General features: G+C 42.2%; 3 protein-coding genes across 14 annotated transcripts; 2 read left to right on the top strand and 1 right to left on the bottom strand.

Annotated features, from left to right (window-relative positions):
* The first annotated feature begins 16,111 nt into the window (after positions 1-16,111).
* Positions 16,112-42,195, top strand: PP2D1 (protein phosphatase 2C like domain containing 1). Of its 7 annotated transcripts, none has more exons than XM_030550930.1 (5): positions 16,123-16,183; positions 21,100-21,170; positions 27,326-27,499; positions 35,418-36,436; positions 41,113-42,195. In XM_030550930.1, exons 4-5 carry the CDS (start codon positions 35,419-35,421, stop codon positions 42,087-42,089), a joined length of 1,995 nt encoding a protein of 664 aa, XP_030406790.1. In that variant the 5' UTR covers positions 16,123-16,183; positions 21,100-21,170; positions 27,326-27,499; position 35,418; the 3' UTR covers positions 42,090-42,195. The 7 variants fall into 7 exon arrangements, with proteins under 7 accessions (XP_030406792.1, XP_030406789.1, XP_030406790.1 ...); XM_030550927.1 differs by having other exon boundaries at positions 16,136-16,190; XM_030550933.1 differs by lacking the exon at positions 27,326-27,499 and having other exon boundaries at positions 16,129-16,183.
* Positions 42,196-42,299: 104 nt separating this feature from the next.
* On the bottom strand, positions 42,300-65,377 carry RAB5A (RAB5A, member RAS oncogene family). 4 transcript variants are annotated; one of them, XM_030550936.1, is made up of 7 exons: positions 65,085-65,172; positions 62,139-62,246; positions 55,041-55,293; positions 51,956-52,107; positions 50,143-50,265; positions 47,627-47,720; positions 42,300-43,779 (listed from the first exon to the last, which is right to left on the bottom strand). In XM_030550936.1, exons 3-7 carry the CDS (start codon positions 55,201-55,203, stop codon positions 43,664-43,666), a joined length of 648 nt encoding a protein of 215 aa, XP_030406796.1. In that variant the 5' UTR covers positions 55,204-55,293; positions 62,139-62,246; positions 65,085-65,172; the 3' UTR covers positions 42,300-43,663. The 4 variants fall into 4 exon arrangements, with proteins under 4 accessions (XP_030406796.1, XP_030406797.1, XP_030406795.1 ...); XM_030550937.1 differs by having other exon boundaries at positions 62,196-62,246; XM_030550935.1 differs by lacking the exon at positions 62,139-62,246 and having other exon boundaries at positions 65,085-65,171.
* Positions 65,378-71,292: 5,915 nt separating this feature from the next.
* Positions 71,293-122,127, top strand: EFHB (EF-hand domain family member B). Of its 3 annotated transcripts, none has more exons than XM_030550925.1 (13): positions 71,293-71,401; positions 72,093-72,155; positions 73,802-73,945; positions 75,846-76,026; positions 77,102-77,212; positions 78,312-78,441; positions 80,021-80,104; positions 86,636-86,703; positions 89,150-89,304; positions 108,474-108,681; positions 109,442-109,660; positions 110,268-110,449; positions 121,775-122,127. In XM_030550925.1, the coding sequence occupies exons 1-13, from the start codon at positions 71,348-71,350 to the stop codon at positions 121,934-121,936; spliced, it is 1,761 nt and encodes a 586-aa protein (XP_030406785.1). In that variant the 5' UTR covers positions 71,293-71,347; the 3' UTR covers positions 121,937-122,127. The 3 variants fall into 3 exon arrangements, with proteins under 3 accessions (XP_030406785.1, XP_030406784.1, XP_030406786.1); XM_030550924.1 differs by lacking the exon at positions 71,293-71,401 and adding an exon at positions 71,427-71,532; XM_030550926.1 differs by lacking the exons at positions 71,293-71,401; positions 72,093-72,155 and adding an exon at positions 71,427-71,532.
* Positions 122,128-124,203: the final 2,076 nt, after the last annotated feature.

Genomic DNA, 124,203 nt, shown 5'->3' with positions numbered 1-124,203 from the left:
CTCAGCCCAAGTCCTAAAGACAGGTAACAATTTATGCCCTCCAGAGAAAGGAGGCAATATTTATTAGTCAGCCTTTCTCACTCTTCCAGTTTTTTTCAACCTGGGGTCTGCAGACTATGTCTAAGATTTCCAAAGGGTTTTCACTGCCATCTGAAATGTTTTAGGTGGGCTGCAAAAGCAAAATGGTTAAAAGCCACTGCTCTACCAAAAACACTAAGTTCTACTCTATGTCTACTTTATGGCTTTCCAATAATAGTCAATACATACTACTAAACCTCTCACACAAATAGAATTAATCGATACATATATGCAGGGCCAGATCCAGCTTTTTTGCCATCCCAAGCAGCGAAGCGGGAAAAAAAAAGATAAAGATGATCAGCGGCACTTTGGCGGCAGCGCAATCTCGCTGCTTCAGCCTTCGGCAGCAATTTGGCAGCGAGTTCTTTGTTCCCGGAAGGATCCGCCTCTGAATTGCCCCTGAAGATCTGGACATGCCACCCCTTTCCATTGGCCGCCCCACCTGCTTCCTTCGCTGTTGCCTGGAGCCGGCCCTGTATATATGCTATTCCAAAACCAGACAAAACCTATATTAAAATAAAGTTAAGATTGAGTGCATATCTGTAAATTAACAGTAAACAACATCAGAGGCATAATATTGTGATTATCCCCAAAACAAGCATCACAAACCCAGGAAATGGAGGGTTAAGTTTAAATTTAAAAGAAATGCAAATATTTTAAGGGGTGGAACTACCTAAGCACCCTGACCTTAACTCTACTAGCTTAACTCTAACTAATGACACCAGGCAATAGCCACATAATTGTGACTGGCGCATAAGTGGTTGTACTCCTAAGCTAAATTAAAGTAATATTTAGCCAGGCTTGCAAGGCCTTGCGCTCAGCTCAGTAACATTTCTGTCTGTAACATGATACCTTTTGAACACCACATCGGATCAATTCCAAAATTTCAGGGAATGTTCTAGGCATCAGTAGGTACAACTTTACTGATTTGGGGGAAAACAAGGGGACAGGGCCGTAGCAACAAAGAACGTGGCCCCCTCCGAACATATGTCCAGGGCCCCTTACAATGCAGAAACCGGAATGTGGTATTTATTTTATACAATATACAGGGTTCATATTATGTATACATAGGCCTACAGTGTACATGTATTCCGTATTTACGCAAAGCGCTTCTTTCGAGCCTTGTTCTCCGCAAATTAGTTACTCAATGCATCATAGTCCAGAGATCTGGCAATCTTGTTTTCGATTGAGATAACTGCAAGCGCAGAAAGCCTGTCATCTGTCATGGTTGAGCACAGGATATTCTTGATCAGTTTCATTCTGCTGAAGCTCCTTTCAGCACCAGCGACAGTAACTGGTGTGGTCAGAAGAATTCTGATGCAAATGCAAAGATTCGGATATATCTCCTGAAGGCTGTTCTTGTATATGTACGTTAAAAAATTGTTTGCCGTGACAAGTCCTCTCTCTTTCTCGATGACATAAATAAAACAATTCAATTCCATTATGAGTTTGTTGGCATCAATGTCTTCCATTTTTCTTTCAAAATTTTTGCTGTGATTCTCCAGTTCATTTTCTCTGTGACACTGCTTCAGGCTGTTAGCGTTGTACAGAAATCCAAACAACTTATACCACTCCACGAGTTGGTCAAATCACGACGAAACAGAAGATATGGCCTGATCAGTGAGAACAAGAAAGAACTGCGATTTGAATTTTTCTTCAGCAGAAAGACGACTCGAATCATCAGCACATTCGTAATCAAACATTCTCTTCTTGCGTCGCACCCTGGTTTCTGGAAACACCTGCTCAATACCATATGCTCTGCTATTTCATGTGCATTTGTGACCACAGAGTTATATCCTGTATTTTGATAGTCTTCCAAAAACTTCATTGTAGCACCGACTTCTGCCTGCAGTACGTCAATTGACACATCTGGTGACTGAATTAATTTGCTGGTTTTATTGACGTGACATAGTATATCGTACCACGTGTACACAGTCAGAACAAAAGGCCACGTAGTAACATGGTCTAAAAGCACACCGGCTTCTGTTGCTGTATTGCCATCTTTCTTTTCGAGCGCATATTCTCACAAAGATGACAAAGCATTGCACAATTCTTCAAGGTGATAACACAATGGCTTCACAGCATCAATTCTCGACTCCCAACGAGTGTCCGATAACCCTTTAACAGATATTGGCATATGTTCTTGAAGTATATCCCAACGTGAAGGTGAAGAAGAAAAGATAACGTATATTCTGTTAATCAGACCGAAAAAGTCAACGGCATATTTCGATGACTTTGCCGCGTCTGAGATCACAAGATTCCAAGTGTGAGCGCCACATGGTACATACAAGGCACGGTCATTTATTTCTAGCATGCGGGCTTGAACTCCTTTATTCTTTCCTCTCATATTTGCGCCGTTATCATAAGCTTGGCCTCTCATGTCAGCAATGTCTATTCCTAAGTTGTTTGCCTTTTCAAGAAATGCTTCCAATAAGCCCTCACCAGTTGTATCATGAACATTAAGAAAACCAACAAACACTTCACGAATATTGACACCATCTTCACCGTTGCATTCAACAAAGCGTAACACCACAGACATCTGTTCTTCATGTGACACGTCGGGAGTACAGTCCAAAATAACTGAATAATATTTTGCTTTTTTAAGCTGCGCTATGTTGGCCTCTTGAATGTTACTGGCAACAAGTTGAATCAGCTCATTTTGGATCTGTGGACTGAGGCACTGAACATGTGTCTCTGCCTTCTTAATCTTCTGTAAAAGTTCACTGAAGACAGTATTATACTTTGCAAGCAATTGAAACAGTCCCAAAAAGTTGCCATTCGAAGGATCGCTGAGCTTTTCATTACTTCCTCGAAATGCCAAGTTTCTTTCGGACAAGAAAATAACGACATCAATCATGCGTTTGACAACATTTCTCCAGAAATCTCTTTCTTTCAGAAAAGCCTGCAATTCGAGTTGGTCAATAGATGTACGGTTTACTATGCCTGACCGAAGGTCAAACCATTTCACCATACAGTCTTGATGACCTTTGCCTGTTTAATGCTGCTGAAGTCTTTTTGACACTGCTTTCCAAGCAGATGTTCCACGACGTAGTGATATGTCGCCAGTGCCAAATAATTTACAACAAAAACAAAAAATGGCATCTTTCTGAACTGAGTACATTAACCATGAATGTCTTATTTTCTCACCATTTGCCATGGTTCGATAGAAATGAGTACTTGTGAACCTCCATCTTTCCTCGTTAAATGCAAATTCGTAACTTTCATTCTGTTGCGGTGGGCCACGTGCAACAATGTCACACACTTGCCTGTCCAATATTATAGACGGCCAATCTCCTGGATCATCAGTCAGTGGTTCAGATTCAGATACTTCTTTCCAGGCAGCAGCTGGAATATCTGTCACAGTTTGTTTGGTAGAACAACTGGCTTCACCTTCGACCTCACTTGAAGCACTTCTGGATACTTCTGGATACGATTCGTCGCTGCTAGCGCTGTCCGTTTCATGTGCCTGTACCTGTACGTTGGATTGCAGCGCAAAATACGTTGACAACTTTGGAATTTTCTCAAGTTCCTTCTCGGCATCTTTTGCTGCCTTTCATTTACTAGCTCCGCTCTTATACATTCTCTTAGCCATCACAAAGCACGCTTCTGCATTGGAACCGATAAAAAAACTAAACAACTGACCGCCATTATGAACGCAAATACACATTCTTTGAATGGGTCCAACTAAAATTCGAAACTGACCGACAGACAACTGAGGTAGCCAATAGCATTATGATGTATCATAATGACTTCACGGTTTTGTCAGTAAAACCGACATGGATTGTGCAATAGCGTCAATAAATGTCACTTACCTAGTTATATCTTACATTTTTTTTGCCACTTTTAGGGGCCCCCTTCCTTGCGGGGCCCCCTCTGGTCGGAGGGTACGGAGGGTGCTCGCTACCCCTCTGCAAGGGGAACATGGAGGACACATGGAGATTCTGTCATCTGCGTAGCAGAGTCACAGCCTCAGGCACCTCTGTGAGTGTCTGTAGATCAAAGAGCTGGTTAACGACAGTCATTAATACCTTCCACCATAACCATACTGCTAACTCATCCCTGCCCAGTCCTCTCAATAGGGTCTAATGTTATGAGTAAGGCTAGGAGTATGTCACAGAGGTTGCGGGAATCTTGGAATCCCTGACTTTCAGAGACCGCCCTGACATAGGAGCCGCGCAGCAGCCCAGCCATCACCGGCAGTGGGGGACCCTCTGGCAGCAGCCCAGTGGCCCCCCCTAGCCTTCTGCCAGCAGCAGGAGAATCCCTTGGAGCTCTCCAGGCCCCGCTGGAGGTAAGGGAATTCCCCCGAGTGCCCCAGCCACCAGCAGGGTATCTCCTGAACTCCACAGCCTGCATGGGTGGTGAGGGATGCCCTGGAGCACCCCAGCCCCCGCCGGCAGACCCCACAGCTCAAAGCCCACCGGTCAAGGGTCCCTCCAAGTTCCTAGCCACTGGGCAGGGGCCGCAGCTTCCTGCAGCTGCATGTAGTGGTGCAGGGTGCTGGACCCTTCTCCCTCCCCATTTTGTCAAGGATATTATTAGTAAAAGTCGGGGACAGATCATGGCTTCTGTTGCCGGCAGATAACTGCCTGAGGCCAAGCAACAGCGGGGGGGGGTTCCGTCGCCTGGTGTGCCGCGCCAATAAACACACCAGGGTGGAGAAGCAAACCAAGTTTATTTGAGATCTCAAAGCGGGGCAGGGAGATTGACTCAGATCAAGCACACCTAAAACAAGCAGTCTGTTCCTTTATATCCATGAGAACTTTTCTCACTGACTAGCAATCCCCCATTTCCCCTCCCTCCTCCTCCTTCCTCCCCCTGTAGCAATTACGTAAGCGCAGGTGCATTAAGTAATCTTGGCCGCGGCAGCTCGTTAGTAAGTTTTCCTTCTGCAAGTTATCTTGTCCTTCTGCTAAAGGTGCACAGGCCTCATTATTTCTGCTTTAGACCAGTTAGAACTGTTGCAACTGATAACGGCTGTTACACCTGGCCTTTTAGGTCGATTAAAGTTCAAACATGGAGGGACTCTTGTCTGCTGAGGCCTAAAACCAGGAAGGCTCCATACTCTTGTGGCCTTCCACCCTCCCAAGTTACGTAGGGTTATGCTTAGTGACACCAACTTACTCAACAAACTTTTGGCTGAGTGTTCTCACATTTAAAGGATAACATGTGATTAAGCTCTAGGGAGCTGGAGTGCTTTACAGCAAGCAAGCAAGAGAAGAGTAACAATACACAACACCACACCAGTGAGCAGGAGGTGAACAATGCCTTCCCCTATTTCTCCCAGGTTGAGTAACCAGCCCCAGAGGGAATTAGAAATAGTGGGTTTCCTTTCCTGGGCCTTCCACTGTTCAAAGGCCTGTTTGGCTGACAGGATGTTCTTGTTAATATCCTGTGCGCTTTCTGGGACATAAGTACAGCATTCATCCCCTATAAGGGTGCACACCCAGCCCTGGGAAGCCACACTTCCACCCAGGAAGTGTCCAAGTATGTCTCCATGATCACAGATCAGATGGTATTCCTGATGCGTCTGTAAGGGCAGTGGGCCAAGTCTGGTACTTAAGATCACTCCAAATGGCCATCAGCTGGTAATTCAGGAAATCCCGAATTCCTAAACATACTAGATCCCACTGCAATGCCTTCCCAGCCTCAGTGATATTCAATACCATCTTTCCTTGGTGTAGTACTATAATATACCTGTTATTTAACTATTCTCAGGTACTTTCAAAAGGCATTGACATTAATAGCATAGGAGGGGGGTTACATTATTAGTCACTCTCTAGGACACAGGGCGCAGCCTGTAGAATAAACCCCAAGCTCCAATCAATACCACATTTTCAAGCATGGGTCCCATAAATGTCCTCCCGCCAGTGTATAATTCTTTGTTTCTTCACCAGGGTCAGTTCTTAATGTCCTTTCTAGTCAGGAATTCCTGGACTTTGCCAGTTTCTGAGTGTTCCTTCTTCTTTCCCGAAACAGTCGTGGTTCAGCATCCTTGTACGTTTTCCCTACTGTCCAGAAGGCACAGTGGAGCTAGAAGGTAAAATAGGCTAATCATCAGTAGGAGAATTCTCCCGATGTGGAGGGGTCTTTTTGCAGTGAGAATCTTGGGTCCAAGCAGTCAGTCTTTGGCACTTTACAGTGGTGTTGGTAGGTAGCAGGACTTAATAAGGGCCTTTCCAGGGTGTAGCCAGAGCAGTCTTTCATTGGTGGACCTTTACATCAATCCTGTCTCCTGGTTCCAAGGAGTGGCAGGGCTGCTAGGGTCTTTGGGTAGCCCTTCTTTACCTGTGAGAAAAGAAACTTAACACATTTTATTAGTGTCTGGCAATGTTTTGCAAATCTCATAGCTGCGTGGGCAAATTCAAGCCCTCCTTTTCCTGGTTGTTAGCCAAGTCTTAACTGTGAGCAGTGTTCTTGAATGGAGTCAGTGTCTTATCTATAGCCTGAGCTTGCTATTTTATTTTATTTTTTTTCAGTTAATTCATTCTGTTCTTTGTCCTTCTTCCCTTCTTGGCTTCTTTTAACCTGCAAAGGAAACTTCCACTTTTTACTTATACACCTTCTTCCCAACAATGAAGACATAAACATTGTCATTATACAGTACATTAGTCTTATTATTTAATATATGCCACACACACCCTTTTACTAAAATAACATTATTACAGAGATTTGGAGCAACAAGCCAGGACAAGCACACCCACTTTGAGGAGTTCACTCAATACAACCTCTAGTCCAATAGCCTTCCACCATCCCCAGCCCTCTGGCTAGAAATCTGAGGTAGCCAGAAAGATCCCATGTACAATATGGGGAGTGGGTTAACTTTTCATGTCTTTGCTTTCAAAGACTGTTGGTATGCAAATTTTAACAACAATTTTTGCAATTAACAGTTTGGCCAATTAAATTTCTTTTTCTTGAGGAAATGCATTAGACTTTAGTATATCACATTCTCCTGATTTATCCAAACACTTTGTATTCCAAGTTGAACAAAACAAATATCTGCATTTTAATTTAACCTTTTTGTTTGATCTTAAACCAGACCACTTCATAAAAATATTAAACACAAATTCTGGCCACAAGACAAACACCACAAGACAGAACATAGAACACAAAACATGATTTCTATTGTACCAGTAAATGCATGGTATGTTGAATGCTGTTCAGCTGACATCAGTTTTCTCTGATTATCTGAAAGACAAAAAAGAGAGGTCTACCCACCCCTTCTGGGCAGACAATCATCGCTTGAAATATACAAATACTCTTGTTGGCTTCAGGCAAAACAGAGGAATTACCCCATAGTTTCTTGTATTTGTTTCATAGGCAGCCCAGGTTTTCAATTACATAACACTGTATACATTCTTCAGCTAATTCAACTAAATTGTTCATAGCCACACCAAATGATTGCAATCCAATAACTTCTTTGCCTGAATTTATTTACGAACATTTCACAGACACCAAAAACTTTTTTTTCTTTAGCATTTTTACAAAGTTCAACTGCTGTTTCGTTCAGCAACTACAGAGTTAACTTCTCACTCTCCCTTAAATCACTTGCTTGTCTCCCAACAGCCACTTTTATCAACTTGAATCACCATTCCAAGTAAGTCCTGGGTATTTGAAATCTCCAGGCTTACACTTACTGACTCCTTCCTTCCACTACACCCTTAAAGTTTTCCAACCTGCTTTCCAATCTCTCTCTCTCTCTCTCTCTCTGTTGCCTGCCTGCCTGGGCCCGATCCTGCTTTTCTTGCTGAACCGTCCCTTCCATGGGCACCAACTTGTTCCACTACCAGTTTAGCTAGGAGGGGGGGCTTCTCATCTAGCCCCCACCCCTCCTGGTCTCTTCCCTAAAACATTCTTACTCACAAGACTACCCGAGTCCTCCTTCATGAGGCTTGCCACCTGGACAAAAACACATGGCCCATTGGGCAAAGGCCATTTACTTAACATATAATTTAAAGGACTATTCTTAGAGGGTTTACCCAGAGATTCATTCATCTGTTTGACACTTAAACAGAAAAGAGAATTACACAGAGAGCAGATGGAATTAAAGTCTAAGCCAGACTTTCCCACTTCTATACACTGACCGCTACAGGGGACGGGACAGAAGGATCTCAATTCAACCTCAGAACTTTCTCGCACACATGGCTTCCACTCCGAGGAATTACGAACAAGAGGTTCAGTTCTGCCCACACTCCTAACGCCCAAATGAACAGAGCAAAAAAACAACAGTAACTGGTTAAACAGAACAGAACCAGAACCAGATAGCGTTTTCTTATCCTATTAGGACTCACTTTTACTCATGCAGTTCTCAACATATAACACCAACAGTACCAAGCAAAGCAAACACAAAACAACAAGGGTAAAACAAATAGATGGTGTAAATTCTGCAGGGCTCCCCCCTTCTTAATTGCTCACCAAACTGTGACAAATTTCTGTTACCAATCTATCCCTCGTGTCAGGTGATCAGGCTGACACTACAGGATCATTGGGGGAAGATAAAGAAAACACACCATATAACTGTATTTTAAAGCTTCATTAATAAAATAATAAAACAACAACGGAGAGTGTTGGGAACACTCCCTCATCACTCAGGAAAACATTAATGCCCCAAGCCCCTTTCATACCCACACATGTACGTCCAGACTAGCCACTTCTGTGTATAATGTTCAGAGGAGGGCGGGAGAGGTGGACTGGAGATTATCCTGTATACAGCTTGTCCAGAATTTCTAACATGCTTCCGCTCTTTGGAGGGCTGTTCTCTTGCACCCTGGAATCTTCTGCAGCGTCTCTTTCAGAGATTCCAGTCCAGGTCAGCTGCCTGCGGCTTCTTCAGTGTCACCAAGCCACACTGGCTCCGGGGTCACAAAGGCACACTGTTGGATCTTACTGGACAGTTAAGCTTTGCAAATGTAATCTTAGTTCTGTAACTTGTATTGCCTTTGGTTCGCCTCTGTCTATATTTTTTCCTTCACAGCCAGCTGGGACCGAAAGCAGTTTTTCTTTGTACTTAGCATAGTCTGCTTTGATTCTTGACCTTGAACGCAGAGCAATCCCCCCCTTCCATCCCTGGGCCAAGATGATTTTTAAATTAACCCGTTCCTTTCCTCAATAGACAAATTTGCTCACCCTGTGTCAGGGCTTTTTGGTGATTAAACGCTCCTCTTAGATGTGTGATCTTATCTAGATTGAAGTACCTTCTAGTGGGCATTGTTTAGATGGATTTTCACGCGTGTAAATATTCCAATTCACTAAATACCTGCAGGTTGTTGAACCATAATGTACGTACATGTAATATGCTGGGGTACCCTAGGGGGTGAGATGGAATGTTTAGACTGCCCCACCCCCACCCATTTTCCACTTACACACACAGGGAGGGTGCCCTGTCCGCGCTAGCGGCTCATAAACTAAGGATTTTTCCCTACAGGGTACTCACACAGGAGAGGCTAACGAGGATGGCCACGACCCTCCTACACCTCCCTTCAGCAAAGAGCGTCGGCTAGTCTCTGGGAGACGGCGCCGCTTACTCTGATTGCATCCAGTGAGATGATCAGACTGTCAGTAGCCCACACGGAAAGGAAAGGGGAAGGGAAGATGGGTACACACACTCCCAGACCCAGGCAGCTTCCTCACCTGACGATGCCAGGCCAAGTCAGCCCACCATGAGTCGGACCTCCTAAAGATCCACTAGTTACCGGGCTTGCGTTAGAGTAGTCCTGGTCACGAGCTTTTGCTTCACAGGGTACTCTGGGCGTCTTCCGGTAACAGTCATTCACACTGGCCCCCAGTACCATTCTGCATCTGGTCTTGCTTTTTAGCTACAACAGGGAGAGAGTGCACTAGGACATAGGGTCTCCCTTTTCTAGAGAGGTCCCTCCTTTGTCCCTGCACTATCCCTAACCTGCTTTTGGATTCTGGCACTCTGCCAGACAGAGGGAGGAACTGGAGCTACAGTGGGGTATTTTTACAAGAGCTCTCCATACAAACAGCTTCAGAAGCTACCCATTTGCTGACAAAACAGGAGTAATTGGAGGATCGTGTTATAATTAAGTGATCCTTCCGGTGGCCACCTTTCTGGTCCTCTAGTTGATATTGAGGCCAGTCTACTATACAGAACTTTTTAGTTTGCTTTTAGTTAGTGGATCTGATCCAAGCACTTCCCAATTTGCTAGAATGCATTCTAAGGGTGTACACCGTGCCCTGCCTGTACTCTGTCCCTGCCCCATATCCTAGGGTGACACTGGGCGTCCCCAGGTCATAACAGGCAAAAATCCAGACCACTGGACTGTTCCTACCTTATCCAAGGGACCGGTTCCTCACCGTCGCCCTCAACTGCTTCTCCACTACTCGAGCGCGTTGCACCATTGTGCCCTCTGGGGTCAGTCAAACTGCGTCTCCGCCGAGGCCCCTGGTGAAGTCACCGGTGCGCGCTGGGCGTCGGTCGTCACCGCAATCCGTCGACCACCAGAAGGGATCCAGGCAAGGCTAATTTTAGCCTCAATGCCCCACGTTGGGTGCCAAGAACTGTTGCCGGCAGATAACTGCCTGAGGCCAAGCAACAGTGGGGGGGGGGGTCCGTCGCCTGGTGTGCTGCGCCAATAAAAACACCAGGGTGGAGAAGCAAACCAAGTTTATTTGAGATCTCAAAGCGGGGCAGGGAGATTGACTCAGATCAAGCACACCTAAAACAAGCAGTCTGTTCCTTTATATCCATGAGAACTTTTCTCACTGACTAGCAATCCCCCATTTCCCCTCCCTCCTCCTCCTTCCTCCCCCTGTAGCAATTACATAAGCGCAGGTGCATTAAGTAATCTTGGCCGCGGCAGCTCGTTAGTAAGTTTTCCTTCTGCAAGTTATCTTGTCCTTCTGCTAAAGGTGCACAGGCCTCATTATTTCTGCTTTAGACCAGTTAGAACTGTTGCAACTGATAACGGCTGTTACACCTGGCCTTTTAGGTCGGTTAAAGTTCAAACATGGAGGGACTCTTGTCTGCTGAGGCCTAAAACCAGGAAGGCTCCATACTCTTGTGGCCTTCCACCCTTCCGAGTTACGTAGGGTTATGCTTAGTGACACCAACACTTCTGTGGATTTTTATTCATTGCTCGTGACCTGTCCATGACTTTTACAAAAAATATCCATGACAAAATCATAGCCTTATTTATGAGCTAAGGTTAAATCATATGTATTGAGCTAGGGGTTGAAACTGATGTGTAAATGCAGAGGCAGTGCTAGCCCATATCCCCCCCCCACACACACACACTACATACAGTAGAACCTCAGAGGTATGGACACCTGGGGAATGGAGGTTGTCTGTAACTCTGAAATGCTGGTAACTCTACACAAAGCACCATTCGGGCTCCAACTCCAGCAGCTGATGCTCCAGGCCAGGCTTCAGCAGCAGCTGAGCTCCGTCCTCAGCACTGGCAGCTTCCTTGCAGGCAGCTTGTTTCCCTGGATTGGACTGAGTTTGCAAACTTGTCCCCCTCCCGGCAGGGTGTGTGTGTATGAAAACAGGGTGTCCCCCTTCGAAATGGAGGCAGAGGGGAACAGCGCGTCCCCCTCATGGTTGGGGGGGGGCGAGGTGAAAAGGAAGCAGACCCCAGCTGCCTTGGGCTGACAGCCCCAGCATCTTCACCACCTAGCTGTAAGTGGCTGCCCTGCACGTGGGGGTGGGAGTGAGGTGGGGACAGATATGCCTACCTTTAAAATGCAGTATAGTACAGTATTTGCTTCTTTTTGGTGATGGTGCGGGGTGTCTCCGTTGCTGCCTGATTGATTACTTCCGGTTTCATATGGTGTCTGGTTAACCAGTCAGTCCATAACTCTGGTGTTTGTATCTTTGAGGTTCTGTTGTAATAAAAAAGCTAATAGGGGGTCTCCTTGAGCTGCTCTGGGCACTAAGCAATTGCTTAGTCTGATTATGCCTATTGCTGGCTCCCTGTGAATGTGCTGTTCTCTTAAAATAGTGTTATGGGACCATACCTAAAGCAAGTCCTACTAGAGTTAGTTTGTCCAGAAACTAGCACCAGGGGCGTGGAAGGGTCCACTGGATATTGTTCTGAGCAGGTGAGTGTGTGTAAAAACACAATCTGGAGTACAAACGAGAAATAGGGAGAGACTGAAGCAGAGCAAGCCAAGCAGGATCCTGTAAACAGGATGTGACACTGGCAGAAGCCAAGAGCAGAGAGCTTTTGGGTCTGGTTCAGTCTGGAGAGGCTTGTTGCTGTAATCAAAGAACCTGTCTCCTGTTTTTGATTCCTTCTACATTCAGAGAAGCAGGATTTTGTACATGCCTTGTAAAGAAACAAGCCTGCATCAAAGAAAATACCACACTCCATCCTTGATTTCTACTCCCAACTAGAACCTCTGCAGAGCCTCAAACTTTGACTAGCAGCTTATGTCAAAAAGAGGTATCACTAACATGTTGGGCTCATGAATGACTCATCTTTCAGACACGAAGAAGACACATAACAATGGGATGGCGAGGATGGGGGCATGCACAAAGCCCCAGGCATGGGGATAAATGGGGGGGTCCTGGTATGGGGGATGGACTAATGGAGGGCAGAGAGACACTGGCATGGGGAAGCGGGCCACACAGAGTCCCGGCATGGCAGCAAGAATGGATAACCCTGGTACAGGAGGAGGGGGAATGTGGGTACACAAAATCCCTAGCAGAGGGAGATTGGGGAACTCTGGTATATGGAAGAAGGGGGAAAGGGGAATATGGAGAGAAGGGAGAATGGGGGTGAGCCCCAGGGGTTGGGGCAGAGAATCTGGGACCCTGGTATGAGGGAAGCAGCAGGGGCACAAAGCCCAAGGCATGAGGGAGGGGATGAGGAGGGTTGCAAGGAGTCCCTACAATAGAGTGGGATGGAAGGGTGATACACAGGGAGCTTGTAGCAGGAACAGAGGGATGAAGTGTGTAATGAAGTCAGCCTACACAATTTACTAAGGTTATTGTCATAAACAGATAGCTAAGGGTTAATGTCTCTTTCACCTGAAACACCTGACCAGAGAACCAATCAGGAAACCGGATTTTTTCAACTTTGGGTGGAGGGAAGTGTGTGTCTGAGTCTTTTGTCTGTCTGCCTGTTTCCTCTGAGCTTTGGAGAAGTAGTTCTATTTTCTAGTCTTCTGTTTCTAAGTGTAAGGACAAAGAGATCAGATAGTAAGTTCTATGGTTTCTTTTCTTTGGTATTTGCATGAATATAAGTGCTGGAGTGCTTTGATTTGTATTCTTTTTGAATAAGGCTGTTTATTCAATATTCTTTTAAGCAATTGACCCTGTGTTGTATCATCTTAATACAGAGAGCACATTTGTATGTATTTTTCTTTCTTTTTATATAAAGCTTTCTTTTAAGACCTGTTGGAGTTTTTCTTTACTTCAGGGAAATTGAGTCTGTACTCACCAGGGAATTGGTGGGAGGAAGAAATCAGGGGAGTTCTGTGTGTTGGATTGCTAGCCTGATTTTGCATTCCCTCTGGGGGGAATAGGAAAGTACTTTTGTTCCAGGATTGGGAACGGAGAGGGGGAATCACTCTGCGTAGTTTCACAGAGCTTGTGTCTGTGTATCTCTCCAGGAGCATCTGGAGGGGGGAAGGGAAAAAGGATTATTTCCCTTTGTTGTGAGACTCAAGGGATTTGGGTCTTGGGGTCCCCAGGGAAGGTTTTTCAGTGGGACCAGAGTGCCCCAAAACACTCTAATTTTTTGGGTGGTGGCAGCAGTACCAGGTCCAAGCTGGTAACTAAGCTTGGAGGTTTTCATGCTAACCCCCATATTTTGGACGCTAAGGTCCAGAATCTGGGACTAAGGTTATAACAGTTATGTCTACACTGCGAACCTTACAGAGGCACCGCTGTACCGCCGCAGCTGCACTGCTGTAAGGTCTTCCTATAGCTGCTCTATGGTGGTGGGAGAGAAGTCTCCTGCTGGCATAATTAAACTACCCCACAAAAAGCGGCAGTAGCTATGTTAGCGGGAGAGCATGTCCCCCAGACATAGCACTGTCCACGCCAGCTCTTTTGTCTATGAAACTTATGTCGGTCAGGGGTGTGCTTTTTCCCTACAAAAGTCCTAGTGTAGACAAAGCCTAAGCGTGCAGTTCCAAAAAACAACTTCTAGGGGACTTCTAGTTAAAAGTATATTAGGTTGGTTTTTCCCCTCCCTCATGGTGTCACTACAGGGCAGAGTTAAGGTTGTTTGGCTGCCTTAACTGTGTATTTTCAAATCTTAACATGTCTGGATTTCTTTTTTGACTTGTTTGAAAAATAAAATGTCAAAAGTAGCCAACACATGAAATATCAATCAGCTTTAACTATATGGGAAGTTTGAAGAGTCTGTTTATTAAGATCATTCCAGATCCCAAACCAACCAAACAAACAAAAAAGCAAACACAAAAACAACAACAAAAACAAGCGGCTTGACACTAGGTGCTAAATTTCTTAATGGACCTATTTTTATTAAATTTAACCTAATTAAATGATTTACTTGTGAATTCTCAGAATATTCATTCTGTGCCCAAATAGGATTTGGGGCAGGATATGCTGTACTCTTCATAGAAAGTAAAGTGGTTGAAACCCAGCTTGAATTGCAAAACTCAGACACAGCTATGAGGAACCACGAATGACAGTTGCATAATAACAAAATCACAATTTAAAAGATTGGAGTTAAGGTTGTGCACATTTAAGTGTGATTTTTAATTCCTTGATGTGTGCACTGAAGGCAATAGTTGTTGGTTCAGGGCCGAACAGATTATTACACAGGGTAAAGTAAAATTGACTATGCACAAAATGTACAAAATAAACAAAGGGGAAAAATTCCAACTTCTTTCAATTCTTGTAATTATAAGTGATACTTGTAACTATAAGCGATACAACATTTTCTGACAAATATGTGATGTTCAAGTTAACGGTGTCCTATTAAGATGGCAGGTGACAGCCTTCTTTTCTTTTTTTTTTTTTTTAAGACAGACCGCCCTGGTGGCCTAGTCATTCAGTACTACATAACACAGAATACCAATAGATAAAGTGGACATCAGTTGAAGTTGTTTGTGAAAATTGAACGTCATATTAGCTTACAAATTTAGTCCTTTTAAAAATTCGGTTGTTATAATTTTAGTGTTTTATTTCTTTAATGGATTAAACATAATAACAATTCTTATCTACTGTATGTTATAAACACCATGTTAGATCATTAAAAGGTCATTTTTAAGCACATTTACTTTTGCCTTTTTTTGTTTTCCTCTCAGCTACATTAGTCAATTTCACTTTAAGGTTCTCTACTGCACGGTATAGGTTGCAAACACTATAGTGAAATGTTTATTTATTTTTAAATAATATTTTTCCGTTGGACTCTTAACATTCCTGAGCACATTTCTCTTGGACTTAGGCTTTGTTGAAGTGCCTTTTTTCCCCCTCAAATAGAAGCTTCTCTTCAAGATCAGTCATCTTTAGTTTACGCTCAGTCTGCAAATCGAGGTTGAAAAGTGCATTGTCTGGCCTCATCCTGCAAACATATATATACACTTAATTTTACACACGTGAGTAGTCTCACTGACTTCAACGGGACTACTCGTGCATAAAGTTAAGCCCATGTTCAAGCACTTGCAGGATCACAGCCTATGTGAATAACTGCTTCAGTCTATCCTCCAAGGTCCTAAAAAGCCTTAAGTGATTTTATTTCAATTTAAAATAAAAGCAAAGATGAAAAATGTTATGAGACACTGCTTTTTATGAAGTGATTGTTATTTTGTCTAGCATGGTTTATATTCTGTATATGACATTATTCATGTAAGTTTTGTGAAAGGAAAATTTGTTATGTTTCAATGTCATAAGTAAATAAAATATGATAGGATATTGGGTATTATGGTTTGAAAGAACACTTTTATTGTTCTTCCATCTTCTATCCCCAAGAGTGTGGTTATCTTGCAGCACCCATATCTTTTTACTTTATTGCTTAATAGACAACGCAAACAATAAATGTAGCAGCCTGTGGTTAGGGAGACAGTTACTATAGTAACAGTTGCAAACACCAGTGTCACTACAAATGCAGAAGTACTACTTAGTGTTACAGAGAGGAATGGCTGCAAAAGAAAACACTTTTTAGAGGTAATAGGTAAGCTTTATAATTTTTCATTCAATAACAAAAACAGGAAATGTGGTATTACATTCCTTATCCTCATTCAAATCCTCTGCTAAAATATTCAGTAAATAAATCAGCCTGACACAAATTGGTATTAAACTGCATTGGTGACAGCCAAAATATGCCCACCTGTCTCCATCCCCTACACTAGCATCTGTAAAATACAAGGGGCTTCACTTCTTGGAAACACTGGGCTAGATCGTCAGTTGGTGTTACTTGTCATAGCTCTGATGAAGTCAGTATTCCTATGATATTATGAAGTTCCCTGTTTAGTGTGTCTCACTCATACTCTGGTATCAAGTGTGCTTAATTTATAAGTATAAAAATCACTTTTCTAACTGAAGTCCATAAACTCAATTTGGGGACTGTAAGTCACACTAGTTAATTTTTGAGTCATATTTTCCAAGCCTAAATCATAGAAATGTAGGACCGGAAGAGACCTCAATATGTCACCTGGTCCAGACCCCTGCATTGAGACAAGACTAAAAAGGGACCATTGTGATAATCTGACCTCTTGTGTAACACAGGCCATAGAACTTCCCCAAAATAATTCATGGAGCAGATCTTTTAGAGACACATCCAATCATGATTTTAAAATGGTCAAGTGATGGAGAATGTGCCAGGACCCTTGGTAAATTGTTCCAATGGTTAATTACTATCACCATTAACATTTTGTGCCTTATTTCCAGTCTGAATTTGTCTAGCTTCAACTTCCAGCCATTGGATCATGTTACACCTTTCTCTGTTAGAGTGAAGAGCACATTATTAAATATTTGTTTCCTATGTAGGTATTTATTGACTGTAATCAAGTCACCTCTAAATAGATTGAGCTCCTGGGTCTATCACTATAAGGCATGTTTTCTAATCCTGTAATCATTCTTGTGGCTCTTTTCTCTTTTCCAACATCCTTCTTGAACTGTGGACAGCAGAGCTGGACACACTATTCCAGCAGCGATTGCACCAGTGCCAAATACAGAGGCAAAACAATATCTCTATCTCTACTTGAGATTCCCCTGGTCATGCATCCGATGATTGCAATAGACCTTTTTGGTCACAATGTCACACTGGGAGCTCATGTTCAGCTGATTATCCACTACAGCACCCAAATCTTTTTCAGAATCACCATTTCCTAGGATAGAGTCCCCCATCGTATAAATATGGCCTGCGTTCCTTTTTCCGAGATGTATACATTTACAATTAGCCCTTTTAAAATGCACATTGTTTGCTTGTGCCTAGCTTACCAAAAGATCTGGATCTCTCTGTAGCAGTGACCTGTCCTTATTATATGCCACTCTCCCAAATTGCGTGTCATTTGCAAACCTCATCAGTGATGATTGTATGTTTTCTTCCAGGCTATTAATCAAAAACAATAGCATCGGGCCAAGAACCAATCCCTGTGGAACCCCACAGGGGCTTCTTTTCTTCTTATTCATCATCAATAATAAAGACGCTGCAAGATAAATTATACCCCAAGTAACATCTGTGAAACCCCACTGCCTTCAAATTCTGCCCTCAGTGACACTTCACTTGGTTTACATAGGTGTGACTAATTGGCACTAACCAGAAATTAGTGAACAATTCTATTGATGAAATGCAGAAAGGAGTAGAATCCAGCTCATTCGCTTCTAGCTATAATTCTTATCCTACAAACACAAGCATATGTGTAACTTTACTCATGTGGCTAGCCCCCTTGACCCTCGTGAGGCCACGTATATGCGTTAAGATAAACACGTGTGTAAGCATTTGACGTACCAGGGCTTATGTTAGTCCCGCAGAGCTAGCAGAAGTAAAAAGCAATATAAACTTATTTTTGTCACTCATGTAAGAAGATAAAACTCTGAATAGACTCAGGGATCAGATCTGAAGAACGGGAATGTTATGTTACATAGTCACTTGTCAGAAGATAACCCCATTTTTTAACTGCTTGCCTTGCCTAGGAGCCCAAGTTGATAATAAGAGCTGGAGATATTTTTATTTACTGACCTTCCTGCTACATTTGCCTTTTCCCAAATATACTAAATTTTTGAAGTAAAAACTGATAAATGGAAGAGCGAGAGAAAGGATCATTACAATATTCCTGGGCAATTTTAGTAACACAAACTACTGGGAAATTATGTAGTTTGTATTCAGTGCTTACAAAGAACACTGTCTTACTGACTTCAGTAAGAGTTTTGACTTATCAAAAACTAAGTGCTTTAGCAGTTGGCCCTAGAAGCACAGGATATTATGCTACTCTCACCTACAAACTGCTGAGTGCCTTATAAAATCAGCGACGGTGTACAGGTATTAAGTTCAGACGCTCATTTTAGGAGCTATTTAGCTACACACAATGAGAATTTAAGGACCTGGTCAATGTCTTACTATGTATTGTATAGGCCTATATTGTATTATTTTACAGGATTCAAAGATGTAGGTGGCCACATGCATTGTTTTGCCCTTCCCCTTTCTCCCCTACTACCCCTCCCATTGTATCCTGCCCACTCTACTGCCCTTTCCAACACCCTTGTGTCTCCTATTCCTGCCACTATTGTTCTATGAAAAGCCCATTATTAGGTTGTAGCATTGTCATAGCTCCCATCTTCTTCACCTGCTGCCGTTCTGAACAGCTCATGGTTGGCTATCTCTTAAGTGTCCTGCATCATGCAGGACATCCCACTTCTCAGCACTTTTCCTGGCCCCATCTCAACAGGCTACTTGTTGGCACTGATGTTTTTCTTTCTTAATATCACCCAGCATATACTACCACAAGGGCAGGTCCGTGGGTGCTAGTGATGGTGGGAGAGTTAGTATAGTGGGAGAGCTAGTGATGGTGGGAGTGTTAGCATTTTACCAGGGTCGGATAACAGGGAGTTAAAAATGCAGTAGCTAGACTATTCTGGTGCTGCTTCTGTTGTTGCCAGCACTGGAACTGCACTGTTGGTATTACAGTGCTGTGAGAGAAAGCAAAATGCTAAGGTAGACACCACCGCTTACGTCCATCAGGTGCATGCAGCTACATTAGGAAAACTTGTATGCCTTTTTCTGCAACTGTCCAGGAAAAGGATTAAAGGCTTTCCTGTAGTGGTCACCTCATACCAGTGGTGCAGAAGCCCTTCTGATTTGCTTCAATATCTATAGATCAAATTAACACCACTGCAACCTGCACTGGTGCAAAGAAACCAGTGCAAGCTGCAACCGTTCAGTGCGTACTTACGAAGCATTCTGAGTGCACCATGTCCATGGCATAGCTGTTACTGGAAGGATTACAGGTTTGTAGGTTGTTGCATCTAACCTACAATGGCTAGCACAGCTCCCGGAATCAGGTGCATAATATCTATAATACATAAGTGTATATTTGCAGCGGTTTTGGTTGGTTCCATTGCCCATTTTGAATAGTTCTACTCTTCACAAAGAACTGCATGTCCATCCTAAGGGATTGAGATGACACCCTTTTACACCCTCACGCTTGCAAATGTGATGATGGAAACTTAGTAGCAACCACTGAATTTGCTGCCATAAAGACAGTGGCATGAAGTCTCAGGCAATATTATGCTGAGCACCATCAGCACTGAGTGTCTATACTCAAGGAGGGAAGTAAGGAGCTTAATTATGTTCATTCATTTATTCTAAAATTATTCTAATTATGTTTGAATTTTCTTCTTTTGCTTTGTAGCTAGACTAACAGCTTCTGTCTCTTGTGTTTTTTTCAAGTTCTTCTGGGCCCTCCCAGTCTATGTGGCCACCAAAATTCCCCTGACTCCCTTCCCATATGTCCTGCAGTGGGAGCCCAGTGAGGCTGTATCATTGCTCTGGGATATTTCATGGGTGGGTGCTGACCAGAGGGTGCTAGAGCATTATGGTGAGATATGTTGATTCACTTGGGGAAGACACAGTGGAGTGTTCCTGTCCAGCCCCTAACTAATGTCCCTTTTGCTATAGTCCCTTTTTTAGATGCTTTGAGGTTGTGCATAGCCTCTGAGTCCGCCTCCCAATGACGTAAGTGCCCTGGTAGAAGGTTTATGATGTGGTTGCTATGCTGACTAACAGGGGAGTTTTGTCTTTCAGGTAGAGTTTTTATATAGATTTTAGAAGTATTCAGTACAGCTTATATATGTTTTATTTTACGGTAAACTTGTGGGTCTTCAATGCAGCTTTTGGAGTTGGGGTTTTGGGGTAAGGAGCTGGGTAGCACTGAGACCAGATAAATATTGCCTTGAGTGCTCTTGGGCCTGCATGCAGCTGATAAGGGGATATCTTGACAAGTGACAGAGCCATGCTCTGGGCAGTCAGAGCTGTCACTGAGGGGTAGGGCCAGAGCATTGTGGAATTGCACTAAGGGACCAATTGTACCACTGCAGCCACTATGCCAGCCCTCGTGGTCTACACTGGCACTAGGGTGGAGCAGGGAAACACAGAGCTTATCAGTGCTCAGAGGAAGAGCTGTACTTCGGATGCTGCGAATACTAGTTCCCATTGGAAGCATTTGTGTGGCTGCCAGGTGTGTGAAATGCCTGCTAGAAGGCTGTAATGGTAGTGGGAACATCAACATTCTCTAGTGCAAGCAATTCCTTTTTGAGCCACCTCCAGCCTGTCCATGTATTACATGCCGAGAAAACAGAGCACAAGTCAGAAGAAGAGGAGAAGACCTGATAGCATGAGCGGCATTTCCACACCATTGGCAAGGAGGGACAGATAGGGATGAGCAAGCTTGGGGAAGAAATGGGGGACAGAGAAGGAAGGGATGATTGAGAAAGAAGGGAGGAGAGAGGGAGACAGGAGGAAGGGAAGGAGATGAAAAACAATGGGGGGTATGGATGATCCTTGTTCAGGGAGAATTTCCCACACTGGGGCCTTGGGAGGATGAAAAATGTGTTGTTGGCTGATATTGTGATGACATTTTCAGGGAGACTATGACCTCAGGGACACATCATCTTTTCCTTCTCCTCCTCCTCCTATATGTGCTAGACTGCAAAGGTAAGTCAGCCAACCACCTTTCCTGCATCCATCTTATTAATATTTGTAGTAGTGATTACCTTGTAGTGTCCACACTACAGAAGAGGTTTCAGAGAAAGCTCAAGGAAGAAGGTCCTGTGCCCCCAAAGAGTTTACAGTTGAGGTGATGGCCATGATAGGTAAATGAGGAAGGAGCACATCCTGGAGAAGGGAGAGGAATGACGTGGGTAAGGAAAGATGTCTTTCATTTGGATACTGCATTCTTAATGGTTACACAATGGTAACATTTTTACATTTTACTTTTCATTACACATCAGATTTTTGATACTCAGTTTAATTAGTGGCAGGTACACAGATTAAAAACCATGTGATTCAAATGTCACCTCACTAGACTGCATTATAGCCAAACTGTAGCAGTAGCAGATACAGACTAACTATATGCTTTACCCATATTGACCAGCTCAGAGTTCAATAGCAGTAAACCAATGCCCAAAACTAAAATATTTACTGGGACTGTGGTGCATTTTGCAATATTAGCCTGTGGCCCACAATCCTTTGGCCTGATAGCCTGCAACACTTACATGTGTAAGTAGCTTTGCTCATATGAGTAGTCCGACAGAAGCCAAGTAGCCTACATTTTATAGTAATAACATTTTAACCAAGATTTAATGCATGAGCTGTCAGATGCAAACTGCTTAGCAAATATTATATTTTTGGTGCCCTTTTACTGCTCTTCAATAAGATGACCTGATATTTTTTTCTTACCATTTTAAGGTGTGATTTTTCTCAGCTTTATTTTTATGTTTAAACACATCAGCAGTACCAAGTCTTGGCTTCTCTTTTCTTACTGGAGTTGCACAATGATATCGCAATAGGCTGGAACCTTAAGTCTTCTCATTCCTTTCCCACTCAATTTAGGGCTTAGAAAGCAGTGACTCAATTTCAGTATATTATGATGTCACTATATCCCTGCAGTTCTCCTGTCTAGCAGAAATAGGGAAGTCAAGACCTTATATCTCTGATGTGGAAAAAACAAGCAGGGGAAAAAATGAGTCAAACTTCATACATCATAAAGACATTATAACACCTACCAGTGCCATGTGGACACTTATTCTGGTATAAGAGTGTCCACACGAGGATTTATACCAGTGTAACTATCCTCGTGTAATGAGTACAATTTTCCTGTGTAGACAAACCCTAAGAGTGTCCACCAGTGGGAAAGCACTGATTTAAATAAATTAATTTAAAAACTGATTTTAGTTAAACCAGACAACTTTTGTGCAGAACCAAGACTGTAAAAACTCTACCCTCTCTTTAGTCTGGAGATGCCCCGACTTACATCAGGCCTTTTTGATGCCACCACTTTTTTGATCCTTCAGTTCAAAATTTAAAATATCCAGAATGCAACAAAACCATGCAGGGAGCACCATAATCACAGAATCTGCAACCTTTTTTCATGTGTGTGTAATGCTGAGCCTCACATGGGTGTCGACAGCAGGGATCAAACCTTGGAATTCTGGAGCTAAATGCATGAGCTGCTTGTGCATGCGCTAAAAGACACTTCTCTATTAGCCGAGGCCAGTGATTCTCAGTCAATTAACCATTGTGAGCCACATATGCTGCTATGAGCACCGCATCCACGCAATATATAGACTCATAGACTCTAGGACTGGAAGGGACCTCGAGAGGTCATCGAGTCCAGTCCCCTGCCCTCATGGCAGGACCAAATACTGTCTAGACCATCCCTAATAGACATTTATCTAACCTACTCTTAAATATCTCCAGAGATGGAGATTCCACAACTTCCCTAGGCAATCCATTCCAGTGTTTAACTACCCTGACAGTTAGGAACTTTTTCCTAATGTCCAACCTAAATCTCCCTTGCTGCAGTTTAAGCCCATTGCTTCTTGTTCTATCATTGGAGGCTAAGGTGAACAAGTTTTCTCCCTCCTCCTGATGACACCCTTTTAGATACCTGAAAACTGCTATCATGTCCCCTCTCAGTCTTCTCTGTTCCAAACTAAACAAACACAATTCCTTCAGCCTTCCTTCATAGGTCATGTTCTCAAGACCTTTAATCATTCTTGTTGCTCTTCTCTGGACCCTCTCCAATTTCTCCACATCTTTCTTGAAATGGCGGTGCCCAGAACTAGACACAATACTCCAGTTGAGGCCTAACCAGCGCAGACTAAAGCGGAAGAATGACTTCTCGTGTCTTGTTTACAACACACCTGTTAATGTATCCCAGAATCATGTTTGCTTTTTTTGCAACAGTATCACACTGTTGACTCATATTCAGCTTGTGGTCTACTATGACCCCTAGATCTCTTTCTGCCATATTCCTTCCTAGACAGTCTCTTCCCATTCTGTATGTGTGAAACTGATTGTTCCTTCCTAGGTGGAGCACTTTGCATTTATCTTTATTGAACTTCATCCTGTTTACCTCAGACCATTTCTCCAATTTGTCCAGATCATTTTGAATTTTGACCCTGTCCTCCAAAGCAGTTGCAATCCCCCCCAGTTTGGTATCGCCCGCAAACTTAATAAGCGTACTTTCTACGCCAACATCTAAATCGTTGATGAAGATATTGAACAGAACTGGTCCCAAAACAGACCCTTGCGGAACCCCACTTGTTATACCTTTCCAGCAGGATTGGGAGCCATTAACAACTACTCTCTGAGTACGGTTATCCAGCCAGTTATGCACCCACCTTATAGTAGCCCCATCTAAATTGTACTTTCCTAGTTTATCTATAAGAATATCATGCGAGACTGTATCAAATGCCTTACTAAAGTCTAGGAATATCACATCCACCGCTTCTCCCTTATCCACAAGGCTCGTTATCCTATCAAAGAACGCTATCAGATTAGTTTGACACGATTTGTTCTTTACAAATCCATGCTGGCTATTCCCTATCACCTTACCACCTTCCAAGTGTTTACAGATGATTTCTTTGATTACCTGCTCCATTATCTTCCCTGGCACAGAAGTTAAACTAACTGGTCTGTAGTTTCCTGGATTGTTTTTATTTCCCTTTTTATAGATAGGCACTATATTTGCCCCCTTCCAGTCTTCTGGAATCTCCCCCGTCTCCCATGATTTCCCAAAGATAATAGCTAGAGGCTCAGATACCTCTTCTATTAACTCCTTGAGTATTCTAGGATGCATTTCATCAGGCCCTGGTGACTTGCAGGCATCTAATTTTTCTAAGTGATTTTTTACTTGCTCTTTTTTAATTTTATCTTCTAAACCTACCCTCTTCCCGTAAGCATTCACTATACTAGACATTCCTTCAGACTTCTCAGTGAAGACCGAAACAAAGAAGTCATTAAGCATCTCTGCCATTTCCAAGTCTCCCGTTACTGTTTCCCCCTCCTCATTGAGCAGTGGGCCTACCCTGTCCTTAGTCTTCCTCTTGCCTCTAATGTATTGATAAAAAGTCTTCTTGTTTCCCTTTATTCCCATAGCTAGTTTGAGTTCATTCTGTGCCTTTGCTTTTCTAATCTTGCCTCTGCATTCCTGTGTTATTTGCCTATATTCATCCTTTGTGATCTGACCTAGTTTCCATTTTTTATATGATGCCTTTTTATTTTGTAGGTCACGCAAGATCTCAAGGGTAAGCCAAGGTGGTCTTTTGCCACATTTTCTATCTTTCCTAACCTTCGGAATAACTTGCTTTTGGGCCCTTAATAGTGTCCCTTTGAAAAACTGCCAACTTTCCTCAGTTGTTTTTCCCCTCAGTCTTAATTCCCATGGGACCTTACCTATCAGCTCTCTGAGCTTACCAAAATCCGCCTTCCTGAAATCCATTGTCTCTATTCTGCTGTACTCCCTTCTACCCTTCCTTAGAATTGCAAATTCTATGATTTCATGATCACTTTCACCCAAGCTTCCTTCTACTTTCAAATTCTCAACAAGTTCCTCCCTATTTGTTAAAATCAAGTCTAGAACAGCTTCCCCCCTAGTAGCTTTTTCAACTTTCTGAAATAAAAAGTTGTCTGCTATGCAGTCCAGGAACTTATTGGATAGTCTGTGCCCTGCGGTGTTATTTTCCCAACATATATCTGGATAGTTGAAGTCCCCCATCACCACCAAATCTTGGGCTTTGGATGATTTTGTTAGTTGTTTGAAAAAAGCCTCATCCACCTCTTCCACCTGATTAGGTGGCCTGTAGTAGACTCCCAGCACGACATCACCCGTGTTTTTTACCCCTTTTAGCCTAACCCAGAGACTCTCCGCACTTCCGTCTCCTATGTCCATCTCCACCTCAGTCCAAGTGTGTACATTTTTAATATATAAGGCAACACCTCCTCCCTTTTTCCCCTGTCTATCCTTCCTGAGCAAACTATACCCATCCACACCAACATTCCAGTCGTGTGTATTATCCCACCAAGTTTCAGTAATGCCAATAATGTCATAGTTGTATTTATTTATTAGCACTTCCAGTTCCTCCTGCTTATTACCCATACTTCTTGCATTTGTATATAGGCATCTAAGATACTGGTTTGATCTTGCCTCCCAGCTTTGCCCTGACCCTCCTTCCTCTCTGCCATTATAGCCCGTGCTCCCTCCTGTTTCCAACCCATCTCCCAGGTCTTGTTCCCCACTTACCTGTGGGCTTTGCTCACCTGTCCCCGTCGAACCTAGTTTAAAGCCCTCCTGCCTAGGTTAGCCAATCTGTGCGCAAATAAGGCCTTTCCCCTCTTCGAAAGGTGAACGCCATCTGTTCCTAGCAGTCCTTTCTCGAATAGCATCCCGTGGTCGAGGAAGCCAAAGCTCTCCTGGCGACACCATCTTCGCAGCCAGGCATTCACCTCCACGATGCATCCGTCTCTGCCCGGACCCCTACCTTCAACAGGAAGAATCGAAGAGAATACCACCTGCGCTCCAAACTCCTTAACCCGTACTCCGAGAGGCCTGTAGTCACTCTTGATCTGCTCAGTGTCACACCTCGCAGTATCATTTGTGCCCACATGGATGAGTAGCACGGGGTAGTAGTCAGAAGGCCGGATAATCCTCGACAATGCCTCCGTAACATCTCGGATACGGGCCCCTGGCAGGCAGCATACCTCCCAGGATGAACGGTCAGGGCGACAGATGGGTGTCTCCGTCCCCCTCAGCAGAGTCTCCAACCACCACTACCCTACATTTCTTATGAGTGGTGGCAGCAGACCTCCCAGCCTTAGGGGTACGAGGTTTCACCTCCTTAACTGTTGGGGGTGATTCCTTCTCTCCTGTATCAAGAAGAGCATAACGGTTATCTTTTACCACAGCAGGAGGGTTCGCAGCAGCGGTGGAGCACTGACTGCTGCTAGAAGTAACCAGCTGCCTGTGTCCACCCTGAGCCTCCTCCTCCACTGGTGTGTCAGACACACCCTGAGGCATCTCCTCCTCCACTGGTGTGTCGGTAGTCCTGTCAACTGGGACAGCTACGTCAGCTGTCTCCACATGGATACTGTCCAGGAATTGCTCATGGATATGGATGTTCCTCAGCCTAGCCACCTCCTCCTGTAGCTCTCCCACCTGCTGCCTGAGAGATTCCACCAGTAGGCACCTTTCACATTGGATGCCACCCCCAACCTGGATATCAGTAAGTGGAATTTGCAAATTACAGTCTTTGCAAGCCCACACCAGAATCTGGGTAAAAGCATCCATGGACCAAACTGTGTGCTGATTGGGCCGTGGGTGGAGAACCACCAGCCAAGGCTGTAGCAAGCTTATAAATCTCTAAGGGGCCTAGCCACCACCAGAGGGGGACAGAGTACCACTTCCAGCAAACAGGGGTTACATGTGCAATTATTTTGCATTGTTAAGGCAGTACAGCATTTTAAGAGACTCTTGCTATAAGTATTTCAGCAAGACCCCACCTCCCTCATACAAATAGCCCCTGCAGCCTGAGAGCAATAGCTACCTGTCTGGGCAGGGAAAATACACACTATGGTGTTACAATGGTTTTAATAAGGGTTTGCTAGTATTGCAGCAGATTCTACTGACCACAGAATGGAGGAGTCCACGTATAACTTTTAAAATGATTTTTCCTGGCATCTTAAACATATCACAGGCTTTTTACAAGAGCAAAAATATTTTTTTAACTCTCCTTTGACTAAAAAAAAAATCAATGGAAGGAATTTTGTTTGACCACCCACGGCCATCAGAAAATATCCCTGTCTTTCAGAAACCAAGTAGGATAACTACCAGCTCGGCAACCGGGAACTACAGGCAGCAGTGCTGATCGCCAAGCAGACACCTTAGGCCTGCAGCTGCTTGGCTCTACCACATTTAAAGGGCCAGCCCCAAGAAAGGCACTTTGGAGAAGAATTCCTACAGCTGGGCAGACCTGCATTAGGGAGTAAGAAATTGTTGACAAAGACATTGCCTTGCTGGTGGGTCTCTCCCCACTGTATTGCAAGAGTATATTGGGAAATTTTGTCTGTGACTAGAAGTTATAGTGAAAACTGTTTTGCAGTCTTACCTATAACAAACACTAATTTCTCTCTCATATTTATACATATGTACTCATACATACAAACACAGTGTGTATGTGTATTTGCTAGATAGAATGCTGTATACTGTAGTTAGCTGTGCCACACACAACATTTCTAGGTTCTTATACTATACCTATCATTGTCGTATCTGAGGGCCTATGTACACACACTAGTTTCTCTAGATAAATAGACTGAGGCAATGCTATACAAGGAGTTGTGATTTTTATACATATCACATTACAGTAATATAAGCACAGGAGAGAGTTTAAGTGCTTCAGAATACCATCTGCATGATTTCTTAGCCACTACATATTATAAGCAGAGCTGGTAGTGCCACCTATCGATAAGGTTGTCTGCCACTTCCCATTAAAACCTTCTTTTCATTTACAGCTTTAATTGTTTGAGTGGATTTTTTCCATGCTTCAGACTGATTTAATTTTATTTTTATTTATTTTTAATTTTTGTTTGTTTCCAAGAATAAGACTAGGCAAACCACATTGTTTTGCCCATGTTAAACAAATTCTTATAACTGAGGTGCTCCTGTGCCCCATGCTCTAAAGCAGGGATTAGGAATTTGGCGGAGGGTTTCATCTTGGTGTCAATTGTATGCCTTATGCCATCCCTAGGCAAATCCTCCCAAATATGTCAAGTTATAAGGACCTGGAAAAATCTCAGTTCACACATGCTCCATAGAGACTTTGTTAGTGGTTGATAGCTAAATACCCTGACAATTCCATCTGCACTGAGCATGCTACATGCTGGAGCTGCAGTGGTTGAACAAGACTTTGTCTGCACTTGCTGCTCCAGGAGTGTCAGGCTTAATGGCTGAGAACAGGGAAACTCTCTCTCCTGTGATTTCAGCGTTTCTCCTGCTGATTCACAGGCAGCGTGGAGGAGTAGGATTGAAATGAAAAGAGGACAAGAGCTGAACCTGGGGCTGAGATGGGATGGAAAGAGTAGACTAAAATAAGGAATTGGTGGCAGAGGCAGGAGGAGGGATGATACTGGGACTGGCTGGGCAAGGACGTTGACTGGGAGCTTGGAGTGGGAGTAGACTGAGATCACATGAGGAGCCAGGGATTTGGGGAAATTGGGACTGGCTGGGCAAGGAGACATGGAGCCAGTGTGGGGGAAGACTGGGATTGGACAAACAGCCAGGTGGGGATTAGAACAAGTTGCTTAAATGGGAAACTGGGAGACAAGGTTGGGGAAAGATTGGTACTTGGATGGGGAATCTGGGGGATTGGAGAGTGGGACAAGGAGCATGGGGAGTAGAGACTTGGACGAGGAATTTAGAGACAGGGAGAGAAAGGACCAGCAAAAGGGGTTAGGTTTGGGAGGCACAGAAGGGCAGAAGGGTCTATGCCTACTAGAGAATACTGCCCTGCAGAAACTGAAATGGAACCCAAGATCTCAGCGTCCCACCATTCCTCTGTTGTCAGCAAATATCTGTGAAATCCACTGGAAAAGCATGCATCTCATCCCCTTCTAGTGCTGCTTCACACAGAGGGTGACAACCTCCTATTAGTATCAGTTGTTCCCTTAGCTCAAGTGACAGAGGTCTGTGCTGTGGATGTAAAGGTTGCAACCCTGCTTATGAGCCATGAAGGGGTCAATATGAAGCCACAGCATGGCAGTGTTGTTTTTTCAGTTTGCTTTTTTTTAAAAGCTAGGAAATTACACACAAAAAAAACTATATTAAAGAACATAAGGTTGCAAAGTCAAACACTCAAAAGTTAGGAAAAGGCCAGAATTAAGGTCGCCTATGCAATGTTAATTCAGTCCCGTTGTGCATATGTGTTATGGTAGTCTTAATTACATAAACACATACTATTTTTCCACTTGAGACCTTAGGGCTGAGTTTTTACAGCTAAAATTATTGTCAATGGGAGATGCATTTTGAAAATATAAAAGACAGTTATCTTTTCCATAACCAGTGTTCTTTGAGATGTGTTGCTCATGTCTATTCCACAATAGGTGTGCGTGCTCACCACGTGCACCGGTGTCCAAAGTTTTTCCCCTAGCAGTACTCGTAGGGGAGCGCCCCTAGCGACCCTTGGAGTGGCGCCTCTATGGCGCGGTATAAGGGGTGCTGCGCACTCTCCCTCCCCCCCGCATCCTCAGTTCCTTCTTGCCAGACAACTCCGACAGAGGGGAAGGAGGGCAGGATGTGGAATAGACATGAGCAACACATCTCGAAGAACACCAGTTATGGAAAGGTAACTATCTTTTCTTCTTTGAGTGATTGCTCATATGTATTCCACAATAGGTGATTCCAAGCGATATCTGTTGGAGGTGGGTAGGAGTTCACAAATTCTCGGGACAGAGCACAGCCCTGCCGAACCTGGCGTCGTCCCTGGTCTGGGAGACGATTGCATAGTGCGAGGTGAAAGTATGAACTGAAGACCACATGGCAGCCCTGCAAGTGTCCTGGATGGGAACATGGGCCCAAAAGGTAGCTGACGAGGCCTGCACTCGAGTTGAGTGTGCCCTCACAATTGACAGTGGAGGGATTCCCACCGAGTCATAACAGGTATGGATGCACGAGGTGATCCAGTTGGAGAGCCACTGAGTGGAGATTGACCAACCCCTCATGCATTCGGCCAAGGCGATGAACAGCTGCGAAGACTTCCTGAATGGCTTAGTCTGCTCCAGGTAAAAAGCCAGAGCCTGTCTCACATCCAGCGTGTGGAGGCGGCACTCCTCACTGGATGCATGGGACTTGGGGCAGAGGACCAGACGGAAAATGTCCTGACCCATGTGATAGGTGGAGACCACCTTCAGGAGGAATGAAGGATGTGGGCGGAGCTGGACCTTATCCTTATGGAACACTGTGTATGGGGGCTCAGAGGTCAGGGCCCTGAGTTCTGAGACCTGCCTAGCTGACATGAGCGCTACCAGGAAAGCTACCTTCCATGAGAGATATGACCAGGAGCACATAGCTAGCGGCTCAAACGATACCCGTCAGCTGGGCCAGCACCAAGTTCAAGTCTCACTGTGGGACCAGCGGCCTAATGTATGGGAAGAGATGATCCAATCCCTTAAGGAACCTGCCAGTCATGGCATGGGAGAATACCATGTGCCCCTGCACCGGCGGGTGGAAGGCCGATATGGCCGCAAAGTGTACCTTGACAGATGAGGGCACCAAGCCCTGGGCTCTAAGGTGAAGGAGGTAGTCCAAAATGAGCTGGATCGGTGCTGCCACGGGGGAGATGCCCCGCTCAACTGCCCATCGGGAAAACCGAGACCACTTTGGCAAGTAGGCTCAGTGTGTGGAGGGTCACCTGCTTTCCAAGAGGACAGAGTGAACCCCTTCCAAGTAGGTCCTTTCCTCCCAGCCTAACCATTGAGCAGCCACGCCATGGGTGGAGTGCTGCTAAGCTGGGGTGGAGGAGGCAGCCCTGGTCCTGAGAGATCAGGTCCAAGCGAGATGGTAACGGCCATGGTGGGGCAACCACCAGGCTCGTGAGGGTCTCATATCAATACTGCCTGGGCCATGCCGGGGCAATCAGGAGGACCCAGGCCCTGTCCGTCTTTATCTTTTCCAGGACCTGGCCGATCAGCAGGAATGGGGGGAAGGCACAGAGCAACTAGCCTGACCAGGATAGGAGGAAGGCATCAGAGATAGTGCCCCATCCCATCCCAGCTCACCTGGATCAGAACTGGGGACAGCGACGGTTCTGTTGAGTCACAAACAGGTCCACCTGGGGAGTTCCCCACTGTTGGAAAAGTGTGTGCCCCACCTATGGGTGAAGAGACCACTCGTGCTGAGAGAAGAAGTCCTTGCTCAAGTGATCCACCCAGGAATTCTGGGCACCCAGTAGGTAGTAGGCCTGAAGGCAAATGTCATGAGCTATACAGAAGTCTCACAGCTTGAGGGCTTCCAGGCAGAGGGAAGAGGATAGGGCCCCGCATTGCCTGTTCATGTAAAACACTGAGATTGTGTTTTCCATGAAAACCCTGACCACATGGCCCTCCAGGTATGAACAGAAGGCCACACACACCAGCCAGACCACCCTGAGCTCCTTGATGTTTATGTGGAGGGCCAGGTCCTGTGCCAACCACAGCCCTTGGGTCTGAACGTCTCCCAGATAGGCTCCCCACCCCAGGTCTGATGCGTCGGACACCAGTTCCATCAACAGTGGCCTGCCTCTGAACAGGACCCTGCAGAGCATGTTCCCTGGGGAAGACCACCATCGAAGGGAGGTGATCACCAGTTCGGGCACAGTGAGGACCTTGTCCATCCTGTCTCTGGCCTGGAAGAACATGAGGCCAGCCAGAGCTGGGGGGGCCTCATTCTGAGTCTGGCATGATAAACCACAAAAATGCACACCGATATGTGACCCAAGAGCTGGAGACACACTCTGGCTGTTGTCACTGGAAACCTCATGACTGTGTCGATGAGCCCTTTTAGGGTCTCAAACCCATCTGGTGGGAGGGAGGCTCTGGCCGACATGGCGTCCAGGACTGCCCCAATAAACTCTGTGCATTGAACTGGGACTAATATGGACTTGGTGTTGTTTACCAACAGGCCCAGAGTGGTGCACATGGACAGAAGGAGCGCTCCGTGATCCTGTACCTGTGACCGGGGGCTGCCCTTGACCAGCCAGTTGTCCAGATAGGGGAAAATCTGGACCCCACAGTGCCTGAAGTAGGCCACCACATACATACACTTTACAAATACCCCGGGGGCAGTGGAGGCAGACCAAATGGGAGGACTATAAATTGGTAGTGAAACGGAGGAAGTGCCTGTGCCCCTCAAATATATGGATGTGGAAGTACACGTCCTGCAGATCGAGGGCGGTGTAGCAGTCCCCGGGATCCAGGCAGGGAATGATGGAGGCTAGGGAGACCATGCGGAACTTCACCATGTACTGGTTCAGGCCTCGCAGGTCCAGGATAGGCTGAGCCCCCTACTTTGGCCTTCGGGATAAGGAAATAGCAGGAGTAGTACCCCTTGCGTTTGAACTCTACTGGCACCACTTCCACCGCTTCTAAGCCCAGGAGCTGCGTCACCTCCTGCTTGAGCAGAGCCTCGTGAGAGGTGTCCCCCAGAAAGGACAGGGACGGAGGGTGATTGGGTGGGGTAGACGTAAACTGGAGGGTGTAGCCCCGGGAGATGACGCTGAGGACCCATCAGTCTGAGGTCAGCCTTGACCACTCCGGGAGGAAAGCACACAACTCGTTGGAGAAGGGAAGCTTTACTGAGGGTGGATCCCTGATGTGAACTGATAGGTCGCCCCAGGGCATACAGTCAAAACTACTGTTTCCCTGCCTGTTTGTCCTTGGAGGACCCAGGCTGGGGGGCAGACCAATACTGCCTCTGTAGGCATTTTTTATAGTCCCATGACTTTTTATAAGGGGGCTCATATTTAGAGTGGGTGGCCTGGGCAGGAGCCTGCTGCAGCTTAAAAACTTAGGTCTAGCCAGAGCTGGAACATAGAGGCCAAGAACCATAAGCATAGTATGGGGGTCTTTCGGGCCATGCAGTTTTACATCCGTCTGTTCCACAAACATATCTTTGCTATCAAACGGGAGGTCCTGAAAGGAGGTCTGCGCCTCATTGGACAGCCCAGACAGTAGGAGCCATGACACCCTTCTCATGGACACCGTGGAGGCCATGGACTGTGCAGCCATGTCCGCCGCATCTGATGCTGCCTGCAGGGTTTCCCTGGCAGCCACTGTCCCCTATTCCACTAATGCTTCAAACTCCTTCCTATCACGCTCCTGAAGGGAGTCCTCAAACTTGGGCAGAGAGTCCCACAGATTGAACTCATACGGGCCCAGGAGAGAGCCTGATTGTTCACCACCCATAACTGGAAGCTTGAGGAGGAATACATTTTTCTGCCAAATGAATTCAGCTTCCTTGAATCTTTATTTTTCGGCGTAGGGGCTGGTTGGCCCTGCCGCTCCCTGTGGTTGACTGACTCGACCACTAAGGAGTTAGGAGCAGGGTGGGTGTAAAAATATTCATGCCCCTTGGCTCAAAATACTTGCATTCCACTTCTGAAAGGTTGCCGACCCCTGGTCTAGACCCAAAGCCTTTCATAGACAGGATCCCTTCATTCTGACTTCAGCACAGATAAATTGAAGGCCACTGATGTAGGGTACCTTATTGACAAAAATCCCCAACCTCAATCCAATCCTCATTAGTATAAATCCACGCAAAACTGAATTAGAGTGAATAAATGAAGACTTGGCACACCACTTCTGAAAGGTTGTCGACCCCATGTCTATCTTCTCCCTTGGTCTTGCCGTGGTGCCACGGTGGAGAAGGCCTCTTCTTACCCTTCTTAGCATGCCTCGTGGACAGGGAGCGGTGCCGACTGGTAAATGGTGACAGGGGGTCACTGCACACTGACACCGCAGTACCCGGTGCCGACTCGGAGCAGTGCACTGAAGTCAGGGTCAACGCTGACTCCATCAGGATGGCTTGGAGCCTAATGTCTCTCTCTCTCGGTCCGAGGCTTGAACTTGCAAATCTTGCGGCTATCGCTGAGATGGGTTTCACCCAAACAACATAAACAGCCTGTGTGCAGATCACTCACTGGCATCCATCACCTACAAGTGTTGCACAACTTAAACCTGGGGCAAGGGGCATGCCCTGGCATGGGCGCACTAACTAAACCAGGGGTAAGCAACCTATGGCACTCATGTCGAAGGTGGAACGTGAGCTGATTTTCAATGGCATTCACACTGCCCAGGTCCTGGCCACCGGTCCGGGGAGCTCTGCATTTTAATTTTAAATGAAGCTTCTTAAACATTTTTAAAACCTAATTTACTTTACATACAACAATAGTTTAGTTATATATTATAGATTTATAGAGACACCTTCTAAAAACATTAAAATGTATTACTGGCATGCGAAAGCTTAAATTAGAGTGAATAAATGAAGACTCGGCACAGCACTTCTGAAAGGTTGCTGACGCCTGAACTAAACTAAACTAAACTACAGGTCACATACACTGAACGAACAAGAGCTCTGGGGACAAGCTACAGCAAAGCTGGAGCAAAGCAGTTCCGAAGCACCTTCACTGGCAGCAAGAAGGAACTGAGGGTGGGGGGAGTGCGCAGCTCCCCTTATACTGCGCCATGGAGGTGCCATTCCAGGGGTCAATAGGGGTGCTCCCCTACGGGTACTGCTAGGGGAAAAACTTCCGACACCAGTGCATGTGGCGAGCATACACATCTATTGTTGAATACACATAAGGAATCACTCAAAGAAAGTGCTATTTACATATATTTCTTGGATGCGAGAAGTCTCAAATTAGGCATCCAAAATTACTTTGATTTCTCTGTGCTTCTCTTCCACATCTGTAAAATGGGGATAGTGCCCTATTACCAGGGTGTTGTGAAAATAAAGTTTGTGAAGCATTCAGCTACAAAAGTGATGAGACCCATACAAAAGCCCATGAAGAAATTAATAATTCTGTATTCAGAGAAGTGTTTTAATAGTGTGCTGTAAATAAGGAGTGGGACCTTATACACTGGACAAAGATAAAACAAAACACTGAATAAGCTGCTTATGCAGTGTGAGTGCTGTTCAGCCTGTGCCCTGAATTCTGGCATTTCCTAACTTGAGTGCTTGGCTTTGTAACCTTAGGTAGTAATTTTATATACCACGTGCATTCAGCTTAAATCTTCCAGCTTCTTGGACATATACATGAATATAAAATAATGCTAATAATTTTGAGATTAAAGAGATCATGCATGAAGGCTAGATTATTGTAGTTGTATTGGATATTAAAAGGGGATTTTAATAACATTCAACTCCTTTTGCAGAATGACATGGGAACCAAATTTACAAAGTATCTCAAAAACAGCTGACTTTGAACTCTACAGACATAAGGAAGATCAGGCTGAGGACGACAGTAGGTTCTGGAAAGTAGGTTCTGGGGATATTCCAGTTCTTTGTTCAATATGTCAACAAACAATATACCCACATCAACTTTTTTATCATAAAAAAGAGCACAAAGCCCTAGCTCTGCTGGGTTATCATCGTCCATGGATTGAAACGGACACCAACAAACTTTTACTTCAGCGACAGAAAGTAATTTCAAGACTGATCAAGCTTTCTAAATACACTGAAAGAGACAAACAAAAAATTGATTGTTCATTAGAGCTATTTAAGAATAAGTCAAAGGACACCTCATATTTTAATGTTGATAATATTGTTGACAGTTCTGGATACCTCAAGAGAGTAAGCAACTCTCTAATAAAAGCATTAGCAGTTTGCCAAGACAAAAATTCAACATGGCGAGCAGATATGGAAGATATATTCATTGTGCTAGATAATTTTGGAAATAGGTCAGATACGTGTTTTTTGGGCTTATTCGATGGCTATCATGGTGTGTTTGCTGCTGAGACAGTTTCAGCAGAACTTCCACTTTTATTTCTTGACCAACTGTCTCAGACTGATTCCTCTTACAAAGTGAGTAGAAATGAGGAACAGATCCTAGATTCTTTTGTCACAGTAATCAAGGGAAATTACAGGGATCAGGAAAAGGTTTTCTCTGGTAAAACAGACAGTGATAAGACAACCAAGCCCAACACTTATGAATGGATTCACAAAGCATATGCAAAGTCTTTTTGGAGAATGGACAGACTTTTACGACTTGGAAGGAATGAGGTTTCCAAAGTTCGCTGGAGTAGCTGTACAGCTGTTACCTGTTTAGTGGAAAGGATCAGTAATGAAAAGAGCATCAAGGAACAAGAGCCGACAATGCTGCTTGAAAACAACACTAATAATTCAGCAAATCCATCCGAATGCAGTACTGGGATACTGCATATTGCTAATATTGGTATGTAAATTATTGACATATGGAATGGTTGTTTTTTGGGGCTGGGGGTGTTTTTTTGGTGCACTCCCCTCTCTCCCAATTACAATGGGGGGAAAAAAATCTAAGGCAAGTTTAAGTGGTAAGAGGTTTTATTTGACATTCTGGAGGATACAAGATGAAACCTTGTGCAATGGATATTAATGTCAGACAGTAAATATCAAACTTATTCTATAAGACAGTTCATCCATATATCTGATAGTATGTTTGATTTACAGCTGTAAATTAAGCAAACACTTAGGATCACTGGTATAATTACAAGACTTTGCTGGTCACTTTTCCTGCATCCCTCATAGAAAGGTGGAAGAAACAGTTAAGGAAGGAAAACTGAAGGTTTAGTGTGGAACATGGCACAAAAATCAGAAGTCTTCCCTTTCTCCAAGTCTCATTCATTTTAACCTTGGTGAAAACTTAAGCCAAACATGGGTCAAACTTAAGTAGAGACACATATGCAAATGTCTACACTAGGGAATTTTACCCCCTGCACACCCCAAAACACTGGCATTAGTAGCAGCTCAGGTGCATGGGTGTAGACAAGGATGAGACTGCTTCTGCTGTTTATAGTACTGTGTCAAAGCCTACTGAAAGTAATCTCCTCCTCTTTTATTCTGTTGTTACAGGGGGAGGACAGCTAGTGATACTCTTGAAATGTAATGTTCAAGGGTAATTTATGCAGATTCTTTTCCCCTTTGGGAGTATTTTAGGTGGAAGCTCTGCTCAGATCTGATTCTGTTTTCAGTAGAATCCTGTTTTTGCCTGGCTATAGCTGCAATAGCCACAATTAAGTCAATTGACAATTACAATAGGGAATATTACCAATAAATTCTCACTACTGCTATCCACAGTTCAGATGCACAGTGGTAGTCCTATTCTAAACAAGGTGCTGTTAGCTTTCACTAATTATCTCTGTTCATTAAATCTCCCTGGGGAATTTTTTGGGGGTAAATTCACTAGTGTACACAAGGTCCTTGTGGGATCTGAAGCAAAGTATTCAACTGCTTTGCAGATGTGTCACAGGTCTCAAAACAGAACAAAAAGTAGGATCATTCCCAGACTAAATCAAATTCTACAGCTGAGTAGAAAGACCCAGGATAAATAGAAACAAAAAAAAGCGTCTTTTGGCATGGAAATAATCTCTGATCATTACATTGAGACTTTGTAGCACTAGTGCCTTCTGATTAAGAACATCTAAAGACATCACTCTCCACTGCCCCAAACAAGTATCTGACAATGGCTGGTTAGATCAGCATGTACAATTATTATGAGCATTTTAAGTGCTCCTATCCCACTGGTACTTGGAAACCAGCTGTGACTATGAATTTCACTTAATCTGAGAGAAATGAGAACTCCATTCAGACCTATTTGTTTGGGTCATTGGTTACTGTTAGCCTGGAAAATGTTGGAACCCATCTGTCACATCATGTAGTAAGGGAAAGCCTGTATAGTTCAATGGGATGGTAACATGATCCAAATTCAGCAAGTTTGGGATGATTCCTCAGCCCCCTCATATCTAAAATGCTCTGCCCTATGCCCCACTCCCAACCCAAGCTTCACCTTAGGCTCTGTTAACCACATGGTCCAGGTCAAACATAGGTAATGAAATGGGGCTTGGAGTCATTTTGAGGTACTTGGGCCAATCTTTTCAAAAGGATTTAAAAATAAACCCACAATCCATCATTTGATATTTTATTCAATTACATTGAATAAAAATGAAGTCTAACTACCCAATGAACCATTTGTTTTAAATGCATTAGATTCATACACTGTTAAGATGAAGCTTGATTCCCCCTGCCTTTCCTCTCCCCCATGCCAAGGGAGAGCTGGTGCATCATCTTACAAGTGTTGAGTGCTAGGTTCAATTTTACAGTAACAGACAAGAAAATGTGGTAGTCTCTTAAGGCTAAACTGAAAACAAGACAGTTGGGTCATAAAACCACCATGTAATAATTCTCAGAAGCAACCCTTTTCTGCAATAAAGAGAGATTGTCGGTCTGGACTGTGAGGTTAGCAAAAATCATGCTAGAACTCATTCAGTCTCACTAAATTTTAATATAATGTAGCATCTCTGCATTATATAATGATCTGCCACCAGAACCTTCTCATACTCGTGTCCCCATAAGTATGGTACAGTCTAATACAATCACTAAGAACTCTGCTGGCTACAGGAAAGGTTCCTTTAGCATAAAACCCATCCATGCAAACCACTGGGGTAGAGGAGGAAGTATCCAACTAAGGGAACCTCATTTAATATATCATACCTAGAAATCATAATTAACAAAATCATGCTAATAGTCTGACTCCAAATCACATGCTTCTAGTGTGCACGTGCAAAAACACCATGCTCATACTTTCACTGTTTACATATATTTGGGCCATGCATACATTTGCAGTCACCCAGTAATTACTGAGGTCAGCACACAAAGGCTTTATAGGAGTGTTTTAGGAATTGTGTATGCAGTGTGTTTCTTGATACATGAAAGGGGAACTGGAGTTTCTGGAGCATATGGTGAGCAACCAAAATGGGATGCCTGCAGATTTGTGGAGTAGAGAAAGATAATATTATAGTTGTCAGGGGACCATCTAAACTGTTTTCATTTCCCTCATATTAATCAGCCACCCACCTCTTGGGGACATCTGTAGACTCCATGCCCCAATTCCTGGTTTGGTAAACTTCCTTTGGTTCATCAAAGTGGGACTCTCACCTGCCTTCATGGACTTGCATAGGTGTAACTGATTTCAATTTAGCAAACAATTTTGTTGACACAAAGAATAGAATCCGGCTCACTACTGGCTCTGCAATGCTAACAAGAAAAAAAAGTAAACATTAAAAAAAAGTTAGGTCACTTAAGCAAGAACCTATGTCTCCAAATCCACAAAGGGATCACTGTTGTATAAGAGGATGCCTTTTTCACACTTTTCAGAGTAGAATTGTCTCAGACACTGCCAGAGGACACAGGACATCTGGGAAAGAGCTACTCAAAAACTTTCAACCTGATCCTAAGCACGGTTGCTGGAACCTTTCCCTCCCTTTATAAGTAGGTTGAGGATGACATTAGGAGCTCCAGACAATTTATCTATTCCCTTCTTTAGGGGATGCGCTTCCCTAATACTGCTTCCAATTCTGGTGTATAATTGGAAGCAGGGCCAAATACCTGCACTAGACACCCAACAAGCTGCAACTAGATAAACACCTCCCAGCCTCACCTATCCTAACTTCTGAGTCTTCCTAGGCTGCAGCAGGAAAGGTGAAAAAACTCAACCTGCCAGGGCTAATCTAGCAGCAAAGGAAAAATTCCTTCTGAGGTCCAGAAACCTGATCCTACTCTATCTCAAAACAAGAGGGAAGGAACCATTGCTGCCATATGCAGTATGCCATTCCAGACAGGGGAAGGAACTGAAGACCCACCACCCTCTGGCTGTGCCACAGTCAGTGGTCTTCCACTGCATTCTTCAATTCAGGAAATCCACTATGGAGTCCCTCTTCCCTAAACCCACTAAACGGTGAAATGCCATTCTTAGAAGGACCCAAGCATTTTCTTTCCCCTGCTGGCTCAGACAAAGGTTCTCCACCTCAGGCTGCAGAGGGGCATTGTACTTTTAATCCTCAGAATAGATTAATGCTATTGTCAAATTAGTTGATATACCTGGAATTAGTCAATTTCATGGCCTTTCATATGAGGTTACAACAGCTCATCATGCAACTTCAGAAAAAAAATAAGATGACCAGAGAACAACCAGTTATAGCTGGCATGTCCTAATTTGCGCTTTGTTACCATGTGTACCTTGTATTGAGACTTAAGCATTTTCCATTTCAGAGATCATACTCACATAAATCTTTTGGATCTTGCAAAAGCATGTATTTTTTAAATAAGCAATTCACTGTAACGGAGGAGCTACTCTTTGTCTACAGCATGGTGACAGGAAAACTAAGCAGAATATTTTAATGTAAATGGCAATACATACTATGCATAATCAGTTACAGCTATCCCATTGCTTAGATTACAACCACCACGGCAGTATATGATCATGGCATAAATTACAAATGAAAACCAAGTAGCAAAAAAATAACGTATGTTTCTCTTCTTTACAAAAGACATAGGTACTAAATATTTAGACCCTATGTTAGTGAAAGACTAACTAATAAGCACATTCTGACTGGAACCAGAAGAAATGCTAAACTGTTTATTTTCTTTCCGGAACTATACAAGATTTTAAAAATGTATACATTTTAAATAGCTACTTAAGAAAGGTGTTTAAGCCTTTAGGCCAACACTGTCTGCAAGCACTGAACTATGTTTGAAATTCATTACCAGCTGCTGGAATTTACACAAGATTACATTCTTAGCCTGATATTTTGAATTTCATTACAACCCATCAAAAGTTTTGAAAATGAATGCTACAGTGACATTTTAGAAAGTACAGATACTCCTTCAAATCAGCAAAGATTTGAGACCAGTGACCAGCAGAACAGCATAAGGGTGGATGTCAGCATGCAAATGTGTCAAAAACTAAGTGAAAGGGATAACAGAATTCACCTGTCAAAATGGCTCATTATTGTGAATCATCTAATAGTGTTTAGTAAAAAAAAAAAAAAAAAATTGTCGCACTATGAAATGCAAAATGTTCTTATTTTATTGTAGGTAATATACATGCAGTCTTATGCAAAAATGGAAAAAGCTACTGCCTTACCAAAGAACACAGCACTTCTAATTCCAAGGAAAGAGACCGTATACTTCAGAATGGTGGAAACATCAGCACAAATGAACCAAAAGGACTAGTTGAAGGGCTCATCAGAGCTACTCGTGGCCTTGGACATCATGGAGATCCAAAGTTGAAAAAATCTGTTATTCCTGTACCACATACCATATCTGTCCCTACAGATGATTCATGTCAATTCCTTATTTTAGCTTCTAATGGGCTTTGGGAAGTTCTGGATAAAAATGAAGTGGTTATATTAACTCTAAGAATGTTCACCTCTTATTTGGAAATGTATGCCAAGCAAGAAGATATTTCTATGCACAAATATCAGTATTCAGTAGTTCCCTATAAAGACTATTTATGTAGTTCAATGGATATTAATGACCTAGAAGACAGAATCCAATTATGGTATTTTAATAAAGAAGCTTTCCTCCAGAATCAACATGAAGGCACTCTTAAAAAATATAATAAAAAATCATGCTCATGTAACAGAAGAGATTCGCAAAATGAAAACAGGATGCAGCCAGGCTCTAACAAAGAGAGTTCTGAAGAAGTGCAGCAGTTAGAGGATCACGTAAAACAAGCTGATACCAAAGCTTGTCTGTCTAATAATCATGGAACATGTTCACAACACACAGAGATAATCCAGTCAGCCTCTGGCAGTCAAGAAGGTTTTGAAGAATTGAAACAGTTTGACGATGATACAAAAACATATCTGTCTAATAATCGTGGATCACATTCACAAATTGCCAGCAAAGGAGAAATAAACTCGGCAACATTCTATGACAGTGCAGCAAATTACATTAGTAAACAACTGGTAAAAACTGCATTAGCAGCAGGTTCTCGAGATAATATTACTATTTTGGTTGCACTTCTAAATGGATGTGATAAGATACCTAATTATATTCAAAATGTGTAATGTGCTTACCAGACAGAGTACCAGAGTGTGTAAAATATACCCTAGATTTTGGCAAGTCAAGTTACATGAGTCTTAAAGTGTCATCCTCACCTGGTCAACCCATTTTGGGGCAAAAGTCATTTTTTGTAATTGTGTGAAAGCACTAACTGCTAAAATTCAATAAAGATTTCTTGTTGAATTCATGGTAAGAACAGACACTAATCACAATGCTTTCCTGTTTTATAACCACTTTATTCAAACCTGAGCACCTCAATATAAAACTAAACACCGGTGAACTGTCATTTTCCTTGCTACGCCCAAATCACTGCAAATTTATAATCTGCACAAGTTTCTGCTAGCAGTTCAACATTTAAATAGATTAAATCGTCTTCTGACACACTTGGTAAATTTCATATAATGAAAATAACAAAGAATTAGTGCAATAGACTGGACAGATCAAAATAAAATGGACTTTGGAAAACAAGGTTGCAGAGTTCATTACTGACAGACAGCAGTACTTATGTTACAGGTACAGGAGCATCATTTATTACTGTTCTAGCCATAAAGGAAGAACTCAGAACCCCTTTAGATTAGGGGAAGAGAAAAGTTAGCTTTAAGTAACTGTACATTTTGTATACCTTTAAGCAACTCTTAAATATTACAGAAAGTATTAAACAAATGTAGACTACAATGCAGTACCCTATTTACAGTACATTAATATCCAAATTTAAAATCAAGTTGAATGTACATAATTATTAGTGCACTGACTATTTTTTTCCTTTGGGGGAAAAACAAACTGTGTAATGGCCAGCAATGATCAAAAACAACAACAACAAAAAATCACAGACACCTAGTTTGTCTTTGTTTTACTTGGAGAGCTCTTATGGTTTGTGAAGAAAAATCCTGTAAAGTTGAATTCATTGGTTTGTGCCTTTATAAACAGATAAATATGGAGTTAAACTTGATTTTTAATCACTATTTTCTTTAAACCACTGGGCTGACTATAATTTACATACAGTGTAACAACTAAAATCCATTTTTCTGCAAGCATAGAATTATTAAAACGCTGCAAGTATTGTTTGCAGTTAAATTATGAAAATGTGGAATGCATATTTAAATGGTAGATACTTGCAGAAACAACTGGTTGCATGAATACTGCAAATAAGCTTAAAGTATCGGTAGACCCTGTTTCTAGAAAGATTTTTTTTTTTTTAAAGCACAATAGAAACGTTTGAAGAGTCCCAATTCTATCAATTACAACAGTAACCAATACCTGGATATAGAGGACTAGCTGGTTAGATCAATAAATGTAATTCATCCATATCCCTAATAGCAAGTGATTTTTAAAACCTTTCAACTGAAGCAAGTTTATTCAGCTTCCACTTCCCCTCTATTGCTGAAATATGACAGCCAGTGATACATGCATGTTAAAAATTAAGATAAAAACAAAATAATTCTGTATTAGAAACTTGACTATGTCATTAGTCTCTTCTGTTTTGGAAGCTGCATTGGACCAGATTAAACACTCCAATTCCATTGTTATTAACAGTTAGGAAGCAGAAGAATATTCAAGACAGTTTAAAGCAACTGAAGGTTTAGTTACTACAACATTGAGCCTTGGGTGGTTGTGTGGGTTCAGTAAGGTCTACGCCTCTTCCTCTGGCAGAGTTGGCTCCTGCAGTCTGCGGTTCACTCTTTGGCAACTTTTTAGCTACAAGATTAACAAGAAACATGAGCAAAAATTAGTGCCAAGATTGTACTAAGTTTTAAATACCTATTGAGTCCAAGAAAGCTATTTGAATATTTCCTTTTAAGATATGTAGCAACAAAATAGTAACGCCACAATCTGTCTGCTTTAGGCTTTCAGAATGTGTCATTCAGAAAATGCACGATTAAGACAGTGGTTCTCAAACTTTTGTACTGGTGACCCCTTTCACATAGCAAGCCTCTGGGTACTACAGTTGGTTAGCAGAAAATCAAGAAACTGAATTTCTCCTAAAGGATTCAAACGGGCAGTATGAATGGGAAATATAAAATAAAAAAAAAAAACATCTTATCTGTGACCACACAGAACCAGCTCCTTCCACAATGTCTTAATTTGTGATTGTATGGTCCCTATGAAACTTTCTACGTTGCCCTTTTAGAGAACTTTTTCTCCAGCATTTCTGGAAATGTCCATTTAAATTTAGCAGAGTCAAGTAGCAACAGGTCTAAAAAGGCCATTTTGCAAATGCCTGCTACATGCCACATCTCCCTCTTTTCTGTCAGGCAAGTATTTTAACTCCTGTTATTTTGTTCTTCCATTTTCTCATTCTTGTGGAGGCGGCTCCGAAATATAGTTCTCACGTGGGATTAAATGCATCCCTGCATAGGGAGACATCATGAGTCTCATGCATCACTTTAAGTCTTATTGCATAGGCCTTGTTCTAGCACTGTGCACAGGGTGAATTTCATGATTGAATGTGTGCATATGAGAGAGAAAGTATATAAATTAAGCTGACAAGACACTACAGTGGCGGGTACTATGGAAAACTGTACACAAATTGTATTAAATAAAGTTTATGTACTTCACTAAAATACTCAGGGGGTACAATAAAGATTGAAGTACTATTTAAGTCGGGTTCACAAACTGAGGGGGTCAAGAGGTTATTACATGGGTGGTCGCGAGCTATTACCTTCCGCTCCAAACCCTGCTTTGTCTCCAGCATTTATAATGGTGTTAAATATATTAAAAAGTGTTTTTAATTTATAAAGGGGAGGGGTCCACCAGTACAAAAGTTTGAGAACCACTGATTTTAATATTAAACCAAAAAAAATAAATAAATTATGTTTCTAGGCCTAGTTAAAAGGAACAGCAGAAAGTCAGTGTATGAGGATTCAAGAGTGCTCCATTAAAAGTTAATTTGGTTTTAAATTTAAATAGGGACATAGAGATACAGGTTGGCATTTTTTTAACATCAAAATCCAGGACTCCCGCAAATATTTATCATAAAGATACTGACTTTTTCCTCCCCCTACATATTTGTTAGACCTTTAAACATTCTGAACTGATGCATATTAAGCGATCTTTTAATATCACCACAGCATAGTTACTAAATTTTCCTTATTTTTATACCTGGATAATGTATGTATTAGATCACAAGTGTACTCTTGTTTAATACGAACAAAGAAGGGAGCACAATATGAAACATTTGGTTTTAAGAAATTACAATGCTTCCATTTATTTTACATGATGAAGTGTAATACCGCTTAGCCAAATAGATTATATGGACCTATCATGGTGAAAATGTAACACGTACGATCTGTGTGGTCATTTGATACTTCTTGTTCAAGTTTTACACCTATTCCTGCGATTATCTCTAGATTGCTGAGTGGGACATTTTGCACATATTGAAGACATGCTTGCTTTGCTTCCTGCTTCAATAGTTCTCATGAGTAGTAATAGTTTTATTTCCATGGATGAAATTCAAAAAACTATTTTCATTTTAAAGTTTTCAGCAGTTTGAAAGTTTCATAAAACAAATATGGTAAGTCCTCTTATCTCTTGGGGATTTTTCCTCCCCCTCCCCCCCAAAATGAAACTTAAGCATGATCACAGGATGTGGGATCTGTATACTTTTGGGCTAAACAACTATCGGCAGACCTTTAGTAAATTTGTATTCTGTTTATAATCTGTACTTATTTCATTTTAGAGACCATAAGATCAAAGTACACTTACAGTCAAAATTATACTTAAGGGATAAAAAAATTATAAATAAGGCCCTACTTCATTTGTGATATTGTGAAAATTGCACATCCCGCAATATTAGGCCTCCACTGCAATTCTGATTTTAATGAGCTTACTTTGCAGTGTCCATAATTTTACATACATTTTGAGTATGCAACTAGTACTGCACTAACATTTAATGCCTGTAAAATGTAAAAGGCTAACATGACTGGGGCTCGCCGGCAATTTAAAGGCCCTGGGGCTCCCTGCAGTGGCTGGAGCCCAGAGCTCCTTAAATCACCACCTGAGCCCTGCCGCCCCTACCCCGATATAATGGGGTTTCAGCTATAACACGGTAGGGATTTTTGGCTACCCGCTATCGCGTTATAGCGGGATAGAGGTGTATTTGAGTGTTAATATCACTTTTCACAGCACACTTAGTAGCTAGCCAAAAAAAAAAAAAAAAAAAAAAAACAAAAGGAACAATAAGAAAAAAAACCAAGACCATTCAAAACACCTTATTTGTGTTTTTATTCTGTTTAGGTCCAATAAAGAATAGAGACAACTGCACACTATTTTTATTACTGAGTCTGCAAAGCAAAAAAACCTTACATAAATAAAAACAAATTGTAATCTGTTTTTCCTAAAGTTAAAATATTTCTATTTATTTGTTTTTCCTAAAGTTAATGAAGTATTTTAGCAAAAATTGTCAGAGCAGCCACCAGCAAGAGCTGGTGGCTGCACTTTGAGGCCACCAAAAATTTTGTTGTAAGAACCTGATTTAGAGTCTCCATGAAAAGTGTTCACAAAATTGAAACGTTCTACACATTTCAGCTCAGTATTTATAAAAACATTGCTCCCCATGCTCCTTTAAAAAAAAATCATTTTTCAACATCAATTATAATCATATTTATCTCTGGTAAAGCCTACAAGAAGTTCTAGACCCTACATGAACACGGCACAACTCCGGCCTCAAAGAGTGTAGAATCGTACAGAGCAGTTTTCAAAGCCCGTCTGCCACTTGTTCAGAGAAAGCCCCTGGCAGGCTGGGCTGGTTTGTTTACCTGCTGCATCCGCAGATTGGCCTGGAGCGGCAAACCATGGCCAATGGGGGCTGCGGGAGCAGCGGTCAGCATATCCCTTTGCCCATTCCACTTCCCGCAGCCCACACTGGCCTGGAACGGCGAATCGTGGCCAGTGGGAGCTGCAATCGGCCGAACCTGCAGACACGGCAGGTAAACAAACCGGCCAGGCCCACCAGGGGCAGTCCCTGAACAAGCAGCGGACCGACTTTGAGAACCACTGGTATAGAGTATCAATATCCTTTTCACTTGCACACCTTTAGATTGTTTTAAAAGAAGAATTCCAAGCCTTTTCCTAAAAGCAAAATTTTTGCAAGTCAAACATTTCCTACTTACCTGCATCACAAGATAAATATATTTTGATATATAGTGAAGTGTGTCTCTTTGCTCATTCTGTTAGAAGCTCAGACAAAATGGACCATTGACCCTAAACAACTACAATGTGATAGCAAGTTGAACTTGCTAAACAGAAGTTTTGGGTTCAGAAGTGATGCAAGGATTCTTGTTCTCGGATGGTATGAGGGGATATGCTTGGTACATGCGATGAGGCTGGAGCCAGACTGTTCTTAAGTGATTGATGTTTAGAACCTTAAAAAGGACTCCTTCTCTAGCATCTTTTCTGAAGACTGCCACAGAGAGGGAAATCCAATTAAGAAGGAGAGAAAAGTTGGGTAATATTCCACTCAGAGGCTAGGATAGAACGAACTTCAGAAAAGGACTACATACAAACCAGTTGCCTGAAAACATAGCTTCTATTTAAAAATACTTACCAATTGCCATGAATATTTCATTTACATTCATTGATGTTTTAGCCGATGTCTCCATAAACAATAAACTGTTGTCATCTGCATAAGACTGCGCTTCCTATAAGTTACATATTATAATAAGAATTTTAGTTTTTAATTATGCAACTTAGTACTTAAGTCCATTGGTTAGTAGTGGTAAAATACATATCATGTAATCTGTATGAAAGAATGCTCACTGAAACTTCATCAGCCTGATGTTCTAGGTGTTATACAGCATCTGTAATAAACGTCTACATAGGTCTCCGACAGTAATTAAAAACCGTACAGAAATCAAATCTTAGGAAATTCCTACACTTTTTGGTTGGCCTAAAATATCCATAAACAAAAGCCTAAACAAATTTAAAAAATTAAAATAAATTCCTTGATCTGAAACTCTGGTCTAATAGTAAGGGAGAACAAGTTCCAAAAGGTGGGGCCTGCAACTAATATTGACCTCCGAAAGCTAAGTTCTAAGCTGACAGCTGAGTTTTCCTAGCAGCCCACATGTGGTTCAATAGCACACAGCAAAAGAGGCAATTTTTGGAGCTCCTCTGAAGCTATCTGCCTTTGAAGACAAATTATCGAAACAAATTTGTCACTCAAAGCGTTCACTGTTATAAAAAACATGACAGGACAATAACAATAACAATAACAATTTTTTTGTTAGCCTGAATTTATTCTAAAAGTCTCTCCTTTAGTGCCACCACCTACCGGCCAGTAGCCATTGTCACTCATGGGGGCTGAAGTAGTTAAGCCGATGGTTCAGCCCAGTGGTTCTCAAACTTTTGTACTAGTGACCCCCTTTCACATAGCAAGCCTCTGAGTGCAATGCCCCTTATACATTAAAAACACTTCTTATATATTTAACACCATTTTAAATGCTGGAGGCAAAGCAGGGTTTGGGGTGGGGGCTGACAGCTCTTGACACCCTCCCCATGTAATAACCTTGCGACCCCCTGAGGGGTCCTGATCCCCAGTTTGAGAACCCCTGGTTTAGCCCATTGGCTTAGAGTGGCTACATTAGAGAGCTTGCAGTCATGCCCTCACTTTCATTACTAAGCAGCATCATTTGCTAATCATATGCTATGCTACGCTACATTAGTTATTACAGAGATAGTGAAATTTGCAATGATATATCTATACAAGTTATCCTTCCAAATATAGTTACACCATGTACACAGACCCCTAAGGTATGCTGCAAAGATAGAAACTGAAAGTCAAGCCCCCGAGGAACGTATGTATCCATTTTAGCCATATTTTTTTGAAGTGCTATTGATTGTTAAAAAGTTATTTATATTTGGTCCAAAAACCTGGCAATTAAATTCTGTCCTATGCAATTCTAAGGACAACGAATTCCAAGTATACATGTAACAAATCACCATTCTCCATACTATCTTTTGTACAAAAAGTATTTCTAAACACTTTACAAAGTTAACACAATTAAACAGTTAATTGGCAAATGTCAAGAAACAGAGTGAGAAATCAGGGAAGGTAAAAATGCATGCAGAAACTTTAAAAGCCACTGAGAAAGGAATCAAAAGGAGTCAATATATGGAGATTAAGACATGGGAAAGGAACTCAGATGGAACTAAGGTACTGGCATACATCGCAATAATCTAGATAAGTCAAAACACATTTGCAGGCAAAGTTAATGTTAGAGAAAAAGGAAAGTTCATGACCAAAGATGATCCTAAGATTACAGAATATGAAAACAAATATAGAAGCCTGAGTTCTACTGGGTCATAAGCAAGCCTACAATCACAGTTTGCCACTGATAGGCTTTGGGGCTTTTTCTGTACTTTGATTTGATTTTATTAAGATATTTTTTATTAAGTGAGCCACCAAAAGCCTCTGGGCACAGGTACATCAGTTTAAAAAAACAACAACAACAACAACAAAAACACAGCAAGAACACAGTCAAAAAGTCAGCTAAAACTTAACTCACTCAACTTACATTGCTCAGACCAGGCCATAAAGTAGCCAGATCAGTGCATTATATCCTGAATGTCAACAAGGGAATTCCAAACCTCTCACTGAGAATGGTCTGTGTTCAGAACCACACCTACCCCTAAGATCGATTAACTATTGTTAGTGAAGTCATCCCTAATAACTGTTAGGGAGGCATACAGGAAAAAGCAGTTTCTCAGAATACAAATTTAATTTACTGATAGACCTGACATATCTGGGGGGGGGGGGAAGTTAGCTGTACCTCAAAGTAAAATTTAATTAGAAAAAGCTCTCTTTTTGGACAGCTGTCACTTCGTATCACATTTATACTTCTCTCCCCAAAAAAATTCTCACTAGAATATCATATTTTCAGATATACTATAAATTTTTGTTTGCAACTATCAACAGAATTCTATCACATGTGCAATCCTACAATGAAGGATTAATTATCAGAAAATAGTATGATCCCTTCTGAGAAGGCTATTTATGTTACAGACTAGCATTCCAACAAAAACACACTATTTCTTGTGAATAAAAAAATACGTATGACTTACCTGGAAATCCACAGCTCTTTTATTAGCTAGATCAGCTTTATTTCCTGCTAAAGCTATTACAATATTAGGACTTGCTTGCCGCTGAAGTTCTTTGACCCAATTTTTTGCTCTTGCAAAGGACTCCTGTTAATGATTGAAAAATAAAGAAACTCAGTTCTATTGTCCTTTTATCCCTATTACCCAAATTTATCTCATCTGTCCTGTGAGCAAGAAATCTATCAGTGTATGCATTCTCCAAAGCTACATTCCAACTGGCTGACTAGGCCTTTTTAAATGAACCCTCCCTTTAATTCCCAAAAGCGCATAGCTGGGACCACATTACTGAAAAATTAAGATCCCCTTTGTCAATTATGTTAAATGGATAAAAAAGTGACAAAAATGACTCTCTTGGATTGACTGAAAATAAGGCAAGCACTGGAAGAGAAAGAGTGACAATTTTAAACTATTCTCTTCCCTAAAAGTGCTGAAAAGGTCTCAAGCCACTCAACTACAGTGGACCAAGTCCTGAAGTCCTTACCCATTTTCTCCCAGTTGTCATCAAGAAAAATCCCACTGATGATAATGGGTAGTTTGCCTAAGGACTGGATAAAAACTGAGTGAGGACCTCAGGATTAGATCTTAAATTTTTTTGCAATTTTTTCAGGTATTTTCTTATTTATAGCTACAAGCAACATCTGAGTCATTACATTTACATTTTCCAATGTGCTCTCTCTGTTGGAAAGTAAGCCAAGGCCATTAGGCCAAAAGCTTCTGAATAAATGGAATCAGAGGCCCCTGGAAATGGAAAGGAGAAAAACTCAAATGATTATCTTTAATTTTTTTTTATAAGTTAATTACAAAAAAAATCAAAAATCTCTGAAAGAGTACTCTTCTACATTAATTTCTTCTATCCTCTTAGTAGCTATTAATTTTCACAGTGAAATGATATATTGCTTAAAAATTTGAAAACCTCTTTTAAAGAATTCTTAAGCTAATGAAATGTAAAAATTAGGAGCCATACTCTAACGGTAAAGCCAAATCAAAGTGAAATGTGTTGTCTACTGCTTCATTTCTTGGGTGATGTGAAGTACTTTTCCTCTGACCTCACACTGCAGAAACAGGCACCAAAAGTCTACTAATGTATTTTGGAATTTTGTTATATTAGAACATACGATATAGTCCAACCTATTGTGATGGTGTACACTTCCATACTTAGAAAGAAGAGTAATTTTTGCTGTAATAGCATTCTGAATTATTTTTATTTAAACATTCAGTGGAAGGGAAAATATTCTCCTTTAATTCCTCCATTTGTGATTGGTCTAGCTCCTGGGTGGCCACAACACACTTTGTGTATCCTATAACTGCTGCAGTGTAACCATGCCAAAGAGATTATGATATAAGCTCATTGTATATCTAAAGAGGGTGTCTGGAGAGTATTATAAAGCCTCACTTTTCTTCAGTAAAAGATAAAAGCAGTTTTAAGTGCTAAACCTGCCAAGTCCTCTTGTCAATTTGTGGTTAAAAAAATTTAAAAAAAAAATAAATCACGTTTTCCTATTGGTATGAAAGTGACAAATAGGAGTAACCTACTCACCATTTACAGACCAGTGAAAATGATATAGTGTTGTCAAATGTACAACAGAAAAACAAGTGTGTTTTTTGCTAACTTTTCTGTTAGAAGTTTTCAGTTACTTGCAATAGTAAATAAAACATTAAATTACCTTCTCAAATTCACATCAATTAATGGAAGAATGAGGAAAAGGAATCAGGTCTCAACTCCCATGCTCAATCCATTAGCCCACAGATTCCCCCCTTCTGTATATATCGTACTTACCTCATTTGTAATGTCGTATACAACTATAGCTGCTTGTGCTCCTCTGTAGTACATTGGTGCTAAACTGTGGTATCGTTCTTGACCAGCTGTATCCCAAATTTCAAATTTTACTGTTGTGTCATCAAGACACACAGTCTGGGTTAGAAAAGCAGCTACAAAAAGAAAAAAAAGCTGAAATCAAAGGTCTATAGTTATGTTTTTACACATTCATATACGTACACACAGCTATACCACAACTGAGTTTCCTTAGCAGAATTCATCATCAGTTGGTAAAATACAATAGGTTGGAAGAGGATATTAGGAGCAGTCTTATACTGCTTCAACAGCACAAAATGAAATTACTTAAGACAACCTGCGTCCCCTTGTAGTAATTAAGGCATGAAAGGACAATTGGTATAGGAAGAAAATCCAATAAGTTAACTTCAGTTTTATAATACTGAAATGGAGTTGTCACCAAACCATCAGATCTCAGTCTTCCAAAAGTGTTTCACTCTGATGCATTAATGATATATTCTGTCACACTATACATCGTTAGTTCATTCCTATATACAGTTTTATACTATTCTCTACATTCCAGCAAACAGCTGTAGCTCTGATTCTGAAACCAGTGTATGATACAACGTGGTTCAGTCTTAGGCACCTGGGAACTAGAAACAAACAGAACAGTTCATAAATAAATAGCCCCTTGTAAGAAGTGCATTAGACAAATTTTTCACTTTGTAAATGACTGAACACCTCTGAACCGCCATAGCATCACTTTTCATCATTTCCACTCTCAGGAGGAGCTACATCAATTTCAATTGCGACTGAAGACACTGGTATGCCAAAAAGCAGGTTTGTCACCATCATGAAAGGCTGTAAAGCTGAAGTCAACTGACTGAGTAGCTTTGTTGCTGGGGTCAGAATGGATGCAGAGCCTGCTGAGGGTTTGTCCACAATATGATAAAAAACTCTCAGCATCTACTCTGGCTCGTGGAGCTGTAAGACTGCAGCATAGACATTTGGAGTTAGGCTAGAGCCCGGGCTCTAAGACCCACCCCCTTGCAGCATCTCAGAGCTCAGGCTGTAGCCAGAGCCCACACTACAATTTTACAGCCCTGCAGCCCAAGCTCCAGCAGCCCAAGTCAGCTGATCCAGGCCAATAGTGGCCATGCTGCACATCTTTTATTGTGGCGTTGATGTACCCAAAGCCATTATGAAAATGCAAGCTTCTTGCATCTTCTGTAGCCAGGTGAATGAAATGTGCTGCCTCATAAGTCCAATGTTTATACAACTATGTTAATTATCTAAATATTATCATCATTCTTAGAAGTCATACTTCCTCCTAACTCACAGTAGACTCTGGAGAGAAAGCTCTAAGGTTATTTTCGAACGTAGGTCTTTCACACAACAGCACTACACTGTCAATGTGCCTACTCCATCTAACTGCATTTTCTGTTATGAGTGCCATTATTCAGCTTCATAGTGCACATAATCTCCCCTTTGTTTAAAGGCCTTTCCGTACACAAACAACAAGAAAACTATAATTTAAACATACAAAGACTACACAGTAACAAGCTATTTTTCCCAAAGAAAAATGTGATTTTGAATCCTGTAACTTGCATCCAGTGACATTTCCAGCTGGGCTATGTAAAGGATATATTTTTCTCCCTCTACTTAATACAGTAAAGAGGGATATGTTAATATCCACTATTTAGTATAGTTTATGTCTCAATTCGCACTTGTGGTTTCTTGTTCCTAATTTCAATGCTGTTTTCAAGTATTCTTTCATTCTTGTTCGGTGAGTAAAACCAAAACCAACCTGGGTAAATGTAAAAGTGCAACTATAAGATTCAAAGACCACTGAACTCTTCATGTGTAACAGGGTGGGGGTGGAGGGGTGTGTGTGTGTGTCTGTGTACATGAACTAGGAATTTGATTCTGTAGAACTGTCCTCGGGACCTTTGTTACACTATCAAAAGCAAACAGCTACGATAATTGTTTAATATACAACATCTTTCACATCAGCAATTCTAGATGCCAGACATACACATCAATAAAAAAAACATACCGGACTTCTGGAACAGAAAACAGACACCCACTTATGTCGGACTCTTAAAGAGATCAGAAGAAGTAGTCTCAGACCCACAGAACCTACAATAACTAAATACAGAGCAATAAACGGATGTAGTAAGATTTAATTGGGAATTTTCTTACTTTTGTCAGCTCTGTCAGTCTTTAATGTGTGTGTGAAACCCAACTCATATATAGAAGCATCAAAATGTAGATTAGATTCACACAGTGGAGCAGCAGGGGCAGGGTGTACTACAGAGATGTTATGGATCTGAGGGCACAGCTTACATCAGTCTATGTGCAAATAAGTGATTGTGGAGAATCACTTCAGTCTTGAAAGAAGTTGTTCAGATTTAGCCAAAGGAGGAGTACAGTTCAGAGAGCATAAGCAGCTGCTTCATTGTAGGTGGTGCAGAAAAAACTGTTTCATGGGGAAAAGTAAAATCCACTCAGACTATTATAAAATCCTGGTTTTCCCACATAGTACCCAAGAGTCAGCTTTGATTGAAGTCAGGTGGGGATGGAGAAGAAAGCACATACAATCCTAAAGAAAAGTGAAAAATACAAATACAGCAAGTGTCCTCCTTTACAATCAAAGCCAGGCTGTTTGAGTGGTGAGAAGTTTGCAAAAAGTTGTATGTTTTGCTATTCAGCAACCAAGGTTGTTTTTGCTAAGCAGCTTAACTGTATGCATTAAATATGTGAATTGTTAGAATAGCCATATATTGCCTTAAAGACTTACCAGACACCAGCTCCAGTTTTAAAAACTGACTACCCAAATTTACATTGTGCCACTCTATCCCCATCAAGCAGCACACGTAGGTTTACAAGTCTGCAACAGCCTTGAAGTAACAGCACTAATCTTTTAGCTCAGGCAGTAGAGGATCGTGGTTTAAGATCCAGAGGTCCAGGATTTGATCACTACTGCAGATGGCTTATCATAGGGTATCACATTACATTTATGAAGACAGTCATTGGCAAAGAGGGTGTATACTCAATACAAAGCAAGAGAAAATGTAACACTCTTTCTCACCTCCAATGGTGCTCTCTTGAAACTCATGAAACTGGCCTTTTACAAAACGAAGCACCAAACTTGATTTGCCAACTGCAGACTCTCCCAGAAGTACTAGTTTGAACTGGCATATTTTATTCCCAGCATTTGGCCCATTGGGTCTTGTTGCTCCTCGATTAGCCATGTCCAATTTAGAAAGAAGTCTTTTGTTTCAAATTCTTGAGAGGAAAGAATTCAGGATGTGAACCGAGATGTTCTTACTGCTTGTAGCAACCTGTTTATCAAAAAGGTATATGCTATTAGAGTCGCAAATGTACCATAATTATATGAAACTAGTTCTAGTAATCATCCAATTAAAGGCTTTCTGAGAACACAGTTATCTTCATTGTTTTAGGTGAAATAAGCCAGTGAATTCTACCAGCACATCTCTAAGACACTGTTATTATATACTATTGTGAAAGTCTTTGCCATTGATATTACACCTGAGTAACCTTAAAATGCCAATTTTCAGCAAAGCGGTACTCAGAGTTTTCTGAAATCAGGCCCCTTTCCCTGTAAAGTCTCAAACTGGATACCAAAAATGCTAATCACCTGACCTATTACCCTGCATTTTCTGTGTTCCCTATGAGACTTCAGTTCACAATGTGTATCTCAGGCTAATATCTAAGAATGCAACAGATCCAGATCTGCATATTTCCATTTCATTTCCTGTCATGTTAAGAACATCTTAATAATCAAAAGTTCCTCTCATGATTTTGCTGATGCCAAGCAACTCTTGACTACTCAAGTCAGAATTAGTAAAAACAAATGGAAGGGCTTAATTAGGATGAAGAATTACTGGAAAACTCAATTACACCAGCATTTCAAATTTAATCAATTTACAGTAGTTTTCTACAGTTTCTCTCTATAATGCATATTAACTGCAATTTCTTCAAACAGAAAAAGCATACATTCAAAAGTGAATGTGACCCGATTTGAACAGCTTCTCTGATTTAACATACATGTCTGGAGGAGCTAAGGGACTGCTAATCTGATATGGTGGAGCTTTTGACTTTTAAGTCAATAGGAAGCCCAAATCATCACCATTTGATGAATGTCTGATGTCTTATGTAAAATGAATTGTTAGTCACAATCCAGGATGTAGCATACAGGTGTTCACATAACACAAACCACAACTGGAACCCTTTGGTAGTAGTATCTACAGATAGGTCAAAGATCAGAGACTAGACTAGCTGCAATCAATTTGGAAGCTGTGTTTTCAGACAGAAATTAAAACACACTGGTTCAGCAGTGAGGCAGCTTGCACAGCCTCTGCCCATGCTTCATTTGATCTCCTGATAGAGCACTTTAGTCTCCAGAGACTTTTTAATAACTAGTTTCACTTTCAAAGTTTTATTAACAAACAAACATAGGGAAGTTTGAGAACAGAAATCTGTTTTTCTTAACTACTTTAATAGTTTAGATTAAGCAGCATTTTTCCAGGAAAACAGTGCTCGCAGGAAGAGTGGTGCAACACTTAAGTCTAGCCCAGGAGTCTCAAACACAAATGACCATGAGGGCCACATAAGGACTAGTGTATTGAACCAAGGGCCGCATCACAGACATCCACCTTGCTGCCTCTGGCCCTGCCCACACTCCACCTCTTCCATTAGGCCCCACCCCTTCCCCGCCACGATCCAACCCCGTCCCGGAAGTCTCCACCCCAACGCTGCCCCCAGGGGGTGCAGGTGGTGTGCAGAGTTTGGCAGGGGGTTCAGGGCAGAGCGGTGGTGGGTAGGGTGCAAGAGGGTGAGGGGTGCAGCAGGTGGCTCAGGGCAGGGAGTTGGGGTGCAGGAGGAGTGTGGGATGTGGCAGGGAGCTCAGGGCAGGGGGTTGGGGATGGGATGTGGCAGAGGCTCAGGGTAGGGGTGCAGGACGGGTGCAGGATGCAGCAGGAGCCTCAGGGCAGGGAGTTGGCGTGCAGGAGGGGTTCAGGGTGTGAGCTCCAGCCCGGTGCCGCTTACCTAGAGCGGCTCTAGGGTGGCAGCGGCGTGCACCGGGCCAGGGCAGGCTCCCAGCCTGCCTGCCCTGGCCCCCGGCCACGCACTGCTCTGTTCCAGGAAGCAGCTGGAACCACGTCCCTGCAGCCCCAGGGGGAGGGGCTCAGGGTTCTGTGCGTGCGCTGCTCCTGCCGCTCCTCTAGGTACCTCCCATGAAGCTCCAATTGGCCGCAGTTCCCTGTTCCCAGCCAATGGGAGCCATGGGGGGTGGTGCCTGGAAGGAGGCAATGCAGGAGCCCTCTGCCGCCTCCTCCTCCTCCTCCCCCCCCCAGCCCGAAAGAACATGCTGCCAGCTGCTTCAGACAGTGACACGGGGCTCGCAAAGCCACAGGGGGCAATCCCACGGGTAGGCAGAGGGGTGGGGGTGTCACGGGGAGCTTGGCGGGCCACACGCAAGAGCCCTGCCGGTTGCGTGCGGCCCACAGGCCGCATGTTTCAGACCCCTGGTCTAGCCCTTCCCAATTACATTCTAAAAATGAATGTCAGAAGACCACATGGGAGAGAGATGTCTATACTGGCCACTCCATTCTCTCATCAGGTAAAGGACAGTACTCCTGTGTTTATTGTCAATTCCTAAAATTACAGCTTGCCATATCTACCTAGGTTCTTTTCCTCCTGAGTTGTTTGTGAGTAATAAGTCTATACAGCCTGCCAGAGTGAGCATCCCAGCCCGAATCAACAGACTCAGGCTTGTGGGGCATGTTAGTTAACCTGTTCAAAATGCATTTATTTTTTAGTGTAGATATAATTTAGTGTATGCACGGGAAACATAATAAGAAACAGCACTGAACTGTCTGACAATAAGACTGTATTTGTCTAAAGAAGTGGTTCTCAAACTGTGGGTAAGGACCCCAAAGTGGGTTGAAACCCTGTTTTAATGGTGTCACCAAGGCTGGCATTAAACTTGCTGGGCTCAGGATTGAGGCCAATGCCCGACCCCCACCGCCGAAGCCTGAGGGTTTCAGCCCGGGGTGGTGGGCCTCAGGCTTCGGCCTCCTTGCCCAGAGTCATGTAGGAATTTTTGCTGTCAAAAGGGGGTCACGATGCAATGAAGTTTGAGAATCCCTAGTCTAAAGTAAAGCAAGTACATTTGAATCCAGCAACATTTTCAGTCATTACCAACCTGGTCCAGATTCAAACCAATGGCCAAGTTCTACATTCATTACCATTTCTGAGCTGTCCAGTTCACTACCAATCCATGGCATGCCTAACACACGTTTAGCCTTCACCTAACTCTATAACTTCTGTTTCGTGAATTTAAATTCACACTGCAGCTAAAAGCACCTAAAACACAATCTCCCTTCCCCAGTCTATTGGCAGATGCCTTCTGAATCCACCACTAGTTTCACCCTCCCGCCTATCTTATATCCATGAAACCACACAAGACTCCATAACAATGTATCTTGACCAACACAGCAATTGATGAACATTAGCATCCCTTCCGCAGTGATTCCAGACCAGGGAGTGAGACTGTAAGCAGAATGTGAAATCAGGTCCTTTATATAGTAGTACAGATCAATATCTGAATCCTTTTATAATGAAGTTGTCACTTCCCATAATGTTGCCCCCCTCCCAGAGGGCTGCACCTACTTAACATAGCACACCAAAGATCCTGCCGCCAGAACATCCCAATTCTTCATACACAAGCCTGCACGGTAGTAACTGTCATATTCTGTCAATTCTCATAGTTAAGGATACGTTTTAGTCACAGGTATTTTTAGTAAAAGTCATGGACAGGTCACAGGCGGTAAACAAAAATTCACGACCCATTACCTGTCCATGACTTTTATTATATACCCCAATTAAAACTTGGGTGGTGGGCTGTGGTCCAGAGGTGCCGTGGGTGCTGGACGGGGGCAAGGTTGGAGGAGCTGGCAGGCTCCCTACCCAGCTCAGACCAGCATATCCCTGCAGCTCCTAGGAAGAGGGGCAGCCGGGGGGCTTTGTGTGCTGCTCCAGCCACAAATGCCGGCTCCGCAGCTCCCCTTGGCTGGGAATCGCAGCCAATGGGAGCCTCAGGAGCGGTGCACAGAGCCCCCTGACCCCTCCCCCTAGGAGATGAAGGGACATGTTGGTGGAGGCTAGAAAGACCCCCCCCCAGACAAACACCACCCTGTACCCCAACCCTTTCCCACACACCCAAGCTGCTGGTACTGGCCCAAGGGCTTCCACGACAGACAGGCAGCCTTACTCATAGTCACACATGATGAATCAAAAAAGGTTTCAAATTATGATACCATAATCCACCCAGAATTACATATATTGCCTCTTGTGTTCTTACAAGGTATGTCTACGCATCCTGCAGAAGTGAGCCTCCCACTGCAGGTCAATAGACTCATGTTAGTGGGGTTTGTGCTAGCACTCCAAAGTGCTGTCTAAACAACTATTTTTAAAGTTGTGGCTCAGGCTAGAGCACAGGCTTTGAAGCCTACAAAAATGAGTGGGCTTCAGAGCCTAGGCCACAACTTCAGTGCATTGTCTACATAGCTATTTTTGAAGCATTAGCCCCACAAGCCCGTAGCTCTTGATTTGGGCTGGGATGCTTGCTCCAGCAAGCTGTATAGACATACTACACCTCTATCCCGATATAAAGCTGTCCTTGGGAGCCAAAAAATCGTACTGTGTTATAGGTGAAACTGCGCTATATTGATCTTGCTTTGATCTGCTGGAGTGCGCAGCCCTGCTCCCCCAGAGCGCTACTTTACCATGTTATATCCAAATTCGTGTTATATCAGGGTAGAGGTCTACTTACAAACAACTCGGGAGGGAAAGAACCTACCCACACTGAAACGCAATTTCCGCCACTAGGCAAAACACATAAAAAAAGCTATCACAGTAATATCAGAACCACTATAAACTGCATACCACAATTAAACACACATTCAGATCAAAAATGCTGCATCACGTTATTAATCTGAGTGAATCCTCCTGAAAAGGAGCTGTTCTGTTAGCCTAAAATGCACTTTTGGTCTTACTTATGATATAGAAATGGATCTAGTAATTTAAAAGCAATTTAGGGATTCTTCTTCAATTAAAGAAATTCAAAGTCAATTAAAAAAATTGTAAATGAATTGTGTATCAGCTATAGATCGCTATTGCTTTGTTTCAACAGAATGATGTACAAGTAATGTATCTGGACAGACTGCAAAGCAACTCATAACAATGGATGAACTTAACATATTTAATCACTCCCTAGTTATATTGCAAAAAAGTGACAAGTTATCTATGAAACAAGTTAAATCACAGGGTGGGATCAGCATACATATGATCTTAATTTCTGATCTTAAGTTAAAAAGCGTCAGATATCGGCTTCTTACTCCTGATTTAGAAAAGTTTAAATAATTGAAATAGTAAGTTTTTAAGACCTCTCTTTTGAATATACTACTCTAGTTTACAGGGGGAGGGGCAGCTCAGTGGTTCGAGTATTGGCCTGCTAAATCCAGGGTTGTGAGCTCAATCCTTGAGGGGGGCCATTTGGGGATTTAGTTGGGGACTGGTCCTGCTTTGAGCAGGGGTTTGGACTAGATGACTTCCTGGGATCCCTTCCAACCTTGATATTCTATGATTCAGTAAGTATGTCAGGCAGTCAGTGTACAATTTTTATTTATTTTTTTTAAACTTCTGAGACACACATGGTACATCTCAATTCTGCCAGTTATTCTGCAATCTGTAGCATTATTTTAGGCTCAAGTAAAGGCCAAATCCTGTACCATATGCATGAGGTTCCTCTTCAGGACCAAGTTATTTGCTCAAAATCCCAGAAAGGAAGTCTGCTATTCAATGGAACTATTCCACATTCTTTACTTCATCACTCAGGACTTGCTCACTATCCCTCTGCTACATCCTGGGTAGCAGGAAAAGGATGTGATCCACAACGGTAGGTGTGGCAAGGCTTCAGATGTTATTCTACCTTTAATTACTTCACTCAAACTGGCCATTTACACATATAATTGCTCTTTACAGAGCTCCTGTCAGACTCCCAACAGTTTTTCAGTACTAGTTGAAACAGGCTAACAAGACAATAGCCCAGATCAGAGTTGGGAAGAATGTCCACGCTATAAAAAAAAAATGCAGAACTGTTGGAAGTATTTTAAAATCAATAGGTTTTTGCGGCCCTCATTCATGACAGACCACCCCCCAATGTGCTCAGACACTATGGATGGAAGGCACTCATATAGGAGAAAAATATTTTGTCAGCTAGATGGATCACCAAATAAATGTCTTTGAAGGAGACTCAAAATGCTACAACAAGTCATGGGGAACCCCTGCAACTTCAAAACAAGTCTTCAGAGATCCTGAAAGAAAATATCTGGCAACGTGAGGTGTTTCTGTAGTCTTGGAGGCTTGTCCTAATTATCTCTGTAACAGAGATGTTTTCTAAATATTGCAGATTGGGTTTCAGCTGTTACATTCGTCATATTTCTAGCATTTAGTAATTATTTCCCAGCAGACAGAAAGAAAACTTCCCCAAGCTGCCAGCTTATGCCAAACACATTTAATAATGTCACATCAGAAAACCCACTACAACCATGCCACTCACTTATTACCAACCCATGGGGACTGTAAGGCTTCTTTCAGCCTGAAAAGCCAGACATTTTAATGCATATCTGGTTGTTTTTCAGGTTGCAGAGCAGCAGCATCACCACTCTCCCTAAGCATAGGTAGAAACCCTCACATTTTCTGAAGCAGAAGGGTCAAGCATAAAGTTTTGTATTTTCTCATTTCTTCTAGTAGATGGTTCAAATACTCAGTATTCTTTTCATAGACTCACTTTCAAACTCAATTACAAACTATTAATATTTTTCAGATTGGTTAAAAAAAATCAAACTCCCTGATATGCTCAACGAAAAACACCAACAAATCTCTTTAAAGAGCTATATTTAAATATCAGCACCGAACAGGGATTTAAAAAATGTCCACAAGATCTCTCCCGAGATTCAAGCCACATTTGTACACCACTTTCTTAATTCATATATACAAATACTAGTTTTGGGAATCAGAAAAAGTGTGATAGAAGAAGATAACAGGAAGAGGCAAGAACCCATATTTAAGTATACACAGAATAAATTCAAATATTTACAGGATGATTTCCCATCAATTCCAGACACTCATTTTAGCAGCTGTAGCTATTCCTAACCCTGCAGTCTTGGTAATGATGTCCCAGATTGGTTAACATGATGTACAGCTCCTAGGCAAAAAAGCAATACAAATAAATACACGGTTAAAAAAAAAAAGTCAGCTATTTATTTGTTTTCTGAGTAAGCTTTTCATTGTGCAGGTGCATTTTACGATAGCAAATACGTGAAGTAAAGCTAGTTGGAGAATTGGAAATTCACAAATCTTGTTTCAACTTAACCATCAGATACTTGATTTTTGAGGATGATCATAAAGGAGTTGTAAAATTTGGTCTACACTGAAACTCAAGTTTAATGTTTTGACCTCAAATCAAGCTTTTAAATAAAAAAATACATGAGCTATACAAGAAGAGAAAGTAAATGTTTCCTAAACATTTTCTTTAGTTCCTCCATTTTACCCACAATATAGTTATCCACCTGGGAAAGGTTATGAAGCACCTTGTATTTTCTTACTCCAACAGTTTAAGAAAAAGGCAGTGAGAAAATACTGTGAAAGAGCCATCATGAATTATAGTAGGTACACATGATGCTTTAATAGGTCTTTTCCATCTCTAGCGTCTGATTTTTTTCAGGACACACTAAGCCATAGCAGCTCCAGGTCAGTATGTCAGCAGAGGAACAAAGATGAGATTTACAGACGTCCTTTCCTAATATATATCTGATCAGGTAATTTGCCAACTCCTGGTTTTAGTTTGCTCTCTCATACTCCTTAAATACCAAAACAGTCTATAAACACATGTGCTGCTTTATCTTATATTATAAATATTGAGTCGTTAGTCCATTACATGAATAAGGCTTCTGATAATTGTTTAAACAATGTGTACTGACACCAATTACTATAACAATTTCACATGAAAAAAGTTTTCTAAAAAGTCTTAAAAGGATGTTACAGCCACTCTCTTGTACTTGAGAATTCCATTTAAATCAGTCTTGCCAACACTTACACTTATCTTTAATTTCATGCTTGCCTGCAGTCTAAATTCTCCAGGACTACTCACCAGCATAGGTAAAATGTTGGCAAGAATAGGACCTAAATAGGATTCTAAAAAGTACAATCAAAACAAAAGATCATGTATCAAAGTAACACTGACAATCTAAAGTAGTAAACACAAAGCAGTAAGGAGATTAAGAACACTAACACTCCCACCTCTAGTACAGTAGTGGGACACATTTATGTAAATTGGGGTAGATCCAAAATGGATTTAAAATGTTCTCATTTTACATATACAATATTCTGATATTTCATATTACACAAATTTTTAATTATATAAATTACATGGTTCTTTAAAAATTAGTTATGGATCAATACCGATAAGCCAGACATCACAAAGATCACCACATTTATGGTTAATCAGCATTTTGGATAAAGAAAGATGCTTCTAGACAAATTATGGATTTGGGGACAAAATGCAGATAATCTTAAATTTAGATGATCATGGTTTATCTGTATTAGCGAGTTAGAGTTCAAAATTGAATAACTACATCTCACTGAATGCTCATAACTTAACACGACATTATTTACAATACGAGTATAGACCCCTTGAGATAATGACCATCACCTTCTTTAATTCTGGTTTGCAAAGCTATTATACACGGTTTTGTTAATATTTTTAACAACCCACCATTTTAGGTATTGTTGCCAGCTTTATTTTCTTATTGTTCCTATCCATCTTAAATAAAAATCTTAGCAACTTTCATAGAATTAGTATACATTAATATGTAATTTCCTCACCGCAGTATTTGTTAGTTTTCCACATCATACATCAACCAATTTATATTGAAAAGTATTGAGAAAACATACCAACCAAGAAAATCACCCAGATAGTCTATGAAATTTACATCCTTTCAATTAAAGATAATAAGCATTGTGTGACTACATATGTATGATGTATGTGACTTACTGACTGTTTTTATATCAATTTCCTGTGTGGTTGATGCACCAATGTAGGTAAAGGGTCACCTATTACCAAAATCTCCAATCATTTAATTCCACAACAACAAATTTGAGTTATCCAGAAAGGGGACTCATTACTCAAGAGATTTACAACATAAGCAATTCAAACATTTGTTAATCTCCTTGAAGGCTCATCTATCCCCACCCATTAAATCTGAAAGGGCCCCCAGTTTAAGATGTTTCTGAGCTGCTTCAACTGTCACTTGGGAGGGCATAGTTAAATTTTAATCGAGTGATCGTTCAATCTCTCCTCCGTCCAGATTTTCAGAGGGAAGAGAGAGCACAAGATGACCATGGCAGAACCTGGCTGTGTGTTTTAACTCTCTCTCCTAGGCCTAGCCTTCTCGTACGGAAGTTTCATGTTAACTTTTTACCAGTCTGCTTCCCCTCCTGAAGACGGGCTATTTTAGAACATCAACCCAAGGTGCTATGTGCACACTGTTAAGCGTGTAACGACATCCCCTCTCCGTCCTTTCACCTCGACCACTACAGGGGAAGGGCTGTGCGCTCTGTTCTGATGGTTTCCCTTCCCAGTTCCCACGCCCCTCCAGCGCACCCTCGCTGTCCCAACAGCAGCTGTGGGGGAAGGGGACGCAGCACCCCCGCGGGCCGCGTCACACAGCAGGATGGGGAACAGCCTCTCCCCACACAGGGGAGCAAAGCGAGGGAGCGCGGGGAGACGGACCCGCCCCCGCCTCCTTCCATCCCCCTGCAGCCACAGCCAGAATATGGGGAAGTGGGAGACTCGGGGGCGCCATTTTGAGGCGGGGGAGACACAGACCAGCCGCTCCACGGTCCCCGCCCCAGGGTTCGGCGCCAGGGCCCGGCGGCACCAGGAGCAGCCACTTTCGGGTGAGGGTTCCCCGGGGCGGCTCTATAACCCCCCTGCCCCCCGCTGGCGGGGCTCGGCCAGTGCCACCCGTCGCTGTCTCCTCACCTGGCGGTGCGGGAGGCGCAGAGGCTTCTCTAGCTCCCGCGGCTGTGAGGGGAGGTGGCTTCTCCGCCGGGTGCAGGGGTGAGGGGCGGGGGCTCTCGTATCTCACCCAGGCCGCCGCCAACTTCCGCCTCCTCCGGCCGGACCAAAACACACACACGCACTTCCGCCGCCTGCGCCACGTCACGGCCCCCATCTTCCATTCAGTTCCGGGAGCGGCCCGGAGCTGTGTTGGTGGTGGCACCTCACATGGTTCCCCCTCCCGACACTGTGACCGAGGCAACCCAGGGACAGCCCAGCAGCCCCAGTGGAAGAAGCCACTTACGGCACAAAGTGCAAAGGATTATGGGATACATAGAGGGCGCGAGGAGCTTTTTGTTTGGTGACCCTTATGCTGTAGCCGCTTCCGCCTCGGTAATTGGCATGGCGGTCGCTGCTAAACACTCACATGACCTACTACAGCCTCGCTTTCTGGAGTGATGCGGGCGATCCACCCCGACTACGCCCAAGGCCTCTTAAAGGGCCACCGTTGTGATTTTGACTGGGGTGCTTTCCTGCCTGCTGAGAGGGTTAAGTGACCCTGACCTGTCGTAGGCTGGTGAGCTGCAGTCTAGGGGGCAGCATCTGAAAGGCAGCCACAGGTATTGCCACCCTCAACACTCGAAAACCTTGAATGGACATTCCCATTATCCGTGAAAATCACTAGATTAAAAAAAGTCACAATATTTAAGCCAACAAACCAATAGATTTTAGGTTGCTTTCATTCACCGCCTGGGTTTTAGCATCTGTAAGGGTCATGTTTTCAAGTTTTCTCCAAACTCATGAGGGCTAGAAATGTATCTTCAAAACAAAATGTGATGTGACAGTGGACATTCTCCATAATCCTGAGTCCAGGAGCTGGAGCTTTATGGAAATCTTTAAATGTCATAGGATGTGTGATCCAATCACCAAAGCTGGCAACACTTCAGTGTCTAGAAGTTCCGTTTCAATGATGCAATGCAAAATCAGCTTGAGCCCCCATCCAGTGACCTGGGACAATTACATACCACCCCGCTTCTAAGAGGCAATACTTCCCCTCTCGCAAGCACGGAGTCTTAGTGTAGCAAATCCTTTTAATAAAGGAGGGAAACAATGTGGCATTATATTGGGGAAACACCACAAACAGGATTCATAACAGAAACCATGAGCAAAAGACCCACCCCCAAGTAAGTTTGGCAGTATCCTTTTCCTCTCAGGGTCTTAAGTCCAGCAACCCAAAAGATCACCCAAAGACCCAAAAGGCCAATACCCCAAAAGTCTCTTGAGTCCAGCAACCCAAAAATCACCCAAAAGTCTCTGTCCCTGGTCAGTGCAGCCCTAGATTTCAAAAGTTTATCTGCAGTTTTACCACCCCCACCAGCCTGGGTGGAAAAAGGGGGTGCACTGGGTGTTAAGGGGCACCTTACATGGTCCGAGGCCAACTGCCCCGCCTCTCTGTGGGGTTCTGCTGCAGCCTTAACTGCGAGCTGCTCCACTCCACCAGTCATCCCATGAGCCACTCCAGCAATCCCACAAACTGCTCTGCTCCACTCCACCAGCCATCCTGTGGGCTGCTCCAAGCATTCCGCAAACTCCTCACCTCTGCTTCACTCCAGTCACGGTCTCATGGGCCATTCCAACCATCTCGCAAACTGCTCCGCTGCCAGCGGCTTAGCAATATATCTTCAGGTTCCGCCACTAGTTAACACAGCACTCAATGATTTCTGCTCTTAGTAATTTTAGCTTTTTAGTGATTTCAGCTTGTAGTAAGGGAGCCCTAGTAATAGTGCACCATAGGCCCAAAGTGAATTCAGCACAGCAGCTTGTAATTAGACTCTTAATGAAATCAAATTCAGCTCTGCTATTCAACAGCAGACAGTGGAAATAGTGGCTCCAGCCCTCCAAAAGGAGCACAACACCCAGTACAAATACCTACCCCCCAGCCTCTCTCATGTCACGGGATTTCGAAACCCATATCCCTTGTCTAGCAAGTGCTCTTTACTTGATGGTGAGTCCATCTGTCTTAAAACAGTTCCACTGGCCTTGATTCACATAATCAGATTAACAACACTTTATTCTTCCTGCCCCAATAACAGAGAAACTGGGGATCTCACAGCAGCCAAAGTGACCATTTGGGCAGCTGTGGGCTCATGCTAGTCAGGGTGGGTGTGCCTATGCAAACAAGACCAGTCCCTGAAGTTGTTTTGGACAATTCGCCACAATTCACCACTAGATATCAGGGTAGAGCTCATCCTGACTCCTCTTACACTTGTTTTAACTAGAAACTTGCTGATTGCAGACACAGCTAGGGTCCCCAACTTTCTAATGCACAAAATGCCTTAGCCCAGTAGCACCACCGACCAGACTTTTAATGGCCTGGTCGGCAGTGCTGACCGGAGCTGCCAGGGTCCCTTTTTGGCTGGGCGTTCTGATCGAAAACTGGACACCTGGCAGCCCTAGACACAGCTCTGGTCTGCCTACTCTGAGGCTTTTTGGGGAATTTCTTACCAAAGACTTCAAGTAATGTGGTGTGGGTGCCATATCCATGCAGCGACATGGAGACCATAGCTACTGCAACAGAGAAAGTGACATTGGAAGAGGATTAAATCCAAAGAAACCCACAGAGAAGATGATACTTTAAGTCACGACAGCCACAACTGCCCATGTTCACATAAAGTAGGAGGTGTATTATTGGGCTCATCATTAATAAAAATAAATTTATAAAATAAATGTAGTCGATGGTTTGTTTGTTTGTTTGTTTTGAAAACAGGACATTTCTGGTTTGGAATGAGGGGGATCCATCAGCAGTGAGGAAACAGGCATTTCAGTTTCCTAGTTTTGGAAGGTATGGTAGAGAGTGACCAGGTTATTTTTCTATTTTAAAAAGCATCCATTATTTGGTGCTTATATATAAGAGTCACAAAATCAATTTAAAATATGTTTTCAAGAAATAATCATGTTAAGCACAACACTTTATGATGTGACTGTTTATTTCAAAGTGATCATGGCTCAATTACATTTATGTACCAACAAAATAAAGTCCAAACTATTAACATATATAGGTGTTTTAAAAGACAAAATTTCACAAAGCTGAAAACAATTGTGAGCCAAATCAGGTGGGAGAAAGAATTTAAATAGAAAAATGTGAATGGTAATTGCATAATGATTATGAACATTTTACTACATGCGCAAAAAGCCACAATCCAGAAACAAATCTACTCTAGTTAAAAAACAACCTGTCTTACAAGAGAAGTGAAAGTAGCTATTTTATGTATAGTGAAAGTAGCTATTTTATAATATACACACACAGATGGGAAAAAGGAAGCTAGGAATTATAGAAAATTTATAAGGGAAGCAAAAGGACATAAGGAGGACTCTATGGCCAAGAGAGTTAAGGACAATAAGGAGGAGGTTTTTGGGTTTTTTTAAGTATATTAAGAACACAAGGAATTGTAATAATGGTATTGGTCCCTTGCTAAATGGAAATGATAAAAATGTCAATGATAATGCAAAGGGGTTCAATAAATATTTCTGTTCTGCATTTGGAAAAAAGCCAAAAGATGTATTCATGTCATATGATGATGATGACTGATGATGAAATACTTCCCCTTCCAACAGCAACTAAAGAGGATGTTAACCAGCAGCTAATAACATTGCACATTTTTTAAGTCCCCAGGTCTGGATAACTTGCATCCAAGAGTTCTAAAAAAGAGCAGTCTGAGGAGTTCTCTGGACTATTAAGGTTGATTTTCAATAAGCATTGGAGCACTGGGAAAGTTCCAGAGGACTGAAAGACAGCTAATCTTGTGCTAATATTTCACAAGGGTAAGCAGGAAAACATGGGTAACTATGGGCCTGTCAGCCTGATGCTGATCTCAGGCAAAATAATGGGACAGTTGATACTGGCCTTGATTATTAAAGAATTAAAGGAGAACAGTAGTAATGCTAATCAACCTGCATTTATGGAACTAGATCTTGTCAAACTAATTTGATTTTTTTTAATTACAAAGTGTGGTTGATAAAAGTTATAGAGTTGATGTAATATACTTAGACTTCTGTATGCCATATACTTTTGATTGAGAAACTAGGATACAAAATCAACATGGTGCACATTAAATAGATTAAAAACTGGCTAACCTGATAGGTCTCAAAATGTAACTATAAATAAGGAATAGAATGGATGTTTTTCTAGTGGAGTCCCACAGGGATCAGTTCTTGGCCCTATACTATTTAACGTTTTTATCAGTAGTCTATTTGAATCACTTCAATGAATAAAGGAGTAGTTCATTGTCCATGCCCATTCTTTATGTGGTTTCTTGAGCAGTGGAACATGTTCTGCTTTATGTGCAAGTAGTCTCAGGTTCAAATCCCAGTAGGTGGCCTCATCGTTGAACCTGCTAGCAAGAATGCCAGTTGTGATAGTGGTTCTTATGTTGTAGTCTGAACATTTATCCACTACGCAGTGGTCTGAGATCACCAGTTTATTTCATATAGGTCAATGCTCTGCTATGAGATGATAATATTTCTGAACACCACAAACCTGGGCCAGATCCCATAACTAAATTCAGTGGGTGAAATCCTGACCTAATCCAAGTTAGTGGCAAAACTCCCGTTGATGTCATCATGGTCAGGATTTCACCCAGTGCACTTTCTATTTATTTAAAACGGTGGTTCTCAAACTTTTGTACTGGTGACGCTTTTCACATAGCAAGCCTCTGAGTGCAACCCCCTGTTATAAACTAAAAAAACCCTTTAAAATATTTTTAACACCATTATAAATCCTGGAGGCAAAGTGGGTTTTGTGGGGAGGCTGACAGCTTGCAACCCCCCATGTAATAACCCCATGACACCCAGTTTGAGAGCCCCTGATTTAAAATTTTCCTCCAAGAGTTTAAAGTTTGCATTGCCAATTTTTTCCCCTTAGGGTCTGATCCAACTTCCATTGTAGTTAATGGGTAGACTTTCATTGTCTTCCATGAAGGTTGGATTGAGCCTTTTGCACTTTTCATTATCCTGTAAGTTTTTTCTTCTTTATTTCGTTTTCACTTCTTTCATTTGTCTCCTTTTTCTCTCTCCATTTTTTCTTTCTTCTCTGTAAACTCTTTGCTGAAGGCAATGAGTTCAGCTACTTCACAACATGCAGTTTTTGTTTTGCTTAGGAAGCAACATTTCTATCTGAATGATACTGAATAAATAATAAAACAATAATCAACAATAATAAACCCCTGAGCCATTGTGTAAGAACACAAAATTTCCTCCCCCAAGAGTATCACCTTCTACACAAATTACTAATTTACCCACTCTAGCTCCCAAGAGGCTACTATTTAAAATAAACCCTCTGCAAATGTTTAAAGCTTCCTGAAGGTTTTACTCAACAAGTGCTTGAAACACATCTACCCTAACACCACACTCAGAGTGAGAGCTGAGCTGTAAAACTCAGCAGTCATGCTGGATCAGGGAAGTGAAAGGCAAGATTTTAGGCAGTTTCACTTCCTTGATTTTAGCCCTTGTAAGAGGCGTCAAACTGTGGGATTGGGGATTTAATGACAGTGGTAACATCAAATGCCAAACACTTGCTAAGGGCAGTTTTAGCTATAAAGACCCTGCTGTAACAAAGAACGTCTATTTCCCGCCCTGAAATGAAATATGTTCCAATTTTCTACTGCAGGAGACAAACTCCCGTTGAAATTAATTTGACTCAACAAATACTTGCCATTAAGTGTAGAACGTCATTTCAAATTTGTTTATGTTGCCACCAAATCCGTAGTTTGTCGAAGTTACTCAGGGCATTGGATTGTTTCCCTGTTCTCTTTACATTAGATGCAACAGAAGTGTTATCAGGGAGAGATAGAAACTAGATCCCTCTCCGGTTATTATGCCTTATAATCATAATAAAAGTCACAAGGTTTGGAGGACTAATTAAAAAGAAAGGTTTATTACTATTTCTAGCATCATTGGCAAAATAAAAAAGGAAGAGTAAGAAATATGTACACGTAAACAAAAAAAACGATGATGACATATTTTCTGTAAATAAATGCTTCCTCGTCCTTACTGAAACCTTTCTATACCAAGAAAAAATATTAGACTAATAGTTTAACAGCTCACATTAGAGCCGTCCTCTTCTAAGGTGTTTGCACAGATGATTTGGAAATGCCATGGGGGGGGCAGTGCCGAAGTGGGCAGTGCTGGGGGAGCGGGGGCGGTGCCGAAGGGGGCAGTGGTGCTGGACTCAGTCCGGGCACTGGGGGATGGTCCCCGCCCGCAGCCTGCAGGGGTCGATGCTGGGCCGAGCGCGTTACCAGGTAACCGGAGTAAACATCTCGCCGGGGCGGCCGCCGCCTCTCAGCCTGCCCGGCCCGGCGCCGCCATGGTCGGGGAGCTGCGGCCGGTGTACCGGGGGCGGTTCTTTGACAGGTTTCCCGAGCTGCCAACAGTGAGTGTGTCTGCGTCCGTGTGTCTGCGTCCGTGTGTCGGTCCGTGTGTGTCCCTGTGCGTCCGTGTGTCCCCCGTGTCCGGTTGTCTGTCTGTGTCCATGTGTCTGTCTGTGTCTCTCTCCCGTGTCTGTCTGTTTCTCTCTCCATGTGTTCCTCTGCCTGTGGGCCCTCTGTCTGTGTCCGTCCTTCTGTCCCTGTCTGTCTCCTTCTCCACCCCGCCCCCCCGTAGTTAATCTATAACCCCCCTTCCTCCCACGCTCCAGCACCTCGGGGTTCTCAGGGTGTCCCTCGAGCCAGAGCTCTGCTCACATTTTGGGGACTCGGGGGTCTGTGAGAGGGACTCCCAGCGAGTGATAGTTCCTAGGGCAGAGTCGCTGGGTTTGTATATTCATTTTATTTCTATTTTTTCCCCTCTATTCAAATACGGTTTTGTCATAATGTTGCTAGGGCAGGACCAGGCAAAATTCCCTGCAAGGTTTAAAATGCTGATCCTGCTGGCCAGTCCCTACTACTGGTATGTTCTGTGGTCTCTGCATTATTTTTTGTTTTCATTGTTTAGGCAGGAAAACTGATCCCAACTGGAGATACAGCTGCCAGTTGTCTCACTGAAGTTTTTCCCAGGGTGAGTGTATTAGGTTTGTTGGGACAGTATTTCAGGCACCAAATCACATCTCCTAGCAGAGACATTGAGACATAGGTATAATAAACCAGTTAAGTCTCTGCCCACAGGTTAGCCTGGTTCTCCTCTCAGACTGTCTATGCTAGGGATTTTATGTAACAATTTCCCACTGTTGCTATAACTGGGTCAGCTGGTCTGGTGTTAGCAATATTGGCAGCCCTAGCATAGATCAGGTTCTGCAGCCACTGTTAATTTTAACATGGTTGTCATGTAGCCCGGCTCAGAGCTACAAATAAAAGATAACAATGCTGACAGCCATAGTAGTGACCACCATTGGTAGAACTGAACTGCTAGTAACAACAGGGGAAAATAATGTAAAGTGTAAATAAGGCCTCACTTATACCTGTTTTAAACCAGTGTAAATCAACACATGATACTCCTGATACATAGTGGCGTAACTGAGAGGAGAATCAGGCCTAAGAGATTTTTGCCCATCTCTTCTTTTCTTGAAATGCAAGAACTTAAATAATTTTCCGTGTAGTTCAATACACTATGTCCCATGTGATCTCAGAGATTAGTTGATGCCCTCACAAAACACTGTGCACATTTCTATTTTGGTCATGTCTACTCTATAAAATCCACCATGTTTAAACACCTTTTCCATCCATGGTATAATGTGATTTGGTCTTGCCTGTATGGAGTAGGACCAAACTGTGTTATAAACAGGTTAGGGTACTGTCCTCTATTGCTTATAGAGATACTATTACTCCCCTTGAAGAAGATCATTCTTTCCTTTGAAAAAGCTCTTTTGGTCGATGATCCTGCAAGTGAAGAGGATGATGAGCAGGCTGTACAGGAAAATACCATTGTCATAAACAGATGGTTAAGGGTTAATGCCTTTTTTACCTGTAAAGGGTTAAAAAGTTCACCTAGCCTAGCTGACACCTGACCAGAGGAACCAATGGGGGAACAAGATGTTTCAAAAGGAAGGAGGGAAGTTTTTCCTTTGTTTAGTCAGTTTTCAGTTTCAGCCGGAATGAAAAAGATCAAGGAACCAGCCTCTTATCAGAGTAGTAAGTTTTAGAAAGGAATAAATAGGTTTATGTTTATTTCTTTGTAACCTGTCTTTTATGCAATTAGAGGTAAAATCAAATTGGGTATTTGGGTATTATTTTGTGTAACTAAATTTGTTCCCAGGGGAACATCCTCTGTGTTTTGAATCTGTTGTCTGAGAGAGTAGCTGGCATGCTAATCTCTCCCAGAGGGTTTTCTTTTACCTTTCTTTTCTTTAATTAAAAGCCTTTTTCTTAATACCTGATTGATTTTTCCTTGTTTTAAGATCCAAGGGGTTTGGATCTGCGTTCACCAGGGAATTGGTGAAGTCCCTCAAAACTACCCAGGGAAAAAAAGTAGTGCTTAGGGGATGGTGGCAGCGATACCAGATCTAAGCTGGTAATTAAGATTAGAAGTGTCCATGCAGGTCCCCACATCTGTACTCTAAAGTTCAGAGTGGGGAAGAAACCTTGACAACCATGAAACAGATTAGCTGACATATTCTTCTGATGACAAGCATGTCTCTAATGGGAAGAACAAAGAAAAAGCTAATAAGTCACTATTTCCTGTAAAATTGTTTTTCCGTTGTCTTTCAGCCTATTACACCCCCAGTTGTGAGAAAGTTTCTCAATTCTACAAGTCCAGCTCCTGGTGCTGAAAGAATATTCTATGGCAGAGCAAATGATCCTGATATTGCAGTTCATTTGACACATGGCATTAGCTCCCGGTCTTCACTGAGTGTAAGAATCTGAATCTTTTGTGTGTTTAAAAATAGTCCTGAATAACTTGTATTGATCTGTAACTTGGTTCTGCCCAGTCATAAATGAGCATATATAGCTGCTGTATGAGAAGGTACACATTCCTAATGCACAGGAGAGATGCAGCTAAACCCCCAAGAGGGGAAGGAAGAACCAAATCAGGATCCAAAAGGAGAGAAATACCAGGAAGATAAGAAAATAATGAGGGGAAGGGAGCAAGAAAAGTGAAGAAGAGACTCCCTTTTCCTCAGTGACAAATATCCCACTCCCCTTCCACTACATCCACTTAACAATGACAAATGCTCTAAACATCCTCTCAGCTGCTAACATGTACCTATGACCAACACCTCAATCCCCATATAAAGAATAGAGACAATTCTCCCACTCAGTGGCACAATCTACCCGCCCATACCTTTCAGTTGTTCAACCCTCTTGCTCCCTCCAAACCCCCCTACAATTAATATTATTGTTATCTATGTACACCTCTACCCCGATATAACGCGACCTGATAGAACGCGGGTTCACGTACAACATAGTAAAGCTCTGACACACTGCTCTGAGCAGCGTGTTAAGGGCGTCGGGCCAGGCTGGGGCTAAGGGGTTTGATAAGGGGCAGAGGGTTTCAGGGGTGGTCAGGGGAGCAGGAGCAGTGGGAGGGCACTTTTGGGGGCCCTGCAGTCCCAGAGTGACCCAGGGGATTAGCAGGGGACCAGGAGCAGCCCGCTCTGCTTCCCTCACCCTGGCCCCAGCCGTGTCGCTTGGGGGAGGAGGTCGGAGGAAGAGATCCTCCCTGCACTCACCAGCAGCAGTGGAAGTGGAGCAGCCCGGCCCCAGCCCACTCCACTCCGCCAGCTCCCAGCTTCCTGCCACAGGTGAGTACGGGGGGCATCCTTTCCCCAACCTCCATGCACTCACCTGCAGTGGGAAGCGGAGCGCCACGGCTGGGAGCTGGCTGAGTGGAGCGGGCTGGGGCTGCATCGCTTCACTTCCCACTGCAGGTGAGTGCGGAGGGCGTCCATTCCCCAATCTCCCTGCACTCACTGGCAGCGGGAAGCGGAGCAGCCCAACCCCAGCCAGCTCCTCTCCGCCAGCTCCCAGCCATGGCGCTCCGCTTCCCGCCAGAGGTGAGTGCAGAACCTTTCCCCAGCTGCCCCTCAGCGACACAGCTGGGGCTGGTGCGAGGAAAATGGAGAAGGCTGAAGTCAATCAAAGGAATTTGAACTGTGAAATAAATAGAAAGACATTTAAAAAATAGAGATTTTTATTGAATTCCATTTTACAGTAACAATCTTCATTATTCATTCCAATTTCTAGTTCTTTAACTCTCAGCCCCTCCACACACAACATTTTTACTGCTGTCTCTCTGACTGGTTTCAGAGATAAAATATTGAAGCTGTTAATGAACTGATTTAATACCTCAGAACACTGTTTAGGAGCACTGTTAAATTTACTAATTTTCTTGCTTTTGGTCTTTAAATGATTTTGCTAACTAAAAGTGATACTTTTGATATCCTAGTGTACTCAAGGTGTACACTTAATTTCAGAAATAATGTTTGTGGTATTACATTTTAGAAACTAAGGGCAAAATTCTGCAAATTTTGCAAATTAACAAGTGAAAAACACATATATAAAGAGAATTCTGCATAAAAAATCTATCTAACCTGTAGCTTGGCATTAATTGCTGATGCTAAGTATTAGTAAGTGTATAAGTAAGTCAGTGTACTAGTGTTTTATAGTATATTTGGTGAAAGTAATGCTCATTAAAGCACTCCTACTATTAAATCTTGCTGAGCAGTAGAGAGAGACAATTTTTTTTTTTTGGTTCTGAATTAGAGAGATTATGCTGTGTCTCTGCCACTCATACTATGTGTGATTTCTTCAGGCTGGCTTCTTGACAAATCCACCTAGAAAAACTCGGTTTCAACAAAAAATTGAAGAGAGAAAAGAAGCCCTGTATTTAAGAAATCGCCAAGCACCTCTGGGGAGGTCATATGATCAAACTTCAATGTTACCTAAAGGCATGGATGTGACTGCTACCACTTTTGGAACAACAACCATCAGAGGTAACACACTTAGTGTTAAAACGTATTGCTGTTGATTGAATACATGGTAATTTATCATTTAACATGGGATTTAGGAAGTTACATAAATAATAAGCATTATTCTTTAAAACAATTCCTGTGTAATAGAAAAGAAATACTAATTACAACTGCTAATTACAAAAAAGAGCATATAAGTAATAAAAATGTATTAACTAAAATACTCAAACATCAAGAACACACAGGAAGGGTAGGGATTTCTGTCCCTCCCTAAACTTAGATTTTCTGAAATTGGTGCAGATTTCAGGGATCCACTAGAGGCCAGGATTGATCATACAGAGCAGTGGTTCTCAAAGTTTTTTTTTCGTGGGACACTTGAAAATTGCTGAGGGTCTTGCAGATCACTTAATGATCTTTCCAAATGTTGTTTATGCCATTAGCTAACTATTGTAAAGAGCTTTGGATAAAAGCACTATATAAAAAAAACCTTAATAATTAACAGTTTTTGTTGTACAAATAAAAGCACACAACTCATATTTTAATATCAGTAGTCTTACCTTTCTAATGCGATGGATGTTCCTTCTCTCCCACTGGCACAGCAGCCCTCGAGCTGGGGGGTCTCTCCCTCTTTCCCCTGTTGCGGCAGCCCCCAAGCTGGGGCTGGGAAGGAGGGGGTCTCTCCCCTGCCAATTGCAGCCACAGAGCTGATGCTGGGAAGGAAGGCCATGTCTCCCCAGTAGCCACAGCCCTGGAGCTCCACTAATTAAGTGGGTGGCCCTTCATTCTCTCGTGTACAACAGCCCAGGCGTGCACCTTACTATCTGAATTGAGCCTGTGGTCCGCGGACCACAGGTTGAGAACTTCTGATATAGAGGCCTAGGACCTTGAAGTCCCATCTCAGCCCCCTGCAGGTCTCCCCCATCCCATTTCATCATGGCTGTGTTAATGGAAAGCAGCCTGACTGAAACTTTGATAGTAAATATTATATTGCCAAAGTATTCATTCCAGTAAGATACTGTTAAAATAAGACTTTTCCTGCATATTGAACTTTTACAAGAGATTTTATTACCATATTGATTAGTATTTGTTCACTTTGCAGACACACCTGGTGGAGAGCTTATAAATCCACCAAAAACCTTTGAGGTAGTGGATAATGAAGCAAAAGAAGGACACGAGTTGTATGTTGTGACACACAATGATTACAATGTAGGTGAGTAAGATCAGGGGCTAGTGATCAGTAATACAAAAAGTCTAAATATGTATAAAGCTAGTTATAGCTTTTTGATGCTTTACAACACATAACATACCATATCTAATCATTCAGCTATAAATTAATATGAAGCTAAAAAGTTACAGTTCTTTTGAAAAATCATTTTTGGGAAGAGGATTCTGTCATGGAGATATTAATATATATGTACAAATAAGACAACAAAATAGATTTGTAAAACTAGTTCCTTTAATTTTGGGTCATAATGAGCAAGTATTAAAGCTTAGAAAAGGAGATTAAGAGTCGGGACATCTGGGTTCTGTTCCCAATTCTGTGATTTATGCTCTGAGCTTCAATGTACCCGTGTATAAAGTAGATAGAATAAATAATGTTTTGCATTCCACTGGCATCCACATTTTCCTAGATGCTGGCCAAACATATAAGAAGGCACAGGCACTGTCTAAGAAGATAAGTGACATACGTAGGGAGGTAGAGGGGGATAAAAGTGCAAAGCAAGATTCTCTATTTCCTTTCAGACGCATTTGCACTTCCCATATTCTGGCTCCAGCCAGAGGCCAGCTTTAAATTGTGTTAGTTTGTAATGGCACTCTGTTTACCTCTATGTTGGAGGTTGTGTTGGAGATAGCAGAGAGCCATTCTAGTACCACTTTGCTGTTGGAAGTATTCACTGGGATCTGTTTTCATCCCCTTTACAACCTGTCTACACCACCAGAGCAGCATAAAAAGTCAACAGCACAAGAGAGAATCTGTCCCATTCAGATGGAATGCATGTACTTCTAAAAACAGTAAATGTCCACTATCCCCATCAATCTTGATGAATTATATAGATTTTGTATGCTATAATATAGCCAGATGAAACTTTTAATGTAAAGCAAGCAATGGAAAATGTTTTCCTGAAAATATCAGATGAGATTCTTTCAAAAGCAGATTGAAGAGAGTGCAATAAACCAAATGAAATCAGAATTTCAAAGGTTTTGTTGTTGTTTCTTCATAGAATTGCAGGAGGAAAGATATTTATTCCAGTATATTTTCCCAGTCAATGTATTTCACACAGAGTAAAGAAAAACATTTGCTTCCACAGGGGAAGCAATAAACAGGAAATATGAGCCATCAACATTCAACAAATATCATGTTTATGGAAAAGAAACACCTCACTTTAATGATGGACGAAATGTATCCAAATCTTTACGCTGGCTTTACAATCTCCAACTGTAAGTTAGAATGGATAGTAATAGATTGGGGGCCTGATTTGCCAAGCCAGGCCTTTACGACTGAATGTAGTTTTACATCTGCAATGAATCACATGCAAAATTCCTTTATTTTTTTCCCCTGGAAATTCATTATAGCTAAGAAATTTTGCCTACCCATACATAGGCTTCTACTCTTTTGTGAAGGGCATGGTTCTGTGACCCTAGTGTCTTCTCCAGCTAGCATGATGAGTAGAAGATGCTGAGCTCTTGTTTTGTAGCCCGTGGAGAAAGATTTTCACTTAGGTCAGGCCTGCACAACTCGTAAAGCGGCGAGGGCCACATTACTCCAAAGAAAACAGCTGAGGGCCGAACTCTCCTGGCCCCGCGGAAACACCCCACCCCAGCACCGCCCAGCCCTGCAGAAACAAACCCTCCTTCCCCAGCGCTGCCCCACCAAAACAGCTGTGGGCCAAAAAGGAAGATTGGGGGTGAGGAGGTGATACTTGATTTTAAATCAACCAGGGGCTCCTAGCTGAAGAGGTGGCTGGGAGCTGTCAGGGGCAAAGTAAAGGGCCCGGGACTCCGGCGGCTGGGGGAACCCGGAGCTTTGCGGGGCTGGGGCAAGGATTTAAAGGGCCCAGAGCTCCTGCTACTGAGGAGAGCCCGAGCCCTTTAAATCCAGCCCCAGCCCATCCGCTGGAGCCGCGGCTGGGATTCAAAGGGCTCTTGGGTACCTGCAGCCGTGGGGAGCCCTGAGCCCTTTAAATCTCAGCCGCCACCGGGATGCAAATGGCTCTGGACTGCCCGTGGAGGCGGGGAGCCCTGAGCCCTTTAAATCTCAGCTGTGGCCGGAAACTTCTGCAGGCAGCCCAGAGCCCTTTGAATCCCGGCCGCAGCTGAGATTTAAAGGGCTCTGGGCTCCCGGCTGCTGCAGGTAGCCCAGAGCCCTGTGAATCCCGGCCGCGGCTGAGATTTAAAGGGCTCAGGGCTCCCCGCCGCTGCTGGAAGCCCAGAGCCCTTTGAATCCCGGCTGTGGTTGGGATTTTAAGGGCTCTGGGCTCCCCGCGGCTGTGGGCAGCTCAGAGCCTTTTGAATCCCGGCCGCAGCTGAGATTTAAAGGGCTCTGGGCTCCCGGCTGCTGCGGGTAGCCCAGAGCCCTATGAATCCTGGCCGCGGCTGAGATTTAAAGAGCTCTGGGCTCCCCGTCGCTGCGGGCAGCCCAGAGCCCTTTGATTCCCCGCCACGGGCCACACAGTGAGCCTCCATGGGCCGCATGTTGTGCCTGACTTAGGTGCACAAATAACTGATTTATGCCAGTGTGGGATTTTGGAAGGGCAAATGAGACATATTTTGGATGCCCCTGCTGCTCTCCCATTTGCAAATTAACTCTAAATGTTAATATATTTTAAAAGTTGGAAAAAAGTACTATGAAAATATACATTGAAATTAGGTTTCTAAATACAAATCAAATATATCTTTGTTTTCAAAACAGGAAGGTTGTAGGTTGTGGAGTGCATTCTTATTTCTTATTTCTATTTCCTTCAAATTATAATGCCATCATTTAGCAACCATGTCTGACAATTATTTTCCAATGTTGTAGAAAGAAAGCAGCAAAAATAGTGTCCAAAAGAAGTGATGATTTCAAGGAAAAATTTCAGCCTCAGCTTGGAAAAGTCCTTGATCCGTAAGTGAAGAGATATTTTCTAAGGATGGAATTATCCAGACCCTGTGCAAGGCTCTCAGCATTCTCAAGCCCTTTATTGCCCCATTGTGCGGCTAGGGAAAACTGGTTTTGTGGCTGGGCATGGGTGCCACTGCACCCCTATATGCTGGAGAGAGGGGCTTTTCACCAGCCCTAAAGAAACTGGTATCGAGGTGAGTTATTGGTGGAGGACCTAGGATGGGGCTAAAAGATTTGCATTTTGGGAATGCAGCTTTTATTTAATCCATTAGGCTTTAATAATGGTCTCTGGGGGGCTGCATTGCAGCCTTGCCTCCTGTTGATAGGTTTGGAGCTGGATTCCATGCCTCCCCAAATCACAAAATTCTCCACAAAAAGCCAAGTTAATTGGGATTTGTACATGAGAGGAAGAGGAGAGAAGGGTGAATTTCACTTTAAATGATCAATGATTTTTCACTGAATTGAAAAAGTAAATAGGTGTCAGTACCTGCAAAAACACTTATTCTTTGTCTGTATAGAATATATACAATATTAATCTAAAAAGGCCTAAATCCATCTCATTTGGAGTTCATCTGAACAGTGCTCTACAGAAATTTACCTTCCCTCTTTTTAAGGGACTTTTAAAAAATTTGGGCACTGATTCAGCCCTGATTTGAGAAATTAAGGCCCTAAAACATGCACTTAACTTTAAACATAGGCTTAAGTGTTTTGCTGAATTGGGGCCTAAACGTGTATCTTAAAAATAAATGTATTTCAGATTAGTATGTGCCACTTCCTATGTGTGGTGGTGTTTGATATGTCAGGCTTCTGCAGCCTTGCCGAAGCTTCCAAAGTTTGAGGAAACTGACATTCCTAGTCTGTAAAGGCAGGGTTGGGAAGGTGAGTTAACTGCTTGTTAGTAGCTCCACTAACACTAGTTATGATGATCTGTTTGCATCACCAATATTCTCATTTTCCCTCCATATAAAACCCAGCGGACTGTCTGCATGGGAAAAGGTTGTGTGGCCAGGCAATGGAAGAGTTGAGGGCAAATTGTTTAGCAGCATGTTCTCCTCTACCAAGGATTAAAATCCACTGAGTTGATGCTGCTTGAAGCACCATTAACTACTCTTAAACTCTCCAAGCCCTATGGTAGGGGTTATAGAATGGATCACTTGAACAGTCAACTAATGGCAGCATGGCCTGGAGCCGCTGTGTTGTTATTTCTGGAGGGTCCTGAAGGAGTGTAAAGACTGTCCATGCAGCTGCCTGGGGTTTTGCAGGGTTGGCACCAGGAATTCTCCATCTCCACTTGTTTTTGTAGCCCTCCTCTTACTCTACCCATATTCCACCACTAATGCATAAAAGGGAGAGGGTGAGGATGCAGCCAAATAGATACACATCAGATACCTTGGGGCTGTTGATTATTGTGCTTCCATGTGTGGAAGGGGAACATAGGTACCTTTCTTGTCTATGGTGGAGCTTTGTGGTTCATATGATAAATATATAGCTGTTAAACTAAGAGTTAAAGAAGAATATTGATTTGTTTTTACATTTTTAAGGAATATGTTGAAGCAGCTATTTATGTTAAAAAATCCTAAACAAATAAATATTTAGTATCATCAATAAATGTTGGTTTTAGTTAATAAGATATAGTCACATTTTCCAGATGGATGTTGCCTTGGCTTCTGTTGTTGTAGGCACAGAACTGCAAAAATCAGAAAAAAATTGAAAATCTTATCTGTCACGTGATGAATATCCTTTCTCTAGTTAATAATTGTTTAATTGTAGGTGTTATTTTGACTAGAGATCAGATTCAACTTAGGGTATGTCTACACTACGGGATTATTCCGATTTTACATAAACCGGTTTTGTAAAACAGATTCTATAAAGTCAAGTGCATGCGGCCACACTAAGCACATTAATTCAGTGGTGTGCGTCCATGCACCGAGGCTCGCTTCAATTTCTGGAGCGTTGCACTGTGGGTAGCTATTCCGTAGCTATCCCATAGTTCCCGCAGTCTCCTCTGCCCCTTGGAATTCTGGGTTGAGATCCCAGTGCCTGATGGGGCAAAAAACATTGTCGCGGGTGGTTCTGGGTACAGCCTCACCCCTCCCTCTGTGAAAGCAGCAGACAACCATTTCATGCCTTTTTTCCTGGGTGAACTGTGCAAACGCCATAGCACAGCAAGCATGGACCCTGCTCAGATCAAGACTGCAATCGTGGATGCTGTAAACACCTCGTGCATTTTCGTGCAATCTATGCTGAACCAGGACCTGCAAAGCCAGGTGAGGAGGAGGCGGCTATGGCAGAGCAGCGACGAGAGTGATGAGGACATGGACACAGAATTCTCTCAAACCACGGGCCCCTGCACTTTGGAGATCCTGCTGGTAATGGGGCAGGTTCTAGCCATTGAACGCCGATTTTGGGCCTGGGAAACAAGCACAGACTGGTGAGACTGCATTGTTTTGCAGGTTTGGGACGATTCGCAGTGGCTGCGAAACTTTCGCATGCATAAGGGCACTTCCCTGGAACTTTGTGACTTGCTTTCCCCAGCCCTGAAACGCCATAATACCAAGATGAGAGCAGCCCTTGCAGTTGAGAAGCGAGTGGCAATAGCCCTCTGGAAGCTTGCAACGCCAGACAGCTACCGCTCAGTCGGGAATCAATTTGGAGTGGGAAATCTACTGTGGGGGCTGCTGTGATGCAAGTAGCCAAAGCAATCATTAAGCTGCTGCTACGAAAGGTTGTGACTCTGGGAAACGTGCAGGTCATAGTGGATGGCTTTGCTGCAATGGGATTCCCTAACTGTCGGGGGGGGGCGATAGATGGAACCCATATCCTTGTCTTGGCACCGGAGCACCAGGGCACCCAGTACGTAAACCGCAAGGGGTATTGTTCCATGGTGTTGCAAGCACTGGTGGATCACAAGGGACGTTTCACCAACATCCACGTGGGATGGTCAGGAAGGGTTCATGATGCTCGTGTCTTCAGGAACACTACTCTGTTTAAATGGCTGCAGCAAGGGAATTACTTCCCAGACCAGAAAATAACAGTTGGGGATGTTAAAATGCCTGTAGTTATCCTGGGGGACCCAGACTACCCCTTGATGCCATAGCTCATGAAGCCATACACAGGCAGCCTGGACAGTAGTCAGGAGCTGTTCAACTACAGGCTGAGCAAGTGCAAAATGGTGGTAGAATGTGCATTTGGCCGTTTAAAGGCGCGCTGGCGCACATTACTGACTCACTCAGAGCTCAGCCAAACCAATGTCCCCATTGTTACTGCTGCTTGCTGTGTGCTCCACAATCTCTGTGAGAGTAAGGGGGAGAACTTTATGGAGGGGTAGAAGGCTGAGGCAAATCACCTGGCCGCTGATTACATGCAGCCAGACACCAGGAAGATTAGAAGAGCACACCACGAAGCAGTGCGCATCAGAGAAGCTTTGAAAATGAGTTTCATCACGGGTCAGGGTACGGTGTGACTGTTGTGTTTCTTTCCCCTTGATGAACCCCCCCTTGATTGACTCTTTCCCTGTAAGCAACCCACCCTCCCCCTTAAATTACAGCTTGCTTAAGGAAATAAAGTCACTATCATTTAAAAATCATGTATTCTTTATTAAAAAGTCATTATAAAAAGAGGGAGAGAACTGACAAGGTATCCCGGGTGTGGTTTGGGAGGAGGATAGGAGGGAAGGAAAAAGCCACTAAAAATATTTCCAAGTAATGACAGCCTTTTGGTTGGGCTGTCCACGGGGGTGGAGTGGGTGGGTGCACCCACGCATTCTTACACATCTGGGTGAGGAAGATATGGAACATGGTGAGTGGTGAGGGTGGTTACACAGGGGCTGCAGCGGCACTCTGTGACCCTGCTGCTGTTCCTGAAACTCCACCAGATGTCGGAGGATGTCACTTTGATCATGCAGCAGCCCCAGCGTTGCATCCCACCACCGCTGATCTTCCTGCCTACACCTCTGATCTTCCTGCCACCACCTCTCATCTCAAGTGTGTCTCTCCTCTCCTCACGTTGGTCCTTCCTGTCCTCACATTCACTGGCATCTTTCCTGTAATTTGATACCACGTCCTTCCACTCATTCAGATGAGCTCTTTCATTGCGGGTTACTTCCATGATTTCCGAGAACATTTCGTCTCGCGTCTTTTTTTTCCTCTGCCTTATCTGAGATAGCCTTTGGGATGGAGTAGGGAGGCTTGAAAAATTTGCAGCTGCATAAGGGAGGTAAAAAAGGGAGAGAAGTATTTAAAAAGATACATTTTACAGAACAATGGTTATATACTTTCACAGTGAACAACACTATTCACCTTACATAGCACATGTGATTTCACCACAAGGTCGCATTTTGCACCTTAATATTGAGTGCCTGCAGCTCTGGTGTTAGAGATCTCACAGACACAGATCCGGGCAGCAGAATTCAGCTTGCATGTGGCCATGGTAAGCCATTGTCTTTTGGCTTCTGCAGCCTTCATATAACAGTGCCCTCCTTTCCCAAATACCAAGCAAATCCAGTTCAGTGATGCTTCTTTCCTGTTAACATGCAGCAGCAGAAACCACCCCCCCATCCAATTCTCTGGGATGATCGCTTTAACCCACCCCCCACCACGTGGCTGGTATCATGGAAGATCACTGCTAATCACCCCCCTTCCTCCCCCACCGCGTGGCTGGTAGCAGGGGAGATCCCTGCTAGCCAAACGCGAAAAAGCTCAGTGCCATTCCCCCCTCCCCTCCTCTCCCCCCGCTTGGCTACCTGCAAGGAAGGATTCCTTTTAAGCAACAGGCAAACAGCCCAGTAGGAATGGCCATCTCTGTCCACTTAATTAAATTCCTGAAGAACGGATGTTGCTTGAATGCCAGCAATCACCGGGACCATATGCAGCTAGGCTTTGTCATGCAATGATACCAGATTACTTGCTACATGCATGGTCTGGTTAAGTGTCCTACCATGGTGGACGGAATAAGGCTGCCTTGCCCAGAAACCTTCTGCAAAGGCTTTTGGAGTACCTCCAGGAGAGCTTCATGGAGATGTCCCTGGAGGATTTCTGCTCCATCCCCAGACACATTAACAAACTTTTCCAATAACTGTACTGGCCGCGAATGCATCCCAAGTCCTCAGGGCAAATCAATCACTAAAAAACGCTTGCTTTTAAACCATGTTTTATATTTACAAAGGTACACTCACCAGAGGTTGCTTCCATGGCTTCATTGTCTGGGCTAGTGGCTTGGGAGGGCTGAGAGGGTAATTCCGTCTGGGTGAGAAAAAGCTCCTGGCTGTTGGGGAGAACGGAGTGCTGTGTGCTCTCTGCAAGCTCGTCCTCCTTTTCCTCCTCCTCATCTTCCCCATCCGCAGAATCCTCAGCCATGGCTGAGATTACCAACCCCACCTCGGAATCCACGGACAGGGGTGCGGTGGTGGTGGCGGACCCCCCTAGAATTGCATGCAGCTCAGCATAGAAGCGGCATGTTTTCGGCCCTGCCCCGGACCTTCCGTTTGCTTCTTTGGTTTTCTGGTAGGCTTGTCTGAGCTTCTTAACTTTCACTCTGCATTGCAGTGAGTCCCTGGTGTGGCCTTTCTCCATCGTAGCCTTGGAAATTTTTTCAGATGTTTTTCATTTTGTCTTATGGAATGGATTTCTGTTAGCACAGAATCCTCTCCCCATATAGCGATCAGATCCAGTACCTCCTGTGCAGTCGATGCTGGAGCTCTTTTTCGATTCTCAGGAGACTGCATTGTTACCTGTGCTGATGAGCTCTGCGTGGTCACCTGTGCTGGTGAGCTCTCCACGCTGGCCAAACAGGAAATGAAATGCAAAAGTTCGTGGGGCTTTTCCTGTCTACCTGGCCAGTGCATCTGAGTTCAGATTGCTGTCCAGAGCGGTCACAGTGCTGCACTGTGGGATACCGCCCGGAGGCCAATACCGTCAATTTGCGGCCACACTAACCCTAATCTGATATGGTAATACCGATTTCAGCGCTACTCCTCTCATCGGGGAGGAGTACAGAAACCGGTTTAAAGAGCCCTTTATATCGATATAAAGGGCCTCGTTGTGTGGATGGGTGCAGCATTAAATCGGTTTAACTCTGCTAAAATCGGTATAAACGCGTAGTGTAGACCAGGCCATAGATATAAAGTATCAAATAACACTTTTTTGACAGATACACTAAAAAGACTTTTCACTTGCATTCCTTTTGTCTGAGAAATAGAAAAATAACTTGTTTGGGTCAGAAGATTTTTTCTCTCAGGAAATATAAACATCAAATTCAAAGACATTAAAAGTCTGCTATACAGTATTTTTGACAGTTGGTATTTTACACTAAAACACGGTTTGTAAAAGAAAGGAATCATCAGTTGTGGCAGCTTTGATTCATGTAAAAAAGTACCAATGCACAAGTTTCAAGTGAAGTCTGCTGAATGGAGCTTTCCTTATTCTTTGGTTATAGTATGGGTAGAGAGATGATAGATTAATTTTTCACAGGTAGAATGTAGCATGCATTTTGGTTAGTAATAACACACTTAACTAGCACACTTCTTCTCATTGACAGCATAGCAGAAACTATGAATGTTCCACCAGATCATACATTTGGAATGTTTCTTCGTCCTGATGAGTTCGGTAAATATACCAGTGGCCTGTTAAAAAATTTATTTAGTTAGTAGGATTATTTTGAAGTGATGACTACAAGTTTTGTAATACAGTGATTTTCTAAGAGCTTTTACGCAGTTAAAAAATTACCATGAGAAAGGCTTAGCGACACTAAATTTTACAAGCATTAATAAAAAAGACCCTAGAGTCAGAAGTGAATCCTGAGATTTGAGGTGGGTGCTACTTAAATAAATAATAATAGTCTCAGAAAGCATGCATACCTCAGTCTAAACAAAAGGGAAGCAGAAGGGAAACCAGGAAATCAGAAGGTATGGCTAAACGACGAGGTTCAAAAGGTTGCTCAACGCAAATAGACATCCTTCAGAAAATGGAAGTCCAGCCCCAGTGAAACCAACAAAAAGGAGCATGAGCTACAGCAAGTTATATGTAAGAAGGAAATTAGGAGGAATTTGACAAGAAAATAGTTGAATGTGTGAAACAAATATTAAGACATTCGTTAAATGTACCAGAGACAGGTAGCTAGCAAAAGAATTGGTGGATCCTTTGGATCACCCATGGAGCAATTAAGGAAGCAATTAAGAAAAATAAGAACATTGCTAAAAAGTAATGGATTTCTGTTCATCAGTCTCCACCCCAGAAGATGTAGGAGAGATTCCTACCTTGGACGTGCTTTTTTTTCTGGTAATAAAAATGAGGTATTATTAGTAATCAAGGGGTAAAAAGAAGAGGTGCTGGATGAGACAGATAAATTGAAAAGCAACAAGCCTCAGATGGTATACATGTAGGAGTTCTGAAGTAATGAGTTTCTGAGCTGCTAGCAAAAATATGCACTCTGATTAAAAGAAACTACTCTGCTGGAGAACTGGAGGGTAGCAAATGTTGTATCTATAATTTAAAGGGGTGCTAGAGATTATACAACAGTTTGCAGACCTATACACTTTACTTCTGTACCTGATAATTGGTTGAAATGATAATTTAAAATAGAATTATGAAATGCGAAGAAGATCTTGATGTGATAGAGTGGAAGGAAGCAAAAGAAGTGGTGAGCAAAGGAGAGTGCAGCTTCTGCAAAGGAAAATTGTCCCTCTCTAATGTATTAGAATTCTTTGAACATGTTAATAAAACAGTGAAAAAGAGGAGAACTGGTTAACATAGTTTATTTGGATTTTCAAAAGGCCTTTGGCAAAGTCCCTCAAGAGAGGACATGCATCTGAAGAAGTGGGTATTCACCCACGAAAGCTCATGCTCCAAAACGTCTGTTAGTCTATAAAGTGCCACAGGATTCTTTGCTGCTTTTACAGATCCAGACTAACACGGCTACCCCTCTGATACTTGTCCCTCAAGAGAGTTTATTAAAGAAACTAAGTTGTCATGGTGTGAGAGGTAAGGAATTGTCATGGATCAGAAAATGGCTAAGAGAGAGAAAACAATTTTTGTCATGGCAAAAAGTTAACAGCAAAGTGCTTCTAAATTCCATACTTAATATATTTATTAATGATCTGGAATAGGGGGTGAACATTGAGGTGGCAACATTTTCAAATAACAGAATTATTTAGAATAGTCTAGGCCAGAGAATATTGGCCCCAGTTTTGCAAACACTTAATCACAAGCTTAACTTTACTCCTTGAGTAGTCCATTGAAGTCAAGTGCATAAGTGTTTGTAGTGTGTTTGTATTGTGAGGAACTTCAGAGGGATCTAAACAAGCTAAATTACAGGGCAACACAATGGCAGATGAAATTCAGTCTTGGCAAATGGAAAGTAATGGATATTTGAACAACTCATACATTATAATGGATTCTAAATTTCTCTATCAGCTTAGGAAAAAGGCTTGAGTATCACTGTGGACAGCTCATTGAAGACCTCTGCTCCATGTTCAGCAGTGGTCAAGAAAGCAAACAAATGCTAGAATCTGTAAGGAATAGGATGGAGAATAATACAGAAAATATTATGGTGCCATTATAGAAATTAATGTTACATCCTCACCTGGAATACTGTGTTCAGTTTTCCATAGTTCTTGATAATATTTTTGCCCCTTTGGAACAGAATGGGCTAGAGATAGGGCATCCATAGTAGATGTCCCTTGACACTGGTAATTCATGTTCCCCACTTGTGCAACTTATCCTAAATCTATTAACTTTCAATGCATCGTGTAATGCTCATCTCTTTTTTTTAGGTATTTTTGGAGGTTCTGGATAGAGTTGTGAGAGTCTAGTTCAGGAATATACAAACCTTTTTATGGCGTGGACCACATGTAAATAAGGAGAGCATCTTGAGGGCCAGCTGTATTCCCGTTTGCAATTATATGAGTCAAACAGAGTTGTTGGTACTCAGCAACTCTGAAAACCAGGCCCTTGGAGTCTCAAGTTGAGCATACCTCAGCAGAGGCCCCAAAAATTAGAATCCATTTTTGAGAATTTTAGCTTACTGTAAATGTGTAGTTTATTTATTTTGTAGGAGTTGGTGATCTTCTTCACAATCGGGTTCCGAGTGAGTTCCTTCGTGGTAAAGACAGAGAGCGAGCTGTCTTCACTGCAATTCGACAGAATTTGAAGAAAGCTAACTACCACAATTTTGGCACATTACTAGAAGCATTCAGGCATTACGACAAGGTCAGTGTTCTGAGAGAATACAAATTTACATACACATAATTTGTGTGCATATGTGCGTGTGATACATATTAACTTTCCAAGGTTATAGATATGTGCATGAGTGTATATAGAATAGTAATAAACGAATTAAATATAAGTTGAAAATATGATAGGACAACATGACAGACAAACCCTCTCTACTGTGCACTCTATAGACAATGGTGTGGCATGGCATGTAGGTTTTATTGCAGAAGTGTTCGTTGCAACTCTAAAGTTGATGTTGCAGTCTGAAATGGTATTAAAATAGAGCATACATTTCTGTTCTTCCGTACTTGTAGGTGATCTTTCTGTGAAGCTTTCACATTAATTTTATGCTCTTTGAATTTTATGTGTAATTTAGATTTTGTTTCTTTTCAGACGTTTTGAATAGAACCTGTTTGAAATTGACTCTGGCTGTAATTTATCTGGGGAAATCTCACTTTTTTGTTATTGTATATCTTTAAAATAATATTATATAACACACAAACATACTAGAAAGCTGAATTTTCAGTAAATCTTATGCAATGGGTAGTTAAAACAATTGTTGTCATTATTCGTCATAAAGAAAAACTTCAGGCAGCTAACATAAAATCTTATGGCAAAATCTTCTCTATTTTTAACATATCTTCTGCATAGGACACATCTCTGGCAACAGCTACACTTTTCTGTCAGATTTTATTCTACAGTGGAGAAGGTTTTATATGCAGCTGCTAACATAATATTTCACATGCACCTGAGGACATGAAGATTTTACATACAGAAAATCTAAAAAGGATGATAATAGTAATTCCTATATCAGTTTTTGTCAATAGATCTCAAAGCGCTTTACAAATGAGTTAAGGATCATTATTCCTATTTCAAAGTTAGAGAAACAGAGGCACAGAGCAGCAAAGTGACTTGCCAGGGTGTTGCAACAGGCCAGTGGAAGCGCCAGGAATAAAACCTAGGTCTCCTACATCTCAATCCAGTGCTGTACCCACTGGGCAACATTGCCTCCAGTTCACCAGCATCAGCTATGCTTCTCCCAACAACCAATGTCCCTCACTCCCAAGCAAAGTACCTAATCTACCTCTACTTTTGATTTGAAAAAAAAAAAACAACTCAGAGAAAATGAATACACACAAACTTAATTAAGATTGCTGCACATATAACATATCTTACACAAAACCACAAGAGTGAGGTAATGAAAAGTTAAGCCACCTAACAGTACCTGCTCCCTGCTGCAGCACCTACAGATATACACCTTACTACTAACAAAACTACCATACACCACAATTCACATACCACAGCTATAACTCTGTATGACCGGGGTCCCAGTGGGGGCCAGTTGAGGTCACTCAGTTAGGGTAAACTGCAAAGAATGGGACAGACAATCTCTAAAAAGCTGGTGGATACTCCAATACTTATGTCATAAACAGATAGTTAAGGGTTAATGCCTCTTCTACCTGTAAAGGGTTAAGAAGTTCACGTAGCCTAGCTGACACCTGACCAGAGGAACCAATGGGGGAACAAGATGTTTCAAAAGGAAGGAGGGAAGTTTCCTTTGTTTAGTCAGTTTTCAGTTTCAGCCAGAGTGAAAAAGATCAAGGAACCAGCCTCTTATCAGAGTAGTAAGTTTTAGAAAGGGATAAATAGGTTTATGTTTAGTTTCTTTGTAACTTGCCTTGGTACCATTAAGGGAATTATCAAATTTGGGCATTCTTGTGTGTATTAAGCTTTTTGCCCAGGGGAACATCCTCTGTGTTTTGAAACTGTTGTCTGTGAGAGTAGCTGGTATGCTAATCTCTCCCAGAGGGTTTTCTTTTACCTTTCTTTTCTTTAATTAAAAACCTTTTTCTTAATACCTGCTTGATTATTCCCTTGTTTTTAGATCCAAGGGGATTGGATCTGGACTCGCCAGGAATTGGTGGGGGAAAGGAGGGGGGATGGTTAAATTCTTCTTGTGTTAAGATCCAAGGGGTTGGATTGGTGTTCACCAGGGACTTGGTGAGGAAGTCTCTCAAGGCTACCCAGGGAGGGGAAGGTTTTAGGGAGAAAAAGGGTGTTCCAGACACTGAGAAGTCTGGATGGTGGCAGCAAGACCGGATCTAAGCTGGTAGTTAAGCTTAGAGCTTCTCATGGAGGTGTCCCACATCTGTACCCTAAAGTTCAGAGTGGGGAAGGAACCTTGACATGGTAAGCAGCGGTGAGGGATTTTTTAGGAACCAAAAGCCAGATTTTTTTTTCCCTTCTTTGAGATGCTGGGGAAGCAGTGAAGGAGAGATACCCTGAAGGCAAACAGATAAGAGATTCTAACAGATGGCTTTTTGTTAGAAGGGAAGCTCCAGCTGTGATCACTGGAGAGTCATTAACATTGCGAAGGCAAGTCACAACAACCTGTTTTACTTGTTTTTTTTCCTTAAAGAGTCACATTACAGTAACCAAAGATTCCAAGCTATTTCCCCCCCTGCTCAGATAGCTAAGGTAGACCAGGGGGGAAATGTCAGGCAAAGGAAAAAAAACATACTACAGCAGCTAGAATTAGCCAAACTCCAGGCTGAGGAGAGCCAAAAGGAACATGACAGACAGATGGCCAGGGCTGAGGCTGCCCACAAAGAGCTATGGAGGAGAAATAAAAAGAGATGGAGGCGAGAGAAAAAGAGATGGAGGAGAGGGAAAGAGAGAGAAAGCATGAACTGGAATTAGCAAGGGCTAAGCAAGATGTACCAGCCAACCCTAACAACCCTTCTCCAAGTACTGCTTCCCATCCCAGAAAATTCCCCACCTACAAGGCAGGTGATGATACTGAGGCCTTAGAAAAATTCGAAAGGGCCTGCCTTGGGTACAGCATCTCTACAGACCAGTACATGACAGAGCTGTCAGAGAAAAACTCAGTTCTTGCTTTTTGTTTGGGTGCAGCAAAATCAAATACTTTATATTAACTCCAGCAATTGCAATAGAGGGAGGGAGTGCCCTAGGACACTGGGTCACCCCCGTCCCGGACAGGTCTCTCAACAGGTAAACAATTACAGCAAGCATTTATACCTTTGTTACAGACAATAACAAGCAATAATACAGACAATAATGAGCAACAGCTGCATTTTGTTTATACATAGGCTATCCTGCTATCTTATTTGCCCCATGTTGAGCGCCAGTCTACGTATTTAATTATCAGTGCAAAGTCGTGATAACTTCTCACACAGTTCTTTCCTACTCGCCTCACACAATCCTCGCTTCTGCAAATCTCACGTCATTAGGGTTACAATTAGCCTAACTCTTGCTAACAGACTGACATGCATTAAGATCCCCTACAAATCCTTGTCAATTCTTTCCCTTCTTCCACACTCCCCCGTTTTGTACTTCTAGTACAACAGATATTCTCAGATCTCTATTTGCATTGAGCCATGGATTTCTGATTCTACATCAGATGTTTCAACCTTAGGGGTTTTCACTGGTGTCATAAACAGATAGCTAAGGGTTAATGTCTCTTTCACCTGAAAAAAAAAGTAACCTGAAGCACCTGACCAGAGGACCAATCAGGAAACAGGATTTTTTTCAACTCTGGGTGGAGGGAAGTTTGTGTCTGAGTTCTTTGTCGTCTGCCTGAATCTCTCTCAGCTATGAGAAGGGTTTTTCTATTTCCTGCTTTCTAATCTTCTGTTTCCAAGTTGTGAGTACAAAAATGGTTTGTTGTTTTGTATTTACATGTCTATAGTTGCTGGAGTGCTTTGAATTGTATTCTTTTTGAATAAGGCTGTTTATTCATATTTCTTTTAAGCAATTGACCCTGTATTTGTCACCTTAATACAGAGAGACCATTTGTATGTATTTTTCTTTCTTTTTTATATAAAGCTTTCTTTTAAGACCTGTTGGAGTTTTTCTTTAGTGAGGAACTCCAGGGAATTGAGTCTGCAGCTCACCAGGGAATTGGTGGGAGGAAGAAGTCAGGGGGAGATGTGTGTGTGTTAGATTTACTAGCCTGACTTTGCATTCCCTCTGGGTGAAGGGGGAAGTGCTTTTGTTTCCAGGACTGGAAGTAGAGAGGGTGGACTCCCTCTGCTTAGATTCACGGAGGTTGCTTCTGTGTATCTCTCCAGGAGCACCTGGAGGGGGGAAGGGAAAAGGTTTATTTCCCTTTGTTGTGAGAGTCAAGGGATTTGGGTCTTCGGGTCCCCAGGGAAGGTTTTTGGGGGGACCAGAGTGCCCCAAAACACTCTAATTTTTTGGGTGGTGGCAGCTTACCAGGTCCAAGCTGGTAACTAAGCTTGGAGGTTTTCATGCTAACCCCCATATTTTGGACGCTAAGGTCCAAATCTGGGACTAGGTTATTGACAACTGGATATAATGACAATTAATGATTAGCATGGACATGAAAGGTATTACTATTATTATGTCTTTTACACAGCAATGACATAATTTTAAACTAACTAACAACAATGCAAGCAATAATATCCCCACAGCAATAATATTATGAGGTTGTTGTACAGTTTTGGTTACAAATCATAATACATCATACTTAGTACACAAAGTAGACACTCTATAAGCTGTATGAAAGGCATTCTTTTCAGCTTGATATATATTCTGAAGCACGTGAATTTGCCCTTGCAATTCAGAGATTCTTTGAACCTCTGGTAACAATGAAAGCAAATTTTGAAATTGATCAGGTACTAAGCTGGTCCAATTAAACTAAGGGCTACTTGCAAAATTTTATCTGCAGGCCAATAAAGAATATGATTGTCTGCAGTGGTGATGAGATTAAAATGTATATCTTGCAATGTGGTGGTTTTAACATACATACAGCTATCATTAGCTTGAAAAGTAATTGTCTTGTCAGGTTAGTTCTTTGTCCTCTAGCCTCCCAGCAAATGTTATCATAAACAGTGACAACTTCCCTTGGCTTCAGTTTATGGATACACTGAAGCTGCAGGGGTTCTAACAGCCAAATGTCCATTGACTTCCTATTCCTATACAAAATTTCAGGTGTTTTTTTTAGAGGTACTGACTATAAATCAGTTAGGTATACCAGGTGGTCTAATTTCCCAGATGTCTCGGTGGATAATCCAGTCCCATATGCATCCTTCCCATGGACCCATCAGGATTTGGTATGTGGGAGCCAAACCTCCCCATCTGGTTCAAATGCTTGGAAGGAGCACTGTGAATGTCCACACTTCCACTCAGAAAGTGTCCAGATATGTCTCCATGACCACAGATCAGATGGTACTCCTGATGTGTCTGTAAGGGCAGTGGGCCAAGTCTGATGCTCAAGATCACTCTGAATGGCCATCAGCTGGTCATTCAGGAAATCCTGAATTTTCAAACGTGCTAGATCCCACTGCAATGCCTTCCCAGCCTCAGTGATATTCAATACCATCTTTGTTAGTAACTTCTGGGTCATAGAACTAAGGGTGGAAATAACATGTAACTCACCAACTCTAGCCTGTACTTGGGTTAGCTGAGCTCCAGAAATAAGGCTAGTGGCCTTTTCTAGTTGGCCTGATTTCTCATCATGTTCTTGGCTTTTAAAAATATTCCAAATGGCTGCTGCGCTATTGGCCCCATCCCACAGGGATCCAGTCAAGTCCCTCTTCTTCCAGAGGAAATAACCCAGGCCCTCTGTTGTGCTAATTTAATGGCAGCCCCTAGTGTTGTATTAATCACAATCCATTGATATCCTAATACATATCTGTTTGGTGTAGTACTATATCACATCTGTTGGTTATATACCTTTAACTAATCTCAGGTACTTTCAAGAGGCATTGACATTAATAGCATAGGAGAGGGTGTATTGCAATAAGGTACAGGTTACATTATTCGTCACTGGAATGGTTTCAATATAAGTAAAATTTCCAGTGGCAGAACAAACTCTTTGGGTATTCATTTGATTATTTACTAATTGGGTAACCAAATATCAATAAGGGCTTCTTTCATGTAACACAGTACAAATTCCAGGTATAGACATCATATCTACTTCACTATGGAACCCATCAATTCCAATTATAAATTTTTGGAGTTCATTTGCAGTAATATTATGGATTTTTATTTCCACTGATCCATTTGTTCTCCACTCAATTGTTCACTTATATGGGATATCCTGAACTTTAAAAAATATTTTTCCTTTTTTTTTCTTTTTCTTTTTTTTTTTCCCAAACAATCTTTAAATAAATCACTAAAGTGTGAAGGCCTTGGTCATTGGTTTTATCAAATATATGGCATTGTCTGTATTTGGATGTATTACAGGGGTAATAGTGTAATGGAGTAGGTGGCAGAGACAGTGACAACAAAGTGCCTTTAGTACTTATCATTTAAAAATCCAATTAGAGAGAGCAATACATACTGAAGTATTTATCCAAAACACAGGGCACAGCCTGTACAATAAACCCCCAAATCCAATCAATACCACATTCCCAAGCAGGGTCCCACAAATTTCTTCCTGCCAGTGTATAATTCTTTGTTTCTTCACCAGGATCAGTTCTTAATGTCCTTTCTAGTCAGGAATTTCTGGACTTTGGCAATTTCAGTGGAGTGAGTGTTCCTTCTTCTTTCCCAAAACAGTCGTGGTTCAGCATCCTACAGGGAAAAGGTTACCAGCACATTACCCTGTAATGGTTTTGATTCTTCTAGAAAAATTCAAAGGCACAGTAGATCTGTCTGTGGATAAGGGAGAGGTTACTAGCACTTCACCTTGTACTTTTTACCTACTGTCCAGAAGGCACCGTGGAGCTAGAAGGAGAAATGGCTAATCATCAGTAGGAGAATTCTCCTGAGATGGAGGGGTCTTTTTGCAGTGAGAATCATGGGTCCAGGCAGTCAGTCTTTGGCACTTCACAGTGGTGTTTGTAGTCAGCAGGACTTTCCAGCTTGGAGCCAGAGAAGTCTTTTGTTGGTGGACCTTTACATTGATCCAGTCTCTTGATTCCAAGGAGTGGCAGGGCTGCTAGGGTCTTTGGGTAGCACTTCTTTACCTGTGAGAAAAGAAACCTAACACATTTCATTAGTGCCTGGCAGTGTTTTGCAGATCTCATAGCTGCTTGGGCACATTCAATCCCCCCTTCCTTTTCTTGGTTGTCAGCCAAGTTTTAGCTGTGAGCAGTGTCCTTGAATGGAGTCAGTGTCTTATCTTTAGTTTGAGCATATTAGCTATATTTTCCCAGTTAACTCATTCTGCTCTTTTTCCTTCTCACCTTCTTGGCTTCTTTTAACCTACAAAGGAAACTTCTACTCTTCACTCATACACCTTTTTCCCAACCATGAACACATAAACATTACCTTTATACAGTACATTAGTCTTAATATTCAACGTATGCCACATATACCCTTCCACTACAATAACTTTATACAGAGCTCTGGAGCAACAAGCCAGGACAAGCACACCCACTTTGAGGAGTTCACTTAATACAACCTCTAGTCCAATAGCTTCCCACCATCCCCAGCCCTGTGGCTAGAAATCTGAGGTAGCCAGAAGGATCCCATGTACAATATGGGGAGTGGGTTAACTTTTCATGTCCTTGCTTCCAAAGACTGTTTGTAGGAAAATTTAAACAACAATTTTTTAATTAACAATCTGGCCAATGAAATTTCTTTTTCTTACTTAAGGAAATGTATTAGACTTTAGTTTATCACATTCTCCTGATTTATCCAAACACTTTATATTTCAAAATTGAATAAAACAAGTATCTGCATTTAACCCTTCTATTTGATTTTAACTAGACTATCCTATGAAACTATTAAACACAACAATATTGGCCACGAGACAAACACCACAAGACAGGACATAGAGCACAAAACATAATTCCTGTTGTGCCAGTAAATGCATGATACGTTGAATGCTGTTCAGCTGGCATCAGTTTTCTCTGATTATCTGAAAGACAAAAAAAAAACAGAGGTCTACCCCTTCTGGGCAGTCAATCATCACTTAAAATATACAAATACCCTTGTTGATTTCAGGCAAAACAGAGGAATTACCCCATATTTCCTTGTATTTGTTTCATAGGCAGCCCAGGTTTCAGTGGCTTCTACCTTATCAGTTAGATAATTTGCATTAATACAGATGCTTTCTGGCTTGCTTTTGGATCCAAAGCTATCCACAGCTTAAAGATTCTTACCTTAAAAGGGACATAATTAACTTTACCAGAATTTTGATTGCTTTTTACTTTTAACTCCTGCTTTCAAACACTGAAAGAAAACATCACTACTCATAGTGCCCCTTAGAGCCTAATAAAATTTCAATTACATAGCACTGTATATATTTCTTTAGCTAATTCAGCTAAATTGTTCATAGCCAAATGATTGCAATCTAATAATTTCTTTGCCTGAATTTATTTACAAACATTTCACAGACACCAAGAACTTTCCTCTTTAGCATTTTACAAAGTTCAACTGCTGTTCCCTCCAGCAACTAGAGAGTTAACTTCTCACTCTCCCTTAAATCACTTGCTTGTCTCCCAGCGTCCTGGGTATTTGAAATCCCTATGCTTACACTTACTTACTCCTTTCTTCCATTACACCCTCAAAATTCTCCAACCTGTTTTGCAATCTCTCTGTCTGTTGTCTGCCCGCTTGGGCCCAATCCTGCTTTCCTTGCTGAACCGTCCCTTCCATGGGCACCAACTTGTTCCACTACCAGTTTAGCTAGGAGGGTGGGCTTCTCAACTAGCCCCCACCCCTCCTGGTCTCTTCCCTTAAACATTCTTACCCATAAGACTACCTGAGTCCTCCCTCGTGAGGCTTGCCACCTGGGCAGAAACACATGGCCCATTGGCATTTAGCTATTCAATTTCCTCTTGTGGCAAACACACTGCTGTTATGGCGTATGCTGAGCACAAATGGTTACATTTTGACAAGTCCCTGAAGGACCGGTACTTGCTTAGCCAGGGCTTCCTTTTCTACCTGGAAGTCCTATCTCAAGGCCTGCAACTTGCCCTGGGCATAGGTTTGAGTTGCTGCCTGGTTCATGATCTATGCTCTTAATTGCTCAATTCTAGTTATCAAGTACACATCTCTTCCCTTTTCTCCAACTTCTCTGTTGCCCAGTCCTGCTACAACTGGGGTAGATCCACCTGCCACCCTTCCCGGTCAACCAGAGTGGACAGAGGAATGCTAAACCCCTCTCCAATTCTCAGACTTACTGCGTCTGAGAGTGGGCACTCCTTTAATCATGCACTTCTTAACATATAACATCAACAATACCAAGCAAAGCAAGCATAAAAACAACAAGGGTAAAACAAATAGATGGTGTAAATTCTGCAGGTCTCCCCCCTTCTTAATTGCTCACCAAACTGTGACAAATTTCTGTTACCAATCTATCCCTTGTGTCAGGTGATCAGGCTGACACTGCAGGACGTTGGGGGAAGATAAAGAAAACACACCATATAACTGAATTTTAAAGCTTCATTAATAAAATAATAAAACAACAATGGAGAATGTTGGGAACGCTCCCACATCACTCAGGAAAAACATTAATGCCCCAAGCCCTATGCCATTTTCATACTCACACATGTCCAGACTGGCCATGTCTGTGTATAACGTTCAGAGAAGGGAGAGAGGTGGACGGGAGATTATCCTGTATACAGCTTGTCCAGAATTTCCAACATGCTTTCGCTCTTGGGAGGTCTGTTCTTTTACACCCTGGAATCTCCTGCGGCGTTTCTTTCTGAGATTCCAGTCCAGGTCGGCTGCCTGTGGCTTCTTTGGTGTCACCAAGCCACACTGGCTCCGGGGTCACAAAGGCACTCTGTTGGATCTCACTGGACAGTTAAGCTTTGCAAATGTAATCTCAGTTCTGTAACTTGTATTGCCTTTAGTTTGCCTCTGTCTATATTTTTTCACAGCCAGCTGGGGCCGAAAGCAGTTTTTCTTTGTACTTAGCATAATCTGCGTTGATTCTTGACCTTGAACGCAGAGCAACTTTCTCTTTATCTCTGGGCCAAGCTGAATTTCTAATTAACCCGTTCCTTTCCTCAATAGACAAATTGCTCACACTGTCAGAGGCTTTCTGGTGATTAAAAGCTCCTCTTAGATGTATGATCTTATTTAAATTGAAGGTACCTTCTAGTGGGCATTGTTTAGATGGATTTTCACGCGTGTAAAGATTCCAATACTCTAAATACCTGCAGGTTGTTGGACCATAATGTAAGTACATGAAATAAGATGGGGTACCCTTAGGGGGTGAGCTGGAATATTTAGACTGTCCCCCACCCATTTTCCACTTACACACACAGGGAGGGTGCCCTGTCCGCGCTAGCGGCACATAAACTAAGAATCTCTCCCTACAGGGTACTCACACAGGAGAGGCTAACGAGGATGGCCACGACCCTCCTATACCTCCTTTCAGCAAAGAGCGTCGGCTAGTCTCTGGGAGATGGCGCCGCTTACTCTGATTGCATCCAGTGAGATGATCAGACTGTCAGTAGCCCACACGGAAAAGGAAAGGGGAAGGGAAGAAGGGTACACACGCTCCTAGACCCAGGTAGCTTCCTCACCGGACGATGCCAGGCCGAGTCAGCCCACCGTGGGTTGGATCTTCTAAAGATCCACTAGTTACTGGGCTTGCGTTAGAGTAGTCCTGGTCACGAGCTTTCGCTTCACAGGGTACTCTGGGCATCTTCCGGTAACAGTCACTCACACTAGTGTACACACACACACACCAAGGCCTTATTTCCAAATACAACGATGCATCTGTACCTTATGTCCGGACCCAATACCATGAGGCGGTATAACAACCCCTCTTGAGGCGGTAAAAACCCCTCAGCACCGGTGCATCTCTAATGCATCTCACTATGCATTACCTAATGCATTACCTTATGCATTACCTTGTTGGCCAACCCAGCAGTTTCCCAGTACTGCTATAAACTAACCTTATTGGGGCTTTCCCCCAATACCACTCTGCATCTGATCTTGCTGCACAGTCAATAAGTTCAGATGGCGTGAGCCCAACGGACACAGACGTCCCCACAGACAGTCCTCCTCCGACACCCCAATAGAGATTTCAAAAAGTCTCTTACCTCTATTGTGGCGCCATGGAGTTCGAAGGGGAACGATCCGTAGCAGCTGCCCGTGGGTCCGTGGGCGTTGCCATCCCGGACGAGCCCCCAAATTGTCGGAGAAAAACTCAGTTCTCGCTTTTTGTTTGGGTGCAGCAAAATCAAATACTTTATATTAACTCCAGCAATTGCAATAGAGGGAGGGAGTGCCCTAGGACACTGGGTCACCCCAGTCCCGGACAGGTCTCTCAACAGGTAAACAATTACAGCAAGCATTTATACCTTTGTTACAGACAATAACAAGCAATAATACAGACAATAATGAGCAACAGCTGCATTTTGTTTATACATAGGCTATCCTGTTATCTTATTTGCCCCATGTTGAGCGCCAGTCTATGTATTTAATCATCAGTGCAAGGTCGTGATAACTTCTCACACAGTTCTTTCCTACTCGCCTCACACAATCCTCGCTTCTACAAATCTCACGTCATTAGGGTTACAATTAGCCTAACTCTTGCTAACAGACTGACATGCATTAAGATCCCCTACAAATCCTTGTCAATTCTTTCCCTTCTTCCACAGAGCTGAGGCCACAGCTCAGTGGACCCTAAGCAGAGGTGGCGGCTGAAATGCCTAAGGAACACATGAACAATTATAAAGCTTTTCAAACCAAGGCCAGAATCAGAATGGGGCTAACACCTGAACATGCCTGTCGGCGGTTCAGAGCCCTAACGTGGAAACCAAATGTGTCATTTACCAGACACGCCTACCACATTGGGAAAGAATTGGGATGCCTGGATATCAGGAGCAAGTGCTGAATCTCCGGAAGCTCTGTCCTTTATAATGCAAATGGAGCAGTTCTTAGAGGGTGTTCCTGAGGAAATAGAAAGGTACATCCTAGATGGGAAGCCCAAAACTGTAACCGAGGCAGGGGAGATTGGAGCCAAATGGGTGGAAGTGGCAGAAAAGAAAAAAACTACTAGAAATTGGAGCGAATATCACAGGGGGCAAACCAAAACTAAACCCTATCACTGGGGGCAACCCAAGGCCCCACCTACAACCCAGGGAAAGCCCCAGAAACCTTATTGTCCCTCCTCACCAGTCTCCAGCAACCCACCTCGCCCCAGTGACCAGTCAGCTGGGCGATGTTTTAAATGTAATGAACTGGGACATATAAAGGCCCACTGCCCCAAGAACCCCAACCGATTACAGTTCATTACACCACAATCACATCAAAGATCCCCAGGCCCAGATGCTTCTCAAATACCCTTGGAGCGAAGGGAAACCTTGAGAGTGGGCAGAAAGAAGGTTATCGCGTGGAGGGACACTGGGGCACAAGTGTCAGCTATCCACCAATCCTTAGTGGATCCCCAGTTCATCAACCCAGAGGCCCAAGTGACAATTCACCCGTTCATGTCAAAATCTTTAAACTTGCCTACAGCTGAGTTGCCTGTCCAGTACAAAGGCTGGTCTGGACTGTGGACTTTTGCAGTCTATGACAATTATCCTATCCCCATGCTGCTGGGGGAAGACTTGGCCAACCATATGAAGCTAACCAAGAGGGTGGGAATGGTCACAGGCAGCCAGGCCAAGCTAGCTTCCACCCCCATCCCTGTTCCTGAGCTGTCCATCAGGGCCCCGTCTCTGTTACCAGAGACCCAGACAGAGGTGGTGGAACCGGATCTTCTACCCATGAATGCTACAGCCGTAGTGAATCCAGTCCCAAAACCGCAACTGGCAAAGCAACCAGCACCAGAACAGTTGCCAGCACTGACTCCAGCGCTTGCAAACCCATCTAAAACTCCAAAGCCAGAGGGCACCAGCAGGCCTGAACTGGCAGAAGCAGCAGACAACCCTACCCAAGAGGCTCAGCCAGAGCCTGAAATATCACATAGTGCACCAGCGGAAAGCGGTTCACCATCAACGAAAACAACCCCATCACCTACATCGCTTCCAGAGGGACAAGCCCAAGTCCACAGTCTAAAGAGGACCAACGAGTGGGAAAGCCCCTAGACCAAGTCAAAGCCCCTCTCCAGCCAATCCTCATAATTGAAATCCCATTTCAGTGAGTAGCTGTGGATATTCTGGGTCCTTTCCCAAAAAAGACCCCCAGAGGAAAGCAGTACATACTGACTTTCATGGATTTTGCTACCCGAAGGCCGGAAGCAGTAGCTCTAAGCAACACCAGGGCTAAAAGTGCCAGGCCTTAGCAGACATTTTTGCCAGGGTAGGTTGGCCCTCAGACATCCTTACAGATTCGGGAACTAATTTCCTTGGAGGGACAATGAAAAACCTGTGGGAAGCTCATGGGGTGAATCACTTGTTTGCCACCCCTTACCTCCATCAAACCAATGGCCTGGTGGAGAGATTTAATGGAACTTTGGGGGCCATGATACGTAAATTCATCAATGAACACTCCAATGATTGGGACCTAGTGTTGCAGCAGTTGTTTTTTGCCTACAGGGCTGTACCACATCCCAGTTTAGGGTTTTCACCATTTGAACTTGTGTATGGCCACGAGGTTAAGGGGCCATTACAGTTGGTGAAGCAGCAATGGGAGGGGTTTATGCCTTCTCCAGGAATTAACTTTCTAGACTTCGTAAGCAACCTACAAAGCACCCACTGACACTCTTTAGCCCTTGCTAAAGAAACCCTAAAGGATGCTCAGGAAGAGCAAATACCTGGTATGATAAACATACCAGAGAGCATTTCTTCAAAGTAGGGGACCAGGTTCTGGTCTTAAAGACGCTACAGACCCATAAAATGGAAGCGTCATGGGAAGGGCCATTCACAGTCCAAGAGTGCCTGGGAGCTGTTAACTATCTCGTAGCATTCCCCACCTCAACCCTAAAGCCTAAAGTGTACCATGTTAATTCTCTAAAGCCCTTTTATTCCAGAGAATTAAAGGTTTGTCAGTTTACAGCCCAGGGAGGAGATGACACTGAGTGGCCTGACGGTGTCTACTATGAAGGAAAAAGTGACGGTGGTGTGGAAGAGGTGAACCTCTCTGCAACCCTGAGACGTCTGCAGCGGCAACAGATCAAGGAGCTGTGCACTAGCTTTGCACCAATATTTTCACCCACCCCAGCATGGACTGAACGGGCATACCACTCCATTGACACAGGTAATGCTCACCCAATTAGAACCCCACCCTACCGAGTGTCTCCTCATGCCCAAGCTGCTATAGAATGGAAGATCCAAAACATGTTACAGATGGGTATAATCCTCCCCTCTAACAGTGCATGGGCATCTCCCGTGGTTGTAGTTCCCAAACCAGATGGGGAAATACGCTTTTGCATGGACTACCATAAGATAAATGCTGTAACTCGTCCCGACAACTATCCAGTGCCACGCACCAATGAGCTACTGGAGAAATTGGGACGTGCCCAGTTCATCTCTACATTAGACTTAACCAAGGGGTACTGGCAAGTACCGCTAGATTAACCCTCCAAAGAAAGGTCAGCCTTCATCACCTGTGCAGGGGTGTATGAATTTAATGTGCTTCCTTTTGGGCTGTGAAATGCACCCGCCATCTTCAAAAGACTTGTAGATGATCTCCTAGCAGGATTGGGAGAATCTGCACTTGCCTACTTGGATGATGTGGCCATTTTTTCTGATTCATGGGCAGAACACATGGAGCACCTGGAAAAAGTCTTCGAGCGCATCAGGCAGGCAGGACTAACTGTTAAGGCTTAAAAGTGTCAAATAGGCCAAAACAGAGTGGCTTACCTTGGACACCAGGTGGGTCGAGGAACTATAAACCCACTACAGGCCAAAGTGAATTCTATCCAAAAGTGGCCTATACCCAAGTCGAAAAAACAGGTCCAATCATTCTTAGGCTTGGCCGGATATTACAGGTGATTTGTACCACACTACAGCCAAGTCGCTGCCCCACTGACAGACCTGACCAGAAAGACACAGCCAAATGCAGTTAAGTGGACTGATAAGTGTCAGAAGGCCTTTAACCAGCTTAAGCTGACACTCATGTCTGACCCTGTGCTAAGGGCCCCAGACTTTGATAAACCATTCCTAGTAACCACAGATGCATCTGAGCGTGGTGTAGGAGCAGTTTTAATGCAGGAAGGACTGGATCAAGAATTTCATCCTGTCATGTTTCTCAACAAGAAACTGTCTGAAAGGGAAAGCCACTGGTCAATCAGTGAAAAAGAATGCTACGCCATTGTGTATGCCCTGGTAAAGCTACGCCCATATGTTTGGGGACGGCGTTTCCAGGTACAAACCGACCATGCTGCACTAAAGTAGCTTCATTCTGCCAAGGGAAACAACAAAAAACTTCTTTGATGGAGTTTAGCTCTCCAAGATTTTGATTTTGAAATTCAACACATTTCAGGAGCTTCTAACAAAGTAGTTGATGCACTCTCCTGTGAAAGTTTCCCAGAGTTGACTAGTTAAATTGTCCTTAAAATGTTAAAGATCTTGTAGTTTTACATAATTAGTAGTATATGTAAAGGTGCATGTGTTTTATTAATCTGTTTATTCTAAAGTTTTAGGAAGAATTCACCGCCAGTGTGGTTCCACATTGTCTGAGATTTGGGAGGTGTGTCATAAACAGATAGCTAAGGGTTAATGCCTCTTTTACCTGTAAAGGGTTAAGAAGTTCACCTAGCCTAGCTGACACCTGACCAGAGGAACCAATGGGGGAACAAGATGTTTCAAAAGGAAGGAGGGAAGTTTCCTTTGTTTAGTCAGTTTTCAGTTTCAGCCAGAGTGAAAAAGATTAAGGAACCAGCCTCTTATCAGAGTAGTAAGTTTTAGAAAGGGATAAATAGGTTTATGTTTAGTTTCTTTGTAACTTGCCTTGGTACCATTAAGGGAATTATCAAATTTGGGTATTCTTGTGTGTTTTAAGATTTTTGCCCAGGGGAACATCCTCTGTGTTTTGAATCTGTTGTCTGTGAGAGTAGCTGGTATGCTAATCTCTCCCAGAGGGTTTTCTTTTACCTTTCTTTTCTTTAATTAAAAGCATTTTTCTTAATATCTGCTTGATTTTTTTCCTTGTTTTTAGATCCAAGGGGATTGGATCTGGACTCACCAGGAATTGATGGGGAAAAGGAGGGGGGATGGTTAAATTCTCCCTGTGTTAAGATCCAAGGGGTTGGATTGGTGTTCACCAGGGACTTGGTAAGGAAGTCTCTCAAGGCTGCCCAGGGAGGGGAAGGTTTTTGGGGGAAAAAGGGTGTTCCAGACACTGAGAAGTCTGGATGGTGGCAGCAAGACCGGATCTAAGCTGGTAGTTAAGCTTAGAGCTTCTCATGGAGGTCCCCCACATCTGTACCCCAAAGTTCAGAGTGGGGAAGGAACTTTGACAACTTAGATTTACCAGGCCAGCATAAAACAGCTGCTTTTTTACCTCACTTCTTACTCAGAAATCCAAACAACACAGTTCTCTTGAAGTGATCCAGCCTCAGGCCTCCATCGGGGTACCTAAATCAAATAAGATGCAGATTCCTGAAAATCTTATTTCATCATATAAAAGAAAAGGTTTTACCAATCCCAAAGGATCGAACACACTACCTCCCAGGTTACTGAATGTTTCAGATCTTACACAAATACACGCGACAGCCAATTCTTATTAACTAAACTAATATTTATTAAAAAACAAAAGAGAGAGAGAGAGTATGGTTAAAAGATCATTATACATACAGGCATGCGTTCAATTCATTGAGGTTCAGATTCATAGCAGAGATGGTGAGCTTTGTAGTTGCGAAGAGTTCTTTCAGAAATAATTTATAGGTTATAGTCCAATGTCCAAATATCATATTCAGGGCATACCAGCATAGCTGGGACCTCAGTCTTGCAACCTAAACTCCCCCCCGATGAAGTTTAAGCAGATCTGAGATGACAGAATAAGGACCCAAGGATCTTTTATACAATTTTATGTTCTTTGACAAGTTAGAGTTCCTTCGGGAACAAAAGGAAATTAGGATGACTTGGAAGGAGGTCCATCACCGGTACTTAGCTATACGAATTAACATAAGGCAATTTGCTTGTTCCTTCACCATTCATAGTACATTTCAAAGAGAGATGAATATAGAGATATCCCATATTTACAATTAATTTAAATGCTGGGATGTTCTTTTGATCTCTGAACTATCAGAATACACCATAAACAGGGACTGTTGATTTCATTGTTGATCCTGCTCATATATATTTCAATACACAAAAACAATCATTATCTCCCCACATGTCTTCTGAGGGTTATTTATTTTGCAAGATGTTTAACCCTTTCTAGCCATGTGTCACACTCTGTCTCAACTAAGGAAACCAGCCTTCCAGCAACCACTTTCCCAAACTACCATCTGCCAGCACACCTGACTACTGCAACAACCATTCACAACTAATAGTGTTGGTAGGGGCAGAGTAGTTTGGTGAATGGGTGTGTGCAGAAAGGAGAGCTGTATAATATTGTAGAATTCGAACAAAATTTGTAGAGTGGTGCAGGTGGCAGAACTAGGGTGGGGCAGGAGGGGCTAGCTCCCCTGTAATGGAAATATTATGATGGCTCTGCTGGTGTGTAAATTTGTGCATGCCAGGTGGTGGGGAGTGGAGGTAAGAACAGGACTAGTGGGCCTGGGTTTGGGCCAAGGAGTAAAGAGCAGGATCCGGAGGGATGGAACAGGCACTGGAGAAAGTAGGAATCTCCAAGACTCTTCTTTCCAGCCTGGAGCTGGCTGGTCTTGCACCAAGTCTCAGTACCTCCCCTTTCTGCCCCTCCCATCTTTCCATCTCCTGCACCCCCAATTATAGTTTGCCTCTACCCCCACTGGAGTAACTCTAAAATCATAGGATCTATGATATTTTCTGAAGCTATGATTTTCTCCACTTCCTGATGTCAAGGCTCTTTGCTGAAAGGAATTGCTATGCATATTTCACTGACACAACTGCAGTTCCCCTATATCCAAATTATCACAACATCCTGAAAACAGCTCCACTCCTTGCCTGAGCCACTAGGCTGTTTGTAACTGGAAGGTTTTACTGGAAACCGTGACATGACTGGAAACCATGGACATATTCAGAAGCAATTTCTCAACCACATAAATATTTTAATATATTTTTTTCAAGCTTAGCTAAGTGACTAGCTACATGCCAGATTTGAAATTTTGTTGTTCCATTGTTTTTAAACTATCAGCAAGCAAAGGAAATCAGTGAGCAGAAGTAATCTTAACTTTTTTTAAGCTATAAAAGTATATTCTTGACAGTCTTTCAAATTTCAAAAGTGTTTGAATGATTTTCCTCAGACTTTTCTTCAAATTTTACTTCTTCAGAGACCAAGCTTGAAAAATTTTAGGTCCAAGAGAAAAAAACATGGGAGTTATATTGGAATTCCCTGTGGAACCTTAACTATAGTGTTCACTCTGGATTGACACCTTATTTGAAAAGAAGTCTTATCTTTGCCTCAGCATTTACTCTCATCTTGTTACACTACACAGTTACATTGACATTAGCTCTTAATTACAAGTTACCTTATTATCTAAGTAAAAAGTTATTTCATTGATGCTTGTGAATTCAGGTTGTGAGTTCCCAAACTGCTGTGGATTTTTGGATTCTGTCTTTGGGAATGATGTGGATAAATTGGAGATAATTGAGAGGAAAAGAACAAAAATGATAAAAGGCTTAGGAAACCTGACCTATAAAGACAGATTAAAAAAACTTGGCATGTGTAGTCTCAGGAAAAGAAGACTGAGGGGGACCTGATGACAGTCTTTAAATATGTTAAGGGCTGTTATAAAGAGGATGTTGATTGATTGTTTTCCATGTCCACTGGTAGGACAAGAAGTAATGGACTTAATCTTCAGCAAGCGAGATTTAAGTTAGTTATTAGGAAAAAACTAACTTTGAGGGTAGTTAAGTGCTGGCATAGGTTTCCAAGGGAGGTTGTGGAATCCTCATCACTGGAGATTTTTAAGAACAGGTTGGACAAACACTTCTCTTGGATGGTCTAGGTTTTTATCAGTTCTATCTCAGCACAGGGGGCTCAACTTGATCACCTCTTGTGGTCCCTCCCCAATGATACATGTCTATGATTCCAAGATTCTGCAATTTGAATATTCTTAAATGATATGATTGGCTACATATTTATGACCTATTGTCTGTATCCAGACCATGGGCCATAGTTTGAACACCCGTTATTCAGTATTTGTGATGATAACTGTTGTGTGTTATTTGTCACAGAACGGTGATGGGAAGATAGACAAAGAAGAACTGAGGAAGTCTTGTTTTCAGCTAAATCTCGATCTAGATGAGGAACTGTTGGATGCTTTATTTGTTTACTGTGATTTGGATAAAGATGGTCTGATTGACTATCTGGAGTTTGTAAATTTTCTTAACTGGAAAGACAAAATGTCTGTTGAAGAATTTGAAAAAAACATAATTACAAAAGGTATGTGATTTAGTACTAGAAAGCACTTATGGTATAAGGCCCTCGCAGAACACATATTGCACAGAGGCATAGAAGTTGGAAGCCCATGCAAATGCATGAGAGAACAAATAATATGTGACAAATGTGTAGTCATGTTGCTTAATGCTCTGTTGGATGGTGCTCAGAAACTATGATGATAAATGCAGTATAAGAACCTCTACAGAAGAAAATAGTTCCATAACCACCACTGCCTCATTGTGCTGTAACAAGGTAAATTGCAATAACTGAATTTTAATCTGCCAGACATGAGAAGTAACACTTTTTTCTTCTTTTTTCATATATGTGCACTTTACCATTTAAGCGAGTTGCACCAAAGATCTCTCTCTCTCTCTTTGCAATCTGGAGAAATCCTTGGAGAAAGTTTTGTTTTTATTTTTCCTTGAAGTGATCCAGTGGAGATTGTAAAAGTTCAGGGATTCTGGTTTTATCATAAGTACTTTTTAAAGTTGGGTTAATATTAGAGCCTATCAGGTGCAAATCTCAGTCAGAACAGTAGGGATTTTTCTTTTGTGAAGAGTTTATTTTGCTATGCAAATGTATCCCATAAAGCAGGAGAGATTAAAAATCTCTCAGAACCATTTGAAAATGTGTAATCTATATATTAAATCTTTTTTACTCAATAATAATGTAGGTTTAAGTCACTGTTTTTACTTCTAAAAATATTTACTATGTTGTGTGCCTCTAATAATTTTGGCTATTTTATAACCTTCACATTTTATAGGGAAAAAGCCAGATGGTTCTGAGCCTTCTCTACCTGAAGATGCAGAAATCAAAATAAACAATGGATCACTCTTAAAAGATGAAGATCTTGTACCAAAGGAACCTGGAACCTCAGAAAAGACACCAAAAACTCTTACAAGACCAACAGATCGTGTATTTGCTGATTATCGCACAACTTCTTCTCAGTACAATGCAACTATAGGAGGTCTCCCTGCAACTTGTAAGTACAGTGAATGCTAGTGAAGACAAAATCAGAAGCAATTTTAGAAAGTATTGGCAAATGTGCTAATTACATAGAATAGCTCACTACCTAAATCTAATTTATCCAACAGTATTAAACCAAATTTGATTCATATGCTTAAGATTAAGGTTTGGAGGTACATTTAGGATAAGAACCCAAAAGTTTGGATGTTAATCAAAACTCTTTGGTCTAGAAATTATACTGGAAGTCTCAGGAGAACCAGTTTTTTAATGATATTTCTAATAAAATCCTGTTTTTGGCTTGGTTGGAAATAAAGCAACAATAGCCTTCCTTACAGTATTTAAATATTTATGCTTCTGGTTGTAGCTGAAACCATGAAGTGTAGGCGCAAGTAAAAACGGGTGGGAGGAAAATTAAATAATCTATTTTTTAAAACCCCATTAAAAAAAGATTTGACTTGAGTTTCAAGTAGAATTTCAGGTCAGTTCTTATTTTATCCAAAGTAGTTCACCCGTCCCTAGTTTTGGGGAATACTGTATGACACAACTGCTATTTCTGTGTGAGCTACTGCTGCAAGCATAGTTCTTTTATTTATTTATGTTATGTATTGATTATTTTTCCACAGGTTACCCATTATATGGCATTCCAACCATTCGTTCAGACATTCCTGCCCCTCGTATTCGCCGTATCAGTGACAGAACTAATTATGGTGATGAAGCCAATGCTTATGCATTATTATGTCCATCTGTCTTCAGCCAGAAAGGAGTGTATGAAAAAGATATTTTTAAGACAAGACCAAAGGCAGAGGTACTGTACCTTGCTTCTGAAGATTTTCTCTAGATACCTCTGGTACACCTGCAGAATGGGTCTCGGAGGTTATGTGGTCAAGCAGATAGGGCACCTCACTGAAAGTCAAAAGACCTGGGTTAAATTCTCAGATTTATGATTGACTTATTTTGTAATTTGGTGAGTCATGTTACCTTTTTGTACCTCAGGTTTGCTATCTGTAAAATGGGGTTAATTATGATTTGTAAAGCACTGAGATCTGTGGATGAAATATTTGGCATTTTACAAGTGCCCAATATTAATATTCACAGACAGAAAATTAGGTTAAATTGATATTTTTATTAACAGTACATACCAATAATTTAAGGATGAAAAAATCATAAGAATGTTTTAATTATTACAAAAACAAGCATTATGAACCCAGAAAATTCAGAACCTAAAGTTAATCTGAAGAGATCCAAACATGTGAAGGCAAAGAAATTCACTGCTAAAGCACCCATTTCATAGATTCCAAGGCCAGAAGGGTCAATTGTGATCATCTGGTCCAGGGGTAGGCAACCTATGGCCAAAGGCTGCATGCGAGCTGATTTTCAGTGGCACTCTCACTGCCCAGGTCCTGGCCACCGGTCCGAGGTCCTCTGCATTTTAATTTAATTTTAAATGAAACTTCTTAAACATTTTAAAAACCTTATTTATTTTACATGCAACAATAGTTTAGTTATATATTATAGACTTATAGAAAAAGACCTTCTAAAAATGTCAAAATGTATTACTGGCATGTGAAACCTTTAAATCAGAGTGAATAAATGAAGACTCGGCACACCACTTCTGAAAGGTTGCTGACCCCTGATCTAGTCTGACCCCATGTGTAACATGGGCTACAGAACTTCCTAAAAATTATTCCTAGAGCATATATTTTAGAAAAACCATCCAGTCTTGATTTCAAAAATTTCGGTGATGGAGAATCCACTGTGATCCTTGGGAAAGTGTTCCAATGATTAATTACTCTGACTGTTAAAAATGTACACCTTACTTCCAGTCTGAATTTGTCTAGCTTCAACTTCCAGCCATTGGATCGTGTTATGCCTTTCTCTGCTAGACTGAAGAGCCCATTATTAAATATTTGTTCCCCATTTAAATATTTGTAGATTACAATCAAGTCACCCCTTAACCTTCTCTTTGTTAAGCTAAATAGATGGAACTCCTTGATTCTATCGCTGTAACACAGCATTTTACATTACATTTACATTCTTTCATGTTTGATGAGTTACATAGTTACAGAGGTTTACAATGCAAACACTAGGTATAACCTTATAACATGAGGTTCAGATATTGTAAGTGAGATTACTCTATGCAGCATCCTACAAGCATTTCACAAAGCCTAAACACTAAACACATTCTTATAAACATAACCTCTATTTTAACAATATTAACACATAGGTGAGCCAGACTGTTTTCTAGCTATGTATTGGCCAATGTTCTGTTGAGGCCGAGGGGCCTTGGCATGAGCTGGTGCCTGGTCTGCCAGAGTCACACTGGCCATGAAGGAAAATGGACTCAGATTGTCCAGTCAACTCTTCAGATTCACCCTGCAGCTGGATAAAGGTGTAAACTCTTCTGCTACCGATCATGGTGCTTCTATCTGCAGCTGCCAGAACAAAAAATCTAGCTCAAAGAGGGGTTATAGGGGAAAAAGGGAGAAGAGGAAGCAGAGGTTGGGAGAGAATCAACTATGTGGCAGATTCACTTGGGTTCCATTAGTGGTGCTGAGGTCACATGGGGGTGGGAAGTCTGCCTGGCCATGATGAACCTGGAGCCAGCCAACATATCTCCCAAAATGGGTAGAACTGGATCACTCCAACACAAGTCAGATGAAGCTGTAGTGTGTATGTGTGATGTTTCCCTCTGCTGTTATCTGGACCAGTGATCTACTAGGCCTCTCCAATCCTTGATTCTGGGAGCCAGCCTTACCCTGCTATGCTGTGAGAACCCCCACTCTTGGGCTGTTCACGCACAGCCTCTGGCATGTAAGCTGCTCCCAGCTACTTGCAAGCAAATGACACTAGCCAATATCTCCAGTCCCAAACACAACCCTAGGAACCTCCATCTTGCAGTGTCCAGTTATGCCTGCTGGATGCTGCAAGCTTATTTAAGTTCATCAATTTAACAAAGAAATTGATATGTACCGGGCTTGTTCTCTCAAGAGGAGTCTCTGACACACTGCAAACCAAATGCACTGCTTCAGGTAGAATAAACAAACAGATTGATTAACTATAGAGGTAAATTTTAAGTGATTATAAGTCAAAGACCAAGTCAGATTTGGTCAAATGAAATAAAAGCAAAACGCATTCTAAGTGTCCTTAGATGCTTCTCACCACAGACTGGCTAGTTACTTTTCAGTCAGGCTCTCCCCTTTGATCAGCATTTCAGTCGCTTGGTGGTGGTGTCTGTAGATGAAGGTGGAAGAGAGAGAGCATGGCAAAATGTCTCTCCCTTTTATCACGTCCTTTCTTGCCTCCTGGCTTTGCACCCTCTTTCCCACCAGTCAGGTGAGCATTACCTCATCACAGTCCCAAACTGCCCAAAGGAAGGGGGTGACTCAGTTGAGGGTCTAATACATTCTTTTGTTGCTACATAAGCCAGTGTCCATTGTTCCTGTGAGGCTGGGCTGGGTTTGTCCCATCCATGCCCTGACGAGGTGTGAACTGCCTCTCTGTTCTTGGAGAATTTTTGCACAGGCTTGCTTTAAGCCACGAGGATACGTTTTCATCCTCATAATTATATACATGAAATTACTACTGCCATGGTATAATTCCCCACTCTGAACCTTAGCGTCCAAAAGATGGGGTACCAGCATGAATTCCTCTAAGCTCAATTACCAGCTCAGTACTTGTAGCGCTGCCACCAACCAGGAATTCCAGTGCCTGGTACACTCTGGTCCCCCCAAAACCTTGCCCGGGGACCCCCAAGACCCAGACCCTCTGGATCTTAACACAAGGAAAGTAAACCCTTTCCCTCACCGTTGCCTCTCCCAGGCTTCCCCTCCCTGGGTTACCCTGGAAGATCACTGTGATTCAAACTCCTTGAATCTTAAAACAGAGAGGAAAATTCACCTTCCCCCCTCCTTCTCAATCACCCTCCCAGACTCTCCCTGAAAGAGAAAGTGATCCTAACACAGAGAGAAATTAACCTTTCTCTCCCCATTCCCTCCTTTCTCCCCACCAATTCCCTGGTGAATCCAGACCCCGTCCCCTAGGGTCTCACACCAGAAAAAAAAACCAATCAGGTTCTTAAACAAGAAAAGCTTTTAATTAAAGAGAGAAAAACAGTAAAAATTATCTTTGTAAATTTAAGATGGAATATGTTACAGGGTCTTTCAGCTATAGACACTGGGAATACCCTCCCAGCCTAAGTATTCAAGTACAAATTAAAATCCTTTCAGCAAAATACAAATTTGAACTCCTTCCAGCCAAATACACATTTGCAAATAAAAAAACCAAACATAAGCTTAATTCACCTTATCTACCTAGTACTCACTATTCTGGACATATAAGAGACTGTATCAAAGAGATTGGAGAGAAACCTAGTTGCACGTCTGGTCGCTCTCAGAACCCAGAGAGAACAACAACCAAATTCTAACAGCACACACAAAAACCTCCCTCCCTCAAGATTTGAAAGTATCCTGTCCCTTGATTGGTCCTCTGGTCAGGTGACAGCCAGGCTCACTGATCTTGTTAACCCTTTACAGGCAAAAGAGATATGAAGTACTTCTGTTCTATTAACTCTTACTTATCTGTTTATGACAATTACCTATAACCTTACTATAACATTACTGTAACAATTACTACAACATCACTATAACAACCATGCTCCGTGTATTATGAGCCTTCCGAAGACACCCAACATAGCACACTTTGCACTGGATACCACGCAATCATTTTATAAAGATGAACATGGGGGTACTGGGTGTTCACCCGAGGTACAGAGCATCACGGTATTGTTTTGTGGCTTGTTGGAGCAGATACCTTATGAAATGCTGGACTGTGGTGTTGATAACATTGTAAGTGGTGTAAATATGGCAAAGAATATTGGAAATTTTAACTTTTTTATTTTCACACTTCCTGGTTTTCAGTTAGCGGGCTGGGTTGTGATACAACCTTAGCTGTCACCAAACAGTTTTTGTTCACATTATTATACACAGAAGTTCAGTCTCTGAGTGATATTTCAGTTTTAGACTCATTTTCACAAGTAGTAGTTTTTTAAATAATAACAGTGGGCAAAACTCAGGAAAGACATACAAATATACTGATGCTTTTCTAAACCTCCAGAACTTTTGAAGTGTTCTCACTTCACCGAACACATCCATAGCATTTACCTTATTCCTTTCCTCCCTCCCCCATTGTGATCCCCAAAGTTTCCCTCTACTTTTCAGGGTACTGCAATAAAGGTGCAATACTGTTAATCCAGATTTAATTTATTATGTCTCTGGGAGTCCCTTTAAGGTTGTTGCCCTTTTCACCTGAATGTAATTTATACAAAAGCATTTTTATAGTGCAATTATAGAATGATAGTTCTACTCTGACTGGCTCTACTCTTTTAGCTGATTTTAGACAGAAATATGGCAGGATTTCTTCCTTGAAGTTGTGAGCTTTGATTGCTGATGCACTTGCTCCCATTACACAAATACTGCTCTCAAATGCTTACCCCTTTTACATCTCATTTGAGCATATGTCATTGCTATAACAGAAGAAAAATCAGCATGTCAAGTACTTTGTTACCTTGGCATCCTATTATATAAATTATAAGAACTTTATCACATTTATATCATCCTAAAACATTTGTCAAATGACAAATACCCTAATTACACTGGCACCTAAGTTTACTTCAGGTAGTTTTATGGTTTTGCTAGATGTCACCATGTCATAAACAGATAGTTAAGGGTTAATGTCTCTTTTACCTGTAAAGGGTTAAGAAGCTCAATAAACCTGGCTGACACCTGACCAGAGGACCAATAGGGGGACAAGATACTTTCAAATCTTGGTGGAGGGAAGTCTTTTGTTTGTGCTCTTTGTTTTGAGGGTTTTTCGCTCTTGGGACTAAGAGGACCAGACATCAATCCAGGCTCTCCAAATCTTTCTGAACCAGTCTCTCGTGTTTCAAAATTGTAAGTAACAGTCAGACAAGGAGGATTAGTTTTATTTTTGTTTTCTCAACTTGTAAATGTTCCTTTTTTTTTTTGCTGAGAGGATTTTACCTCTGTTTGCTGTAACTTTGAACCTAAGGCTAGAGGGGGTTCTTCTGGGTTATATGAATCTAATTACCCTGTAAAGTATTTTCCATCCTGATTTTACAGAGATGATTTTTTACTTTTCTTTCTTTAATTAAAAGCTTTCTTTTTAAGAAACTGATTGATTGATTTTCCTTGTTTTAAGATCCAAGGGGATTGGATCTGGACTCACCAGGGATTGGTGGGGGGAAAGAAGAGAGGATGGTTAATTTCTCCTTGTTTTAAGATCCAAGGGGTTTGGATCTGTGTTCACCAGGGAATTGGTGAAGTCCCTCAAGGCAACCCAGGGAGGGGAAAGTTTTGGGGGGACAGAAAGTGCTCCAGACACTGGAATTCTGGATGGTGGCAGTGTACCAGATCTAAGCTAGTAATTAAGCTTAGAAGTGTCCATGCAGGTCCCCAGACCTGTACCCTAAAGTTCAGAGTGGGGAAGGAACCTTGACACACCCATTACTCACTGAGGGCCAAATTCCAAACTTTTTTGCAAAGCCCACGTTAATAGGCAGTCTCTGTGAGTGATGGGGGGACAGTTTCCCCCAGGCATGGAACACTGGCATAGTTGGTGCTGTCGTCCATGGGTGCAATAACGTCTGCACTGCTGCACTCCTTCCCTCTTGTGGAGGTTTAAATCAGATTATCCACATAGTCATAGATCTAGTGGCCTGGCCCCATCCCAAATCTCCCTGTCTGTGCTGCTGTGGAGAAAGATGTCACAGAATGGTGCAGTGGTTTTGTACAGGGGTTGCACAATTCTCATATCTAGAACTTCAGGCCATGTCTACACTGCAATTGAACACGTGCAGCTGGCCTGTGTCAGCTGATTCGTATTCGTGGGGCTTGGTCTAAGAGGCTGCTTATTTGCAGTGTGGACATTTGGGCTTGGGCTGGAGCACAAGCTTTGGGACTCTTCCCCAATGTGGGCTCCCAGAGACCGGGCTTCAGCCCAAACCTAAACGTCTACACCACAATTAAATAGCTCCCTAGCCCAAGCCCTGCAAACCCAAGTCAGCTGACACAGGTCAGCTGCGGGTGTTTAACTGCAGTGTAGACATATCCTTAGAGGCCCCCGCCCCCACATTATAATAGAATTGAGGCAGTTCAGCTGTGTTTTGGGTCTCTTGCACCTGCAGAGGAATGGGGCAGGAACTGGTTGTGATAGGATATGTTGTATGTGTTTTATAAAACCAAATGCTTGAATAGGCTAGTTATTTTTGAAAATATATTAATATATGTCAGCATTTTTAATGAATTCCTCACATTTAATATAAAGGGTATGAAGGAACAGACATTTTTTAAATTACATTTTTGTCCTGGCAATGAGAAATGAGAGAAAATCATTAATTCTGGTAGGACTCCCATCCCTCTCTTACACACACACTTAAACATCTCAGTGTGAAAATCTAATTTATCAATTACTTGTGTATCTTCCATTATTCATTCTATAATATCTGGTACGGTTTCACTGTTTTATTACTGAATACTACTTTTTTTGTATTTTCTAATGCCAGCAATGTTACAAATTAAGAGCTGATTTTATTACTTTAAACAGATGCTTATTAAAGTTCTAAGATAATACTAACTCAAAACATAAAATCCAAATCTAAAATTAAAAAAGGGGACTCGACAACCTCCTTCCCTCCCTTGTTCATTTTATTATATAAAGTATTCAGTCATGCTTGAAAGTGCACTTGGAGCGTAGTTAGGTATTTTACAGTAAGGTATACTGCTAATTAGAGGCCTCAGATATAAAAGATGACTTGTCAGAATTGCTCAGAATGACTTGCACATGAGCGTATTACATTTTATAACCTGTCTGAAGCAGGAAATCCATGTGCACAGAATATAGCTAACAGCAAATAGAATTTATTCTTCACTGATAAGCCCATTATACTTAGCATGCATTAGACAAAACCGTTCTCTGAAGTTATAATGTGGTCTGAAATGTCAAACTCCATTATAGACTATCCAGTTTATGCAGAACATAGTAGACAGCAATAGTGTTAAATCATCCTGTACTCATGCAGTGCATTGCATATTTCAATAATTCTGTTTAATTTTTAATTTATTTTGATATTGAGAATTGATTTTTCTCAAACATGCAATGGTTAATGAAATTATAATTTAAAAACCTGGGACTGTATCATGCCATCTGTTTTTGAGCAAAAAGCCCTATTGAAATCAATGAGGAATTTGCCTAACAGTCAGTTACACAATATGACCCTCAATTCCAGCCTTCATTACAAGAAATCAAAGCGGCCACAGGATTACTAACCATAAAACAGCATGGGTTAAGACTATACTGAAAAATTGTTCTCACTACGCCCCAATTCAAAAAAGCATTCCTATTCAGGAAAGCTCTTAAGCACATTTTTAACTTTATTGTACACATTGGGACATAAGCATGTGCTTTAGTGCTGTCCTGGATCAGAGCCTGTTCCAGTGCCCTTTGAAGTTAATAAGAGTCTTTTCACTGGGCTACAAATCAGGCCCTTAGAGTGAATGAGTTTATTTTGACTGGCAAATAACATGACATTCACTTATTCAATATCAACTTGACCATCATAGTAAAGGGTAGGTGAGCAGATATTGTGCCTGCGATGGTTTTCAAGATGGGAAGATGTCACAGGGTGACACTGGCTCTTTAAGAGTGAGCAGGGCCAATGCACTATGACCATTGGTTCAGCTGACCCCTGTTGAGCTTTTAAAGAGGGCATCTGGGCTTAGAGAGATCTAGTGAGGGAGTAGCTGGGTGAGTCAGGCTGACTGCCAATCAGGAAAGGGGAAGAGTAGCCTGGGGCTGTCACTGTTTGCTCCCTGGGAATATGAATTTCTGGAGAGTTAGGGCTGCCAGAATCTCCTGGGTTGGGAGGCAGGGAAACAGGAGAAAGAAGATGGCCGGAGTCCCCTGAGAGGGGAGGCAGAATGAACCTGAGAACTAAAGGGGGGGAAATCACTGGGAGCTATAGCCCAGGGTGAGTTGAGGAATTGTGTTTTTGTTAATTTAACCTAACTTTGGTCAATAAAACTGCATAAAAGAGACTAGGGGTGTGGCAGTGAGTCCTTCACATGCTGGGGAAAAGCCCTGCCTTGTTACACATGTTGGAGAATGCCAGCAATTTGAATGGGCCCTGATACAACGAGAGAGTGAGGCCAAGCCTGAGTGGTTGTTTTTTTTTAAAGGAAGAGGGAAAAGAGGGAGCCAAAAGCCCACAAGGCAGTGTCACAGGGTAATACTTTGACCTTTAAAAGGGGGCACCTGAGCTGAAAGAGAAGGGAGGAGAGCCTCGATGAGAGGTGAGGGGAAGCCTTGATGGTGAGCTGAGAGCTAGTCAGGAAAGAGGCAGAGAGGGCTCTCACTGCCTCCTCCTTGGGAATAGGGAGCCTGCCTGGGAGAACTAGGACTACCAGAGTCCCTGGGACAGGAAGCAGAAGTCCCTGAGAAGTAAAAAAGGAAAATTTCTTGTGAACTACATCCCAGGGTGAGTTGAGGAATTGTGTTTTTGTTGATTTGACCTAAGTTTAGACAATAAACATGCGTAAAAGAGACTGTGAATGTGGTAGTTGAGTCAGATAAACTGACCCTTGATGATTTGTGAATTTGTCAGGTGAGTATTTTTATATCTGTTCGTATATTTTTTCACATTTAATTTTTATAATTTTTTATACTATGCCTTTTGAAAATGAAATGCTCAGGCTACATAATGACCCAGTATAGAGGTACGTGTGGTAGTTTTAAACTGGGTTAATGGGGCTCAGAATGTTTTATAATCCCTATGGGGGTGTTGATAAAAGTGTCCTAGAACAGTATACTTAAATGGCATTGTAGTATTGTTTTTAGTGTAGGAAGCTATGAATGTTAAAGGTTAAAGATTTATCAGGACAAAACTTGTTCATCTTTATCCCATGAGTCATCCCATTGACGTCTATGAGATTGTAAGAAAAATAAGATTGTCTGTTTTTATGAATTGGGGTGCAATTAAAAGTATAAATATTGTGGACATACAATTAATGAATTATTTAATATTCATTTAGGATTACATACGAACTATGAGCTGGATATTTAGCTAGTGTAAGTTGGAATTGAGTCATTAGTGTTGATGGAGCTACAGGGGTTTACTTTGCTTAGTATCTGGTGCTATGGATTTATAAAATCCTTTCATTTGTAAGTGACCCAGTGAATTGGAGGAGGTTGGCAATGCGGATCCAGCTGTGTTTTAGAGTTAACGTGGCAGATGTGAATTAATAATATGGCAGCTGTTTATCGAGAAATTCAGTGGTATAAGCACCAAAGTAGTTGAGTTACTGTGCGCCATGCTGCAGCTTCATGATTGACTAAAATGTCCAATTCTTGAGTGACAGTCCTTGCCACATATAGTGCTGGTATAAGGCGCAGGGCCAGAGGACGAACCCAGCAAATGACTAGCATTTGAGGCCTGCTGTGCTTTCCCTTTTACCTCTCTGCAGCCACTTTGACTGCCTCGTGCAACGCAGCCCTTCAGTGTGGCCTGTTGCTAGCTGCATCTTCCTAGCTTGCAGCATCCATGTTGAGAATTTAAGTCCCTCTTGTAAATGTCCTTAATAATGAGCCTAGGTTGGCCCAATGGCCTTGGAGGATTCACAAGTTCTCCATACATGAGATCATTTGGAATGCATCTATCATTCTTCCAGTGCAGATGACCAAGCCGATGGAGACATCTATGTTTGAGAGTTGTCATTAGACTTGGAAATTTTGCTTTCTCAAGGATGTTGGTGTCAGAAACTTGGTTTCCCATTTGATATTTAGAACATGGCAAAAACAGCAGGTATCAAAGGTATTTAGCCTTATTTTATGACTGCTGTAGGTAGTCTCCAAATCTCCAAATCTGTCTGGTGGATCTTGGCATTCAGTGTTAGTTTCCTGTTATCTCACACATGCTTGGTTAGTTGACCTAATGTGGTGGCTGCCTTTTTTATGGAAGAATTAAGCTTCTTATCTAGAGATAAGTTATCTGATACAATTGATCCTAGATAGCAGAGCTTGTGCTCGGTTTCTAGCACAATGTTAGCTATTGAAATTTGTGGTGCAGTCAACACACCTTGTGCCATAAATCATTGTCTTTGTTAGTCCAAATTCATCACAAGCTAGTACAAAAGTTGGGTGGTTGACCCCTAAACCGGAAACTCCACCACTCATTAAATGGTAGAGAGTATACCAAAAAGCCACTGGAATGAACAATATCCATAAAGAAGTAACTCTGTCTGGTGCAGCTGCCTTCCAGCCAGTTCTTGGCTGAACAAAGATTAGGGGAGAAATCCCTGAATTAATAGTAAAGATCAGAAAAAATCACATGACACAAATATGCACAAAATAAAATATACTAAAATAAACACAAGCAGTGAAAAAGAACAAATGTATATGGAATGGCAATATTCCACCCACAGTCTGCTGTACCTGTTAGGCAAGTATTACACCACCACAGCTTGATGTAATCTGTTACGCAGAGTAAATATGTATGTGACAAACTTAAACGAAGGGCTTGAGCCTCAGTTCCATTACATTGGTGTAAAATCAATCTTGGTGTAAATTGGGGTAGCTTCGTTGAAATCAACCTTGCTATGCTGATGTACACAACCTGAGGATCTGGCTCATAGCATTTTCACGACGTGTTTTCCTTGTTAAATGTAGAGTTTAATATAATATTTATGTTGACAAATGTAAAGAATAAAAGATAATGGATTAGTAGCATGGTTTTATTAGGCTTCTTTGGAAACCTTAACCTATAAATTTCCTGAACTCTGTGTGCTTGCTTTCTGAACCTTTAAATTGCATTAACCTAGTGTATACATTTAGAGCTAAATCTTGCAGCCCTTAGCCCTTTCTTAGATAAAACTGACATTAACTTTAATTGGAGTTGGCTTGCTTAAACACTCCAGGATTTGGCCTGTAGTCTTCATTAATGGCGAAATTCACTCCTAGACAACTTAAGATTCTTCATGTAAATAATGGATGCAAGATCAGCCCCTATATTAATTAAAGTAAATGCTGACCAAAATTAATTCCATCACATATTACTTTACAGATTGCACGAATTCTCCGTAACATCGGAGTGAGCATTTCAGATCAAAACTTTGAAGAAATATGGAAGCAGGCCTGCATGAAAAATCACAGAGGAGAGGTCTGTATAGAATCCATCAGAAATATACTGGATGAGATACAAGCATCACGCACAAAATGCAGTTGAGGATTTCTATTCTTTGTGGTATTTTATTTAAAATAAAATTTGCCATAACTTTGGTCTTGACTAGAACAAATGATTAAATGTATTGTGTTTACAGAATTAGAATCCAATCTATAGTCCTTCTGTAAGGACTGTGTGGGAGACAGCATATATATGAATCTGTTCTTATCCCCCATTAAAGTCTGGGAATTGGGCCACTGATTGGGCGTGCCTGCGGGCGGTCCACCAAAGCCGCGGGACCTGCGGACCGTGGGACCAGCAGACCCTCTTCAGGCATGCCTGCGGGAGGTTCACCGGAGCCCCCTGTCGCCCTCCCGGCGACCTGCAGAGCGGCCCCAGCAGCATGATGCCGTGTTTGGGGCAGCGAAATGTCTAGAGCCGCCCCTGGATACTAGAAACTAGTATTTGATATATGCGATCTGGAAAAATGGATGAACATTCAGATGCAAAATTTATAGATCACACAAAATTATATAGGTTAGAAAAGACTAGAGAAGACCATGAGGAATTTCAGGGAGACCTAACCCTCAGTTCATCAATAGCAAATAAAATTCATTGTTGACAAATGCAAGAAAATACACATTGGAAAGAATGATCTGAACTATGGAGATGCTCTGCCAGATTCTAAATCTACCTGTAACCACACAAGAAAAAGATCTGACTGTGGACATCTGTGACAGGGAGCTGTCAGCAACAGCCTGGTCACTGACATTGCTGCAGCCTAGAGAAGTGGGCAGGCCCAGTTGAGGGCAATTACACACTTTCTGGTGGGGGATTATGAGCACGTGAATGACAATCACTGGAATAACAAGGCAATTGGGGAGAATATAAGGGAAGGAAACAGGGATCAAGGGGCAGCTCAGAAGAGCTCAGGAGGAAGCTCAGAGCATGAGCCAGGCCAGGCAGGGCAGGGAAGCCAGTCCTTGCTATAAACCCGTGTTGCCTGGTATTGTTATGTAATAAATAGCCTGGTGTGCGTTTGTGACTGCAAAACCATCTTAACTGACCAGGCAGTGAGGTTCACTGGGTAACAATGAAGGTGCCCTGTGACAACATTTTTATGAAAATCTCTGCTCAGCATGCAAATAAAATGTTAAGATGAATTTAAAAAAATGGGATTGAAAATAATAGTGTTCTTTTCTGAATCAATATTATGCCCTTGTCCTAGAATATTATGTTCAGTTCTGTTCACTTTATTTAAAAAAGGATATAGAATCAATAGAGAGAGTTTAGAGATAGGCATTCAGAATGACTACAGATATGAAAAGACTTCCATTTAAAAAATAAAGATGAAAAGATTGGGATTATTTAGTTGAGAAACAGGAAGAATAGGAAGGGACTTGACAGAGGTATACCAAATAATAATGTAATCAGGGCAAATCAGGCACTCCTGTTTACCCTTTCTCAGAATGCATACACAAAGCTATTGAAAAACAAATTTAAAATTGATTAAATTAAATACTTTCTTATGCAGTGAAAGATTAGCTTGTAGAACTCACTCCCATAGATATTGAGTCCAAGATCTTACTAAGGTTAACATACTAGACATACAGGCCCAGACAAAAACATCACTTAGGAATTAAGATATAGAATTGAGAGTACATATCAATCTCTGTAATGTCTCTTACCCTGAATTATACTAATTATTCCAAAACAACGTGCCATCAACCCAAGAAATTCAGAGTTAAGTATGGAAGTACACAGTCCAGGTTGTTAGAGATGCTCTAACTCTTACCTTTAGTGAAAATATGCTATATTAATACAATTTATGAAAAAGGCATTTTAATGTTTGCATTCCCAGATTAAATTTAAAAAATAATTAAATAGATTAAAATACATGACACATTTCTTGCCCCCTCTTTAGGTTGTTGTTTTTAGGATACTTACATCATCTCTGTGATGTATTTGATCCTAAATTATTGACACATACTCTCAGCCTTAACTCCATTTTAATGTAGTTTTGTTTGGGAAGATCCTTGTTTGTTTATTTTTTAACTAATGTTCATGAATGACATTTTTAAACAAGAGACTCACCAAAAATGTTACCAAGTGATATCTTCAAATCATTAGAAATATCCTATCAAGTCTTATATCTTTTTAAAAATTATCTTGTATGGTGAGATTAACTGGCACACTCTGGCTGCTTTGTGCCATTCTGAAGCAACACAAAGTACCCAGAGCATACTGGCTAGTTAAACTGTGATTAAAGATGTGATTTTATTTTGTTTTTTTACCAGAACAGTGCAAAGCAGCCAAAGTGTACATCTCCA

This window comes from Gopherus evgoodei, chromosome 2 (genome assembly GCF_007399415.2).
Source record: "Gopherus evgoodei ecotype Sinaloan lineage chromosome 2, rGopEvg1_v1.p, whole genome shotgun sequence".
NCBI classification, from domain to species: Eukaryota; Metazoa; Chordata; order Testudines; family Testudinidae; genus Gopherus; species Gopherus evgoodei.
The sequence above is the reverse complement of the archived record's forward strand: the minus strand, read 5'-3'. Positions and strand labels throughout refer to the sequence as shown.

What these genes read in the sequence shown, in the direction of transcription:
- EFHB (XM_030550924.1), top strand. Translation starts at nt 71,467, where the DNA reads ATGGTCGGGGAGCTGCGGCCGGTGTACCGGGGGCGGTTCTTTGACAGG. An exon ending in GCTCCCGGTCTTCACTGAGT is followed by an intron (nt 73,946 to 75,845) that starts GTAAGAATCTGA and finishes TGATTTCTTCAG; the next exon opens with GCTGGCTTCTTGACAAATCC. An exon ending in TGGCTTTACAATCTCCAACT is followed by an intron (nt 78,442 to 80,020) that starts GTAAGTTAGAAT and finishes CCAATGTTGTAG; the next exon opens with AAAGAAAGCAGCAAAAATAG.
- RAB5A (XM_030550934.1), bottom strand. Translation starts at nt 65,277, where the DNA reads ATGGGGGCCGTGACGTGGCGCAGGCGGCGGAAGTGCGTGTGTGTGTTT. An exon ending in TGCGCCTCCCGCACCGCCAG is followed by an intron (nt 52,108 to 65,084) that starts GTGAGGAGACAG and finishes TTCTTTTTGTAG; the next exon opens with CTGCTTTTCTAACCCAGACT. An exon ending in TATACGACATTACAAATGAG is followed by an intron (nt 50,266 to 51,955) that starts GTAAGTACGATA and finishes AATCATTAACAG; the next exon opens with GAGTCCTTTGCAAGAGCAAA.
- PP2D1 (XM_030550932.1), top strand. Translation starts at nt 35,419, where the DNA reads ATGACATGGGAACCAAATTTACAAAGTATCTCAAAAACAGCTGACTTT. An exon ending in ACTGCATATTGCTAATATTG is followed by an intron (nt 36,437 to 41,112) that starts GTATGTAAATTA and finishes ATTTTATTGTAG; the next exon opens with GTAATATACATGCAGTCTTA.